This window comes from Dendrobates tinctorius, unplaced genomic scaffold (assembly GCF_039654945.1).
Source record: "Dendrobates tinctorius isolate UK_male_01 unplaced genomic scaffold, ASM3965494v1 ptg000065l, whole genome shotgun sequence".
NCBI classification, from domain to species: domain Eukaryota; kingdom Metazoa; phylum Chordata; class Amphibia; order Anura; family Dendrobatidae; genus Dendrobates; species Dendrobates tinctorius.
The window spans coordinates 34,361,200-34,505,378 of NW_027361733.1; the positions used below are offsets into that span (position 1 = coordinate 34,361,200).

The following is a 144,179-nucleotide window of genomic DNA, read 5'->3' on the forward strand; positions in this document are numbered from 1 at the left end:
ATTCTGAAGTGGCCTTCTATGAGCCCTGACCTAAATCCTATTGTGCATCTTTGAAAAGAGCTGAAACATGCCATCTGGAAAAGGCAACCTTCAAACACGACACAACTGGAGCAGTTTGCTCTTGAGGAGTGGGCCAAAATACCTGTCGAGAGGTGCGGAAGTCTCACTTACAGGAATAGTTTGATTGTAGTGACTGCCTCAAAAGGATGTGCAACAAAATATTAAGTTAAGGGCACCATCATTTCTGTCCTGGCTTATTTCATAAGTTTATTTTTTTTTTTTAAATTCTGTGGAAACATGGTTGAAAAGCAATGTCTGACTTTCATTTGTTAATTTTCATAGATTTTTTATTTATTATTACTTTTGTCAGATTTAAGTTATTTCTGTCACCTTTGTGGGTTTTTCTGTCAGGCGAGGGGTACCAACAATTTTGACCACGTGTGTATATGAAGAAATTAAGCATGGAATGAAGAACATCAGCATCTAAAAAGGAGAAAGTATTCACTTTAAAATGCACCTCCTCTCAAAACTGAACTCTTAGAAAGCAGCAGAACATTTAAAGACACTATATACAGAAATACATTTTAATGCAACATTACATTGACATATAACTAAAGTAGTTACAAACATATGGCTGCTTTCTTCCCAAAACAGCGCTAGGTGTGTAAACAGGTTGTGCGTGGTATTGCTGAGCTCCAATACCAGAAACAGACCTTGGACATGTGTTATGCTGCTATTGAAAAAAAAAAGCAGCCAACTGTACCCAGAGAACTTCACTGGCTTGTAAGGTACAAGAAAAAAAAAAAAAAAATTATCTCTAGATGGTATAAAAGCCCAGCTGATCTACACAGGATACATCCTTTGGTTTCCATTCTATGTTGGAGATGTGAGAATTCGGATGGTACCATGTTACATATTTTGTGGGAATGTTCCGTAATCCAACAACTTTGGAAGAAAGTCAGGTATTTAAACAAATCTCGAGGAAGACATACCTAATATTCCTCTCATTGGACTTTTTTCCATAATTCCAGGCTCCTATAAACACATGAAACAAGGAATCCTGAAGCACTGTCTGGCTGCTACTCACGCCAGTATTCTGAGACAATGGCCATCTAAGATAGTCCCATCTATCCTAAATTGGGCATCAGAAATGGACTCCATATACAGAATGGAGAGCTTCTCAACACATAATAAATATAATTCTGATGGTTTCTTTTGAACCTAGCAGAGTAGGGTTATATTTAGGGTATCTGACGATTTCTCAGCGATTTTATTGAACTGAATATATTTTTATTTTAGTATTTTGGAGTTTTCTTTCCCGCACTCGTCCTTCTATTCCTGCTCTTTCTCCTCTCTCTTTCTCTATACGTTCTTCTTTCTCACTGAAATATTATAAACATTAAAGAAAGTTTGTATTTCTGAGATATACTTCTGTACAATATTGTGTTAATGTAAGAGATCCTTTTGGTCTCTAAGCATGTGGAAAGTTAATTATTGCATGTTTCTTTCTTTCTGTATCATGACCATTTGTTATTAATAAAAAAAAAAGTTTCTGCAAAAAGAAGCCAAGCTTTTCTATTCCTATGCAACCCCTTTAAACTTGTAATTATAAAATAAAAAATCCAAAATTATATTTCTTATCTGTAGATGGCTATTAGAGTGGAGCGAAACGGGTCGGTCATATTCAAAAGTCGCCGACTTTCGCTGAAGTCGGGTTTCGTGAAACGAAACCCGACCATAGCGTGAGGTCGGCCACGAGGTCGGCGACCAGAGCACCAAAGTCGCGTTTCAAAAGATGCTTCCAGCACCCTTTTTCAGCCAATGATGGAGGATGCACACTGTGGGAATCGCGATGACATAGGCATCGGTCACCACCATCTTTGAGAAGGGCATGCAAGTGATTGGCTGGCTTTGTGTGGTGTCACAGGGGCTATAAAAGGGCGGGAACGCCGACCTCCATCTTACTTATGCCGATCTTAGCATAGGGAGAGCTGCTGCTGCTGCTGCTGCTGATTCTGTAGGGAGAGCGTTAGGCAGGGAAGAAGAACCAAAAAATTGCTTCTGCTGTTAGCGATTTCCACTTACAACACAACACTTTGTGTGCAGTGACAGGGGAAGCTCTATTTTTGTGCATCAGCTCTGTTGGTTATTAGGCTGCCTTATAAGGCTCCCTGATAGCTGCATTGCTGTTTGCACACTGCTGTGCAAACTGCTTTTTAAAAGCAAAAATACTTTTCATCCTCTTTTCTGCAGTTACCAAGGGTTCATTTTTCCACCCTTTTGTGTGTGCACTGTGCAGCAGTCCTGCTTATTAGGCTGCCTGCGTCCATATTTAGCTGAGAGCATCATTGTCAGCATCCTCAAATCTCTAGAGAGATCCAAAATCTCACCAATCCTATAGACACCCTCCACCTTGTCATACACCATCCAATTTCAGCCTGTTACATTGAGGTGTAATCTCTTCTGGGCCTGAGACAATAGTTCTGCGTCCTCAAATCTATAGTGAGATTCAAATTCTCACCAATCCTATAGACACCATCCACCTTGTCATTCACCATCCAATTTCAGCCTGTTACATTGAGGTGCAATCTCTACTGGGCCTGAGACAATACTTCAGCGTCCTCAAATCAATAGTGAGATTCAAATTCTCACCAATCCTATAGACACCCTACACCTTGTCAAACACCATACAATTTCAGCCTGTTACATTGAAGTGTAATCTCTACTGGGCCAGAGACCATAGTTCAGCATCCTCAAATCTCTAGTGAGATTCAAATTCTCACTAATAGTAGATACACCTTCTACCTTGTTTTACAGTACCATATAGCTGGTGGTATTTTGGGTACATTTTCACAAAAACGAGCAAGTATGGTGGAAGACGCCATGGAAGTGGGTGGGGGTTGCCAGCTGGTTCCGATGGTGGTGGTGTTGCAACTGTTGGTAGTGGCAAAAGCACAATAGCACCTAAGCCAGGAGGTGTTGAGCCTGCGTCATCGTCTGGCTCAAGAAGGCCTCGAAGGCTCTCTTTTCTGGGAGTAGGTAAACCACTTTTAAAGCTGGAGCTTCAGGAACAAGTTTTGGCTTACATTGCTGACACAGCCTCCAGCTCTCTCGCCTCCTCTTCAGAAGTTTCAAAAAATAAAAGCACTGAGTCGTCATTGGAGGCTCCTCGTCAGGAACAACACCTTTCCTTGTGTCCTTCACCTCTACCAAAAGTAAAGGATAAAAAACAATAAAAAACAAATAAAAAACAAATCTGAACTGAGAAAAGTAAGTTAATGTGTATGCACAATGTAAGTGCATATTAACACATGACCATTAACCAGAGAAAACAAAAAGCAAAAAACACAAATATAACTAAAAAGTAAAAAATATACTGCAAATAATGCATAAAGGTAATGATAATAATAAGGGTATTTAGTAAACATAGTTTTGATCAAAATAATGTACAAGCCATCCCGCCACGTCACGGCAACCCTTGTGGGACAGTCCCTACTCTAGTATTTAAAACCTTTTCACTTGCCAAGTGGCGTGAATGTGAATAAGGGTCGAGCGACTGAACCACTAGTAACAGCTTAGGCCAGACTGGATGGCTTTCCCAGCTCAGAAAGAGGGCGGTCACACCCATATATGCACTGAATGCACAATGAAATGAATAAAAAACAAATCTGAACTGAGAAAAGTAAGTTAATGTGTATGCACAATGTAAGTGCATATTAACACATGACCATTAACCAGAGAAAACAAAAAGCAAAAAACACAAATATAACTAAAAAGTAAAAAATATACTGCAAATAATGCATAAAGGTAATGATAATAATAAGGGTATTTAGTAAACATAGTTTTGATCAAAATAATGTACAAGCCATCCCGCCACGTCAGTGCATATATGGGTGTGACCGCCCTCTTTCTGAGCTGGGAAAGCCATCCAGTCTGGCCTAAGCTGTTACTAGTGGTTCAGTCGCTTGACCCTTATTCACATTCACTCCACTTGGCAAGTGAAAAGGTTTTAAATACTAGAGTAGGGACTGTCCCACAAGGGTTGCCGTGACGTGGCGGGATGGCTTGTACATTATTTTGATCAAAACTATGTTTACTAAATACCCTTATTATTATCATTACCTTTATGCATTATTTGCAGTATATTTTTTACTTTTTAGTTATATTTGTGTTTTTTGCTTTTTGTTTTCTCTGGTTAATGGTCATGTGTTAATATGCACTTACATTGTGCATACACATTAACTTACTTTTCTCAGTTCAGATTTGTTTTTTATTCATTTCATTGTGCATTCAGTGCATATATGGGTGTGACCGCCCTCTTTCTGAGCTGGGAAAGCCATCCAGTCTGGCCGAAGCTGTTACTAGTGGTTCAGTCGCTCGACCCTTATTCACATTCACGCCACTTGGCAAGTGAAAAGGTTTTAAATACTAGAGTAGGGACTGTCCCACAAGGGTTGCCGTGACGTGGCGGGATGGCTTGTACATTATTTTGATCAAAACTATGTTTACTAAATACCCTTATTATTATCATTACCTTTATGCATTATTTGCAGTATATTTTTTACTTTTTAGTTATATTTGTGTTTTTTGCTTTTTGTTTTCTCTGGTTAATGGTCATGTGTTAATATGCACTTACATTGTGCATACACATTAACTTACTTTTCTCAGTTCAGATTTGTTTTTTATTCATTTCATTGTGCATTCAGTGCATATATGGGTGTGACCGCCCTCTTTCTGAGCTGGGAAAGCCATCCAGTCTGGCCTAAGCTGTTACTAGTGGTTCAGTCGCTCGACCCCTATTCACATTCACGCCACTTGGCAAGTGAAAAGGTTTTAAATACTAGAGTAGGGACTGTCCCACAAGGGTTGCCGTGACGTGGCGGGATGGCTTGTACATTATTTTGATCAAAACTATGTTTACTAAATACCCTTATTATTATCATTACCTTTATGCATTATTTGCAGTATATTTTTTACTTTTTAGTTATATTTGTGTTTTTTGCTTTTTGTTTTCTCTGGTTAATGGTCATGTGTTAATATGCACTTACATTGTGCATACACATTAACTTACTTTTCTCAGTTCAGATTTGTTTTTTATTCATTTCATTGTGCATTCAGTGCATATATGGGTGTGACCGCCCTCTTTCTGAGCTGGGAAAGCCATCCAGTCTGGCCGAAGCTGTTACTAGTGGTTCAGTCGCTCGACCCTTATTCACATTCACGCCACTTGGCAAGTGAAAAGGTTTTAAATACTAGAGTAGGGACTGTCCCACAAGGGTTGCCGTGACGTGGCGGGATGGCTTGTACATTATTTTGATCAAAACTATGTTTACTAAATACCCTTATTATTATCATTACCTTTATGCATTATTTGCAGTATATTTTTTACTTTTTAGTTATATTTGTGTTTTTTGCTTTTTGTTTTCTCTGGTTAATGGTCATGTGTTAATATGCACTTACATTGTGCATACACATTAACTTACTTTTCTCAGTTCAGATTTGTTTTTTATTCATTTCATTGTGCATTCAGTGCATATATGGGTGTGACCGCCCTCTTTCTGAGCTGGGAAAGCCATCCAGTCTGGCCTAAGCTGTTACTAGTGGTTCAGTCGCTCGACCCTTATTCACATTCACGCCACTTGGCAAGTGAAAAGGTTTTAAATACTAGAGTAGGGACTGTCCCACAAGGGTTGCCGTGACGTGGCGGGATGGCTTGTACATTATTTTGATCAAAACTATGTTTACTAAATACCCTTATTATTATCATTACCTTTATGCATTATTTGCAGTATATTTTTTACTTTTTAGTTATATTTGTGTTTTTTGCTTTTTGTTTTCTCTGGTTAATGGTCATGTGTTAATATGCACTTACATTGTGCATACACATTAACTTACTTTTCTCAGTTCAGATTTGTTTTTTATTCATTTCATTGTGCATTCAGTGCATATATGGGTGTGACCGCCCTCTTTCTGAGCTGGGAAAGCCATCCAGTCTGGCCTAAGCTGTTACTAGTGGTTCAGTCGCTCGACCCTTATTCACATTCACGCCACTTGGCAAGTGAAAAGGTTTTAAATACTAGAGTAGGGACTGTCCCACAAGGGTTGCCGTGACGTGGCGGGATGGCTTGTACATTATTTTGATCAAAACTATGTTTACTAAATACCCTTATTATTATCATTACCTTTATGCATTATTTGCAGTATATTTTTTACTTTTTAGTTATATTTGTGTTTTTTGCTTTTTGTTTTCAAAAGTAAAGGATGTGGCAGGCCACACTACCGATTACTCCATGGAGCTCTTTTCACATACCATGTCTGGGTTAGCAAGTCAAATCGTGAATTCCCCAGTCCAAGATGAATCTGACATGGAGTGCACTGATGCACAGCCACTGCTAGATTTTTCTGCTGGTACATTCACTCAGAGCACTACATTATCCTCGCAGTGTACTGAGGCAAAATCAGACCTTGATGAAACTCAGGTGCCCTTTCCCGCATACTATACCACCTTACACGGTGACACAGAGGAAGGTGCACATGAAATTGAAGAGGAGGTGATGGATGACCCAGTTGTTGACCCAGATTGGCATCCATTGGGGGAAGAGGGTGCCGCTGCCAATAGCTCAGAAGAGGAGGAGGAGGATCCGCAGCAGGCAACAACATCGCAACAGCTGTTATCTGGCAGGACCATAGCAGTCCAAAAACGTGTTACAAAAACCAAAAGAGTTGCAGGACAGCTTGGCCAGACGGTCCAATTAACACAGCGTGCAAGGTCTCAAAATGTCTTCTATAGTAGAAAGAGTGCAGTGTGGCACTTTTTTGAACAAATTCTAATGATCAGGCAAAAGTTATCTGTAAGAAGTGCGCAAAGACCTTTAGCCGAGGGAAAAATCTGAGAAATTTGAATATCAGTTGCATGCTTAGACATTTAACCACCATGCATTTGCAAGCGTGGACGGACTACCAAACCTCACGTACCACATGTGCACCTGCTCCGAATGAAGGTAGTCAGCAACGCTACATCGCTTCCCCCACTGAAGGCCCACCAGTTAGCACACCACCAGCAGCAAATGTTGAGGTGTCGTCGCAAGGGCAAAGCAGTCATGGAATCACAATGTTATTGCTACGAAAGACTGAATCTAGGTCATCAGCAACACCACCAACACCATCACCATCACCAACCCTCTCTCAGTCCGCCTTGTCCACCGCTAGTTCCACCATATGCAGCTCTCAAGTCCAGCTCACCCTACCAGAGACTCTGAGTAGGACAAGAAAGTACTCATCCTCTCATCCGCGTACACTGGCTTTGAATGCTCACATTGCCAAACTAATCTCGTTAGAGATGATGCCCTACCGGTTGTTTGAAAGCAAAGCTTTCCGCGAGCTCATGGCCTACGCAGTACCACGCTATGACCTACCCAGTCGGCACTTCTTTTCGTGAAAAGCCACCCCAGCCCACCACAAGCATGTGAAAGACCGCATTGTCCATGCACTCAAGCAATCAGTGAGTGGAAAGGTGCACCTCACAACAGATGCATGGTCCAGTAGGCATGGCCAGGGCCGTTACGTGTCCATCACTGCGCACTGGGTTAATATGGTGGATGCAGGGTACACAGGGGACAGCGGCGGTGGGATGTGCTGCCTAGCCCACGGTATAGGAAACAGTTGGCTGTAGGCGTTCGACCCTCCTCCTCCTCCAGAAGCGAAGGCTCGTCCACAGAGAGCAGTCGTCGAGCACTCCATCCGCAGCTACCAGTGTTGCACACGAGGTGTCCCACTATCGAACAGCTAGTGGTAAGCGTCAGCAGGCTGTGTTGAAGATGATGTGTTTGGGAGACAACAGACTCACCGCGGAGGTACTGGCCGACTACTTGCAGCTAGAGTTGAGCGAAACGGGTCGAAAAAATTCAAAAGTTGCCGACTTTCGCCAAAGTCGGGTTTCATGAAGCGAAAACCGACCTCAGCGTGAGGTCGGCCACGAGGTCGGCGACTTTAGCGCCAAAGTCGCGTTTCAAAACATGCTTCAGCGCCCTATTTCAGCCAATGAGGAAGAACGGACACTGTGGGCAATGTGATGACATAGGCAGCGTTCCCCACCATCTTTGAGAAGGGCATGCAAGTGATTAGCTTGCTTTGGGGGGCGTCACAGGGGGTATAAAAGGGCGTGCACGCCGACCGCCATCTTACTTCTGCTGATCTCAGTATAGGGAGAGATGCTGCTGCTGCAGATTCTGTAGGGAGAGCGCTAGGCAGGGAAGAAGAAAAAAAATCAGCTGCTGCTGCTAGCAATTTTGCCTGTACAACACACCAATCACTGCAGTGCAAGGGGAGGCTATATTTTGGTGGATCAGCTCTGTTGGTTGTTAGGCTGCCTTATAAGGCTACCTGATAGCTGCATTGCTGGTTTCACACTGCTTTGCAAACTGCTTTTTTAAAAGCAATCCTTTTTTTTTGTCCTGGTGAGATACTGAGCGTGCATTTTTTCACACCGTACAGCGGTGTACGCTGCTCTCTCAGTACCGTGTAACGGCTGTTATCACAGCCACAGTGAAGCTAAGGGTGTGACTCTGTAAGGATAAGTCGAGGAGTTGTCCCATTCTTACAGACCTCCACCTTATAGTTTTGTCTGCTTTTCAAATAGTCTAGTCTATTTGCTGTTTGATTACATTCAAAACTATAGAGAGACAACGTGTCAGTCCGTATACTAAAAAAACACAGAGCTTGACAATTTAACATACACCGGACAGCGGTGTACGTGCACGCTGCTCTCTCAGTACCGTGTAATGGCTGTTATCATGGCCACAGTGAAGCTAAGGGTGTGACTCTGTAAGGATAAGTCGAGGAGTTGTTCCGTTCTTACAGACCTCCACCTTATAGTTTTGTCTGTTTTTCAAACAGTCTAGTCTATTTGCTGTTTGATTACATTCAAAACTATAGAGAGACAGCGTGTGTCAGTCCGTATACTAAAAAAACACGGAGCTTAACAATTTAACATACACCGGACAGCGGTGTACGTGCACGCTGCTCTCTCAGTACCGTGTAACGGCTGTTATCACGGCCACAGTGAAGCTAAGGGTGTGACTCTGTAAGGATAAGTCGAGGAGTTGTTCCGTTCTTACAGACCTACACTCTAGGGAGATTCCAATCCTGCCCTGTCCTATATAACATTTTTCAAACCTGCCAATTCATCCTGTCATACAGCGGTGTGATATACACTGGGCCTGACACAATACATCAGTGTCCAGAAGTGTGTAAGGACATTCCATTTCTCCCGTCCTATATAACATTTTTCACACCTGCCAAATTCACCCTGTCATACAGCGGTGTGATATACACTGGGCCTGACACAATACATCGGTGTCCAGAAGTGTGTAAGGACAATCCATTTCTGCCGTCCAATGTCATATTTTTCACACCAGCCTAATTCAGTCTGTCATACAGCAGTGTGATATACATTGAGCCTGACACAATACATCAGTGTCCAGAAGTGTGTAAGGACATTCCATTTCTCCCGTCATATATCACATTTTACACACCAGCCAAATTCAGCCTGTCATACAGCGGTGTGATATACACTGGCCTGACACAATACATCAGTGTCCAGAAGTGTGTAAGGACAATCCATTTCTGCCGTCCTATGTCACATTTTTCACACCAGCCAAATTCAGCCTGTCATACAGCGGTGTGATATACACTGGCCTGACACAATACATCAGTGTCCAGAAGTGTGTAAGGACAATCCATTTCTGCCGTCCTGTCACATTTTTCACACCAGACAAATTCAGCCTTTCATACAGCGGTGTGATATACTTTGGGCCTCACACAATACATCAGTGTCCAGAAGTGTGTAAGGACAATCCATTTCTGCCGTTCTATGTCACATTTTTCACACCAGCCAAATTCAGTCTGTCATACAGCGGTGTGATATACATTGGGCCTCACACAATACATCAGTGTCCAGAAGTGTGTAAGGACATTCCATTTCTCCCATCATATATCACATTTTACACACCAGCCAAATTCAGCCTGTCATACAGCGGTGTGATATACACTGGCCTGACACAATACATCAGTGTCCAGAAGTGTGTAAGGACATTCCATTTCTCCCGTCATATATCACATTTTACACACCAGCCAAATTCAGCCTGTCATACAGCGGTGTGATATACACTGGCCTGACACAATACATCAGTGTCCAGAAGTGGTAGGAGAATTAAATTCTCCCCTGTCCTATATACACCTTGTACCTTGTTTTACAGTTCCATATCGTTGGTGGAATTGTGGGTACATTTTTCAAAAAAATGAGGAAGTGTGGTGTAAGAGGCCGTGTTAGTGGGCGGGGGTTGCCAGCTGTTAATGATGGTGTTGGAGTTGGATCTGCTGGTAGTGGCAAAAGCAAACTAACACCTAATGCAGGAGGTGTTAAGCCTGCGTCATCGTCTGGCTCCACAAGGTCTCGAAGGCTCCCTTTTCTGGGAGTAGGTAAACCGCTTTTAAAGCCGGAGCTTCAGGAACAAGTTTTGGCTTACATTGCTGACTCGGCCTCCAGCTCTATCGCCTCCTCTTCTGAACTTGTAAAAAATAAAAGCACTGAGTCGTCTTTGGAGGCTCATGGTCATGAACCACACCTTTCTTTGTGTCCTTCACCCCAACCAAAATTGAAAGATGCGGCAGGCCACACAACAGATTACTCCATGGAGCTGTTTTCACATACCATGCCTGGGTTATCAAATAGAATCATAGAATCATAGAATCGTAGAGTTGGAAGGGACCTCCTGGGCGATCTGGTCCAACCCCCTGCTCAAAGCAGGATTCGCTAAATCATCCCAGTCAGATGTCTGTCCAGCCTCTGTTTGAAGACTTCCATTGAAGGAGAACTCACCACTTCTCGTGGCAGCCTGTTCCACTCATTGATCACTCTAACTGTCAAAAAGTTTTTTCTAATATCTAATCTGTGTCTCCTTCCATTCAGTTTCATCCCATTGCTTCTAGTCTTTCCTTGCGCAAATGAGAATAAAGATGATCCTTCTACAATGTGACAGCCCTTTAGATATTTGTAGACAGCTATTAAGTCTCCACTCAGTCTTCTCTTTTGCAAACTAAACATTCCCAAATCCTGCAACCTTTCCTCATAAGACAGGGTTTGCAGACCGGTCACCATTCTGGTCGCTCTTTTCTGAACTTGCTCCAGTTTGTTGATGTCTTTTTTAAAATGTGGTGCCCAAAACTGGACACAATATTCCAGATGAGGTCTGACCAAAGAGTAGAGGGCAATAATGACTTCACGTGATCTAGACTGTATGCTTCTGTTAATACATCCTAGAATTGCATTTGCCTTTTTTGCTGCTGCATCACACTGTTGACTCATATTCAGTCTGTGATCTATTAGTATACCCAAGTCTTTTTCACATGTGCTGTTGCTTAGCCCTATTCCTCCCATTCTGTATATGCTTTTTTCATTTTTATTGCCCAGATGTAGTACTTTGCATTTTTCCCTGTTAAAAACCATTCTGTTAGTTGCTGCCCACTGCTCCAGTTTATTTATATCTTTTTGAATCCTCTCTCTCTCTTCTCTAGTATTAGCTATCCCTCCTAGCTTTGTGTCATCGGCAAATTTAATCAGTTTACTCTCAATTCCTTCATCTAAATCGTTGATAAAGATATTGAACAATACAGGGCCCAGGACAGAGCCCTGTGGTACCCCACTTGAGACATTCTTCCAACTGGATGTGCAGCCATTTAAAGGATTTATGTCACCATAGCAATCATGGTAATATAGGAAGTAAATGAATAACATAAAAATTGTAAATGCCCTCACAGAGACTGAGGCTTGCTACTGCCAGCCCATTTAAAAATTTCACCCACAGATCATGTTTCCACATTTTTCCCTGCAGAAGCTGATAACAAATTTCACCCACAGAGCATGTTTTAACATTTCCCCACAGCTTCAAACTTTCACCTCTAGTAGCATACAATCAGCCTCTGACATAATGCTGGTAGTATGATCTTGGATCGTGCTGGCTTTCTTCCGTCAGGCTTGCTACCAGCAGTCCAGTTAAAGATTTCACCCACAAAGCATGGGGTAGAGTACCCCTACAGAATCAGCTTACAAATTTTACCCACAGAGCCAAACTACCATAGCATTTAGTAGAGCAGCCACAGATAAAAAAAAAAAACTTGTAGTTTGATTCTGGATAACCCCCCCCCAAAAAAAATAATAATAATAATAATTCTGTCCAAATATTGCATAGCGCAGGATAAATGCGTGCTAAGCCTTACTGCAATCTTTTGGAGGCAGAATGAACAAATCCACAGCAGGTGAAGAATTGGTTTGATTTATTTTTTACACCCTTCCTCGTGCAGTATTAGTGATTAGGCAACTTTATTCTTTGGGTCTTTGCGATTACAGCAATAACAGATTTATATCCTTTTTTGTGTTTAGCTTCTGTCACACACTAAAAGACGCTTTCTTTTTTTGCAAGAAGACGTTTTTGCTTCGCCATATTTTGAGAGCTATAATTTTTCCATATTTCGTCCCACAGAGTCATGTGAGGGCTTGTTTTTTGCGGGACGAGCTGACGTTTTTATAGGTGCCATTTTCAGGCACATGAAATTAGAAAAAATGAACAATATAAACTAAAAAAATAACAAAACATAAGTTTGTCTATTATTGGCTGCCACCCTGCTGTTGGGCCGCCACATACCTCTCCAGCATCACTCCATGTTAGTGCACAGCTGCCATCAACCGCCTATGTGATGCCAGCAGGTCCTGTAAGGTAGGGATTTCTGTTGAGGGAATGGTAAAAGTTAAACAGGCTAATTCTGTTGCAACATATAACTAACTAAAGTTACATGTTTGTTGTTTAAGGGTCCTGTTACACTAAACGGGCAGACTCACCAGCGATCAGGACCAGCGAGGACGCGGGTAACTAAGTGACACGCGCGCTTAGTTACCCACTGTTTACCATGGATACCAGGTTCCAGCTGATCGTTGGTCTCCCGCTGTCACACGCAGTGATCAAAAAATGGCCCAGGTCATTCCTGCACGATCAGTGATACCCGGCGGGGGGGGCGGTCGCTGATGCGTGCCACACCCAGCGAGATCGCTGTTGCGTCACAAAATCAGTGACGCATCAGCGATATCGCTAGCGATCTCACTTAGTGTGAAGTACCCCTAACACTTACGGTTATGGGGCGCCTCTCTTTCCTCTGATGAGGAGCTGACAACCCACCCGGATCCTGTGGGTTGATCCTGTGAAATGGTGAATTACCCAGGCCAAGATGAATCTGACATGGAGTGCACTGATGCACAGCCACTGATAGATGATTCTGCTGGTACATTCACCCAGAGCACGACATTGTCCTCGCAGTGTACAGAGCCAGATTCTGACCCTGATGAAACTCAGGTGCCCCTTCCCGCATACTATACCACCGTACACGGTGACACAGAGGAAGGTGCACATGACATTGAAGAGGAGGTGATGGATGACCCAGTTGTTGACCCAGATTGGCATCCATTGGGGGAAGAGGGTGCCGCTGCCAATAGCTTCGAAGAGGAGGAGGAGCATCCGCAGTAGGTATCGACATCGCAACAGCTGTTATCTGGCAGGCACGGAGCAGTCCAAAAACGGGTTACAAAAATCCAAAAAGTTGCTGGACTGCTTTGCCAGACGGTCAAAATAGCATAGTGTGCAAGGACGCAAAATGTCTTCCATAGTAGGAAGAGTGCAGCGTGGCACTTTTTTGAATAAAATCCTAATGATCAGGCCAAAGCTATCTGTAAGAAGTGCGCAAAGACCTTTAGCCGAGGGAAAAATCTGAAAAATTTGAATACCAGTTGCATGCTTAGACATTTAACCACCATGCACTTGCAAGCGTGGACGGAACACCAAACCTCAAGTACCACATGTGCAAAAGTTCCCAAAGAAGGTAGTCAGCAATGATACATTGTTTCCCCCACTGTAAGGTGTCGTTGCAAGGCCAAAGCTGTCAGGGAATCACAATGTTATATCAACGAAAGACTGAATCTAGGCCATCAGGAAGAACACCAACTCCATCACAATCATCAACCCTCTCTCAGTCCGCCCTGTCCACCGCTAGTTCCACCATAGGCATCTCTCAAGTTCAGCTCACCCTGCCAGAGACTATGAGTAGGACAAGAAAGTACTCATCCTCTCATCTGCGTACACTGGGTTTGAACGCCCACATTGCCAAACTAATCTCGTTAGAGATGATGCCCTATCGGTTGGTGAAAAGCGCAGCTTTCCTCGAACTCATGGCCTATGCAGTACCATGCTATGAACTACCCAGTCGCCACTTCTTTTCTCGCAAAGCCATCCCAGCCCTCCACCTTCATGTGAAGGACCGCATTGTCCATGCACTCAAGCAATCAGTGAGTGGAAAGGTGCACCTCACAACTGATGCATGGTCCAGTAGGCATGGCCAGGGACATTACGTGTCCATCACTGCGCACTGGGTTAATGTGGTGGATGCAGGGTCCACAGGGGACAGCGGTGGTGGGACTGTGCTGCCTAGCCCACGGTATAGGAAACAGTTGGCTGTAGGCGTTCGACCCTCCTCCTCCTACTCCTCTAGAAGCGAAAGCTCGTCCCCAGAGCCCAGTCGCAGCAGCACTCCATCCGCAGCTGCCAGTGTTGCACATGAGGTGTCCCCCTATCAATCAGATAGAGGAAAGCGTCAGCAGGCTGTTTTGAAGATGATGTGTTTGGGCGACAGACACACCGCGGAGGTACTGGCCGACTACTTTCAGCAACAAACTGAGTCATGGCTGGGCAGTTTACATCTTGAGGCAGGCAAGGTAGTCAGCGATAACGAAAACTCAGACACATACCTTGCTTGGCTCACACCTTGAACCTGGTGGTGCAGTGCTTCCTCAATAATTATCCAGAGTTAACAGGCCTTCTCCAGAAGGTTCGAAAACTGTGCTCGCACATCCGCCGGTCGCCCGTACACTCCAGTCGTATGCAGAAGCTGCAGCGATTGCTACACCTTCCCAAGCACCGGCTAATTATCAACGTTGCAACAAGGTGGAACTCCACCCTGCACATGGTTGAGCAGCTGTGCGAACAGAGGCAGGCCGTAATGCATTTGTGGGAGGATACCCGGACAGGCACTTTGAGGGCAGACATGGAGTTGACAGGTGTGCAGTGGACAAAGCTGAAAGACCTCTGTAAAGTCCTTCAGTGTTTTGAGGAATGCACATGGCTGGTAAGCGCAGACGACGCCATCATAAGCATGAGCATCACACTTATGCGTCTGCTCATGCAAACTTTGACGCACATTAAGGAGCAGGCGTCTGCAGCCGAGGTTGACGAAGAGGAAGAGGAGGAGGAAATCCTTGATGACAGTCAGCCATTGTCTGCTACGGGACCTCTCCTGGGCTTAGGTGGAGGAAGAAGTGGAAGAGGAGGAGGAGGGTGATGATGGGGATGATTATTTAGGGGAGGAGGATGCTTCTTGTGTGTCCAGAGAAAATGTTGGCGTGGCAAGATCTGGTACAGGGTTTGTGCGTGACTGGAGGGATGTGGATTTGCCAGAAAGTGCTTCTCCACCAAGCAGTCGCACTGCATCATTGACACCGGGAACATTGGCCCACATGTCAGATTATGCCTTGCAGATCCTAAAAAGGGACCCCCGCATTGCCAAAATGATGAACGATGACGACTACTGGTTGGCCAGCATCCTGGATCCACGCTATAAAGGCAAATTCCAAAACATCATGCCACAGGAGAACCTTGACCTAATATTGGCTAACAAACAAGCTACTCTGGTAAACCGGTTGGTTGAGGCATTCCCAGCACACAGCAGCGGTGATGGTTCTCACACGAGCCGTAGGGGCCAGGGGCAGCTTGGAAGAGGTGTTCGTGGTGCACACATCAGAAGTGGCGTTGGAGACAGGGGTTTCATGACCATGTTGTGGACTGATTTTTCAAGTCCCGCTCACACGACTGGTAATACTGCATCGATGGAAAGTGACAGGAGACAGCACTTGTCAACTATGGTTACAAACTACTTTTCCTCCCATGTCGATGTTCTCCCTCACAGGTCATTCCCCGTTGACTATTGGGCCGCTAAACTGGACACCTGGCCTGAATTGGCACAATATGCGCTACAGGAGCTCGCTTGCCCAGCTGCAAGTGTGCTATCGGAAAGAGTCTTCAGTGCTGCTGGATCAATCCTGACAGAAAAAAGGACCCGTCTGTCGACCCAAAATGTGGATGATCTAACCTTCATTAAAATGAACCATGCATGGGTTTCCAAGGATTTTGTATCACCTTCCCCTGATGACACATAGGTTGACAGAAAAATGGCTTGCTTTCGTCCTCCTCTTCCTGGGACTTGAACAATTTCGCCTTTTGCATCAGCTGAATATCCAACATCAACATATGCCACTTTCTAAAACTCCCTAAATGTGCTGCCTCCCCCCCATGGCCGGGGTCACCACCTAGCGCACGAAACCGTGCGAGTGCCGTTGCCCTGGACAGGTGGGTAGGCCGACTCTTGGGCGCGGGCACTGGCACAGGGTCCCTCATAGTGCAATCAAGTGTCTCTGATGGTGGTGGTGCATACCCGCAGTCAGACACACCGCCGTACTATGAGGGGCCCAGTGCCAGTACCGACGCCCACGAGTGGGCCCCCCTTGCTTGGGCAGGGCCCCAGCGTTTGCAATCTTTACCTCTCCCTGCTCCTCCGCTGTGTAGTCTGGGCCGTCAAATCCATACTGGGCCTGACACCGTCTGAGCCTGCCTCCTGATCTATAGACATATATTTTGAATGTGTACACTATGCTATCCATACATGTTATCTGGTGAAACGGTACCCTTTCTCACCTTTGTGCAATCACGTGTAATCCATACTGGGCCTGACACCATCTGAGCCTGCCTCCTTATCTATAGACATATATTTTGAATGTGTACACTATGCTATCCAAACATGTTATCCGGTGATACGGTACCCTTTCTCACCTTTGTGCAATCACGTGTAATCCATACTGGGCCTGACACCGTCTGAGCCTGCCTCCTGATCTATAGACATATATTTTGAATGTGTACACTATGCTATCCATACATGTTATCCGGTGATACGGTACCCTTTCTCACCTTTGTGCAATAACGTGTAATCCATACTGGGCCTGAGAACGGCTGGTGAGCTGTTAAGCAAGCTACAGCACCTGTGGTTTGCACACGTAAGTTTTTCATTTTTTCAGGAATGACGGTTAGGCCTAATTCCGGAACTGCGGTTGACCTGCACTTACTGGGAAATCATCGTTTGCTGGTAATAATTGTAATCCCCGATCCCCATCACTAACAGTGTTCAGCGGGTTATCTGCACCTATAAGCGACAAACGCTGGCCCTTTCAGTGTAGCGCACATGCAGCCACGGACATGTAAGGGCATGACACACCAGTTATTGGCCAATCTCACGTGCCAGAGCCTCGCGTGTCCCTCTAGTAAGCCGGAGTCGGACCGTGGGGCATGACGGAGTCTCGTTCGTTAACGGAATTAAGCTTGCAATGTGTGCATTTTTTTTGTTGCTGGATGGTTGAGGTTGCCCGTGTTGAGTCAAATTACGCCGCAGGCTCCACTCCTGGTGGTGCCCTTCTGGACATTCCTTTAAGGTTCAGCTTTGCAACCATACTGCCCATGTAAAACAAACACTTTGCCTTCATGAACGCTGTTTGGAGGGTCGTGACTCATGGGAATAACGCCGCCCAATCAGTTAACCTGCTAGAGAGATCCTTCGTTGCTCCCAAGCATGACATCACACTCCCTAGGAGGAAGGTAATGCCACTGTGGAGACCGTACTCCTGGGGGCGACACAAGTGCACTGATGCCCAGCCACTGCTCGATGAATCTGCTGGTACATTGACCCAGACCACTACATTCCCCTCGCACTCTACACGGCCTAAATCTGACCCTGATGAAACTCAGGTTAGAATTCCTATATACTGTTCCATCTTACACGGAAAGAGGAAAGCTGCAGATGAAAGTGCAGGTTCGGCCCACCCGCCGTCAGACACACCACCGTACTATCAGGGGCCCTGTGCCAGTGCCGTCGCCAACGAGTGGGCCCCCCTGCTTGCTCAGGATCACAGCACTTGCAAGGTTGAAATACTGTGCAGTGAGATGGAAGATGGGGACGACGAGGAGTCCAGACTAGTACAGGGATTCCCTAGCGAGGAGACTTATTTCATTGTTTTCAATGTTGGGACAGCAATTTTTGGGGAGCACTATACTCTGGAGAATGATAGATGGGGCCCACCATACACTGGAACATTCCAAAGGTGGACATCAGACACTGGAGCAGCATTTACAGGGCCCATTATACACTAGAGCATTAGAAATGGGGCCCATTATGTATGGAGCATTATTTGGGCCCATAAGACAGTGGAGCTTCATCCATGGGGACCAACATATACTGTAGCATTATGTGGAGCTCATCATATACTGTTTCAAACATTATATGGGAGCAATGATTCTGTATGGAGAAATAGATGGGCCTCGTCATGAGATGTAAAAAGTGAAGTATTTTTCTTTGTAGTATACCACTATTTCTCTGCCGTATCGGAGCAGCATGAGTTGTGGTATGTGTTAAAGGGGCGCTCTTTCGCCCAGGGCACATGAAAACCTGGAGCCAGCCCTACCCCCCACAATTTTAGCCAAATAACCCCCATTTTTCAGTGCGTAACTAGTATTATGAAGTAAATAAAGGGTGACAAGCTTCAGTAATATGAATTTATGCTTTTGGCATTCAAATGGGCACTGTAAGTGTGTTTCCTGTCCTCCTCTCACTGCCGACTTTTCTTCCCCATTGACTTACATTGGGTTTCGTGTTTCAGTCGGACCCCCGACTTTTCCCTATAGTTGGCCGATTTCGTTCAACACAAACATTTGAGACACCTCACAAGGAAGGAGGTTGATCAACTACAGAAGTAGCAGCAAATAAAATCTTTTTGTATAAATATTTATAACAGAACATTAAATGATTTTCCTCCCAGGGTTACAATAATTATAATGAAATCTTTGTTGTTTTCTTCCGATGACGATTTCCTTGTAGACTAATTATTAAGATAACCTGTGATCTTGCTCTGCTGGTTCTCAACAATTAGAAATCACATTTTACCCATTCTCCAACTTCACTGGTAAATTAGGTGGAAGTATGGAGCGGTTGAACAAATTCTCTCTGTTGGAGGCATTAATGGTGCGTATAAACAAATTACCCCTCAGGGTATCACAATGCTTCTATTTACTGAATTTAGGAGAGGAGGAAAGATGAAGAGTGGTGACATAGCAGTTCACAATCTTACATTAATAACTCTTGTTAGCAGCATGAGGTGCACAAACTTTTAACTTAAAAGTGCAGACAAGTTATGGAAAGTTTTTACACATAACATAACTTAAATTCCTCAGAATCAAAGTTCTTTCAAGTTATAATCCTGTACATAAGGGCAGCATTATAGAAGTTACATTGTTGTACATTTGATGCATTATAACGATTATATTCTTGCACATTGGGGAAACAGTATTATAGTAGTTAAATTCTTGTACATAGGGCAGTATTATAGTAGTTACAGTTAGGTCCATATATATTTGGACAGAGACAACATTTTTCTAATTTTGGTTCTAGACATTACCACAATGAATTTAAACAAAACAATTCAGATGCAGTTGAAGTTCAGACTTTCAGCTTTCATTTGAGGGTATCTACATTAAAACTGAATGAAGGGTTTAGGAGTTTCAGCTCCTTAACATGTGCCACCCTGTTTTTAAAGGGACAAAAAATAATTGGACAATTCACTCCAAGGCTATTTCATGGACAGGTGTGGGCAATCCCTTCGTTATGTCATTCTCAATTAAGCAGATAAAAGGCCTGTAGTTGATTTGACGTGTGGTGCTTGCATTTGGAAGGTTTTGCTGTGAAGGAAACATGCGGTCAAAGGAGCTCTCCATGCAGGTGAAACAAGCCATCCTTAAGCAGCAAAAACAGAAAAAACCCATCCGAGAAATTGCTACAACATTAGGAGTGGCAAAATCTATAATTTGGTACATCCTGAGAATGAAAGAAAGCACTGGTGAACTCATCAATGCAAAAAGACCTGAGCGCCCATGGAAGACAACAGTGGTGGATGATCGCAGAATAGTCTCCATGGTGAAGAGAAACCCCTTCACAACAGCCAACCAAGTGAACAACACTCTCCAGGAGGTAGGCGTATCAATATCCAAATCTACCATAAAGAGAAGACTGCATGAAAGTAAATACAGGGGGTTCACTGCACGGTGCAAGCCACTCATAAGCATCAAGAATAAAAAGGCTAGACTGGACTTTGCTAAAAAACATCTAAAAAAGCCAGCACAGTTCTGGAAGAACATTCTTTGGACAGATGAAACCAAGATCAACCTCTACCAGAATTATGGAAAGAAAAAAGTATGGCGAAGGCGTGGTACAGCTCATGATCCAAAGCATACCACATCATCTGTAAAACATGGCGGTGGCAGTATGATGGCTTGGGCATGCATGGCTGTCGGTGGCACTGGGTCACTAGTGTTTATTGATGATGTGACACAGGACAGAAGCAGCCGAATGAATTCTGAGTTATTCAGAGCCATACTGTGTGCTCAGATCCAGCCAAATGCAGCCAAACTGATTGTTCGTCGTTTCATACTACAGATGGACGATGACCCAAAACATAAAGCCAAAGCAACCCAGGAGATTATTAAAACAAAGAAGTGGAATATTCATGAATGGTCAAGTCAGTCACCTGATTTCAACCCAATTGAGCATGCATTTCACTTGTTAAATACTAAACTTCAGACAGAAAGGCCCACAAACAGCAACTGAAAACCACCGCAGTGAAGGCCTGGCAGAGCATCAAAAAGGAGGAAGCACAGCGTCTGGTGATGTCCATGAGTTCAAGACTTCAGGCAGTCATTGCCAACAAAGGGTTTTCAACCAAGTACTAGAAATGAACATTTTATTTACAATTATTTAATTTGTCCAATTTCTTTTGGTCCCTTTAAAAACAGGGTGGCACATGTTAAGGAGATGAAACTCCTAAACCCTTTATTCAATTTTAATGTGGATACCCTCAAATGAAAGCTGAAAGTCTGAACTTCAACTGCATCTGAATTGTTTTGTTTAAAATTCATTGTGGTAATGTCTAGAACCAAAATTAGAAAAATGTTTCTGTCCAAATATATATGGACCTAACTGTATATTCTTGTTCATAGGAGCAGTATTATAGCAGTTATATTCTTGTTCAGAGAGGGCAGTATTATAGTAGTTATATTCTTGTACATAGGAGCAGTAATATAGTAGTTATATTCATGTACATAGAGGCAGTATTATAGTTGTTATATTCTTGTACATAGTGGCAGTATTATAGTTGTTATATTCTTGTACATAGAGGCAGTATTATAGTAGTTATATTCTTGTACTTTGGAGCAGTATTACAGTAGTTATGTTCTTGTACATGGGGACAGTATTATAGCATGACAAAAAGACTGACTGGCACTTCCAAACTAATGTGAACAGGTGCAAACTAGGAGCAGCTACCTCCATATACAATAAACAAAAAAAGTTTCACTGTAGCTCTAAAGCATGTTAATATGAAATATATGAAATATATGAACTATGAACAGCAATACTGCTTCTTGATATTCTGGTATATTGGGGTCCAGTATTATAGTAGTTTTTGTACATATTGTACATAAGGGCAGTGTTATAGTGGTTAGATTCTTGTACATAGGGGCAGTATTATAGTAGTTATATTCTTTTACATAGGAGCAGTATTATAGCAGTTATATTCTTGTACAGAGGGGCAGTATTATAGAAGTAATATTCTTGTACAAAGGCAGTATTATAGAAGTAATATTCTTGTACAAAGGCAGTATTATAGTAGTTATAGTCTTGTACATAGTGGGCAGTATTATAGTAGTTATATTCTTGTACATAGGCAGTATTATAGTACCATATTTTTTGGACCATAAGACGCACCCCAAATTTTGGGGTGGAAAATAGCAGAATTTTTTTTTTTATAAGATGGGGGTCAGTCTTATTGTCTGAATTTAAGGTATCTTACCTGAGGGCCAGCGGTGGTAGAGTGGGGTTACAGGAGACATGGTCCCTTCCTCAGGAAGCTAGTGCCAGTAGAAGTGGGGGCAATGCTGCAATCCCTGGGTGTGATGCTGCGGGTCTGGTGCAGAGCATGGAGCAGGGTCCCTTCCTCAGGATGCCGGCGACAGAAATGTGGCGACGCCGCGGACCAGTTTCCACGGCCAAGGCGAGCAGAGCAGAGTGCATCACCGGTTTCTCGGCGGTTATCCTCCTGAGGCCGCGCGTGCACATATTGAGATCTCAGTGGCCCTTGTCGTCAGGAAAATGGCCGTCGAGATCTCAATCTGCGCATGTGCGGCCTCTAGCGGCCATTTTCCTGAAGCTGAGGTCCGCCGAGATCTCAATTTGTGCACGCAGGGAAACCAACGATGCACTCCACACCGCCAACACTGAGCCTCAGCATCGCCACACCTCTCCCGCCGCCTGTTCCACTGCTACACTACTGCCGCAACCCCCCGGTAAGTCTGTGTTCGGACAATAAGACGCACTCCCCATTTTCCTCCCAATTTATGGGGGGAAAAAGTACGTCTTATAGTCCGAAAAATACGGTAGTTATATTTTGTGCATATGAGGCAGTATTATAGTAGTTATATTCTTGTACATAGGCAGTATAATAGTAATTATATTATTGTGCATAGGGGCAGTATTATAGCAATTATATTCTTGTACATAGGAGCAGTATTATAGTAGTTATTTTCTTGAACATAGGGGCAGTATTATAGTAATTATATTCTTGTACATAGGCAGTATAATAGTAATTATATTATTGTGCATAGGGGCAGTATTATAGCAAATATATTCTTGTACATAGGAGCAGTATTATAGTAGTTATTTTCTTGTACATAGGGGCAATTTTTATTGTATAAAACCAACGAATACAATTAAAATAAACAGAATTCTTCCTTAATACAAAACATAAATTCTCATGAATGCATCAGACAATAATTATATAACTAAATTAATACATTAGGAATAAAGGTAACTTAGAGTTCACTCCTGTGGAAGGAAGAATATGAAATAAACACTTTTAGTAACACGATCATGTTATTATCCCACGGACACATTCCTCCATAGTTTCCCGTTACTCTGACTTTTCTTTATCTCTAACGCTCTTATCCATCTGAGCTTGGACAGTATCTTTGTGGCTGCGGTGATGGGATGGAAGGGCTCGCTGTGGAGGGACACTCGGGTTCTCATGTGCCAGTGGTAATACTTAATGGTGGTAATGATCAGGTACATTGTCCCCCTGTCGATGTTACCGTCAGTGGACGGGACACCATAGATAATGTCATGGTAATTCAGGGACAGCAGTCTGGGGATTTTCAGCTTGGTCGATACTTCCGTCCATATTTCCCTACCACGCCAGCAATCACAAATAAAATGCTCCATGGTTTCCTCCTGCTGACAACCAAGGGGACAGTTCCGATCTGAAACACTTAAATATTTTAAGTTCCCACTCACATAGAGCTTCCCATGTAGCGACAGCCAAGCAATGTCAAAAAACTTTGCTGGAAGTCGCCTCCCGTTGAGGAATCGGAGACTGTCCTGAAGAGTCCTGGTGGCACAATCTCTTAGGGCCAGTGGAGACTAAAAGAAAGTCCTACATATATGAGCACACAGATCTTTCCTCGTATTACTCTCAATGTAGGACTTCTTCAGTCCCCACTTCCTGACACACTTCAGACCATATTCCAGATACTGGGGAAGGTGGTCATCTGTCCATCTCCTCCTCTTGAGACTACCGCCTCGCACCCAAGATTCCGCAAAAGGCAATATCCAATACCTGATACTATTCGCCCACAGGGAGCTACTGTTTGAATCCATGCTCCCAAAATTTACTTTCAGAAACAAGGAGTCAAAGAAAACCCTTGGATTTAACATATCCAGCCCGCCCTCACTCCGCTGTAGGTACGTTATTCTCTCCCCGAGAAGGATTCTGGCAAAGGAAAAACGACAGAGACATACAAGAAGACGGGGACCAGGTAAGTCTTCAACATAGCAACCCTTTCTCTGTAAGTCAGCCTCCAGTTCTTCCATCGCTTAACCTTTGCATTTCCGGTCTCCAATTTTTCCTCCCAATTTAGGCTGGCATTATCTTCCCTCCCAAATTTAACCCCTAAGATCTTAATATGGGTGGAGGCCTTAACAAACTGCGGCAGATCAAAGTCTGGGTCAGATTGCAATGTCCACAGAGCTTGACTCTTCTCAAGGTTGACCAGAGACCCGGAGGCCTCTGAGTAACTTCTGATGACCGCAGACAACATCTGCACCTCATGAGGATTAGATATCACCAGCGTCACATCATCCGCGTAGGCAACCACCTTCAGAGGCAAGCAGTGGGGGACCGGCACCCCCAAAAAGTTACACTCCTACAGTGACCTCAAAAACGGATCTATGGCAAAAACATACAGGAGTGGACTCAGCGGGCAGCCCTGTCTCACCCCCGCCTCAACTCCAAAAGTGCCACCCTGCCAACCATTAATCAGAGGAAAGCTCACCACCTCTCTGTACAAAGTCTTCAGCCAATCAACAAATTGTCCTGGAATACCGTACTTTGACAAAGAAGCCCATAGATAATCATGATCAACTCTGTCAAAGGCTTTAGCCTGGTCCAGACTGACAACATATCTCCCACACCGCAGAGCTTTACATCTCTCAAACATCTCCCGTATCGAGATGACCGCTCCAGAGATGTTCCGCCCTTTTACCGTGCCAAACTGAGAGCCTACCAACAGTGCCGAGGACAAACAGACTAACCTAGAAAACAGGATCTTTGCCAGAATCTTCCTGTCAACATTCAAGAGGGCAATTGGCCTCCAGTTCTTGATGTCGCTCGGCTCCTTACCTTTAGACAGCAGAATTAATGAGGACACTTTCATGGATGGAGGCATCAGGTGATTTTGTAGACAATTTTTGTAAACATCCACAAGAATTGGAGCCAGGAGGTCTCTGAATTTCTTATAAAATTCTGCTGTTATACCATCCGGACCTGGTGCCTTCTTCAGATGTAACTTATCAATGGCCTTCTTAACCTCCTCCACCGTTCTGCTGTCAAAGGAGAAAAGTCCAGATCATTAGTATCAGGCGTTGGAGTTGCCTCCAAGAATTGAGTCATTTTATGTTTATCCAAAGCCTTCCTCTGAAACAAGTCAGTATAATAAGATTTCACAACCCCCAGGATACCCTCCCGAGTTTCCTGCAATACACCCTGGGAATCAATGAGACCTGTGACCAATTTATTGGCCACCCGCTCCTGGCAATTCTCAAAGGGATCAGGTGCCCCTAAGACCCCATAATCCCGTTCAAGAACCAAGGAGGTATACCTGCTGTACTGATACTGCTGTCACGCTCACCTCCTCCCCGGCGCCTGGCACGCTCACCTCCCCGGCTCTGGTCCGCTCTGCAGCATCTGCGGCCACTGTCCCGACCGCCGCTGTCTCTGCTACCTCTGCCCGGGTCTCTCCATCCTCCGATGCCGAGGCTCCACCGCTTGCGGCACCTTCGGTCCCCGCCGCCTCCCGTGCCTCCACGCCATCTGGGCCTCTTCGGCGCGTCCACTCCTCTCGCTCCGCCCCTTCTGCTGGCACCTGTCAATCATCCTTCCTGCGGCCGGCTCCTGCTCCTTCACACAGGCGTACTGCTATATACGCCCCCTAGACCTGGCGTCCTATCTCCTGGTCCCATGGTTCAGCTGCACTCTGACCCGGAAGTTCTCTAGCATGTCCTATATCAGGCAGTCTCACCCTATGCTCACTGCCTGACTATCATTTGTGGTATCGGGTCCATGCGCTCCTGTGTTCCTCTTCGTTCCTGCGCTGTCTACCTCTCCGTGGCTTCCGCTGTTCTTCCTGTTTGTGACTTTCCTGTGTTCCCTCCTAGATCCAGTCCGTTCCTGTTTCCATCCTCCTGCTCCTGTGTCTTGTCCTGTACCGGTTCCTGCCTCCCGCCATTGCCAGTCTCGTCTGCTGTCCACCACCATTCCTGCAGTCTCAGCAGCCATCCCTGTGGCCGTCGTCATCTCTCATCTGGTCGCCTGTATTTCCCTGCCTGCTTACTTACCTGGCTGTTCCCAGGTATCAGCTTCCGCGGCGATAGTCTCCCTTGGGTCTGCCCCTAACGCTCCCTGTATAGGGGGTGGTCCACCTGGTTCAGCTCGCCCGAGGGAGGTTGGTCGTCGCGGTCCTGAGGGTTCACTCCGGAGGTCCCCAATCTCACAACTGCCTTATCGCAGATTTCAGCCGGTCGATCTTCTCTTTGTTACCCCCGCCCTCAGAATAGAGTGACTCCAATTCTTTGCGCAGCCTTAGGTACTGGCTATACTTACTCCTTCCTTTCTTAACTGACAGTCTCTTCAAGAGGTATCTGATATCATCCTTGACGTCCTCCCACCAGTCGGCCATGTTGTCATAGAAGTCCACTCTCTGTAGATGACCCTGCAAAAGGGAGTGGACACAACTCTGGACAGAGACATCATGGAGGAGGCTAGAATTGAGTCTCCATAACCCCTTACCAACATCAGCTCGCTTAGTGGCCCCCAGGCAGAAATATAGGGCAAGATGGTCTGAGTATGGGATGACTCTCTCACTCATGGCACCAATGACTGCCATGAGACTTACAAAATCCAGATCTATTCTATTGCCTCTATTGGAGCAGGAATAGGTTAATTTTGGCTTTCGACCTCCCCGTTTAAAGACGTCACCTAATCCGGCCTGAAGGACTATGTTATTCAAGATCCTACCATCCCTCGTCACGGTTCTACCTGAGGAGCTGTCACCTGATGTCAGTATGGCATTAAAGTCCCCCGCCATTATCACTGGAAGAGAGGTGAACAGATAAGGCTTGACATCATTAAATAACTGTATCCCGTCAGTCACCGTCTGTGACCCATAGATGTTAATAAGCCGGAGTCGCCTTCCACAGACAGTGACTTCCAGGACCAGACACCTTCCAATAACCACCTCCGTCATCCTATGTACTGTCACTTCCCTTGTGTTAAAAAGAATGGCGACCCCGGCGTATGGCTCCACAGCCAGTGACCAAAAGGAGGGACCAGACCGCCATTCCCTCTCAGCCTTCCTCATGAGCCCCTGAATCGTCAGCCACGTCTCCTGCAGAAAAATGACATCTGCTTCCAGGTATCGGAGATGGTCATACACAGCGTGCGTCGTCCTCCTCACCTTAATGCTGTTCACATTACTGGATGTTATTTTTAATGAGAAATCCGCCATCACAATACCACAACAGAGGAGCAGAGATGCAAAAGCCGCCATCATAAGTCTGGATCACAGATGTTCTGACTACCACCGGTCTCCATGTCAGACTGTATCTCAGTGGCAGCAGGTACGGGCTTCCGTTTTGTAGGGGGATGGTCCGCTACGTCCCTGTCATACTCAGTTTCTATTCTTTTTATCTCTTCCTCCAAGTCCCCATCAGACTCAGACAAAACATCAAACTTATTGGACACGACCATCACACCTGCCGAACTCTGGACTTTTTTCCTGCCACCCTGGCTAGTGACATACTCCTCCTCAGGTTTACGGGAGGCCTTGTCCTTTTTTTTCCTTTTTACCTGATTACAGCCACTTTCTTCAGCTAGAGATGGTGATATTGAACTGGTGGCTACATGTGGCTGCTGGACCTGAGGGATGACCTCCATGCTCCCCTCTGTACCCTCTGTGCAAAGCTGCTCTGATGTTACCTGAGCGGACCCTTGGTGGACCTCTGATCTGGTCAGTACTGTCCCTGACATTAAAGCCTCCTCCTCCTGAGCCTCTGTCCCTGTCACTAACTCCTCATCAGGAAGGCATTGCATATATTGTGCCAGGCATCTGGACAGTCCCTGTGAGGGTGGCTGATCTCCCCACAGAGGTTGCACTTGATGTTCTGGCAATCTGCCGCTAAGTGGCCGACTTCCCCGCACAGGCTGCACTTTACCACGGTACAGGTGTTTGCCAGATGACCCATTTTACCACACTTAAAACACTTTCGTGGCTGCCCAGGATAGAAGCAAACCTCCATATAAAGAATGAGTTGGGTAAGTGAGCCGTGATATTGTTGTGCTGGCGCAGTTTCACCAGCACCTTCCATCCACTGGTCCATATACCGTCCTCATCCCTGTTTTTGGTGAGGTCGGAGACAAGGTCACAATGCCTCCGGAGCCACACCACAATGTCCTGCAGGGGAACAGCCTCATTCCAAAAGATTATATTAACCGTGGCGGTATCTGGCTTAGATATTGGAATGAAGCTGAACTTATTCCAGCCATCAGCATCCCTGAATTTGGGGAAATTGGCCCAGAATCTGTCCAGATCAGACATGAGCTTAAAACTGATGTCATAGCCCTGTCTGTCTGGCAGATTGATGACCACCAAGATATTAACCGGTGCAAACCCCATCTGGCGGCACAGGAGCTCCCTGACCACCAGCCTCCTGTCCGGCAGGTCCTCCTTGGCACCTCTGTGTCTGAACCGCACCACATTCCTCCTTTTGAAAGCCTGCCTGGTGTAATTGGCGCCGGAGGTAAAGGACGGAGCGCCGCGGCTCCAAACACTACTGGGAGGGACCTGTGGGGCCACACTGGGCTGACTGACAGGGCGAGGGTCTGCAGCGGAGGGGCCTGTTGCACCTTGTGTGCTGGAAACCAAAGGGGGGAAATCACAGACATTTTGCACATTATTATCATCATCATCATCAATCTCAATAGCGTCATCAGGATGCGCAATGTCCACCACAGACTCTGTACCCCCTTCAGCCCACAACCCCACATGAACAGTATCCATATCCCCAGAATTAGTGCTCTCCCGGACACCAACAGTAGATGTAGTCTCATGTTAACTGTCTTGCTGTTGTGCTGGGTATGCTGGGACTTGTGGTACCGCTGGGATCTGAGCCTCTTGCTCCTGCTTGGGGTCTGCCGCAGGTAGTTGCGGCTGCTGGTGCAGTGTCTGACCCTCCTTGAAACAGAAGCTAGCGGGCTGCAGTACCGGCCGTACCTGCTGCCGGGTCCCACCTGGGAAAATGTCTGTGCAGGACCCAGCAGAGTCCTGCGTGTAGGACCTAAACCGCTCCTGGTTCCTATATGTCTCTGCCAGGGGCCCCATCTTTGCCAGCACACAGTCCATGTCCCGCACCACAGTCGCCAGCTCTACCCCCAGTGCATTCAGTCTCTGGTCATATGCAGAGTGATCCCCAGGATTTGTAGCCTTCACCTTGTAAATGCAGTCAATTTCTATTTGCAGAAGATTCCTCTGCTGCTGCAACTCACCAAACCTTTTGACCAGTCCTGGTATCTCATCTGCCAGCTGTAGCTCCGGGGCACGCGGCAGCTCCTTCTGGGGTCTTGCTTTAGGGGGTGACACCTTGTTTTTTAATGTCGCTGGTTTTGTGGCTCCAGCCTCCGAAACACTTTTACCGCTGCCACCAGCCTGCAATCTCGTGCGTCCCGAGCTCGCCATGCTGGTCACCATATGTCTCAGCTGAAGGTTCTCCTGGAGTGTTTGCTTCTCCTGAGATGTCCGTCTCTGTCTGCCTGGAGTGAGCTGCACACCTGAGGCTGGTAATGGACACTGCCTCACCTTCTGTGCAGCCACCTGCCCTGCAGCACTCAGGTTCTCAGCAGAAGATGCCTTCTGGGATTTCCTTCCAGGCTCTAGACACTGTTTGCCTTGACTGGCCGACTGTTTAACTGCAACATCCTTGCAAACAAACAAAGCTTACTCTTGTTTCTTTCCTGTGCTGAACTTCAACACATGATCTTTCTCCATGCTGCTGGGACTTCCATTCTGAGGTTTATTTTCCCCAGAGGCAACTCTGGGAATTCCATCCACATGAGAAGGTTGGGAGTTTCCTCCCAGTGTAGGCCTGGAAGCCAGGGCCTTGCTTGGGGAGTTTCCTCGCCCAGGGTGGCCCCTCCCTGGGCTTGCTCCAGACATGAGGAGAACCACAGACACACAACCTCACGGCTAGGAAGCAGTATTATAGTAGTTATATTCTTGTACATAGGAGAAGTATTATAGTAGTTATTTTCTTGAACATAGGGGCAGTATTATAGTAATTATATTCTTGTACATAGGCAGTATAATAGTAATTATATTATTGTGCATAGGGGCAGTATTATAGCAATTATATTCTTGTAAATAGGAGCAGTATTCTAGTAGTTATTTTCTTGTACATAGGGGCAGTATTATAGTAGTTATTTTTTTATACATAGGGTCAGTATTATGGTAGTTTTATTCTTGTACATGGAAGCTATAATATAGTAGTTATATTCTTGTACATAAGGGCAGTATTATAGTAGTTATATTCTTGTACAGAGGCATTTTTATAGTAGTTATATTCTTGTACATGGGGCAGTATTATAGTAGTTATATTCTTATACATAGGGGCAGTATTATAGTAGTTACATTATTGTACACAGGGGCCAATATTGTAGTAGTTATATTCCTGTACATAGGGGGCAGTATTACAGTAGCTATATTCTTGTACATAGGGTCAGTAATATAGTAGTTATATATTTGTACATGGGCAGTATTATAGTTGTTATATTATTGTCCATAGAAGCAGTATTATAGTAGTCATACACTTGTTCATAGAGGGAGTATTATAGTAGCTATATTCTTTTACATGGAAGCAGTAGTATAGCAGTTATATTCTTGTACATAGGGCAATAGTTCTATTCTTCTACACAGAGGCTGTAGTATTTTCATGTAAAAAGTAAACAATTATATTTTAGTACATAATGACCGTATTATAGCAGTTACAGTGACATGTAAAAGTTTGGGTATCGCTGTTCAAAATGACTGCTATTGTTGCAGGGGTAGCATTTATGTACATTTAATCGAAGTATATTTATCAAAGTACCTGGCAGTTATACCATGGCAGTTAGACAGGGCAGGAGACAGGTAAGGCTAGTTTCACACTAGCGTTTTTGAGCGCAGCGACGGCCTGCGCACGGCCGCCGCTAAGCCCCGCCCCCCTGCCGCGCCTCCGCCGGTAGCTCTGCCTACCTGCGCATTACGCTGCATGCGCCCTGCGTCCCCTATCTTTATCACTGGGGGCGCAGGCCGTGCGCAGTATGCGTTTGGCGGCGCATGCGTCCTTCTGACGGTGCGCCGACCTGCACCAAACGCAACCTGCTGCAGTTTGGTTGCGCCGGCGCACCGTCAAAAAGGCGCATGCGCCGCCAAACGCATACTGCGCACGGCCTGCGCCCCCAGTGATAAAGTTAGGGGACGCAGGGCGCATGCAGCGGCATGCGCCGGTAGGCGGAGCTACCGGCGGAGGCGTGGTAGGGGGCGGGGCTTAGCGGCGGCCGTGCGCAGGCCGTCGCTGCGCTCAAAAACGCTAGTGTGAAACTAGCCTAAGACAATTAAAGAAAACTATTCCCAGTACATTTGGATCACAACAAATATTTACCATATGCATTTGTATAATTTATATCCTGGCTGCTGCATTCAACCAACACAAGAGATGCTCTCACAAATCACTTAACCATCTGCTTACTCTATCTATCCTCCTTCTCCTAATTGTAGGAGATATCTCTCCCAACTCCGGCCCCCCATGTTATAGTCAAACCCCTCAAATCTCATTAATATTCCCAGCTTTCTGTCTCTTTTAATTGTGCACTTTGGAATTCTCGCTCAGTGTGTAATAAACTCTCTTTCATCCATGACTTCTTCCTTTCTGATTCTCTTAACCTTCTGGCTCTTACTGAAACCTGGATCCAGCAGTCAGACACCACCGCTGCTGCTCTCTCATATTGTGAAATACACTTCTGTCATACCCCGAGATCGGGCAACAGAGCAGGTAGAGGCGTTGGTCTGCTCCTATCACCCAAATGTACCTTTCAGGTTATCCCTCAAGTACTCTCACTTATCTTCCCTTCTTTGAGGTCCATGCTGTCAGACTGTGCATCCCCTTCTTCATGCGAGTGGCAGTGGTGTATCGTCCTCAGGGCCCCTCCCATCAGTTCCTGGATCACTTGGCCTCCTGGCTCCCACATTTTCTCTCCTGTGACATCCCCACCCTCATAATGGGTTATTTCAACATCCCCATTGATTTTCCCCTCTCCCCATCTGCAACTCACCTTTTATCTCTAAACTCCTTTTTCGGCCTTTCGCAGCTTACTACCTCTCCTATGCATGAAGACGGAAACTCCCTCGATTAGGTCTTTTCCCAGCTTTGCTCAGTGGATGATTTCACAAACTCCCCTCTCCCGCTCTCTTACCACAACCTTCTTTCATTCTCTATCAACAACTGCCATCCCGCTTAGGTCACCCCCACTTTCCACACTTATAGAAATATACAGGCCATTAACACCCAGAAACTTATGAAGAACTTGTAGTCATCATTGGCTCCTATCTCCTCCCGCTCATGTCCTGATTCTGCACTGAAGCATTACAATGAAACACTGCAAAGTGCCCTGAATGAAACTGCACCTCCGATACATAGAACAACTCGGCACAGATGGCGACAACCCTGGCACACGCTGCAGACACGTTTCCTACAGCATTGCTACAGGAGCACCGAACATCTGTGGAGAAAATCCAATCTACCCAAAGATTTCATCCATTACAAATTTATGCTTAAGACATGCAACACTGCCCTTCACCTCTCCAAATAAACCTATTTCAACATGCTCATCACCTTACCAATAACCGTAAACGTCTCTTTGACACTTTTCCTTCCCTACTCAACCCAAGAGTGCAGGCTCCAACCACGGATCTCCGCGCAGGTCCGCCACTCACCCAACTAAAATATTCAACCTCTCTTCCGGTATCTTTCCCTCCTCATTTAAGCATGCCATCATACATCCATTGCTTTAAAAACCATCCCTCGACCAAAACTGTGCCGCTAACTATAGACCTGTCTCTAATCTTCCCTTCATCTCTAAACTCCTGGAACGCCTAGTCCACTCCCATCTAATCCACTATCTCTCAGATAACTCTCTTCTCGACCCTCTACAATCCGGTTTCTGCTCTCTTCACTGTACTGAAACTGCTCTCACTAAAGTCTCTATCTACTAACAGCTAAATCTAATGGTCACTACTCCATGCTAATTCTCTTGGATCTCTCTGCAGCATTCGACACTGTGGCTCATCAGCTCCTCCTCACTATGCTCCACTCCATCGGCTTCAAGGACACCGTTCTCTCTTGGTTCTCCTCCTATCTCTCTGACTGCTCCTTTGCTGGCTCCTCCTCCTCTCATCTTCCCCTTACTGTTGGGGTTCCTCAAGGATCAGTCCTAGGCCCCCTCATCTTCTCTTTGTATACTGCCCCTATTGGACAAACAATCAATGGATTTGGTTTCCAGTACCATCTCTATGCTGATGACAACCAATTATACACTTCTTCTCCTGATTTCACACTTGTCTTTTTTAGAAAACACCAATGATTGTCTTACCGCTATCTCTAACATCATGTCTTCTCTCTGAAACTGAACCTGTCAAAAACTGAACTCCTTGTGTTTCCTCCCTCTACTAACCTACCTATGCCTGACATTGCCATTTCTGTGTCTGTTTTCCCCTCCTTTTTATGCCCTGTCTTTTTTATCAACTATTTTACCTGTTTTTTAATCCTTACACTGTGTTCCAAATTATTATGCAAATTGGATTTAAGTGTCCTAAAGATGTAATTTTTTGTTTTTCAAATAAACTCATAGATGGTATTGTGTATCAGGGCTCTTTGGATCACTGAAATCAATCTCAAATGCCTGTGATAATTAGTTTACAAGATGAGCTCAATTAAAGGAAAACTACTTAAGAATGATGTTCCACATTATTAGCAGGGCACAGGTTTCAAGGAATTTAGGAAATAAAAAGGATCTCTCTGCTGCTGAAAAGCATCAAATAGTGCAATGCTTTGGTCAAGAGATGAAAACATTAGATATTTCCCAAAAACTTAAACGTGATCATCGTACTGTTAAGAGATTTGTGGCTGATTCTGAGCACAGACATGTTGTGCTGATAAAGGCAGAATGAGGAAGGTTTCTGCCAGGCAAGTACATCAGATTAAGAGAGTGGCTGCTAAAAAGCCATTACAAACCAGCAAACAGATACTTAAAGCTGCTGGTGCCTCTGGAGTCCCTCGAGCCTCAAGGTGTAGGATCCTTCAAAGGCTTGCTGTGGTGCATAAATCTACTATTCGGCCACCCCTAAACACTGTTCACAAGCAGAAATGGTTACAATGGGCCCAGACATACATAAAGACTAATTTTCAAACAGTCTTGTTTACTAATGAGTGTCGAGCAACCCTGGATGGTCCAAATGGGTGGAGTAGTGGATGGTTGGTGGATGGCCACTATGTCCCAACAAGGCTGCGACGTCAGCAAGGAGGTGGGGGAGTCATGTTTTGGGACGGAATCATGGGGAAACAGCTGGTAGAGCCCTTTAAGGTTCCTGAAGGTGTAAAAATGACCTCTTCAAAGTATATAGAGTTTCTGACTGACAGCTGTCTTCCATGGTATAAAAAGCAGAAACATGCCTTCAGGAACAAAATCATCTTCATGCATGACAATGCACCATCTCATGCTGTAAAGAATACCTTTGAGTCATTGACTGCTATGGGCAAAAAAGGAGATAAACTCATGGTGTAGCCACCATCTTACCCTGACCTCAACCCTATGGAGAACCTATGGAGTATCATCAAGCAAAAGATCTATGATGGTGGGAGGCAGTTCACATCAAGACAGCAGCTCTGGGAGGCTATTCTGACTTCATGCAAAGAAATACAAGCAGAAACTCTCCAAAAACTCACAATTTTAATGGATGCAAGAATTGTGAAGGTGATATCAAAGAAGGGTTCCTATGTTAACATGTAACTTGGCCTGTTAGGAATGTTTTGAAGTTAAATAGCTTTTTTGTTCAGTGAATGTGACCTCCTAATGCTGCAAATTCCACAAATGAGCATTTTCAGTTCTTTAAAACATATCAAATGTTTAGAAATTCTAATGTGCCTAATAATTTGGAACAGTGAAATTTGAGTTTTTATTCATTTTGGAGATTATACTGTTATTATTGGGAGGTTTCTTCAATAAAATTTGATGTATACTCTAACCGGTGATGACCTTTATTAGACTGACTGTCATTTGTACTGACTATTTAGGAAAATCAGAGAAAAATATCATTTGCTTAATAATTTGGAACACAGTGTATATTGAATAAAAATTATTGTGATTTTATCATTGTGAGTTGAAATCACTTCCTATCTAACGACAACAAACCATATTAGATTATGTTGATTTTTTTTTAGGTACTAACCATGCAAAGTGCCCAAACTTTTGCAACAACCCATTTTCTTTTTTGTAATTGTTAAATGTGTCTTCTTTAACTTTAGGCCTTTTAGAGATCATTTCATCTTCAACTTGCTTAACTGTTCCCAATAACAGTAATTTTAATCAAGGGTGCCCAAACTTCTACATGCCACTGTATATTATATATGGTGGCAGTAATATAGTAGTTATATTCTTGTACATAGTACGTTACATTGTCGTACATTCATGACAGTATTACAGCAGTATATTTGTGCAGTATATTCCTCATCAGCACAGCATATTCTTGCACATTGGTAGAGGTTACAGAAGTTGTGGTGTTGCTGTGACGTTAGAAAGCTTGATGACTGTTGATCATGAACTAACTACACATTTTAGACAGTTAGCTGGATACCATTGTGGGAACTGGCTGCAGAACTCATTGGCATTTCTCAACTCATTTCAGGTGAAGGCGTTTTTTACTATCTTTTCGAGAAAAGGCTACAAAGGAATTAGTCGTCTTGGAGATGGTTGCAAGGAGATAGCACATTTTCTTCCCAGCAATCATTATTATAGAAGCTGACAGACGCTGCACTCTTCTCAGTATCACTGCGTTATGTGCTGAGTGCACAATGTTGTGCGGCATAATGCCTTTCCATTTGCGCCTTCAGTGACCTCATTAGACTGGTCACAAAAACTGTGAGACTCAGAAACCCCATCTCAGCAGACAGTGTAACACAAACTTAGATACATCAGTCAACAGACAAGACTAGACACGATAGATTTAGATACACAAGTGGAGGAGGGGGGAAACATTTAAAAGGATGAGATACGCTGGCTTACCACATAGTATCACATATAATGGGTTGCGATACATAACTCAGCAGATAGCGTCAGATATGATTGGCTTGGATACATTAGATCAGCAAACTGTACTATATATGAGTGGCTTAGTTACATCAGCTCTGGAAACAATATCATAAATGAGGCTTAGATACAGCAGCACAAACAATAGTAATACACATGATAGACTTCACTGTACTAGCTCAACATTACAACATCACTCACAGTAGGCTTCGATACATTAGCTTAAAGGTATATGATATATGGCTTCATCTCTATCCACGGTACCCGGCGTGTGCTCCCGAACCCATTCCCATACCTCTGCGGGGCACTTGGCAAGAAATTGTTCTATAAGGAACGCCTGTATAACATCTTCCACAGTAAAGCAGTAAAGATGTTTTCTGCTTCCAGCCGTCTCGGACATGCCTGGGACATTTTATGTGCATACATCCTAAACGATCCCCCTGTGGTGCATGGGAGATCTTGGAACTTGGTCCTATATTAGTCTGGGGTGATAGCATGGTAATCCAGGATAATCTGCCTTACATTGTTATAATCCCAATTCCGCTGTGCGTCAATGGTTCGGTAAGCCTCTGCCATGCTACCATTCAGGAGTCCCACTAACAAACACATCCAGCCAGAGTGGGGCACCTCCATCACAGCACACTGCTGCTCAAAGTCCTTGAAGAACCGCTCCACATCTCTGGAAGCCTCATAAAATGGCTTAAACTCTGTCCGGGTGATCCATACAGGTTCCTGGATCGTTGGGGTCACACTCCACATTGTGTTACTCCCTCTTTCAAGCTCCATTGCTTCTTGTCTCCGCTGTGCCTGGCAGGCAGCCTCCTCCTTGTATTCCTGAGAGACGCCTCCTGGGCCCAGAACCGCCATCTCTTCTTCGTACCACACCAACCACTGGCTTTTTTGGATGGGGATCCCTGTCTTCAGTGCTCATCCTTCAGACATCTGGGAGGAGTTGGCCGGGCTAGCACCCCCTGTAGGTCAATTAAGGCTTCTTTAGTCAGTCCCTGGTAGTTCAGACCCAGGTCTCTGGCTCTCCCCTGTAATCTGGATACAGTCCAATTTTTATACTCACTCTGTGGGTTGTTCTCCATTGCGTTGCACTCTGTTGGTCCCACTGCTGCTACCAGTTGCCACGGGGTCCTTCTCCGGTATCCCACAATCAACAGAGCGAGGGAAGTGTGAACAATCCCAAGACCTTTATTAAAGGCAAAATTAGAAGGTCCATAAACAATCCACCACACTGAGGATACAATAGTCAAGAACACATATGCAGTTCAGTAACAGGATAAAATGTCCAGGGAGATGAGAGTCCAAAAATCCAGCCGCCAGAGGATAAAAGTCCATACGCTTCCCCTTCTCTCTCACGTGCTGTGTTCACACGATGCTCTCTCCACAGGAACTGACTTCCCCCCTCCTGTCCTTTCCAGCCCCCTCCCTATGTCCAGGAGTAGTCAGACACTACAGGGGGTCATCAAGAGAAATAGATACAGTCAGGCTGCAGACATACAAGGCAACAAGAAAAACACTATGAAAATCAGTGAAATAGAAATATACACAAAATGATATCCACATCGCATATCACACCATTACAAAGATCTTATCTGCATTTACTGTATACTGTAAAATTATTATAATTACAGTCATAAGAATCTGTAGAAGTTTCTTCAGCTTCAAAAAAATGATGGCCACATTAACATTTCTTGATGGACAGGGCAAAACAGTGCCTAATTTTTATGAACTGTCCTACAATTTCTGGACGGTTGGCAACCCCGAACGAAATTCATGTGACCACAGGTATGCAATATATATACTCCTGGCCACAATCCGACTAGACTGTTTCAGGCCTCTTTCTATACACTAGCATTGAGCGAGTTTGCGCACGTCTAGTTGGAATGTGGTAGGCGTATACGTGCAGTCACATGACCGCCCGCACCAGAGAATCCTCAGTGCAATGTAAGGATAGCGTGACTGCAGACTTGTTGTTTAAGACTAGACAGACTCTTTCAGGATCAGACGATTGTTCATTTATTTTGCACTTTTTTTTTCCTGTTTCATTCTTGCCAGAGCCATTACTTGATTTCCTGGCCACTTGTTTTTGTAGGACGAGTTGTGGTTTTGAACGACACCATTAATTTTACTATGAATTCCAGATTGGGTGAAAAGACTACATGAAATGCATTTCCATTTGTTTATGGGTTTTGTTTTTCCAACATTGAAACATTTCTGAATTTCATTAAAACAATGTAGTTTGTTTTGCCATTTTTGAGACCTGTGATTATTTTTATTAATTAAGCTGTTCAGTGACTGTAGTTTTAGTGTGTTGAGATGTAGAAATGAAGTGCAGAGTCCAAAAAATGATAATTCTGGAGTTTTTTTTTTTACTTTTTCATTTCGACACGCAACTTAAAGAATAACTATTTTTATATTATATTAGTATATGGGCTTGAGAAAAATTAAGGGGAGGTGGTTAAACTTTTACATTTTTTTTCTTACTTTTTTATATCAGCTCTGCAAATAGTATCACATGTTATAGGCTTAGATATGGCAGTTCACAGCACTGCGTTGCTCATGGCTACGTGTGGAAATATCGTCTGTGGTGGGCTCAGAATATGTTAGGTGTATAATATATTATCAGTGCAGTCTTTTCCTTTCATGCCCGTCCGCTGTAATGTGGAAATTTCTGCCTGCAATGCCACAATAAACCTCCCTCCATCTCAGTGCATTCATCATTTCTTAGGGGTCATCTAGAAGTTTATTATCCACCTTCCCACCCAAGGTCGCTGTTTGGTTTAGGCATAAACAAGGTTGATGTAATCACCAATCCAGTGGCGGCCTGGGGCTGATACTGTTTCCTAAGCCTACTCTGGGGGGGGACATGGGGAGTGTGATATAAAGGCAGCTCCGAGCTTGTCTTCCAGCTACTACCATCAGTGTCTCACTGTAGCAAGAGCACAGGACTCTCTGCACCGCTCAGTAATGTGTACAGTGTGCAACAGCTTAGCGCTGCCCCCAGGACAAGAACAAGGAGGAGGCGGGTACTGCAGACTCATTCTTACTCCATTCAAGTCTCACTGTATCAACCTCTTGTGACTAGTGATGAACGAACACGCTCGGGTGCTAACCGAGTGACTTCGGCGTGCTTGAAAAATTTGTTCGAATTCCCGTGCCTGCATGTCTCATGTGTCATGTTTGACAGCCAAAACCCATGCATGGATTGTCTGTTTGTCAGGCAATCCCTGCATGCGTTTCAGCTGTCGGACAGACGTGAGACATGCAGGCGTGGTGACTCAAACATATTTTTCGAGCACGCAAAAGTCACTCGGTTAGCACCCGAGCGTGCTCGGATAACATCTTATCCGAGCACGTTTGCTCTTCATCACATCATTTGTGATCCTGCAGACATAAGTAATGATAGAGCAGAGCCGTCACATTGATAAACTTATATACACAAGGCCGGATCAAGGACAGTGGATATACCATGGCACTCTATAGGGGTATTCTTAAGTTTGACAGTTATTCCCTATCTACGGGATAGTGGATAACATTCTGATCTCTGGGGTTTTAATCATAGGGTCCATGGAGGAGGGTTATTGCTATGGGGATATTTTACAGTGGATGGCCTAGGCCCCATAGGTCATATAGTCATGATTGGAAGAGTTTGGTGAGGAAGAACATGACTGGCTGCACTAACCACATCCAACAACACTTTTGTGAACAACGAGAACAGAGATTGTGATCCAGGTCCTGTAGAGATTGTGATCCAGGTCCTGTTGTCCGACCTCAACATCTGACTTCACTAATTATTATTTTTTTTACTACAAACAGCTCCAAAATCTTGTACAAAGCTTTGTCCCAGAAGATTGTAAATGGTTATAGCTGCAAAAGAGGGGTCGAACTCCATACTAAAGCCTATGGATATAGACTGGGGTGTGTTAATGGCTCCTGTATCTGTAATGTGTGGGTGTCCCAATAGTTTTGTCCATATAGGGAGCTCATATCACTACCATATAATGTACCATACAGCGTCAAAGAGCCAGAGTTATGCTTTGCCCATGAAATAATGCTGTGTAGTTACCATATTGGAGGCGAATATTGCATGTTTCTGCTCCAGGTCTGGCCAGTGACCATAACTCATGATGAGACAGTAGTCCAGCACTGCCACTGCATGGCATGCCTATGTAATGAGAAACCTGTTAATCACCTGGAGCAGAGCTAGAAGAAGCCAGATGGGCACAGTGCCGGACTAGTTTCATCTCCAGCCTTGGCCCTCAGGTGAATCTTTAACGTATATCTTCTCTGAGATGCTGTGCATGATTGTAGCCAGGCTCTGATTCATGCCCTTGGTTTGGCCTAGAATCAAGTGACAGGTTCCCTTTAAATTCTAAACTGAAATTACAACAGGGATGAAATATTAAAAGGGTAAGATCACCATCTAGTGGACAAATGGGAAAATAAGTTTATAGTAGTAGAAATACACATTTAGGATTTTTCTCAACTGCAATCTGAACCATCCAGGTATACAATAGAACATTTTTCTGGAGAAGAAAAAGTGAGCACTGCCTTGAGTCCTGTGTCATACCAACATTATCCTGAGACTATTCATGTCGGTGGGCTTTTCATCCATGGAGGGGGCTCACTCATAATTTTGTCTAAAAACATGGCCATGAATGAAGAATGGGATCTAAATATCCTCCATGAGCAACTTATCCAAACCATCCAGGAGCAATTTGTTGATGAGCAATACTTTTTCCAGCATGATGGAGACTACAGTATGTCACAAGGAAAAAGTCATAACTAAGTGGCTCGATGAACAAAACATTGAAATTTTGGGTCACAGTCCTCACTTCCTATGGATGTATGACTTGCACACAGGAGGAGATAGTGAAGGGGCCAATGATTGGCTGCAAGGATATGGTACAGCCAGTGCCAATAATGGTGGAACATTGCCGGAGGTGAATATAGGTGTTATTATTGATATTTTTCAACAATTTTGGTTCTCAAATCCTCAGACAGTTGTCTTCTCCTCTTCCTCTTCTCCATGTTTGGTGTGGCACACAGACACACAATGCAAGATTGAGTCAACGTCTCCCCTTTTTATCTGGTTTCAGGTGTGATTTTCATATTGCCCACACCTGCTACTTGCCACAAGTTACTTTGAACGAGCATCACATGCTTGAAACAAAGTGGTTTGCCCACAGTTTTGGAAAGGTGCAAACAGTTTTGTTGGGACCATTTTTGATGTTTTGTGAGAAACTAGATGTGGGCCAGATCGTATCGGGAGGGCAGTGTGTGTGGGGTGCGTGTCCCGCCACTGCCTTCCCACCCACCTCTGTGCAGTCACAGCCGGAAGGAAAGATGGTGGTTTGCGGCCTGTGCTGGAGATGCGGTGCAGCGCCACCAGAGGGCGCCCGCAACCCCTTCTCCAGCACAGGCCGCAAGCCGCGGTCTTTCCTGCTGGCTATGACTGCACGGAGGTGGGTGGACAGGCAGCGGCGGGATCCAGCGTGTGTAGTCAGGAGGCGGCATGTCCTAGCGGGAGTCCAGCGGCGGATCCTGGCGGCAATCTGGCGGCGGGTCATGGAGGGGGTCCGGCGGCAGCAGCGGGAGATCCGCCGTGGGTGTCCCAGCGGTGTCCCATTGGTGGTACTGCGGAAGGGCCTGGTACCACCAGCGGGTGTAATATTGGAATACCCATCACTTGGGTATTCCAATATGGCGGTCGGCGTACTTCCGGTGCGGCGTGGTGGATTGTGAGATTCAAGGACGTCCGGACGGAAGTGGATGACGGACAATTTTAGGTAAGTATATAATACATTTGCCTTTTTTCCTCAGTTTTTTTTTATCTTGTTCCAATAGAAACAAAGGGAATAAACATGTGCATAACACAACGTGTGTAATTGCTTTAATTGTCTGTGAGAAATACTTTCTAGAACAATTTCAAGGGTGTTAACACTTTTGGCCATGATTGTATGAATTGTGACAGAGTCACTGGTGATGCATATGAGGGGAGATATGTGTCACAAAGATTGCTAGTTTTCGTGATGCGAACCCAGACATTTCTCTTCAGCATGTTATGTGCTGAGGGGTTAATCCACCATGACAGGGTTGGGTTTTTTTGTGAGTGGCTGTAAGAGATAGGTGGGATGGCCACTCACCCTATCTCCTCCCCAAAGGTGTGGTTGGTGAAGCTAAATATCCAGCTACTGAGTTTTTTTCTCTGTGTGTTTGGATACAGGAAAGTCTCTAGTCGGTAGCTCTAGAAACAGCTGAAGTTTACTTGATTCTGAGCGGGTAGGCACTGTGTTTTAAGTTATCTTTTGTTTTGCCATTATGCAAGTAAGGCAATGTTTATTTTATTCAATACTGCAATGGTTTTTACTGTGTTTATTAAACCAAAAGAAGATTAACTCAAGAAGCGTTCCTGTGTCTACCTCTGAGAGCAGCTGAGTAAGACAACTTATCAAAGTTGGTGGAGAATGCGGGCAACGTTCCAGGACCACGTGTAGCTGCTACAGAGAATGTTATATCTTCTGGGTAAAGGCTGCCATCCAGCGAGATTTGTCCAGTGCCATAGAGGACATAATCAAACACCTGGTACATAAGCAGCAGAAGCAGCGACGAATACAGCAGATACAACAGCAAGAGCAGTGTCAAAAGTTGCAGCTTCTGGCAAGGGTCATCCAGGGCAGGTCGACCACCCCACCCCAAAGTCCAACTCATGACTCCCACATTTGGAAGGCAGTAAGACATGCCATGCAGAAGATGACCCCCGGGGATGATATGGAGGCTTTTCTCACAGTTTTCTAGAGGGTGGCTGATCGGGAGAAACTTCCGCCAGAGCAGTGGATGGAGATGTTGGCACCATATTTGATGGGTGAACCCAAAAAAGCACATTATGACTTAGCAGTACAGAATGACAAGGAATAAAGAACTGAAAGTCTTGGCATGCCTGGGAGTAACTATGTCGATTAGAGCCCAATGAGTCCACCACTTGGCGTATGCGTGTATGCCTATCAAAAATGATGTTGAGAAGGCTGAAATTTTAAATTCCTATTTTGCATCTGTGTTCTCTAAGAAAGCAATTGTAACATCTATTGATCTTCACGATGCCGTTGAAGGAATAAAAGAATCAAAACTATCTATAAACAGAGGGAGCACTAATATAAATGCATTTAAATCTCCTTGTCCAGATGACTTACATCCTAGGGTACTGAAAGAATTAGCAGAGGAAATTTCAGAACCACTAGCCAGAATCTGTGAAAAATCCTGGAAAGCAAGAGAAGTCCCAGAAGATTGGAGATGGGCAAATGTTGTCCCTATCTTCAAAAACAGAAAGAAGACAGAGCCAGGAAATTACAGGCTAGTGAGCCTTACTTCTATACCAGGAAAGATATTTGAACAAATTATTAAACAGCATGTTTGTAAGTACTTGGATAAGAATAAAGTAATTAACTTGAGCCAGCATGGGTTTGTAACAATCAAGTCATGCCAGACTAATCTAATTTCTTCTCTGAAGGAATCACTGACTGGGTGTATTCGAGAAATGTGGTAGATATAAAATATCTTGACTTCAGCAAATCATTTGATAAAGTGTCTCATACTATTCTTATTGAAAAAATGACCAAGTATGGAATTGACAAAGCTACAGCTAGGTGGATTCATAACTGGCTCAGTGATCGTACTGAAAGAGTGGTAATAAATAGTTGCACATCCAATTGGAAGAGTCTTTCAAATGGGGTAAAACAAGGCTCTGTCGCTCTGTCCTGGCCCCAGTGTTGCTCAACATGTTTATAAATGATCTAGATAAGGGAACTATAGGTAAACTGATCACATTTGCAGAGGAGAGAAAGGATTGAAAAAGATATTGTAGTTAAACCTCCACCAGGGGGAGCCAGTGAGGGAGGAGAGGTTACACACTAAGAATAGCAACACTGAGCAATAGCACAGGTGTGACAGGTAACGAGAGAGAATGGTCAGATGAACCGAGTCAGAAACTAGCAGGAGCAGACGTACCAGAAGGAGCAGCAATACACGTAGTCAAAATACCAAGTCGAGGGTCAGAAAGCCAAAACATGAGCACGGGGTCCAAAAACGTGAGGCGAAATACGTGGTCGGGGTACCAGCCAAGAAGTCAAATGCCAGAGAGGGAGCGTAGCAGCAGAGACGAATACCAAGAGACGGGGTCAGAGATCAGTCCGGGTCATACACGTGGATACTAGTCAAAGGCAGGAGGATCACCAAGGTACAAGGGTCAGAGGCTCTAAACTGGAAGCTTGAGCTATCACTAACACTGGTCAGCAGGCTGTGAGACTGAAATAGCCCAGCTAGCTCCAGAATGAGGCTGAGATTAACCCCCGCATGACCAGTCCAGAGTGAAGACAGCAGAAAATAAACTCCGGACTGGACCATGACAGATATAAACTGGAGCAGTGACTGGAGTCAGGAGCAACAGGGGTCAGGAGCGACAGGAGTCCGGAGTCAGGAGCGACTGGAGTCAGGAGTGACCGGAGTCAGGAGCGACTGGAGACAGGAGTGACCAGACGGGGCCAGAGTACTGTACGGAAGGCACACGATAATCAGGCGCCTCCATGAGGGAGGAGCCGCCTGATGTACCCTGTGCTGGAGCTTGATTGGCAAGTGCTCTACAGGGAAGGTGCAGAAGGGGTTAAGAGAGGGGAAGAGCGAGCGCCCGTGGCCTAAGGCGCATGCCCGGGACAAGAGCAGAGGAAGAGGAGGAAGCCCTGTGCAGAGCTGCAGGACGGAAGACCGGGGGTGCCGTGCGCTGGCTGAAGCGGTGAGCCGGGGGGGGGAGACCCAGGGAGCAGGAGCAGGCAGAGCGGGACCCGGCAAGACAGGTGACGCCGGCCCCGACCTGAGAGGCGGCGCCGGCGTGACACTAATAGATCATAAACTAAACATGAGTCAACAGTGTGATGCAGCAGCAAAGAAGGCAAATACATTTCTGGGATGTATTAACAGAAGCATACAGTCTAAATCACGTGAAGTCATTATCCCCCTCTACTCCTCTTTGGTCAGACCTTATCTGGAATACTGTGTCCAGTTTTGGGCACCACATTTTAAAAAAGACATCAACAGACTGGAGAGAGTTCATAGAAGAGCAACCAGAATGGTGACCGGTCTGCAAGCCATGTCCAATGAGGACCGATTACAGGATTTGGGAATGTTTAGCTTGCAAAAAAATAAGACTGAGAGGAGACTTAACAGCTGTCTACAAATATCACAAGGGCTGTCACATTGTAGAAGGATCATTTTTATTCTCATTTGCAAAAGGAAAGACTAGAAGCAATGGGATGAAACTGAATGGGAGGAGACACAGATTAGATATTAGAAAAAAACATTTTGACAGTGAGGGTGATCAATGAGTGGAACAGGCTGCCAGTAGTGATTCCTCCTTCAGTGGAAATCTACAAACAGAGGCTGGACAAGGCTGGCAGTAGTGATTCCTCCTTCAATGGAAATCTACAAACAGAGGCTGGACAGACATCTGTCTGGGATGATTTAGTGAATCCTGCTTTGAGCATGGGGTTGGACCAGATGACCCAGGAGGTCCCTTCCAACTCTACCATTCTATGATTCAGAAGGATCTAGATAAGCTTGAACAATGGGCAAAGACTAATAGAATGGTATTTAACAGGGAGAAATGCAAGATTCTACATCTGGGCTAAAAAACGAAAATTGCATCTACAGAATGGAAGGAATAGAACTAACCAACATCACATGTGAAAAAGACTAGGGTATATTAATAGATCACAAATCAAAAAACTGACCGTCACATCCAAACATGAATTAAGTGTGAACAGGTGCCTACTTAGAGTCGCCAACTCATATACAATCAAACAAACAAGGCATCACTCTGCAGCGCTATGGTATGCAAACATGAAACATGAAAATTGAATTGCATTACTGCACTAGAAATATGAAAATTTGAGAATGCTTAGCGTATAAATTGGCCAATTCATATGTATCTGGTAGCCAATCCTCTCTTAGACGGTCTGCAACTCTATGGGAACCTAATGTGAATTCTCTCCTAGACTAAAGTCTAATATCTTTCTGGAGTGGTAGTGATTCTGCTGTAATTAAAAATGCCTGAGGCTAAGGGGCAGAGTGCTCATTCAGAAGGCCAGTGCATATAAATCAAAAAATTGAACGTCACATCCAAACATGAATTAGGTGTGAACAGGTGCCTACCCAGAGTCGCCAACTCATATACAATCAAACAAGCAAGGCATCACTCTGCAGCGCTATAGCATGCAAACATGAAAATTGAATTGCATTACTGCACTAGAAATATGAAAAATTGAGAATGCTTAGCGCATAAATTGGCCATAAATTGCTGTTCACAGAATGCTGTATCCAAGCATATTAATGTCCACAAATTGAGAAAATAGATATCCGGCACCGTTGTGTGGAAAAATACCCTGGATGTCTGCACATATATTTTTCACATTAATAAAAAAACACCTTAATCCCACTTGGAAAGGGTGCTCAATCCCATGTTGAAAAAACAGAACATTTCATTGTGAAGAGAAAGAAAAAATAGGATGGCACTCACCGTTCATGTGAATCAAATCACTTTATTTCACATACACAAGGCATCGGCATAGGCACGGGAGCAATGTGCTGGAAGACGGACAACAGCCGTTTCGCGCTCAATACGCTTCAACAGGGCTTGTAGCGGTAACGTCCTCTTCTTTGCTTCCCGTCGCGGCTGCGGCGCAGGTGTACTTTACCTGCCCTGTTAAGGTCAGAGTAAAGTACTGCAGTGTGCAGGCCCCAGACCTCTCTGACCTGGTCCGGCATCTGCGCACTGTAGTACTCTGCTCTGCCCTCAAGACTGGAGCCACAATGGGAAGCAAAGAAGAGGACGTCACCTTTAGAAGATGGGAGGCGCCGGACCGTGACACCCATCGGACAAAACCGGACCTGGACCCATCCTGGGTGAGTATAATATAACTCGTTTTTCTTATCATTCAGGTTACATCTGGGGCTTATCTATAGCATTACAGAATGCTGTAAATAAGCCCCTAATGGTGGTGCCGGCAGCTGATAGTCGAAAAATAGGGTGACAGATTCCCTTTAAGCCATAATCATCAACATAAACAGAAATAAACACTTGAAATAGATCACTCTGTTAGTAATGACTATATATTTATTTTTTATTTATTTCACTCATTTATATAGCGCCATTAATTCCTCAGCGCTTTATATGTGAGTTTCAATTTTCGTATTGAAGAACTGAAATCAATTACCTTTTTGATATTCTAATTTTGTGAGAAGCACATGTATATACAGCATGGATTAATCATTTATGGTAATATAATTGAGATCATTTGATAGCTCAGAAATCAGTATGTGCCTTCACTTGTAGTGAGTAATATGTGTGGAAGTGTGGTTAAGCCTACTGGTTTACTACTATTTTACATGCTTTTAATTCTTTTGGTGGTTAGATTACCAATAAAAATGTGATGCTTGGTTTATAAATATGATTATTTTGTAGTTTTCTATATAATTTTTTATCATAGATACATTTCAACTGTGAGAGACTGAATCTTAAAAAAAACAAAAAAAAAATAGAAAATCATATTGCATGATTTTTACATAATTAATTGGCATTTTTTGTATGAAATAAGTATTTAACACAATAGAAAAACATAGCTTAATATTTGGTACAGAAACCTTTGCTTGCAATTAAAGAGGTCAGACGTTTCCTGTAGCTCTTGACCAAGTTTTAACACGCTGCAGCAGGGATTTTGGCCCACTCCTTCATACAGATCTTCTCCACATCGCTCAGGATTCGTGGGGAACATTGAGTTTCATCTCCCTTCAAAAATGTTCTATTGGGTTCAGGTCTGGAGACTGACTTGGCCACTGCAGGACTTTGAAATGCTTCTTAAGGAGCCACTCTTTATTTGCCCTGGCTGTGTTTCTGGTCAAGGTCATGCTGGAAGACCCAGCCAGGACCCATCTTCAGTGCTCTTACTGAGGGACGGAGGTTGTTGGCCAAAATCTCGTGATACATAACCCCATCCTTCATTCAATACGGTGCAGATGTTCAGTCTCCTTTGAAGAAAAGCAACCCCAAAGTATGATGTTTCCCCCATCATGCTTCATGGTTGAGATGGTGCTCTTGGGATTGTACTCATCCTTCTTCTACCTCCAAACATAGCGAGTGGAGTTGATACCAGAAAGTTCTATGCACACAATCTCTCCAGCATCCTGCTCCTGCGCAGGCATACTTCTCTATCCTGTTCATGAGCAGAGCAAAGTGCTGCAGTGTGCAGGTACTAGGAAAGGTCAAAGAGCCCCGGCGTATGTGCACTGCAGTACTTTATTATGCCCTAGTCAGGGCAGAGAAGTACGCCTGTACAGGAAAGCGATGACGGAGAGACTGTGGATGATGTAGGTACGCATTATCCACACAAAGCAAGTAAGATGGCATCAAAAGAAGAAGGGAGGCGTCGGACCAAGACCAGCAACACCCCTCTGTTGGGACCGCCCTGCAGGTGAGTATAGTAGAAGATATTTTTCTTGTCTTGCAGGCTGGGGGCATATATGTAGCATTATAGTATGCTGTATAAATGGCCTGAAAGGTGGTAGTCTTATCTGATATCGGTAAAAAAAACTGCTAAGAAGAATGAACATACAGTGGTTTACAAAAGTATTCACCCCTTTGGCATTTTCGTGTTTTGCTACTTCACAACCTGGAATTTCAGTTTTGTTTAGCGTTTGCATCAGTTCCTGTAAAGAACATGCCGACAACTGTGACATTTGGTTTTCTTCTTATTGTGAATCAAACAACAAATAGTACAAAATAACTGAAAATTCCACTGTGCATAACTATTCACCCCGTATAAAGTTAGTACTTTGTAGGGCCTCTTTTTGTGGCAATTGCAGCTGCAAATCGCTTTGGATACGTTTCTATGAGCTTTCCACATCTTGCCACTTGGATTTTTGCCCATTCGTCAAGGCAAAACTTCTCCAGCTCCTTCAAATTAGATGGTTTCCTCTGGTGAACAGCAATCTTCAAGTCTGACCCCAGATTCTCCATTGGATTAAGGTCTGGGATTTAAATAGGCCACTGCAAAACATTTACACATTTCATCTTAAACCACTCGAGTGTTGCTTTATCAGTATGCTTTGGGTCATTGTCTTGTTGGAAGCTCCCAGTCTCAAATCATTGACAGAATGAAACCGGTTTTGCTCAAGAATATCCCTGTATTTCATACCATCCATCTTCCCCTCGACCCGGACCATTTTCCTTGTCCCTGCTGCCAAAAAACATTCCCACAGCAGGATGCTTCCACCACCACAGTAACATAGTTAGCAAGGCTAAAAAAAGACATTTGTCCATCCAGTTTAGTCTATATTCCGTCAGAATAAATCCCCAGATCTACGTCTTTCTAAAGAATCTAATAACTGTGAGATACAATATTGTTACGCTCCAGGAAGACATCCAGGCCTCTCTTGAACCCCTCAACTGAGTTCGCCATCACCACCTCCTCAGGCAGGGAATTCCAGATTCTCACAGCCCTAACAGTAAAGAATTCTCTTCTATGTTGGTGGAAAGACTTTCTCTCCTCCAGACGCAGAGAATGCCCCCATGTGACTGTCACCTTCCTTAGTATAAACAGGTCCTCGGAGAGATATTTGTATTGTCCCCTTATATACTTATACATGGTTATTAGATCGCCATGTTTCACTGTGGGAATAGTGTTCTTAGGGTGATGACTGAGCTATGTTGGTTAGGTGTCAATCATAGCATTTACATTGGTGCCCAAAAAGTTAAATTTTGGTCTCATTTGACCACAGCATCTTCCTCCATATGATTGGGGAGTCACCCACATGTCTTTTTGCAGACTCAAAACAAGTCTTACATTTTTGTTTAAGTAAAGGCTTTTTTTCTGCCCATTCTACTATAAAGGCCACATCTATATAGTGTACGGCCTATCGTTGTCCTATAGACAGATACTCCAGTCTTTGGTCTCTGTGCTGCCTCTCTGATTAATGCCCTCCTTACCTGGGCTGAGCGTTTTGGTCGGTGGCCCTCTCTTGGCAGGTTTGTTGTGGTACCATGTTCTTTCCATTTGATGACAGTGGATTGATGGTGGGATTGGGATATTTTCTTTTTTTATTAGCCTACCCTGACTGGTACTTCTCAACAACTTTGTCCCTGACTTGTTTGGAGATCTCCTTGGTCTTTGCGATGTTTGGTTAGTGATGCCTCTTGCTTAATGGTGTTGAAACCTCTGTGGCTTTTCAGAAAAGGTGTGTACACTGACAGACCATGTGACACTTAGGTTGTACACAAGTGGACGTCATTTCACTAAGCATGTGACTTATGAAGGTAATTTGCTTGCACCAGAAATTTTTAGGGGCTTCATAGCAAAAGGGGTGAATACATTTGCACATGCCAATTTTTAGTTATTTGATCCCATTTTTTTTTTTTTATTTCTGCCTAATATTTTTCTCACTTCACTTCAACAACTTAGACAATTTAGTGCTGATGAATGACACAGAAATCAGATTACAAAAATATTTAAATACAGGCTGTAATGGAGAAAAATAGGTAAAAAGACAAAAGGGCTAATACTTGCACAAGCTACTCTATAAAATGCAATGTCAAAACCACTTGCTGTTCAAATGTCCCCGTCTTTTTGAGTATCTTTTAACCTCTTCAGGCTTCAAAACCCATGAAGTGGTTAAAAGAAGTGATCCGCCCATTCTGCAAGTGACTTCCTATTGTGTTCAGAATGTAAAACAAAAAAGAAAAAAAATCACACCAGCGGTGAAACCACAGTAAAAATAAAACACAACAGAGAAGAAAACAAAGATGCTTCAGGGAAAACATCAGAATTTTCCTAAAGGGTTTTCCTCCGGGAAAAACTTGGCGGGCACGCTGACATCTAAAAGACGTCAAGTGCTTAAAAGGGGTGGTCAACTACTTGGGCAAACCCCTTCTGAATTCCTACGCTTGCGCTCAGTAAAATAACAACACTTATATCCACTTCTGGTGCTATTCCAGCGGTGCCTGCACTGGCTTCCCAGAGGTCACATGACATTGTTATGTTACACGATCCCTGCAGCAAATCAGTGGCTTCACTCGCCTCTCCAATTACATAAATGACATCCAGAGAGGTATTGAGAAAATGGAAAACGGTCTTAGGAGCGCAGGAAAGAGACTCAGACAAGAGATGGGTTTAAACCACAACGCGTTTCGACGGAGGATCCGTCTTCATCAGGTGGAAGTTTCCACCTGATGAAGACGGATCCTCCGTTGAAACGCGTTGTGGTTTAAACCATCTCTTGTCTGAGTCTCTTTCCTGCGCTCCTAAGACTGTTTTCCATTTTCTCATTGCTCCTATCCTCCATTGGAGTTTTTCGGCTGGAGCTGCAGTGGAGACCTGACATCCTTGTCTGCCCCTGGGTTGCTTCCTAAGCGCTCCTTTATGACCGCTTATCACTGACTCTTATCCAGAGAGGTATGGTTTTTGAGTGCAATTCTTCCAGGAAAGCCACTTCTGGCCAGTCTTCGAACAGTAGGTGATTTAGCAGGGTCACTGTCACAATGGTTCCTGACAGTTCTGAGCAGATGGCACTGCTGGACATTGAAGGGAAGTAAACATACTGTGTGTCTCATCTGCTGCACTAAATTTTCTGCGTCGATAGTCCTCAACATTGCCCATTTTTTGGTGTCCTCAATGCTGAGAAATACAGGCAGATTCTTATCCATAATGTGATACCATTAGGACTCCAAATTTATTCTGCAGCAGGAAAAAGATCAGACAGCCAATATCATGAAGAACCATCTTCAGGTTAAAAAAGAACAAGGAGTCCTGGAAGTGATGATATGGCCCCACAGAGTCCTGATCTCAACAGCATCGAGTCTATGTGGGTTTAAATGAAGAGACAGAAGAATTTGTATAAAACATCCTACCTGCAGAGTTCCTTCAAAAACAGTACAAGTGTACCTAGGAGAATTGATGCCGTTTTGAAGACAATCACACCAAATTTTGATTTGACTTAGATTTCTCTTTGTTTCATTCACTTAACATTTTGTTAATTGATGACAATATACTATTAATGCCTCTATTTTTGAAAGCATTCTAACTTTGCTGCATTTTTTTACATTTACAAAAAAAATTGTCTAACTTTTGCACAGTAATGTATAGTAGACTGGCTATACGGTCATCTTGTGGATACTTTTTATATTACCTTTATGCACAAGGTAGCTACATCATTTAGCTTTATTCATCAAATGAACAATCAGCAAGTACTTTATAGTCTCTGGGTATTTACCTGACCAATCTCCTGTATCATTTGGCGTTATCTCCTTTGAGAATAAAGCCTCTTATTGCCATCCCTTTCAAATTACCGTATAATTTACTTTTATGTAACTGTCTCCTAGTAAAAATATACTTTTTTGCTGATTTACATTTGGGTATATTGGTCTTTTGTTTTTTTCTTTGCTGATGCCACCAGGGAGGAACCATGGTGTGACGCTAGTCATTACTCATGGATAAGCTGTGAGGCTGGGTAGTCAAGTCTGAGGTCAAAAGCCAGGAGAGTACTCATAGACAGAGGGGTGGGACAAAAGAGTAGTTAGGAAACAGTCCAAGGTCAGAATTCCAAGAAGGTTGCGGATTATGACAAAGGGGCTAGGCAAACGGATGGTCAAGACAAATCCAAGGTCGAGTAGCAAAGAGCATATTTCAGTATATTTATGTAGCAGTTGGGGCAGTTTTTCGAACACAGATCACCAATTTCCCTGCATAGGCTTAGAGTAACACAATATACCTGGCAAGGAGCATAGAGCAAGCACACAGCTCATGAGCAAAGCTACAATTGGCAGCAATTATCAGCAGAGACTTGGTTAAATAGCCAGGTAATTACTCTGGACAAGAGACACATGAATGAAGCCTCGGCACAACCTGATCCTGTTTGTACGGCTAAACAGTCATTCCACACACTGACAGCTCAGCATGCCCCAGCATCCGATTGGACAGCTGAGCTGTCTATCACCAAACTGACAGCTCAGCATGCCCTATTCCTAGATTGGATGGCAGAACTGTCATTCACTGCGTCCTGACACTCTGATAGGAGGAACATGAAGAACATACCAATGATACAAGATGACTACATCAAAGATTTGGGATAAGAAAGGCCCATACTTTTAATTAAAAAACCTTTTAGACAGAAACACAAACACATTTATACAAAAAATACAGAAAGAGAAACACAGAGTCTGTGTAATGGCAGAAACAGCACAGCAAATTCAAGTCATACACCATTACTGATGTGGCATCAATATATTGTGAAGTGTTGTACACACTGTATGTATCACAGATTTCTCATGAGGTCTCACAGATATATACTATCTAGTAAATATCCGCCATTTAACACTTTTTAAGTCAGATAATCTGTTTTGGTTCATTTTGTATTTCGGTATATTTCTGTAGCAGTTTTTCTAACACAGATCTCCAATTTCCCTGCATAGGTTTAGAGTAACACAATATAATTTTTCCTACGTGAAGTCACCACTAGAGGGAGCTTATGCACACTGTTTTGCTATTCAGTTCAATGCATACACTGTATACTGTATGCACCACTAGTGAAAACTGCAGGAATCATTTCTCTCTTCATCTACACAAAGGATTTGGAGCACAGAGTCATAAAATGGAGCTTCCCACTGCTATAAAGATATAATAGAAATTAACCAGCAAAGAATATTAGAGATAATTAGATATTGTATTTTATTATATTTTACTCTTAGGTAGGCACACCATTCTAATAAGCCCCCAGTGTATTAATCCCAGGGATGGTTTATGACATATCCTAGTGGTGCCTTAAAGAAGCACTCCATCAAAGTTTTTATCCTCTTAATATATTGCAATCATCATATTATATCACACTGTACAATTGCTCATTTTGCCTTTCTGCTCAATAATATTTTCTTTTCTCTGCTCTATGCAAAAACAGGAAGTATCTTTTCCCTTCAGAAATCATTCTCATCTTCAACTCCTGACCCAGCTGCTCCCTCCCCCCCCCACCATTGACTTTTGCAGTTACTCATGAGTCATACAGTGAAAATTGACTTCCTGTTTCTACATAGAGCTTATAAGGATTCTGCTAGTCCATTTTTAATCACAAGATGAAGAGAAGAAAAGCGATTAGCTGGGTAGAAAGGCAAAATGAGCAATTGTAAGTGCACAGTGCTATACAATATGACGACTGCAATATATTAAGAGGATAAAAACATTGATGGGAGGAGTGCTTCTTTATATATACTGCTCAAAAAATAAAGGGAACACTGGGCACTCTTACTGAGCAGACACATGGATGATGTTAGTGACCTTCCTATCATTTCTACCTGTTGTTTATTCCATTTGCACAATAGTAGGAGAAACTCAATCACAATCAGTGTTAATTTAACAGAAGTGTGACTGACTTGGAGTTACATTTTATTGTTAAAGTGTTCCCTTTATTTTTCTGAGCAGTATATATGAAACATACCTAAACAATCACAGTACTACAAAGGATTTCCTTGGTCCTGTTGCCGACTCCACTGCTACATGTCAATTTGTAAACATAGGAAATATACAGTATACTAATCTTCTGCTATTTTATTATAACCCTTTGGCATATGAGAACCATCATATATACATATAGTAAACTTAATTGATATAAAACTTCACAAAATGATAAATAAATGAGAAAATCAAAAAGTAAAAAAAAAGTGACTTACCATTCATCACCAAACTGCACATTATATAAATAACATCTACACTATTTATCGTACATTTGGGTAATGCCAGGGGTTCATCGACAATATAATAAGCCAGCTCATCTCTGTACTGTGGATGTACATATGGATATAATGTATGCAAAATGCCGAATCACATTGCAAATACTTTATATTACTCTTGTAGTGACTCCAACTACTGTACTCCAGAGCTGCACTCACTAGTCTGCTGGTGCAGTCACTGTGTACATACATTACTTATCCTGTAATGATCCTGAGTTACATCCTGTATTATATTCCAGAGCTGCACTCACTATTCTGCTGGTGCAATCACTGTGTACATACATTACATTACTTATCCTGAGTTACATCCTGTATTATTCTCCAGAGCTGCACTCACTATTCTGCTGGTGGAGTCACTGTGTACATACATTACTTATCCTGTACTGATCCTGAGTTACATCCTGTATTATATTCCAGAGCTGCACTCACTATTCTGCTGGTGCAGTCACTGTGTACATACATTACATTACTTATCCTGTACTGATCCTGAGTTACATCCTGTATTATATTCCAGAGCTGCACTCACTATTCTGCTGGTGGAGTCACTGTGTACTTACATTACATTACTGATCCTGTACTGATCCTGAGTTAACATCCTGTATTATATTCCAGAGCTGCACTCACTATTCTGCTGGTGGAGTCACTGTGTACGTACATATACTTACTTTCCATAGTCTTTACAGATTCTTAATTACAGTCTGTATTACACTCTAAAGCTGCAAAAACTATTCTAGTGTTGGGGATTACTATTTTCAATGCAAAATTCTGTAATGTATATAGTGTCAATTGTAACTAAGAATCTGTAAAGTATATGGCAAGTAATGTAATATATGTACACAGTGACCCTTTCAGCAGAATAGTGAGTGCAGCTCTGGGGTATGATACAGGATGTAACTCAGGATCAGTACAGGATAAATAATGTAATGTATGTACACAGTGACTCCACCAGCAGAATAGTGAGTGCAGCTCTGGAGTATAATACAGGTTGCAACTCAGGAGCAGTACAGCATAAGTAATGTAATGTATGTACACAGTGACTGCACCAGCAGATAGTGAGTGCAGCTCTGCAGTATAATACAGGATGTAACTCGGGATCAGTACAGGATAAGTAATGTAATATATGTACACAGTGACTGCACCAGCAGAATAGTGAGTGCAGCTCTGGAGTATAATACAGGATGTAACTAAGGATCAGTATTGGATCAGTAATGTAATGTATGTACACAGTGACAGCACCAGCAGAATAGTGAGTGCAGCTCTGGAGTATAATACAGGATATAACTCGGGATCAGTACAGGATAAGTAATGTATGTACACAGTGACCCCAGCAGCAGAATAGTGAGTGCAGCTCTGGAGTATAATACAGGATGCAACTCAGGATCAGTACAGGATAAGTAATGTAATGTATGTAACTCAGGATCAGTATAATACAAGTAAGGCAAAACTGATTTATTTTTTGCACATTAATTCCAGATGTACACATGAATATACTAAAACATGCTTTAAGCTTATAAAGGTAAGCCAGCAGCAATAACCACTATACATATAGAAACATTATATATATATATATATATATATATATATATATATATGTTATGCATACATATATACATACACACTTGTCAACATTGAAATTGTAGCAGCAAGAATGGAACAGACATGGTAATGATATGGAAATAATGTGGAAATAGAAACATTTTCAAACATTTTATTCAGTATGGAGTATGAGCGCCATGTGCAGTTTGGTTAACATATGTCCTTCTGTCAATAACACTCCCTCTGCTCCAAGAGATCAGCACTTCCCCTTTCAGCAACTACGCTCATCCACAGCTTTTGGTCCTGCTATATTTCCTTGGCCCCAGCCGTAATAAAATTTCAGAGATTTTATGGTATTTGTAGATGTCAGAAGTATATTCTAAAATGACAGACAGTACCACTGGCTCCATGATGGATCCATTCTGCACTGCAAATGCTCTTAGACATACCAAGTCTAAGATGTCAGTGTCCACACAATCCATCAGAAGGAATTTGCATTACATTGGGCTACAAGCCATATATCCAGCTAAAGATGACCATTGACCTTGCTCACTGCGCTCAAAGGCTATCATGGTGCAAAGCAAGATGGCAATGGAGCATGGAATGGAGACCTTATCCTCTTCAGCGATGGGTCTAGCAAAGATATCTAGAGACTGGTGTGGAGACCATGTGGAGAACGTCAAGAAGAGGTCTTCACGAGGGAACTTCATGCCAGTTCTACCCCAGAGATTATGGTGACGTGTGGCATAATGTACAGCTCTCTGACCCCTCAACTCTTCATTCCAGATACTCCAACAGCTCCATGTACATTGATTTGGTCATAGAACCAATGGTACGGCAATTTCTCCAAGGTATCCTAGGAGCCATTTTCAACATAACACCAGGCCGCATGTTGCTGTTGCTCCTGTGAGAAGCCTGTGTCCTAAATGTGCTACCATGGCCTGCAGCGTCTCCGGACTTGTGTCCCATAGAGAAAATCTGGGACGTCAATGGTCACAAAATGCAAAGAGAGCTGCCAGCAGCGGTTCTTGATGATTTGCCCAAGTGCATTCAGCATGGCAGAACATTCCTCAGACAAACATTAATAACCTCATTGATAGCAGACAAGGCTGTAAGCACAGGATTTCTGCACAAGTATGGTGCTCATACTTAATACTAGAAGTGGAGATGTTTTGAAAATTGTGTTTCCATTTTAAATCATTTGCATATCATTAACATTTCTATCTATCCTGTGATTTCCATGACTTTTCCTTTTTTGTGTTACCATTTGACTGTTGAGGAGTGCATATATACAGTACTGTGCAAGACTCTTAATCAGGTGTGGAAAAAATGCTGCAGGGTAAGAATGATTTAAAAAAATAGAAGTGTTAAAAAGATATTTTTATCAATTAACAAAATGTAACAACTTCTGTGGATGTCGCCTATACAAATCTTTCTGTTTCCTCATGTAATCCCAGACTGGATGATGTGAGATCAGGGCTCTGTGGGGCCGTATCAGTGCTCCTTGTCCTTAATGACATTGACTGTGTGATTGTTGTTGCCCTGCTGCAGAATAAGGGTATGTGCACACAATGTCCTTTTCAGGCGGATTCCACCAGAAAAAGCGCCGCTAAAAGTGAATATAGTGCACAGCAATGTAAAAAATGACATTGCTGTGAACATGTCCAGTCTTTAGTTACTTCTTTTAAGAGCTTCAGAGTTTGGAAAAGTGGTGTAGGGCTCATGCTTTCAGGTCACTAGAGTTCACACGGGATCTGGATTCTTGTGTCAAACAAGGTAAAGTTTATTGTGTTTCTCTGCACTCCAAATGAAAATGCTTTCTCCAGCAACAGAAAATAAAACAGAAAAGCTTTTCGTCAGCCGAAAACATATAATAAACCAAACAGTTCTTTTGTCAGGGTAGGCACAGGACATTAACACAATTGTACTCACACCACAGCACGGGGCATTGATTGTCAAAGGCAAAGTCTGTAAATCAACACTGGCTTCTCTCCAGATTCACTACTACAGAGAAGGCTTCACCTTCCATACAGTTCACATTTGCTGGTCCTTCACCAGCTCCAACACACAGACTGCTCAGCTTCCCTAGCTGAATGACTAAACTGAACATATGGCCTGTTATTAGTCATAGCTAGCCAGGTTCCCATAATCCAACCTGTAGTGCTAGGTTTGAATTCTTTCCTACAGAAATTAAAAGTAGTAATATGTCCATCCCTAGTTATATTTGAGGCTATATAAAAAAAAAAAATATGCCAGCAGTGGAGCACCACAAAGTTGACAGTAAAGACACCATCCAAACCGCTTAAGAAAAAAGACTGCTGAGTTTTGCCTAAAGTCGCTTTGCCTAGAAAAATCTTGGCAGGATTTGAAGCCAATCAAAGGGACTTTGCTGATGTAGTAAAACTACCTTGTGTCTTGTTGCTGTGTTCTGCGTTGCCATAGTATATTAATTGTTCCAATTAAAGAAGAACATGGAGTCCTGGAAGTAATACGGCCCCACAGAGCCCTGATTTCAATATCTTCCAGTCTATCTGACATTACATGAAGAGACAGAAGGATTTGCACAAGCGACATCCACAGAAGATCTGCGGTTAGTTCTCCAAGATGTTTGGAATAACTTCCCTGTCAAGTTCCTTAAACTGTGTGCAAGTGTAGCTAAAGGATTTTTTTTAAGGAAAAGGGCGGTCACACCAAATATTTATGCGATTTTGATTTCTCTTTTTTCATTCACTTTGCACTCGTTAATGTATAAAAATAAACTACTAACACCTAATTTAAAGCATTTTCACTTTTCAGCACATTTTCTACACCTGCTTAAAACACAGTGCTGAATATGTATAACTTTATTTTTACCATATATATAGAATATTAAATATTCTGAAAATATGGGGAATATAAAATTCTGCATAGATACATTTTGTTGCTTTATACATAGTAATGAAGATAAAACAGATCCCAGATACCGCCTTGTGCTTGTGGATGCATAGATCTCTGTGCTTCTGACTGGCTCTCTCGCAGTCTACAATTATGATCTACGGTATTTTAAAATTGGTTCAAATATTGCATTTATAAACTTAAATAAAGAGAAATGTCACTAAATGATTATACTGTTCCAAAAATCTGATTAATGTGACAGTAAGGGACAAAGAAAAGCCTGGTTTGTGTATATCCAAGCCTTCAGGCCATTTCAATACAGTGTCAGCACTGCCTTAAAGGGAAAGTGTCATTAGAAAAGGATAATTTAATTAATTATATTGTGTATTATTTATGATGTATTTTTATCTTTTTTTTCAGTCTTCCATATTTTTTTAATTGCAATCAGAACTCTTGCAATTTTTCAGTTTTGCCACTTGTCTTTATACTAGACTGTTTAGAACTGATGACTTTTCAGCAGTCTCATTATCATCACAGACAGGAGTAAAATGAAAGATAACACCATTATATACAGCTGATAACATAGGATCTATCATTCTGCAGTTCTTCTGCTCCCCCTCTCTTCTTGATAACCATTTGCCCTGACGAGAACACGCTCATTAAATGCTTCAATACAATTCAGGGCAGTCTGAGTCAGACTATTGCTGCTAATAGTCATGTGCCAAATATGCATTAGAAATATAATACTAGGTCTAGCAGCCAGTGTGAAAACCAAACGATTCTTTTATCTTTTTAATAGATAATGATTTGAAAGTCATCAGTTTTATATAAGAAAAGACATTTCTCAAGATAAATTCCCTTAAAAAAGGTAAAGACCTAAGAAATCAAAGACACTGACTTACGACAGAACAGGCTAAAAACTGTAGTGTAGTTATAATAGGCAAATTCTCAGACATGCCTTACCATGGCACCAGTCTAGCACTGAGTTCAACAGTTGTCAGCAGGGAAGGGAACAGGCAGGTTGTCGGCACCTGGGCCATAGTATTCTTCATCTCAGACTGCTCTATTAATCAGATTTTTTATTAAAAAAAAATACATTTAGGAGGGAAAGTTTATATTTTTAGTTATCTGGCCTGAACTAGATTATTGAAGGTTTGCACATAAATTTGAACAAACCAATCAATTTCAACCACAGCAGACCCCCCCACTGAACAGGTGGTCCATTGATTTGAATGGATTCTGTGTGATGCTGGGTAAGGCCACATTCACACGTTCAGTATTTTAGCTCAGTATCTGTAAGCCAAAACCAGGAGTGGGTGATAAATCCAGAAGCGGTGACGGGTTTCTATTATACTTTTCCTCCGACTGTTCCTCTCATGGTTTTGGCTTACAAATACTGATGAGAAATACTGACTGTGTGAACATGGCCTAAGTTGTTGATTTCCGAACACCCCGGAAGAGTGGCCCTATGTGATCAGACAGCATAGTGATGTCAAAGGAGCTTAGTAAATATCACAGGTACAACCCAGGGCCAGATTTACTGCAGGAGCCTGCCCCCATCCCAGCTTGGCACCAAGTTCAATTAAAGAACCCAATCTTGGCATGTATAACATGTCGGGAAAAGGGTGGCACACCAAGAAATTCTCCTAAGGAATAAACCTAAGGCTGTGTGCACACATAGATTTTTGCCCTGCGGATTTTTACAAATCCGCAGGTAATATCTCAGGTCAAAAGACCTGCAGTTTACCTGCGGATTAGCCTGCGGTTTCACACCTCTACAATGGAGAAGGTGTAAAACCGCTGCGGATTCCGCACAAAGAATTGACATGCTGCGGATCTGAACCCGCAGCAAATCCGCACGGAAAAATCTGCAGCATGTGCACAGCGTTTTTCAGTTTACCATTGAAAACAATGGTACTGTACAATGCACCTAAATCTGCTGCGGAGCCGCAGAGCCTGAAACGCTGCAGATCCGCAGCAGAATCCACAACGTGTGCACATGGCCTTAGGGGTGTACGAGACCAACCACATACTGTAGTTCCACCACTGAAAGATAATCTGCAGCCAATGAATTCTAGCAGATATGCTATAACAATTTACTAAAAGGGTTTTCAGTATTTATCCAAAGCTCTACCGTTCTACAGTAAAAAATGTCTTCCTAATAAAATTTGTATTTCAATTGCTCACCTTGGTCAATATCTCTGCTTGTTGCCAGTGAATGAGAAAAGTCTTGTTTACACCCGTAAACTGTAAACCGGTACAGACCTAATACATCTCAGAGTTGGAGGTCTGTTACAACTTTTTTTTCTTTCTATTTTTACTTTATTCAATATTATATTATACTATATGTGCAGGGAATCGTTTTCCTATCTGGATAACTGATATAAATGTCCACTAGGGGGCGAAACCTGCATAGGGATTCATACATTCACATGGGAACTGTATAACTCTGTGGGTAGTGAGCTCCCTCTAGTGGCACCTGCAGGTACAGTTTATCAGCAGGATGTCAACTTTTGCTTGCTTTAATGAATTGAACAGCATTCAAGAAAAGACCACGGAAATGGATGTTCTGAAGCACAAAGTAAACTAGAGAATTGCAAAAAATTTCGGATCACACAAAATGGGAAAAAAATAAATAATTATAAGCCACATTTTATAAATTATGATCTCAATTAGATGTAATAAAATCCTAGCATAAATTAGGTTTTTAGTGCTTGTCCACATATTATTACAATGACTGTGTTCTAAGTGCTCAGACAAAGAAACAGGAGAGTGCGGATCTGTATCTGCATAAAACACGTACTGTCATGTGTCCTGTGATGTCATCGCAGTGCTCGGAGTAGCCCTTTCATGCGGTCGGTAGTAAAACGTCACCTGTGACAGCAGTCTTGATGACTGGAGGAATGCCATGTGATGCATGAAGGCAGTGGAGGGATTTAAAAATAGGGGGACTCAGGAAGGATTGCCTGATGGGGGCACCAACGTTTCTCCTGGAGAGTCCGTCGCTGAATGCCCATTGGCTGCCTTGTCCACACTACTTGCTGGGGAAATTGGGGGAGGTTTATAAAGTAATAGGGCGAGAAGGAAGAACGCCAACCCTATTAACTGGAAAAGAGAGAGATGAGTGTTATTCTTGTAATGTTTGAAGCTCAAAAATATATTAGGGAATTGCTCAAGCAGCAATTACCCATCATCATGTATTTACTGAAATCGCTCCGCTTACCCGCAATTTCCCTGCAGGTCTGCCATCAGATTAAATACACTTTTAGGACATCTTGTAGCCTAAATCACGTAAGCAGAGTAAAGGCTGCCATTAAAGGGAATCTGTCAGCAGGTTTTTGCTATATAATCTGAGGCCGGCATGAGGTCGAGGTTAAAATACTGAACTCAACAATGTGTCATATGTCAGGCTGTGTGCTGTTGTTTACTTAGACTGAAGGGTTAATCACCTTGTGATTAACATTGCTGTGAGTAGCTTGCCCCTTGAGCCCTGGTCTGACTCCGCCCTCTTCTATGATAGATGGCTCACTATCTATAGAGAAAGCCTGGTGTAGGCGGGGTTAGGTTTCTTAGCTCTGCTGCATTGCTAAATCTAAAAACTCTGATTGTGAGAGAACAGCTGCACCCAGTAAACTAAGTGATACATCGTTGGATTCAGGGTCTCTTTGCCTACATCATGCTGTTCTCAGATGAGGTAGCAAAAACCTCCTGACAGACTCCCTTTAAGTGCAGCCTGTAGTCTGTTGATGCATTTGCAGCTAAGCTCAATTGGAAGTTCTTCAAAGGCTTGCAGAAATTACATCGCCCCCCGGAGCTAAGTGAATAGTGCTATTAGGTCAGGTAAATGGCATTCTCCATGGAAACATTCTGGGACACCTTTTCTTAGAACCTGGGATTGTGCTTTTCCTGTTATTCCTCCTGGAAAGTTCTGGATAAATTGACTGTGGGTATTTGCACAGCACTGATTAGATAGGCTAAGGGCGCAGTCAGATGGCCATATAAATCGGGGAGATGGGAACGCAGTGCATGTCCTGGCTGGCGGCTCTCCCTACCTAGGTGTGACGGCTTCATGTATTTCTATGCAGCTGTCACTCAGGTCGGGAGAGATGCCGGCCTGGCCATGCACTGCGTTCCCATCTCGTTCCTATTTATACGACCGCCTGGCTACGCCGTTAGACTGTGTAGTATCAAATGTAAAAACTATTTAGCCAGACATTTCCAGGAGGAATCACATATATTTACATATACCACATATGCTTTAGAATTGTTATTTTATAGTAAGCACAAAAATATACAAAGAGTGACACGTCAAGAGAGCAGACAAGACGTTACATAACTCTAAAATATGTTTCAGGCCAGGGTGTCACGACTTTTGTGATGGCTTGCAATGGGATCACTAATGAGAAGAATGCAGTTTTAAATCTATACGTAAGGAGCTGACATAAACTGCGCTCACCTTGTAAACGAGACCCGCTATGAGCATATAGCTGCTCATGGCTGAATTTTGGTACATGTAGCACGACCCTCGCTCTCCACTTTGGTTTTGCCAGAGCAGGCATGAAATGTCAATCATGGAGCCAAAGGCGATGGGTCCAGGAATTCCACCTGGGGAAGAAACAGAAGGTGGAACTCAAGTAATGATCCTAATCTGAGCAAGACACATAAAAACAAAACGGAATAATACGAGTGATGAAAATCTTGTATGTATGGCAAAATGGTACCAATGAAAAGTACAGATTGCCCTGCCAAAATAATGCCCACAAACAGCTCCATATGTGTTAAGCACTGTCAAGAAATTACAAAGTTATAAACTATTGTACAAACGTTTTAGGAAGGTGTGGAAAAAATGCAGCACAGTCAGAAGACTTTCAATATAGAAGTGGTAATAGATTATTTTTCTCAATTAACAAAATGCAAAGTAAAAACAAAAAAGAAATCTTAAACAAATTAGTATTTGGTGTCACCACTCATTACCTTCAAAACACATTAAACCATCAATTCTTCTAGGTACACTTGATCAGTTTATGAAGTAAAAGAGGATGTCGCAAACATCTTGGAGAACTAACCGCAGATGCTCACTTGTGCAACACAACAGACAGACTGGATGATGTGACATCAGGGTTCTCTGGCTTAATTTCATCACTTCCAGGAGTCATTGTTTTTCTTTCATGTCTCAGGTCATACACTATGGCAAGACTGAGCACGACAACAATACACAAGGTAGTTATACAGCATCAGCAAGGTCTCTCTAAAGCAAGTAGACTGTGATTTCAAGATGTGCAGTTCAAGATCTTTTGAGAAGAACTAATAAATGGAGGACTGCAAAAATACAGACAAATACTTATCCATTATACAATACCATTAGGGTAGGGAAGCGTCTGATTGACTTCAAATTTATTCTGCAGAAGGACAGTGACTCCAAACGTACAGCCAATGTCTTTAAGAACAATCCTCATCATAAAGACGAACAAGAAGTCCTGGAAGTGATGAGCGCTGATTTCATCATCATCCAGTCTGTCTGGGATTACATGAAGAGACGGAAGGATTTGCACAAGCGACATCCACAGATCTGCGGTTAGTTCTCCAAGATGTTTAGAACAACCTCCTGCTGAGTGCCTTCAAAATCTGTGTACAAGTACAAGTGTACCGAGAAGAACTGATGCTGTTTAGAAGGCAAAGTGCAGTCAGACGAAATATTGATGAGATTTAGATTTCTTATTTGTTCATTCACTTTGCATTTTGTTTATTGATAAAAATAAATTATTAACACTTCTATTTTTTAAAGCATTCTTACTTTTCAGCATTTTTTCCATTTCTGCCTAAGAAATTTTGCACAGTCCTGTGATCTCGGTATACAGAACGACATATCAAGTTTTTAAGAAGTTTTTATATTTGTAAAAATATTAAAACAAAAAACTAAGGCGCCGATTCATCAGTTTGCAAGAAATCTGGAGTAAAACTGGTTTAAAGATTTCAAAATTTTTACACAACGCATATCTGTTTAAAAGCTCTGCAAGTTTTGACGTTTTTCCGGTGGCTCCGACAACTTTTTGGAGCTTAGTAGGAAAGCCATAGCCAAGTGTGGGTAACAAATTCTTCATAATTTACACATCAAAACAGGCAGAAATTAAAGCAGAAATGTGACCCAGTCACTGATTGTAGTACTTTTCTTAATGAGTTTGGCGCATCTTCCTCAAGCGCACTCTTCATTTTGTACGGCGAGTCAGTAAATCTTGCCCTTTACTAGTTCAGCTGAAGATGGAAATGGAGTATTAAAGTCACAGCTGATTACTTCGGAGAAAGCACTTTGCTCTGAGTACAAGGCCGAGCAGATAAAAATCTGAGGCCGAGCAGATAGCAAATGCTGAGTTTATCAGTAGGGTTATTGAGTCCATTAGTGTAAGTGCTTCTTGTTATTCCATACCTAATGTCCGCACTAATATCCACTGGATCCCAAGTGCAAAGGAGCGCTGACTGTCGGAAACACACCTAGAACACAAAAGAATCATGGGAAAATACGCAGTTAACAAGTCACATGTCATGGATCAATAGGGATGGTATATGTGAGATGTAACTTAAAGGCAACCTGCCACTTTCAATAAATATGTATTTTTTTACCTGGCCTAAATGCTGCTGTCCTCCTGAATCCGGCAATTTTTTTCCTTTTGTTCCTGCGCTTCTCTAACCCTGAGAAATGGCCATCTCTTCCCTCCATGGAGATATAGTATGTTTAGACCTCCTAAAGGGTTCTCTCTGGGGGTCTATTTAAGGACATCGCCCACTTGGCTAAAAGAAAGACTCAATTTATATACAGGGAAGAGAGGGCCGTATCCCAGGAATGGAAAGGTGCAAGAATGAAACAAAAAAAAGCTGGATGCAGGAGAACAGTGGGATTTACATATTTATGGCAAGTGACAGTTCCCCTTTAAAGGGACTTTCCACCTTTATCTCACCCCATAATAAAGAGATGGGCCATTTTCTATAATACTTTACATATAATTTCCTCACCATTTTCAATATCCCTGTTTGCCATTACTGAATTAGTAACATTCTAGTTTTGCTAATAAAAAAATAGATCTCCATTGTCACCATTGTATCCGGATTAATTAGCAGCACAAATCTCTCTCCTGCTGTGATATTTTGCTACAATGTATCAGTGCAGGTGCAATGGAGGATTGTCTTCCCTGAAGCCAAGTGCCCGTCATGTGGGAGGGAGACTTAATTTTTACATTTAAAAAATCCCTATTACTATAGAAATTTGGGCTCAATATTAAAAAATAAGATATTTTCATATTCAGCTTTTCATGACAGCATATCAGGCAACCAATGAGACCAAGTGCTGGCAGCAGTGGTGACATATCAGATGTCTACCATGATCACTAGTCTCTCATTATATCCAGCACGTCTACAATCACTGGGGGCAGCACAAGATGGACAGTGGAGGAGCTGTGCTTTGAAAATGCAAATATCGCTTTAAAGGAGTATTCTCATCTTAAAGGTCCTATCCCAATATGTAGTAGGTGTAATAATAGTAATATTAGCAAATATCTGCAAATAGAAATGTAGTATAGTTCTTCTGATTCACAATGTCGCTATCCCCATGTACAGGGCATTGTAGTAGCTTAGGTATCCATGGTTATGACCACTCATATAGTGAATTAGTTAGTTACTTAGTGGTCGTAACCAAGGATATCTAAGCTACTGCAGTGCCTTGCACATGAGGTAAGCGACATAGCTTATCAGAAGAACTATACTCCATTTCTAATTTGAGGTATTTGCTAATATTATTACTATTATGCATACTACAAATTGGGATAGGATCTTGGAGATAGGGATACCCCTTTAAATGCAGCAATTAAGTTGAGAGACCAACTCTGGCCTGACGGAGCGCTCCCAATGATCGGAGAATTAGTGATATGATGGCTAAGTCAGAACATATCCAGCAATTACAGGGCAAGTCATCACTAATTGCACATATTCCCATTAGTGTTTCCAATATACACTCTATGGAGAAAAGTGCTGGTTCACCTCCATGTTACACATGCAGGAACTATTCTGACTAATCTATATCCATAAGCATTAAAGAAGCCTCCCACGGACTTGTTTCCCCTGAATCTGTGTATATGTGCATGTAGTATATCCCCCTACAGCCGCCTTCTCCGGTATCCAGCGCCATCCTGCTCCTTTTCAGACTGACGTCACCATCTGCAGATTCTCCGTATCACTCTATTCTTTATGTGTGACCTAGAAGTGACTTTTACCATGTATGACTATGAAGCGTCAGAACAAGGTTCCTGCACACAGCTTTTGTACTGATGGTAGAAGGGTTGTCCACTACTTGGTAATGCTGTAGTCTGCGGTGTAAAATATGAAACACCTTACACTCACTTCCAGCACTAGCGCCGGGTGTCTCTACACTCACGCGCCATCGTTATACCATGTGAGCACTGCAGCCAGTCACTGGACGCTGATGAGCTGCTTCGTTCCCTCTTCCATTAGACATCCGATTTTAACTCAAGGGTAGTATGAGTAAAGCAGCTCATCAACGACGCGTATTATTAGGTCATGTGAGCGCAACAGCCAATGTTTCGCGAGCGTTGGGAGGATCAGTGCCGGTGGCGCAGCCCCGATGTGGGAGGGGAATATAAGGTTATTTTACATGGGGGACTCCAGAATTTTTCAAGGGGGCTGTCCAAGTGATGAGCAAAAGATAGAGGTTTGGACTCTGCAGTTATGGAGTCAGCAGAGCGAAGGTGACTTTTAAGTGCTCTACTCCTCAGCACTCGGTGACCCCGCTCTGTAACTTTAAGAGGTCTCTACTTCATTGCGGAGTTGCTTTTCCATAATATCAGTGACAGGTGATGGTAGCTTATTTAGGGAGGAAGAAATGTCATGAACTGACTTATTACACCGGTGACATCCTATTACAGGACCTCGCTGAAATCGGTGAGCCCTTTAGAATGAGCCATTCTGTCCCATGTTAGTAAAGTCTGACAGCGAGGGGCCGCATGTTACACACTGGGGGGCAATGGAACTGACCGAAACAAATGTACTAAGTTGCGTGTCCAATACTTTTCTCAATATAATGTATCAGCCTTAGTTATTGGACCGGTAATTTCTAAACACAAGTTCATACAATCTGTCATTCTTCCCCCCATTCATGCAATTTCCGCTTGAACCTCTGCCACCACTTATCCTATAGGGACCATAATATCAGATGAGCCAATATTCAGCCATGCCAACAGTGAGGCTACGCCAATACACACCAGACACGGCTAGATGGATGGTGAGGATACCTTAGTGTTGCAGTCAGTGCAGGAATACTGCAGAGGAATGTAAACAATATGACAGTGAATGTGAACACTAAAAGCAGAGACATCTTCTGGCAGGAAGACGAACATTTCCCCGACACGGCCTGTGCATCCGCCATGGAGATGTTTGATGCAATGCAGCTACAGTTTTGGTAAACCTGGAACAAAAAAGACAAGGCAACCCTAAATTATATACTTAGTGCTAAAAATATATATTGCATATTTTATAAAAGACAGCTGCACCAATGATGCCCCTGCAAGGAGTTATCAGAGCGCCTAATATTGGAGGTCAATCCTCAGGATAGGTCATCAATATCAGATCGGTGGGGGTCTCATACCGAACACCCCTACCGGAACCGCTAAACTTGTAATGGGTGTATACATGTTAGTCCTTCTAACGTAAAAACACCATAGGTCACACTGTGATACATTTATAAACTGAATGCTAAAAAATAAATTGATGGCACAAGGATTGTATAACAAAATATTACAATTGTATTCACAATGAAAGCATATTACATAAAAACATCCTAGTGTGTAAATAATGCCTCAAAAAACTAGAGCTCGCATGCAGCTGGAATGAACAAAACACTACATTATTTAAAATAAATGCTCAATGGTACATGTGATAGCCATACTATACTCATGTTAGACCAATAGGACAACCATTACCTAAGATCCATAATAATATTTGTGCCACAATAGCATCAACTTATAACTAGCAACAGTGCCCGGATCAAAGGGTAATTGTAATGGAATTACCTACTGTACTATAAATCATGAACTATCAAAATGCCACTAAAGGTGCATGGAGAATGAGTGTAGCAGCCGCTGTTAAGTGCTGCAGATCATCTCTACCACTTCTTTATTGTGATCTATGGCAATCCCATAGACAGAGTACAGCACCAGTCTATCTACCTTAGTCCCATACACATTAAATGGAATGACAGTGCACGTGTGACCCAGATTTGGGGCCCCCGAAATCACAGTTATCACCTATCATGTGGATATAGAAAAATACATTTCATTGTCCAGTTTAACCTTGACCACGTCCTCATGTCCCCCAGATCCCTACCACTGATTTGGATGAGCAACTCCCCACATACCTTTTTACCATTGTCGAGCTCCATGTATGTTCCTGAGCACCCCGCATAGCAGGCAGAGTAGTACATGATTCCATCCGCTCCACACACAGGACTGTAATGTTCCTGCGCACAGCCGCAGTCGGCATTACAGGTGGCAGACAGGTTCAGGCTGTTTAACCAGAGGACACTGCACAGAAAGAGCAAAGGGGATCAGGTTCTAGCTCTCCAATCCAACAGATATAGAGCTGCAGTATCATACTCCTGTACGAAAAACACGTCACCTTACATAACAGGGCAGATTTAACATTCAGGAATCTGGAAAAGCTTGGTGGTAATCAATGACATGGCTATAGGACCTGAAGAGGTTGACTAATCTGCCAAATTGAAGGACAAAAGTGATGTTTGGGGGCCAATTACCAATTATTTTTAAGGGTCTCAAGAACTTCACGCCAATGTGGGTGTTTTAAAGGGTTAACCCCATCCTAATAAATAATAATCTTTATTTTTTATATAGCGCTAACATATTCCGCAGCGCTTTACAGTTTGCACACATTTTCATCACTGTCCCCGATGGGGCTCACAATCTAAATTCCCTATCAGTATGTCTTTGGAGTGTGGGAGGAAGCCGGAGTGCCCGGAGGAAACCCACACAAACACGGGGAGAACATACAAACTCCTTGCAGATGTTGTCCTTGGTGGGATTCAAACCCAGGACCCCAGCGCTGCAAGGCTGCAGCGCTAACCACTGAACCACCGTGCTGCCCAACCACCGTGCTGCTAACCACTGAACCACCGTGCTGCCCAATAAATATGTAAGGTTGAATTGCGCTTGTAAATGGAAGCAATTTTGCAATTCACTGCACGTTAAAATTTTCGGCCATTTTTGAGATATTACAAATTTTCTTTTTTAGTTTACAGCTCATTGCCTTGGAAACCAACCACCACTGCTAGACAGTGGAACACGCGCAGTGATTACAAGCTCTTTTCTTCTGACCTTGTCAGCACTGATTGGAATCTGGACATGCTGTTACCTCTTAATTCTGGCTAGCGGCAGAGCAGCGCGTACAAACTAAACAGCAGCGGTGTACACAAAGAAAAAAAAGAAAATGTAACATCTCAAGAATGGCTGCACATTCTAGTACGCAATAAATTGCAAAAGTGCTTGTTTTTGCAAGCACTATCCAACAATATCCATCAATGAAGATGGGAATAACCACTTTAATGGAAGACGTCACCCTGCTTTCCATAGAAACAGATAAGTAATAGCCGAAAAGAGCACATTAGTTTATTGATCGGACACTGCAACTTAAGGGACCTGGATTTACAGACAGTTTGGGGGGTTTAGCAAACAGGACAATTGGCCGGGGTCCCCCATTTCTGTGGACTGGACCCTGGAGAGCAGTAAGAGTGGAGAATGTAACCCTTCACTCCCTGGGCCACTAAGGACTTGACTTTTAACCCATTCACTGACCTGGATTACCATGGAGTTTGTTATAAATTTTTACATACTGTAGACTTTATTATTTAATACTGTAGCAGTATTATTTGGACACTGGTAGTTTTATTTGTGCATCGATTGGCAGCACACTAGTGATGTGACTTGAAGCTCAAGTACCCCAATACAAAAGCTCCAACGGAAACCCCAATTATTGTAGGTCTTTAATTGTAATGGTCTTTTCATATGGGCCAAAGAAATCTTTTGGGCACTGATGTGATAACCCCTGCACCGATAGTTATGCTCCTGCAGCACATATATTGTTGTGTGACTTGGGCACTATATGGTTTTGTTATCGAGATACTATATGGAGGTATTATGGAATTGTGTGATGGTATAATTTAGCAGTATTATGTGAGCACTGTATGACATTATTTGGATAAAAAGTTCATATTTATCATTTCTATAATATCGCTTCTACCTAGATTATATAAAATCCATACCTGTCAGCGTAGGGTTCAGTCACTCCGGCCATAGGCATGTTGGGGCAGCTGATTAGGAATATGAAAATTGACATCAGACTTAGGACAGCGCATAAGACACAGAATCGGATTACTCCTGAGCAATGAAGTTTCAGTTTATTGACTATAAACCCCCCAAGGAAGGTTCCTCCACCCCCGGCAGGGACCACCAGATACCCTGTGCAAACGAGAAGGACAAGGAACACAATTATGACCAGGAATCTTACAAATGTACATATTAAACTGTCATTTTTATAGCACCAACATATACTCTAGTGATGTACAAATAGTGCCTTGACCCCAGGAGCTCACAATCTTACTTCTAATCATGCACACATCTCTATGCATGCATGGAGACAATATTTAATGCGGACATTCGTGCAGACGTTGTCCAAATAATCTGGAGTTGCTGATGATCTGGACGTGGATGTACAGTAACACTGAGCTGCACCAAATAAAGAGTCGATTGTCCTTCCATGGAGTCGCTCACAGGGTTAGGATGCTCGGTCTGGTAAAATAAGTGAATCTCTAACATCAAGACCTTTTTAATGTACAAAATTCTGTGCTAATTTTAAAATATTTCTGCCACTATGAGGAGCTCAGGAGCTTCCAGGAGACGCAGTTAATATGGAGTTCAAAGGATACATTTTTATGAAGGAAGCTACAAAGCTCCCCCTAGTGGAGGCTGTGGGCAGCAAGAATTGTACATTTCAGTTTTATGTCTATGCAAGGAATTTGGAGCTCTGTATCAAAAAATATATTTAATATACAGGTGTGTGAATACATTAAGGCATTTGGCATCCATTCTGGCATTGTCGGTGCTATTACATCAGACTACAAAGATGGACGACATTTGAAAGTAGGTCAAAAAGAGCCTGAAGTTTCGTATTTTGGACAAAGTTTGCCTAACTGAAGTCAATGGCTACATTGCGACTATATCTACATTGTGTTTGAACGAGGCACAGAATCTGGCCTTGGATGGTTTTGCGTCTTTAATTGGACTGATATTAGCTAAAGAAACTCTGTACCTAGATCAGTTTTTCCGCTTTAAGTAACCTCCTTAGTAATATTTCCGGCCGCAGGTTGGTTTCCCCCAGCTGAATCTATTTTGTGGTTTCAGCTCTCAGTATCTGACGACTCCTCTTTAGAAGAAATAACTGAGCACAATGACCATTTATGACCTCTAATTCTTTCTCCATCCCGGGAATTCATGTTAATACACCGAATATAAGACGAGGGTCCGACTTACCAAAAAACGTAGCAGCTTCAGACGCGCTCAAACTAAACTGGGACTCTAGAAACTTTGGCCCAAATGTTGACACTCCTGTGATGAGAGTCGCTTCTGTCGCCCCCGCTAAGCACAGGAAAATAAATGTAGGGTTTCTGAGAAGCATCAATACGGACCTATGGGGTAAAATAGGAGTCCACATGAGAGGATACAGATCCGTATGTATCCCCCACACAGTAAGCGGTGTTATTATCTAGATGATGGATCAATCACATGCCCCAGGACTCTATGTTAAAAAACAGCTTCAAAGGACAGTAGCCAGACCTGTTTAGCTCAATGCCCACCGTACCCAACATAATCTATTTAAAGGGGTGTCCCCCATCCAATCAACAGTATATACCTTACAAAATGTTCCCAGAAATTATTAATTCATATAGCAATATTTAGCAATTTCTAGCGCACCACTTGCTATCAGTGAATTCATACTTTCTCTTGTATGTCTGTTTTTTCTCTCCGAAGAAGAAAGAAAACAATGTCCCTAGTGTAACCTTTCCTGTAAGTCAATGTCTGATCCTTTATCCCCTGTCTGCCGAGGCCATTTTTAGTTTTTCTCACTCTTCTCCAAGAACTATAACTGTTCTATTTTTCCGTTAACAGACGTGAATGCCAGCTGTATAACACAGGCGGTTTCTGCCGTGTAAAGTGTGGGCTCAAATCCTACGCCTGCTCCACACATCGGGTTCTGAAATAGGACCTACTATTAGGTCCTACAGTATGTCGAGAAGGGGTTAGCAAGCCTTGCAACATGGCCAGGGATATTAGCCAAGCCAGAAAAGGTCAGACATCTGTTTGTAAGTTCTTGCCTCTCATCAGTGCAGAACAAGCATGCCTGCCTGACAATTTTAATAACTCTCATAGAAGCCCGAACAGAGAGGCGACGGCCACCTCTACATTTACAGCTGGCAAGAAGCAGCCCCATTCTAGAGACAGACGTGGATCCCAAAGATGGTGTCACCTATCGAATATATCAATCTTATAATTCTCTGTCTGAGGCTGAAGAACGCTCTGGTAACGAGCCAAACTCTTGGGTCAGTAATAGTGATGAGCGAACGTGTTATCCGAGCATGTTCGTGTGCTAACCGAGTGTCTTCGCCGTGCTCGAAAAATATGTTCAAGTCCCCGCAGTTTCATGTCTCGCGGCTGTTAGGCAGTGCCTGCATGTGTTGTGGCTGTCTAACAGCTGCAGGACATGCAGCTGCGGGCACTCGAACATATTTTTTGAGCACACTGAAGACACTCGGTTAGCACCCAAGCATTATCGAATAACACCTTATCTGAGCACGTTCACTCATCAATAGTCAGTAACACTCTCCTATCAGGGGTCCAATACAAGGATGCTAACCCAAGTGAGCGGCTCAGTATAGTAGCAGCATGTTCTAATGAGGTCAGGACCAGTTTTTGACCCCTAAAAGTAAACTCTAAGGGTGAGTGCACACGTTGCGGATTTGGCTGCGAATTTCTCCGCGCGGATTTTGCTGAATCTGCAGGTAAAATGACCTGCGTTTTACTTGTGGATTTTCTGCAGATTTTGTGCGCCTGAGTTTTTACACCTGCGGATTCCTATAATAGAAGAGGTGTAAAAACGCTGTGGAATCCGCACAAATTGAGGAAAATAAACCGCAGCAAATCTGCACGGAATATTCTGCAGCATGTGCACAGTGGTTTTGGTTTTCCATAGGTTTACATGGTACTGTACACCGCATGGAAAACTGCTGCGGATCCACAGCCAAATCAGCAACGTGTGCATATACTCTTAACATTTCCATTCACTGACAACAAGTGGAGATCTTGGCCATTGAGAGAAAGTATTATTTGTTAGACCCTTTTGTCGTGTAATGAATTTGGCTTACACCAGAAACCCTCCTGCACATTCAAAGTGCACCTAAATCTACTGGAGACTATTCCATCAAGGAACAGCTAGATAAGCAATTGTCTATCCATCGTAAAATGAAACTTGGAAGATGGCGTAAAAATCATGGAGCTGTATGAGGAATTATTTGCAGGACTAGGATTATTTAGCCAAATTTCTTACTTTGGCAAATCTTTAATAGTCTTCCCAAAATCAGGGTCCGGCTTACGACCCTCATCTTTCACCTGATGAGCCTCAGACACTCTCATGACCATGTAGCGTTGAGAACCTGAAAGAATACAATACAGTGAGATCAATGGCGCATAATGACATACACTGGTTTATGGCCACATACGTGACTCACGGAGGTCATCTGGTGTTAACAGCCGCTTTATATACGCTCTACTAGAGTAGGATGGGATCCTAGAGTAATGACTCTAGATCTACCACTCCCGAACAGTCACCAGGCAAAATGGCAGCTAGTCAGGGTCTGTGAACATCCCCTTTAAGAGGTTCAAAAGCAGGCATAAATATTTTATATACAGTAACTATGTATAGATGTATTACACTCACTTCCCGTAATCAGTCGTATGATCCCTAGATTTTATGTACCCAGGGAGGGGACGGAGAGATAAAGCCTGGTGAATCCACTGACTCAGACTGCTCCTATCTTATCTATGGCCGGTGATAAGTAACTGTACCTGGCAGCTGCTGTGGATATCCAAGTATAGGGAAAGAGATGAAGAACGCAGCTGCCCCAGCACCCAGAAAGCCGATCCACCAGGCCCCGATCCACAGAGGATTCTCCGGTGTCAGACCAGTGCTGTAATAAACAAATCGGTAGAGAAGAAATATATCAATGGGCTGGAGTAATGGAAATAGACATGTAAAAGTATAGCATCAACAAACTCTGTGGCGCAGTACAATAATGAATGAAAAAGGTCCTGCTTAGTGGAGATGGTTGGGGGACACCACAGCACCCATTCATAGAATATCAGCTACTGGAACATGTGCTACAAGGAGTGTAATGGTCAGGGGCGGCTTGTCCAAGGAAGGGTAATGCTACACCATAGAAAGACATTTCACCCAAATGTCATTTCCTACATCGTAATGCCCCTTCTGTCCAAGATCTTCACCCCTGTACACAAAATGAGCTCCTATAAATACATGGTGGAGGCAAGGATGGTCTGGAGAAACCTGATGGGCTGCAGAGCTCTGACTTAAACCCCATGAAGCACAATTTCTGAGCACCAATATGAAGCTAGACTTTCTCGCAAATGTTCCTCTGCCTGACACTCTGAAAGCTTCCCAAAAGATGGACCCTAACTCCATACTAACACACACAGGTTGGGAAGCTCATAACAGTTTAATGGCCGGGTGTCCACATACATTTAGTCATTTAAGGTTGGTAAAAGAAAATTAGGCCTCAATTGATCAAGACTCGCAATTTTGCAACCCAGTTTTGATCTGGGGGTGGAGTGGAGTTTAGTGCAAGGAACCTAATTCATTAAGAAGTTCACTCCTACTAATGACTTAGGCAGAGAGCTGTACACCTCATTTTGTGTCTAACCCCAAATCTTACTCCAGTCAGTGACTGGAGTCAGATTTATGGTGTAAAGAATGCAGCTGCTCGTCACTACGCCCCTTTACATAGCCAGTTTGACAGAACTGTGCAAAAATGTTGTGAAAATACTAAAAGTTGTAAACTTTTTGCGCAGCTTTGCGCAAACATTTTGCAACTTTTTGAAGCTTTTTAACTGGAGTAAAAGCTTTGATGAATATGCGCCAAAGTTCATTTTCTAAACTAGAAAAAATAACATTACAACCAGCTGCTTAATCTTGTGTAGCTTCCCTCAGGTATCAACAAAAACTAGGACGGCTGTGACCCACGGACACACGGACTCCACAAAACCTCTGAAGGTCTCCTGAGGAATCAGTCACACAGATCATTCCTGGTTGTTGTGTGGTGCGGTCTCCATGGATCTTACTTGTTTCCCAGCACAAGATGCTCAGTCAAAATTGAAATGTAGAGAATTTGGAGACACGTCGTCACCTTGATCTTTGTCATCTTCCTCCTACAAGTCCTGAACAGTTTTTGCATTGTGGCAGGTGCATTTTGGGCTGCTGGTGAATAAACACCTTGGATGAAGCTGTTGTTCTCTTTTTTTTATTGGCGCCATATGAATGACAGGGAGAACATTTCATAGGGTATCACCCTGTCTCTGCTGGCTGGTATTCCTCCAATTAGTAGATCCTGGTGCCGTATCATTTTCACGTAATTGACGCACACAACAAGCTGTCCATATGATATAAAAGAAAACGTAACTCATCAGATCAGGTCGCCTTCTTCCATTGCTCCATAGTCCAGTGCTGATGCTCGAGTGCCCATTGTAGGTCCTTTTGGCAGCGGAATGGGGGCAGTATGGGCACTGATCTTTATATCTACACAGCAAGTTGCCATGCTCTGTGTGATCTGACAACATCTTGTCATTAGTAGAACCTTCTTAGGAAATATAGTAGTTCTTCTGTAGTAGGATTGAGTTAATTGACCTAGCTGTCTCACCCACATGAATCAGTGAGTCTTGGCCGCCCATAACCCTGCTGCCTGGTTGTCCTTCCTTGGACCATTTTTGGTACTATTCCCTAAATATCAGGAACATCCCACAAGACCAGTCGCGTGGGAAACACTCTGACCCAGACACCTAGACATCACAGTTTGGCCCTTACGCTCAGATGCTTTTGTTGTCCCTTCTTTTGGCTCCTAACACAACTAAGAACTGAACGTTCACTTGCTGCCTTTTATATCCCACCTCAGACAGGCGTCATCTTCACCAGATAATCAGATGTACATTATGTCTGGTCGGTGCGAGTTCTTGCTCTTACATAAGACTTTATTCCCATGTAATTGTTAAGTCCCGAGATATTGAGTTACTTACGGACTTCTGAGTTCTGTGTAAATATTCAGGAAAAATCCTCCCAAGAGGTAACCCACCGCTGGTCCCACTACGGCTGCCGTGTAAAATATACCTAAACATGGAAGGGAAGTAACAGGATGGAATATGATGACAGTCAATACATGGTACAGTATTCACAATGCTAAAAAATACACAACATGGAGAAAAGTTATTGCACCCCATTCTAACTAGTGAACTTGGCCATTTTAAAGAAGCACCCTGCCATCAAAGTATTTTCCTTCTTAATATATTGCAGTCATCATATAATATAGCTCTGTGTACTTACTATTACTCATTTTGCCTTTCTACCAGCTAATTATTCTCTTTTCCTTTAGGTCTATGACATCACGTGATGAAAAACTGACTAGCTGAATCCTTCTAAGCAGAAGAAGAAGAAACAGGAGGTCAATTTTCTCTGCACAAGTCATGAGTCATTGCAAAAGTATCTGGAAGGGGAAGGAGGGAGAAGCTGGGTCAGGAGTTGAAGAGGGGATTTGTCCATGCAGAGACAAGAGACTGCCTTTTTCTACATAGAGCAAAGAAAAGAGAAGAATTAACTGGGAAAAAAGGCAAAATTAGCAATTGTAAGCACACAGTGCTAGATCATACGAAGACTGCAATATATTAAGAGGATAAAAACTTTGCTGGGAAGAGGGCTTCTTTATCTACACCTATAGATATCATTTGCTGAACTGACACATAGTAACAAACTATCAGGACAGGAGAGAGATTTGTGCTGCTGATGTTCTTAGCTTAGAGGATTGTCATGGCGCATTCACACAACGCATTGGTCTTGACAGCAATATGTCTTGGATATAGATCTGTCATCCTCAGCCTGATCACATGTCATAGGAATAACCACTATGAACATGTTCCAGCACTGGTTTTTACTACATCTTTCCACCTCTTGCTGTGTGTCACTTCTGGCAATGATGAGTCACATGTAAAGTTCTGCGGTTGAAAACCAGTTACCATACAAGGGCTCAAAGACGAGCAGAAACTTAAGCAACAAAGAGACTTTGTACATGATTACAATGGTTTTACATAATGTTTTATTCTTCACTCACATCCAGAGCTGCAAGCTGAATTCTGCTGGTTTCCTGTTATAAGAGAGCAGTGCATTAGAGGTGCTCCAGATGCCTGCTATGTGACTGCAGGGTGTACACAATATATAGTTTCTTTTCAACTTGCAAAATGATAAATGCAGCTTTAGATGTGAGTGGAGAAAGAGATGTGGCATAATAAACATCAAAAGTTATCACAAGTAAATGCAAAATAAGAGTGAATTTAAACCATTTTAAGGGAATCTGGCACCCGGTTTTTGCTATGTAATCTGAGAAGTGCAAGATATAGGGGCAGAGACCTGGATTCCAGTGATGCGTCACTTACTGGGCTGCATGCTGTCATATTGATGCAATCACTGTACCTCTGCTGCAGATCTTACAGCTCTAAATGATGAGCTCTGTATAACTCCCCTACCACTGATTGGCAACTTTCCTCCTATGCATAGTGTACATGGAAAGTGGTCAATCATTGGTGTGGGTAGGGTTATACAGTCCTGTAGTGATTATCTCCTGCTGATAAAAACACAATCCAGTAAGTGACACATGGCTGGAATCAGGGTTTTTGCCCCTATGTCATGCTGCTCTCAAATTAAATAGCAAAAACCTGCTGAGAGATTCCCTTTTACACCTTGAAATCTGAGACTTTTGTGGATCGGGGCCTCTCAAAAAAAAAAAAAAAAAATCACTTAAAAATGCTTGAAAGACTTTTCCTATTCATTTCCCATATATAATCACTTTGTTGTTCATCTGTTGAGCGTTTTGAAAGTTTTTTTGGCTTCAGGTTTTGAATCTGATGGAAAAAAAGAAAGTGCACAACACAGCTTTCCTTGGTACTGACCAATCAAAAGGCTGCAAATTGACACTTTATGAAAAAAAAGACTTCAAAAACTCTTCAAAATCACTCCAGGAAACAAAAAACTTCTTGAGAAACTAAAGAAAACCCTGTGTGTGCATATAGCCTAAATAGTAGATCATGGTAAATGCAGTTCCTGTGAGTTGTCTTTCTGTTGTGGTCACAGGAGCTGCGCTCGCACCATCACTTGTAGCTGCAAACTAAAAAAAAATCCAATAATTAAAAATCGATATACACCATACAGAAATTTAAAAATATGAAACCCATTTCAGAGCAACATCCTTAATCATTGCCCTTGGAGTGCACTTGTATTAAATAGCTGATATTTCAATCTTAGCTCCGATGTTGGTGATGCTGACAATAGTGACCACAGTGTCTCCGTCAGCTCATCAGTGCCAATGTAAGGGTAAGTTTCCACGGGCCGTGTTACATCCGGATTTGCTGCGGATTGAACCTTGCGTACAGCCGCAGCGTTTAATCCGCAGCATCCAGATGTTACAGCTTAGTGGAGGCGATTTTATGAAATCCCGGTTCCACTATGTGTCCTAATACGCAGGTGACACATCCACGAAACCGGACATGCGGCGCGTCTTTTTAGAACGCAGCATGTCTCAGTCACCGCAAGGTAAACAGCCTACTCTATGGATACGCTGCGGTGATACCGCATGTGTTCAATGAACACATCCGGAATCACCGCGCCTACAGGAGGGGGCGGGGCTTTGGGCGGAGCGTGTTTTCCGCTCCGATCAAAGCGCAGGCAATGCGCTTAGTGGAAACATACCCTTACAGGACTGTGGAGTGCTAATAGATAGCAGGTGGAGTGGTAATATTGGCCCTCACATCTGCCATGCAGAGAAAACCCACAATAAAAAAAATAATTCCTAAAAGAGATCAAAAAGTTAGAATACCCCAAAATAGTACCAAAAAAGCTACTAGTTGTCCCCCTGGAAAAAAATTTTTTTTAAATGTTATTTTTGCTGTGCAAAAAAAAAAATAAATAAATAAATAAAAAACATAAAATTATTCTTATTTGGTATAATAAAATAATGTTATCATGCAATTCATAATTATGCAAATTGTCTCTTCAGAGAGGAAGAGGACTAGAACTCTAGTGCCACCTATTGGAGGTAGCAATCCTAAAAGTCAATGTTGACCCTTTAACGAGCCTAGTTACATGACTTAGGATAAAAGCCAAGCCAGAATCTCCATTTGCAGACACTGTGTTTCGGGGTACTGCCCCTCATCAGTGCAAAGTGGGAGAAGGTCTGGTTTGGCTGTGAGAGAGGCGTCTGACCGATATCCAAGAAGTATCATTTCTCCTTGCGGAGAATAACATTCTAAGCATCAGGGCTGTGGAGTCGGTAAGCCAAACTTGCGACTCCGACTCCTCAATTTCCCTTACACCGACTCCGACTCCAACTCCGACTCCGACTCCGACTCCCACACATATTGCTTATATTTAAGTGAAAAATTTATTGTAGTACAATGTGAACCTCAGACATTTAATCATTTTTATGATCCAATAATCAAGATATTTAGATAGAACAGAATATATATTGGTGTACTACCCGGTTTTCATTCTTTTTGGTACAGATACGATATGGATAGACAGATATGGATAAATGGATAGAGCAGATTTCTAATCTGCTTTTGCTATTGAAAACATTATCTATGAGCTCAAAAACCTTTCAGGTGATGCAGTTTTTTAAAAAGATGATCAGCTTTTGCAGCTGAAAAACGTATCCTCAAAAAACACAGGAAAAACACTGTGTGTGAATGTAGCCTTAGATCAGGAATATAACAGCCATTTATAGGACATTTCATAACTTTCCCAAACTCCTATGAAAAAATATTCAGCACATCCTGCATTGAACTACTGTACCCAATTTATTATATATTTTAGGAGTCGGAGTCGGTCCATTTTATACCGACTCCAACTCCGACTCCACCAAAATGAGCACCGACTCCGACTCCGAGACTCCGACTCCACAGCCCTGCTAAGCATGTCGAGGTGAGGAGACTTAAAGCCGCAATGCTCCTCTGGGAAATATGCTAATTATGCAAATTGTCTCTTCAGAGAGGAAGAGGACTAGAACTCTAGTGACACCTATTGGAGGTAGCAATCCTAAAAGTCAATGTTGACCCTTTAACGAGCCTAGTTACATCGGTCAGACGCCTCTCTCACAGCCAAACCAGATCTTCTCCCACTTTGCACTGATGAGGGGCAGTACCCCGAAACACAGTGTCTGCAAATGGAGATTCTGGCTTGGCTTTTATCCTAAGTCATGTAACTAGGCTCGTTAAAGGGTCAACATTGACTTTTAGGATTGCTATCTCCAATAGGTGGCACTAGAGTTCTAGTCCTCTTCCTCTCTGAAGAGACAATTTGAATAATTAGCATATTTCCCAGAGGAGCATTGCGGCTTTAAGTCTCCTCACCTCGACATGCTTAGCATGTTATTCTCCGCAAGGAGAAATCATGCAATTCATATAACACTTTTTTTTTTTTTAAACCCTTCAAAAAATGATGCCACTAAAAAATACAACTCGTCCGACAGAAAAATAAAAACCACACAGTAACAGGTATGGCTTCAAGGACATAAAAAATTAAAAAGCTTCGGTTTTAAGATTATTAAGATTAGAGTTGGGAAAAAATGCTTGACCTACAAGTTCCAACCTAGGCTGACTTATTAAAGAAGCACGCCCATCAAAGTTTTTATCCTCTTAATATATTGCATTCATCATACTCTATAGCACTGAGTACTTACAATTGATCATTTTGCCTTTCTACCCTGCCAATTCTTCTCTATGTAGAAACAGGAAGTTACTTGTCCCTACAGAAATCATTTCGCTCTTCAACACTTGACCCAGCTACTCCACCCTGCCACTGATGTTTGCACTGACTTATGACTCACACAGGAAAAACTGACCTTCTGTTCCTACATAGAGCTTAGAGAGATTCAGCTAGTCAGTTGTTAATCAAATGACGTCATAAACATAATGGAAAACAAAAGAATTATCTAGGTAGAAAGGCAAAATGAGCAATTGTAAGTACATAGTGCTATATAATATGATCACTGCAATATATTAAGAGGATAAAATTTTAATGGGTGTGCTTCTTTAATAGGTTAAAAGGGTTGTCCACTAAGAGGACAACCCCTTCTTAAACTAAATGATAAGCACCGATAAAATAACGGAGCCTATACTCACCTCCCGTGCCAGCTCCATTCCAGCAGTGTTGGCACTCGTGGTCCTGGGGTCGTGATGCAGTGGAATGACATGTGATGCCCAATCAGTGCTGGTGTCACTTTCTCCGCCTTTGGACAAACTGAACATGAAGAGGAAGTCCGGGATGAGCTGCAGCCCTGTCTTTCTCTCCATGTTCAGTTCATACGAAGGTGGAGACAGTGATGTCAGTGCTGATTTGGCGCCAGCATCATGTGTCACAACACCACACGAGAGCCCTGGTGAAAGAGACTGCTAACACTGCGGGAACGGCGCTTGCACGGGAGTATAAGTTTTACTATTTTATTAGGGCCAAACATTTAGTTTAAGAAGGGGTTGTCCTAGCAGTGGACAACCTCTATAAAGAGTAATACATGCCCCTCTTTCTACACAGTCAGCCAACAGTCCCTTCTTTCCTTTTGCTGGTTGTACTCAAAAACTGCTCGAATCTCTCTACTAATCGATGTTTAGTGAGGGATCAAATTTCACCTGTCGCTTATTAAATCTATGGAAAGAGGGAGACAGACACAAAACAAACTGCTGAGGCTTCTAGTTACTTAGAGCTTGCTATGGGAAACTGCTAAATAATGCAAAATAATGGCCAGAAATACAGTAGTTATTCCTCAAATACACACGTCAGGTGATTCTGAATAGTTAAGAAAGGACAGTGATACGTTAAAGGCGTTGGTCAATGCGGACAACCATATAACAGCTGATCGGCGAGTGTGCAGGGCATCAGACTCCAGTCTGATAACAATGATCTATTCTACAAATTAGTACTGGAAAATCCCTTAAATACTCAATAACCAACTAATGTAGCCCCGATGCTGACTTCTTACTTTGCAGCCACTGCAGACTCTCCATTGCTGGTCCAGTCCATCACCATGAGCATGCAACCAATGCGTGTGCAGAAGTGCAACAATGTATGATCTCCATTTTGGAACTAGCTGGTCGCCAACCCCATAGACTTCAAAATACAGCACATATCAGCAGCACAAATCTCTTCCCTGTCCTGATAGGTGCTACAATGTATTATCGCAGGAGTCCAGACTAGACAAAAGGGTAGCCAACCATCAGGTGTGACAAATATAAGATCTGCCCAGGAATTCAGTCCCTGGATTTAAACAAGCAGAGATGTTAAAAAGATGTTAATAGCCTGATGTCGGTTCCCAGGCATCGCGCACTGCGCATGCCCGAGAACTCTTGTCACAGCGCAGGCGCCGGCATTCAAAACAGGAGGAGGCACCGACGTACAGGGGAATGATGATGGAGGGATGGTAGGCGGCTGATACAGGGGGACACACCATACCTATGGGACACATTACAGGTATGAGGAGCTATTTATAAAAGTTGATATTTCAGAGTTACTAGGGGTCAGAAAAAGAAGAGCCACCTTCACAGAATGCAGCCTTACTGCTGCTGAAGGTATCTCTTTAACTGAAAAACGCACTGGGGGGGGTGACAGATTCCCTTTAAGCTTCACCAACAGAAAATTGTGCATTGGCAGAAAGTGAAGTTTTACTTCCTCGGTTGGAAACATTCCTTTAAGTTGGCCTCAGGAGATGCAACCTAATCTCCTGTGTGAGGAGTGTACACAACCTGTCTATGGCTCATGGCACAGTACTGACATAGATAAAATTCCAAAAGGAACAGCGCTGTAGGCACCGATGGACAAACATCTGCATTGTATAGACATTACATGCTTCATACTCACCAATGTATACAGGGGAGTAGCTAGATTTCACATTCTCATCTAAGTAAGTGACCCCCAGCGTGTAAAGCGGTGTGGCACCAATCCCATGAAGAAACTGTCCCAACATGAAGACGTATCTGTAGTTGGACAGACTCGAGGCACTTTCTGAGACCTGGTAAGTGTGATTGGAGTAACATACCCCATTATCCTCTGCAAGGTTGACGACGTACACATTAGTAGTGAACTGTGGTAGTGCAAATACCAAAGAACCAATGCCCATAATTAATACTCCCCAGCCCAGCCACCGAGGTTTGTGACCGTTCCCCCCAAAGTAGCTGACAAATGTCAAACACAAGCAAGCTGCAATGTCATAGGAACTCGCAATCAGTCCAGTATGGTAGCTGTGCAAGTCGAACCTCCGTTCTATGGAGGTGATGACGGTATTGATGAAACCATTGACCACCATGCCTTGGAGAAAGGAGGCCGCGCACAGGAACACAAGGACTCCTTTGGATGTGTTAAACACCTGTAAAAAGGACGGTTTGAGGGCTCCCCAGCCGCACAGGTTTTCATTCTCTGAAGGGATAAACTTGATCTCGCAGGGGTCATCATCGTACAGCGCTTTCTTTGTGGAGGTCTCCTTGTATAGCGGGTCAATATAGGAGTCTGGGGCGGACTTTGACAGCAGGGCATCAACCTGGTCAGTGCTGTCGGGGGTGCCCAGGTCATAGTCACTGACAGATCGTGAAGCTTCGGAGAAGCAGAGCAGTTCTTGCTTGGAATGGAAGGAACTTTCTGGAGATAGATGTTGGGGCATTTCACAATGAAGCAGCTAGGGAAAGACTTCTACTTTCACCACAGGGAGAACCGTCTGTAAACTTCAGAGGAGATGAAAAGTGTCATCTGTAACAAAACAAATGACAGCAAATATTAGGATACCAGAAAAATATGCACTAGAAATGTCCGACCAAGACTCTGCCCCAGGTTACAGAGTTGAATTGGGATTACCAGCGCTTAACCGGATTGCCCAACAGATAAAGAGTATCTTTCCATGGGCTAAGATTGGTTAAAAAAAATGATGAAAGCAATATTCACCCTTATTGATCTCTTGCAGCTCTCATTCTGATGCTTTCTCCATCCCGCTTCTCTTTACTTCCTACTGCCCTCTAAACACTCCAGAAATGTCAGGAACTGCCTACTCAGCCAATCATTGGCCACATTGGTGACCTGATTCGGAATAACTTGGGGGTTGAGATAGAAACGGAAAAAAGAGACAAGCGGGACCTGGTAAGTATCAGAATGGGAGCAGTAATTTTTTTTGTGGAGTGAAATGGAGAAAAAAAAAACAAAAAACACAATTCTATCATTGTTGCTCAACTTTTGTTTTCACAATGTTCTCTGCAAAATAGACCTGGTAAATTTATATTCTGCATGACAGGTTGATTCAAGGGAAATCGCATTTTAATAATTGTTTAGTGCTTTAAAAAAAAATAATAAAAAAGCAAATTTTATTTTAAACTTTAGTTTGTTTTCTTTGGGATGAACTCTGTTTTTTATTAGTACCACTTTAAGGTACTTGCAACTTTTTGATCGATTTTTAATCCAGTTTTCAGGAGGCAAGAGGACCTAAAAAGGCAATTTTTTTTTATTTATTTACAGGGTTCTCTGAGTGGTGAAAAATATTAATTCGCTAGGTCTCACTTTTACGGATGTAATGATACAATGTTAATTTTTATAATTTTATTACAAATGTGTGTTTTGTTGGACCATTTGATTGCTCTTACAATACACTGCATTACTTCTATATAGCAGTGTATTCTCATTTTAGACATCTGTCTGTATTAGGGCTTGGCAGAGGTACAAAGAAAGGAGACACAGGGGTCTTCTTTATGAATCCAGCTTATATGACTCATTCACCTGATTGCATTGTGGGGTTGATGGAGTGATGGGTTGCTGTGCTGCATAACTTAAAGAGTTAAAATGCCACTCATGTAGCTAGCTCCAGTGGTGGCAATTGAGGCAGGGTGCCAGCTGTAAAAAACATGTGGCGGCTGTATAATACAGCTGGATTATACGATGTATACAACGGGCTCAGCTCCTGAGCTCATATAGTACAACAACACCTGACAACCAATCATTGAATATTGCTAATTGGTTATTATAAATGTCATATGGTTTTGCAAGTAAACCGCCAAAATCACATAACTACTAACAATAAAATAAAATTTAAAAAAGAAAATCACATAATCAATTTTTAGTGATCAATCTGAAAACAGCAATTGGCGATATCCAGAGTTTTCAGCCACACAACAGATAGGTCTCAGCCGCCCTCTACATGTTAGTGTTCCTTGATCACCCATGTAGAAGGGTAAAAAAATCTGCGTTCATAAGAATGTGCGTGCCCAATTATTAACCCATGAGTAAACAAACCATTCATTCACTGAGGAATCAGCCTAAGTGACGTCAGCAATAGTCACTGAGGCTGCGCAGACTCCCCCCGCCTGACCCGCGGTGAACTGACAGCGTGGGAAAATGTTCAGAAACTTTCCAACGCTAATCAGTTCATGTCCGGTCAGGCGGGGAGCTTTTCATTCATTCCCCCGTGGTTTACAACCGGGCTGGTCACATTATTACTGCTCCCGGTTGTAAACTATTTAACCCCTTGAGATGGATTGCAGCGTGGGACATGACTGTACGGCGGATAGGTATGGGATATTGTTGCTTTTTTATTTTGGATTTTTTACAAGAGATCGATGGCTTCGATTGGATTGGGAGTTAAATAAAGAAGGAAAAAATGTGTTTATTTCATTAAAAGTCTTATTTTCTTAATGTGTGTTTTAGGGCCTGCAGAACGCACCAAATAATATGAAAAGAGAGATGAGGTGCGTTCGCAGCCCGGGGTCTACTGTGCAGAGATGGAACCTGCTGCTGAGTAATGGTGGAACTAGATTGTGGGTAAATGCTTGTTCACACGTGGGTTAACTTCACCCAGTGTGAATAGAGGCGAACTCTGTTGCTCCACAGAGCCGCTGAAACAAACGCCGGAGCCTGTTGAACTCACAGAGCTCGGCGGAGTGAGCGCTAATTAGGGGTCACAGAGCCCTGTCCTAGAGACACCGGACTAGAGCTCCTCTAGACATCACCGCTCGGATGCGGTGCCAGAAAAAGGTAACAGTATATAAATCGCACCAAGTGCAAACAGTACCGCTTCGGCGGATGCCACTAACCACCCAGGACGGGGAGGAAAGCGCTAGAGGTGCGCATGGCGTCGCACGGCGGTCACAGCTACCTGGTACGGTACGACAGTGTCCGTAGCAGGGAGGCACAGTCAGACGCTAGTGTTTCAGAGTACTGGGAGCACGGTGGCGTGAGCATAGCCACCCATTGGCGCTGACTCTCACTCTGAAACCCTAACCAACATGCGTATCAAAGGGAGGGGAGTCTTAATGAGTCAGTCACCAGATACATGCATCCATCTTCATACACACAAATAAGCATAAGAGTCTATACTAGCGCATGGCCGAGCGGCCATGCGACTCTTTTATAGTGGCGTCCTTCCGGGACCTTCCCAGTGGTGGATCAATCCAAGCAGGAGCAGGACCTGCGCATGTGACCTCCGACCTCCAATGAGTGGTCGTCCCATGGGCATGCTCAGTACCCAACAGATAGGACTTAGTCCCAGAAGCGTCTACTTGCTGCTGACTCCGGCATGGAGTTATAGCAGAGCCAGAAGGAGCAACCAGACACCTAGCATCAGCCTGGGCAAGACGCCTGGAGCAATGACCCTGCTGAGCAGGAATCGCTGCAGAGGAATGGGAGACCGCAGAGAGCATGGATGGAGATTGCCCCTGTGCAGTGGGGAAAACTCGACGCCTAACAGTATGTGTGTGTTTTAACCCTTTCAGACTAGCGGATTAATAATGGATAGGTATGTTATTGACACCTCTACATTATTAACCACCTTTCAAAAGCAAGGTGACATTATCCACTTAATACCCTATATGCCACCTGTTACAGGGCAAAGGGAAGAGAGATGGTAAGTGCCAGAATTGGCGCATCTTACAGATGTACCTTTGGCTGGAGGCAGATTTTTTTTTAGCCAGGGAGTGTGGGGGGGGGGGGCAAAAAACAAATGGTCCCTCTCTAGGCTATTAATTTCTGCCCTCATTCACTGGCTTGCCCTCTCTGGCAGAGAAAATTACGCGGGGGCCCACGCAAGTTTTTTCCGTGAATTAATCCTTTAATTTAACACCTACAGCTCCAAAATTTTACACATATACAGTACTAACATTATTAGTGAGGGACATATATAAATCTAACGGATATGCAATGGTTTACTGTATGTAAACCATGTCTCACATCTTGTTGGTTCTGTAATGATTTTACAGAAGCCGACAATTGAATTATCGGGCTATTCTGCTATCTACCTCTGTATGAGATATAAATATATATAGATATGTGTGTGTGTCTCACTGACATATATATAGACTGTATATATGTTTTCACGAATATTTGAGGCCATGGATCCATTATATGTTCATTTTGCAAGCCGGCGAGAAAATCTCGCTGTACGGATACCATACAGATGTCACACGGATGCTTAGATGCGAAAAAAATCACATCCTCGCATAGCACAAGGATGACATACAGATCACTGTTCAGGGAACATTTCTGCGATTCTAGTCTGTGTAAAACGGACCGTATTTTTATACGTTGTGTGTGACTCCAGCGTACAAGGTAATGAAATATCTCATATAATTAATTTGTATTTCAATTTGTAGACTTATAATGCTATAAAAGCGACTTTAAGCCAGAATTCTACTGTAATTACCGTATTTTTCGATTATAAAATGCACTTGTTTTCCCCCAAATATCGTCTCTTGAGATCTCAATCTGCGAATGCACCGCCTCCCATGGCCATTTTCCTGAAGTACACTGCTGTGAAAACAGTGGAAAGTGTGGGGACTCTGCCGACATTTACTGAAATCCTGGGGCCTGCCACAGCCTCACACCCCAAAATATCCCCCCTCCCAGGCCTGGGGCTACAGCATCGCCCCACTCCTGCCACAGCCTCCAGCTTCCTGCAGCAGTGATCCTGCCTCCTGTGACCCCATTCTACCGTAGCTTTCTCCCCGTTATGCTACCGGTAAAATCGGATTATAAGACGCACCACTATTTTATTAAAACATTTTTTTTCCTATTTTCCTCCCCAAAATTTGGGGTGCGTCTTATAGTCCGCAAAATACAGTAATTAACTATTAAATATCTCAGAAACTAGAGCCAATCTGGCAAAACCAAAGTCATAGTCGGAATCAGCACCATAAACTTAATTAAAAAAAATGGTCAGACATCGTTGGCACCAAAATCACTGCATCAATGATCGATGTATCAGTTTTCATCGGCACGGGTAGACAGATCATTAAATAAGTGTCAATTAACTTATTTATAGCCATTCACCATTTTGCTAATGGAAATGGACTCATCCAGATAGGCTCCAAATGAGGTAGACTTGTTCTAGATCTTTGGGGGCAATTATCGTGTTGGAGATTAAATAATAATAATGTTTATTTTTATATAGCGCTAACATATTCCACAGCGCTTTACAGTTTGCACACATTATCATCACTGTCCCCGATGGGGCTCACAATCTAAATTCCCCAACAGTATGTCTTTGGAATGTGGGAGGAAACCGGAGTACCCGGAGGAAACCCACGCAAACATGGGGAGAACATACAAGTTCCTTGCAGATTTACTGACTTTAAAGACCCTTCAGACTGTAGATGTTCATGGTGTTGGTAATAGACCATCCACTGATTTTTATGCCCCAGCTATAGCATAGGGAGGTTGTAAGGAATTGTTTTACCAAATCTGATTTCAGTCCATTACTGCTATGACTAAACTAATGAAATTATATTGGGAAAGAGAACAAATCAGAGTTGAAAAGCGGGTTGTTCATTATTTTGTGACATATTTTGAGGCAAAGGGGAAAAAAATATTCAAATGCAGGATTTTGCCAACTTGCATCTTGGTCCTAGATCAGAACCTGTCAGTCCTTAGATTGCTCCATCTACATAGCGAACAATGGATCGAATAAGATTTACTTACTAAAGGATGTGTGAAACACGCCAGCCTGGGATATACATGTGCTTCTCACAAAATTAGAATATAATCAAAAAGTCCATTTATCTCAGTTGTTCAATACAAAAAGTGAAACTCATACTGTACATTAGAGAGAGTCATTACATACAGAGTGATCTATTTGAAGTGTTTATTTCTGTTAATGTTGATGAATATGGCTTACAGCCAATGAAAACCCAAAAGTCATTATCTCAATAAATTAGGATAATTAACAAAATACACCTGTAAGTGTTTAAAAAAGGTCCCTTAGTCTGTTTCAGTAGGCTCCACAATCATGGGAAGACTGCTGACTTGACAGATGTCCAGAAGGCAGTTATTGACACACACCACAAGGAGGGTAAGCAACAAAAGATCATTGCTAAAGAAGCTGGCTGTTCGGCTGTATCTAAGCATATTAATGGAAAGTTGAGTGGAAGGAAAAGTGTGGTAGAAAAAGGTGCACAAGCAACCGGGATAACAAGCAGCCTTCAAAGGATTGTTAAGAAAAGGCCATTCAAAAATTTGGGGGAGATTCACAAGGAGTGGACTACTGGAGGAGTCATTGCTTCAAGAGCCACCACACACAGACGTATCCAGGACATGGGCTACAAGTGTCGCATTCCTTATGTCAAGCCACTCATGATCAATAGAAACTGCCAGAAGCGTCTTACCTGGGCCAAGGAGAAAAAGAACTGGATTGTTGCTCAGTGGTCCAAGGTGATGCTTTCAGATGAAAGTAAATTTTGCATTTAATTTGGAAATCAAGGTCCCAGAGTCTGGAGGAAGAGTGGAGAGGCCACAATCCAAGCTGCTTGAGGTCTAATGTCAAGTTTCCACAATCAGTGATGGTTTGGGGAGCCATGTCATCTGGTGGTGTAGGTCCACTGTGTTTTATCAAGACCAAAGTCAGCGCAGCCATCTAGCAGGAAATTTTAGAGCACTTCATGCTTCCCTTTGCCGACAAGCTTTTGGAGATGGAAATGTAATTCTCCAGCAGGACTAGGCACCTGTCGACACTGCCAAAAGTACCAATACCTGGTTTACAAACAACAGTATCACTGTGCTTGATTGGCCAGCAAACTCGCCTGACCTTAAGCCCATAAAGAATCTATGGGGTATTTCTAAGAGGAAGATGAGAGACAACAGACCTAACAATGCAGACGAGCTGAAAGCTACTATCAAAGCAACCTGGGTTTCCATAACACCTCAGCAGTGCCACAGGCTGATCGCCTCCATGCCATGCCGTAATGATGCAGTAATTGATGCAAAAGGAGCCCTGACTAAGTGTCACGCTCAAGCCCTGACTGGTGGGCGTGAGCCAGGGGTTGTGGACCCACTGTACCATAAACCATACTATCCTTTAAGGGGAGTAACTAATGCAGCTAATTTGGTCTTCTCTGGAGCCTCTGATGGTGAGGTCAGGCTTGTGTGGCAGGTAGCTGCCAGGTGCCACTCCAGGGTGGTGTCAGGCTATGGCTGCTGATCCCACTGGGGAACAGAGCATTAGGACAGATGCGACTGACAGACAGGCAAGTGAGGACGGCTGGCACGGCTGATACTCTGACAGGCGGGCATTGCTGAGCACTGGCAGGCGGGCACGGCTTAGACACTGGCAGGTGGGAACTGATGAGACACAGGGACATGGGCAGGAAGGAGTGATGCAGGGTAGGTAGAGGCCTGTTCCCACAGGAGGTGCGGGTACGGGTGCTGACAGCAATGAGTGGAATATGAAGGGACAGGCTTGGACCTGTTTACACAGGAGGTGCAGGTACGGGTACTGAGAGGAAGGAGTGAATTATGAAGGAGCAGATTTGGACCTGTTCACACAGGAGAACCGCAAGGCTGCGGAGAGGAGCTGCCGATAGCAGCAAGATGTTCTGCAGCAGAAGAAGCAGAACCGGAGCACAAGCAGAGCCGCAAGAGTGCGGAGCACAGGCAGAGGCGCAAGAGAGTGCGGAGCACAGGCAGAGCTGCAGGAGTGCGGAGCACAGGCAGAGCCGCAGGAGTGCGGAGCACAGGCAGAGCCGCAGGAGTGCGGAGCACAGGCAGAACCGCAGGAGTGCGGAGCACAGGCAGGACCGCAGGAGTGCGGAGCACAGGCAGAGCTGTAAGGGTGCGGAGCACAGGCAGACAGAGAGGACACAAGTAAAGACACAGCAGGAAAAAGAGCCACAGACAAGACTGATAGACAGAGGTAGGACTGAGTTCAGGCAAGGTAACGGTACGAGACAAGGCACAGGACCAAAGACACAGGGACCAGGACACACTGCCTCCTGGTGGGCAGAGAGGACAGGTACGAGACAAGACAGGGAGAAAAAGCACAGGGACCAGGATATTCTGCCTCTTGGAGTGCGGAAAGACAGGTACAAAGCAAAGCTAAGAATCAAGCCTCCAGAGAAGGCGAAACACAGAACAGGACCTGGCAACTCAGTAGCAAGATACTAACTTAGTTAAGACAATGCATAGGCAGCTTCCACCGGGTGGAGCTGCCATAAATACTAGAGGCCTCTTGGTGATTGGCTGGGAGCACATTGGGCAGTTGCACACTGATTCCATAAGAACCAGTGAGTGTCGGCACCTCCCCCCTATGCACACAGCCAGGAAGCATACAGCGAGCAGGCAGGAAACAAGATGCACACAGCATGGACCCGGCAGCAGACAGAGGTCACAGCATGACCTGGGGCAGTGAGTAAGTTGGTGTGTAGGGAGGCCATGCAGTGATGTCGGCAGAGTTGTTGCACTCAAAACTTAATGTATTTACTGGACACACATTTCAGTAGAAATTAACAAAAAATGTCCTGAAAGAAAATCAATTATTGACACTTCACATCAGTTAAATATCAGCAACACGGATGTCAGTCCATCTGAGATAAAGAAGAGACTCATAAATAAAATAAATACTTTTATTTCAATATATTAAAAATGAAGATATGAGAATAAAAAAGCAATTGTCTCAACTAAGTAGGAAGACGCCACCAACACAATTAATCCTTATTGGTGGATACCAATATCCATAAATAACAATACCAGGCTAGTTGATAAAATGCGCAGAAATAACAAAGATTAAGTATATATTTCCAAAAACTCACTAACAGAAGGATATATATATGATAAAGTGCTCAGTACTATTAATATATTATTAATCTAATAATTATGACAGGGTAGAAAAGACCCTAATCCTAAATGGCTCTATCATACTGTATATACTTACAAGTAACAATAGCTACTTCAGTGTACACGAATATCTGTAAGTTATCCAAAAATACTAAACACAAAAAGCAATAATGTGGAGATAGCAAATTACTGTGTAGCCATGCCCTTATAGGAGTTCACAGAAAAAAATAGGTATAAGAAACTCTATTTTAAATCATAATTGTATAATAATACTGAAATAGGTCTGATTTAGCCCGGTGAAAAAAATGCCATATACCAACAGTGTGGAGGGATACAAGTGCAAAGACCGTCGATATATAGAAGGTTTGAAATATAAAGAGAACCTAGTATACCTTACAAAAGTTGTGGTGGCTTCCCCTCACCCCAACGCGCGTTTGCCGCTGGCTTCTTCCAGGGACGAACCTGCCGCACCTGGATGGGAGTGAGATCATCACCCTGCAGCGTAGGACTACAGGAAGAATAGTCCGACTCCTGCTGCCACCTCGCTAATTGTAAGTATGGTATATTCCGACTATAAGACACCCCCCCGTTTTGCCCCAAATTTTTTTGGGGAAAAATGTGCATCCTATAGTCCGAAAAATACGATAATCTTTGTTATTTCTGCGAATTTTAGGAACTAGCCTGATACTGCTATTTATGGATATTGGTATCCACCCTTAATGATTAATTATGTTGGTGGCGTCTTCCTACTTAGTTGAGACATCTTGCTTTTTTATTAGCATATGTTCATTTTTAATATATTGAAATAAAAGTAAGTATTTTATTTATGAATCTCTTCTTTATCTCAGATGGACTGACCTCCGTGTTGTTGATATATACATGTCAGTAGGCCAACATTTCGTTTTTTAAAATAACTTTTGAAGCTGGTGTTATAAAGTATTCTAATTTACTGAGATAATGACTTTTGGGTTTTCATTGGCTGTAAGCCATAATCATCAACATAAACAGAAATAAACACGTGAAATAGATCATTCTGTAATGACTCTATACAAAATACGAGTATCACTTTTTGTATTGAAGAACTGAAATAAGTTTACTTTTTGATGATATTCTAATTTGGGAGAAGAACCTTCGTAGAAAAAATCCTGCTCACCGCAGTAGAATCTAATGGCCGTGCACGGAAAGAAGTTCATGTTGGGAGCAAACGAGCAGTATCACAGAAGGAAAGGTATCCAGTAACAGATCCATCTGTGAAAAATTATTTAAAAACAAAAATCTTTAATATATAACATGGTTAAAATTATGGTATAAAACCATTAATTTAGAAAAAAGGCAAGCAACCAGGGAAACTCATGGCCTTACGCATTTCAAACCGACTGGTTCTTAAATATAGTTCAGCGTGTTCCCTTAATTTTAGTGACTTAACGCCACTGTTTCTATAGTGATGTCTCAAATGCTAGTGAGCAAATCAGTAGAAATAACTACTTTGAAAGCAGCTAGAAAGTGGTGATAACACACATAGCACAGGGCTGGGATCTAGTATATATAAAATGCTTCTACACTGGTATTTTTCTCATCTGTAAATAGAGTGGTCCCCCAGCAGACCCTTTTATGTTATGATTGAGTCACCGAAGGAGGAAAAAAACAAAAATACAAGCTAAGTCCAGAAAACCGGAGAGGTTGGTAGCTATCGGATTGCAGACCCCTGATCCTATCCACAACAACTAACAGTAGCCGTGGGGGGTTCCTACGATGCCCTAGACCCCTCGAACACAGCCGGAGAACTAAATAGGCCTAAAGAAAGAAAGGGGAAATCTAAACTGTCCCAGAGCAGACCCCAAAGCAATAGGCAGCCCCCAACATATAATGACGATGAAGCAAGATGAAAACACTAACACAGATAGAAAGATAGGTTGAGCAAACGATGGGGCCCAAGCTAACTAAAAAGGACAGGATACAAAAGCTGCTGTCTGCAATCCGTAAAAAACCCTACCAAAAAATGTCCCAACCGTCTGATAGGAAAAACAGGCCCTGAAGTCGCTAGGACTTCAAAAAGACTATATCAGCACTCAGGTAAATTCTGAAGACAGAGCAAAGAGACAAACTGATCAGAGACAAAAATGGAACTCAGCACATCCCCGACCGGGGATGGCTGAACTCCAAAAAACAAGGTAAACAAAACTAAACTAATAAGTTCAATAGCAGAGCAAAACTTATCTTTGGGAAGCAGGAATCAGACTGGTCTCCAAGAATCCAGCAGAGAAATCACCAGCGACTCAGAAGGGCGTCGGCTGCCTTATATCCAGTCAGAATTTCCTGTTACCCAGTCATCATCTACCAGATCAGGTGTTTGGTAATCAGCCTCACTACCTTCCTTCACCAGAAGAGGGAGTTCATCAGACATCGACGGTGAAGGGGAAAATGAACTCACAACACTTTTAGGTACAAGAATATTTATTTTTATCAAGCAGAGGCATCTTAAGCTTAGTGGTTACAGTCACTGTGAGGGGCACAATACACTTGGTGGTTTCTCGCACACCCTTGAAGAGATAACCATTGCAGGTATATACACAGTCCGCTCCTGGGGCCTAGATGAATGGGCACCAAACTACTAGTGCCAAACATTATACTTGCTGTCGGATGAGGGAAGGCTATCCCCTATCAATGCATATCCGCCTGAGAGTTGTTCTCGAGCTTGCACAAACCCCTTGAATGGTGCTAACCTAGCGCCTCTGGGTGTAAGTCACCACTGGGCCGCTACCTTTTTTCAGATTCTCTGCTGACCACTAGAACCTGTTGCATAAACACAAGAAACTAAAAAAGGTATTGTCAAGGTTAGTAGTTATCCCAGTCAGTTGTATATAAGATAACTCTGGGCTTGACAGCTGGGACCCTGACCAATCCTGAAAACCAGTGAACTTCAAAGTAAATAGAGTAAAAAAGCAGAATACTCAGGGGAGCATCGGGAATAAAACAAAAGCAAAAACTGCTCACTTTTGACCAGATTCTCTTCTATGCTTTGTAACTGCAGAACCACAAAACCAGAACAGTAATTCTCTATACATGACTTCATTGCTTTCGTCACTTGAACTACATTATGGTAACAGCACACAATTATTTGCTCCCTATTACAACAGTCTCTGTATCTCTTTATTAATGCAGTCCCGATGTGGGTCTCCAGTTGAGGGACTTGCTTCTCACTCAATTTACCGTCCTCACATTGTGCTCCTCTTCTATTTTCTGTTACTCTCTTTCTCTGCCTTTTTGTCAGCTCACAAGCATGCTTCTTAGTGGCCAACGAGGCTCAAAATATGACATTGTCTCACCTTTGAAAGTGAAAAAAAACACTCATTCTTTTCTGGACTACTGCAACTCTGTACTGATCAGTCTCCCTCTTACCAAACTTTCTTCTTTCCAATTCTTCCCGAATGCAGCAGCCAGCATCATCTGTCCAGATAGTACACTGATACCTCCACCCTGTGCCATTCATTGCTCTGGTTACCCATCCACTGTAGAGTACAATATAAACTTCTCTCTCTCACCCACAAAGCTCTCCTAGTTCTGCACCACACTACATCTACTCCCTCATCTCTGTCTACCCACGCTTTCCATTCTGCAACTGATCTAAAGACTAAAATCCTCCATAAGCCGAACCTCCCATTTCCATCTCCAAGACTTCTCTCATGCTATGCCAGTTTTCTGGAATGTACTACCTTGGATAATCCAATATCTAGCCCCAACATTTTTAAGTGTGCTTTATAAACATCTTTAGTGAATTGGTGTGATAGGCTTGTCTAATCTAACTCTTCACTGTTCCCCCTTTATAAATTTTCCTCAGAATCTGGTCCCTCTTGTCCACCTATCTACACATCATTCATGCACCCAACAGCACTTGGTAACTCTACTTAGACAGATACTGGCTGATGACCGGATCATGCAGATTATCTGAAAACCCTTACATATTATAATGGTGGCTGGACCATACATGAAAAGCACTTTTTACCTATTGTATCCCCCCATTTCCCTATATATTGTAAGCTTGCGAGCAGGGTCCTCTCTCCTTCTGTAACTGTTGAATTATGCATTATTCTGTAGAGTCTGATATTGTCTGTACATGTCGCTCTCAATTGTATAGTGCTGCGGACTATGTTGGTGCAATAGAAAAAATTATTATAATTATGATATGACACCAGAATCTACTACTTATATAGGCGTGTGCAATGTGAGAAACTCGCACAAGTCTCTCACATCAATACCCAGCAGCAGAGAAATACATGGAGCCGCACACTCTGGTCTGAGTGCCGGGTATTGATGCGCGAGTTTCTCGCATTGGACACGCAAGTGTGACCCCGGCCTAAAGGGGTTTTCCCAATTTCAAGATCCTATGCCAATATGTAGAAGGTGTAACAATAATAATATTAGCAAATACTTCCAATTAGAAATATACAGGGTGGGCCATTTATATGGTTAAACCTGGGTGGGCCATTGATATGGATACACCTACATAAAATGGGAATGGTTGGTGATATCAACTTCCAGTTTGTGGCACATTAGTATATGGGGGGGGAACTTTTCAAGATGGGTGGTGACCATGGCGGCCATTTTATAAATGACCCACCCAGGTGTATCCATATAATGGCCCACCCTGTAGTATAACTCTTCTGATTTGATATGTCACCCCATGTGCAGGGCATTGCAGTAACTTAAATGTCCATGATTACTTACGACCACTGATATAGTGACAGTTATTAGTGGTCGTAACCACGGATACCTAAGCTACTGCAATGGAGATGGAATCTGAGAAAGACGTGTGCACAAGGGGGCTTTTTGGGCACCAAGGTGCGACTGTTACCTTTGCTCTCTCTAAGGCCACACATCATTGCGTACCTTTAAGGCATAGTCTCATCATACGCCATTGCTGCTTATTATAGGAATGCCACTTCACGCCATTATCAGACCGATGAGGTTGGGGGTCTGCACCAACGTGTCGCATACAGAAATTCTATGAAAACCAACAAAAATGTCACAGCTGCAGCGACACCATAGGAAATCATTATCTCCAATGTTGCTGCGACCTGTGTCGCTGTATAGCCACGGTCTCAGATTTACGTTTTTTTTAATAACTTCATCAGATAATTATATCTTAGTGCAAAATTAGCAGCCTGTCAGATTTTGGTCAGATCATGGAAATGTCTGATGTCGACCACCAGTTTTGGTCCAGACAGACCACTTCCTCTCCAGCAAGCGCCGAAATACCGTACATACGAAGGAAGGCTGCTACTTGTGGTTCTGTTATGCGTCACTAACAGGAATAGCTAATGGAGGAAGGGAAAATGGTCACAGCGGTAATGACTAAACATCTCGGCCCGTCCAAACACTGTTCTGTTATTACATTATTAGTACATGGAGGTCACAGGGGACAAATTTGGTTTGCAAATATATGGTAAATGACTATAATAATACCGCTTTCATGAACACAGGCGGGTGCGAGCAGACTGTAAGGGCCCATTTACACTGTGCGGACTGGTAAACGAACACTTGATCGATTACATGAAGCCGATCGGTGGTCATTTAACTACCTGTTTAATGTTTATATGGTCAGACTGCATTTATATGAGCATAAAACAATCAATAATAGGGCTCGCTCACGTGAACGTATAACAGGCCCAAGTGCTATGCGATGTTTTATCGGATAAGCCTTGGAACAATTTTATTCTATGGGGCAGATCAGATCAGTATGCTGGAAGTCTCGTAATCACGCACACCCATAAAAGTCTATGGGTGCGTGTGAAACATCGAACTGCACTCGGAGATCAGTGCGATTACCGCTGACCCAGAGAATGGAAAAGATTACTTTCACTATCCCTGTGCTGCAATTCTCTAATTCGCTCATGCTAAAGAATCGGAGTACAGAGCACTAACACTCAGCTCAAACTCTGAAAGACTTTGATCCGAGAGTATTTGCATAATCGGCCCTGATTCTCTGGTATGAGAGAATTGACAGCCGTGTGACTCAAGCCTTACGATCATTCTGTGCACATAAAATATCAGTATTCTCGGCAGCACATGTCATAATCACATAGGATGATGTGCTACCGAAAACACTGATTTTTTTTTCCAGCAAGCTTTAAAATCATTGTGCTCAGCCAAAGAGTGTTTTGCTCACTCATTGGGTGATTGGCAGCCTGCTTGCATTGCACAGTTACAGGGAAAACAGCGTTTCTAGGAATTCTCATTCCCAATATGTGGCCAATGTAAATGTATACTATAGCCAGAGTAACACAAGCGTATGACATTGGATGCGATATGCTAATGACCCTTGGTTCCTGCTCTGCTGCGAGCATGGTCTTAGGGTCAGTACTCTGTGCTCTGATCCTCTCACATGAGAGAATCGCAGCACAGCTGAGGAGGAGAGGGAGAAATTCATTTTTCCATCTAATCCATTGCCGGCGTCCGGGGGAATTACTCAGGTGACATCCGAGTACAGTGCGATGTTCCACACGCACCCATAGACTTATATGAGTGCGTGTGATCCGATTTTCCGAATTGGAATGAGAAAATAATCGCAGATGTGCACTGTCCCATACTTTAAAGTCTTTGACAAAATTTATTATTCTGCTATTCCAACAGAATCCCTTGTTCTCCTGAAAAAAAATAAAAAAACAACAATATACATACCTCTCCGCCGTTCAGTCAGGTCCCCCGCTGCAATCCATCACAAGGGGTTAACTAGCTTACAACGTGGAAAGGTGCTAATGCTACCGGCCCCGCTGTAAACCACTGCAGAATGAATGAATTCATCTCCGCGCAGCCTCCCCGGTTGACCGGAGATGAACTATTAAGCGTGGGAAAGTTTCTGCACTTTTTCCCACGCTGTCAGTTCACCTCAGATTATAGTAAAAACTTGGCACTCAAAAAGGAAAAATTGGATTTTCAGTAGTGACTAATTTTTCATTGACACTTTGTTATAAATGTTGTTTCAAAAATTTTTTTTCACAGAATGGATTTGTCGGAAGTGTCCTGTTGTATGTATTTGGCTACAAAACTGAGAGATTTACTGATTGCAATATTTTGTCTTTCTTGTAACCTCATTTTAGTTAAATCAACTGTGAATTTCCTTTTCTGATGAAGGCTGATTGTATGACTGAAAACGTTCAAGAAGTTTTGGACTGGATGCTTTGTACAAAATAGGAACTGTTAAATCCAATTTTTCCTTTTTGAGTGCCAAGTTTTTACTATAATTTATAGTGGGTTGGATACCTTACATGTGCACCTCCCTCTCATTCATGAAATGCAGTGTTTTTTCTAATTTGCTAATTGTCAGTTCACCTCAGGTCAGCCGGGGACTCCGCGCAGCCTCAGTGATGTCAGTGGTAGTCAGTGAGGCTGGACGGAGTCCCTGCCTGACCTGAGGTGAACTCAGGAGCGTGGGAAAAAGTTCAGAAACTTTCCCACGCTTATTAGTTCATCTCCGGCCAGCCAGGGCATCTGCGCAGAGTTGAATTCATTCATTCTGCAGTGGTTTACAGCGGGGTCAGTAGATCATGATTAAGACCCACAGGTCAAAACGCGTTGAACATTAGTGGCAATAAGCCAGTGTGTGGATTGTGCTGGACATTATTTAAATGGAATTTCAAACATTGTTTGCATTAAAAGTTAAATTTTATCTTTTGACTATTTGCTGGACGTTATTCTTCATTACGGGATTCTGCTGTGGTTGCTTAACCCTTGTCCGTGAGGAGCACTATGAAGCAAGCTGGACATCTAGATGGACTAAAAGTGGAGAGCTGACTTCTCTTATTTTTTCATAGATTAACATTGGGATGAGTGCAATGCGATTTTTTTATCGCATAGCACTCATCCGTTTTTCTCGTTGGTGTGACTCCGGCCTTACTGCAGTGCTCCCTTCATCAAGAATGGAGCGCAAATGACACAGATAGAAAGATTGGACACCACGGTCTAACACATGATAGGCTTAGAGACAGCAGCTTAGCAGCACAGTATCACACAATAGGATTAGATACACAATTTAGTAGTACAGTATACACACAAGAAAGGATCAAGATACAGCACCTCAGCAGCACAGTATCACATGACAGGATCAGACAGTAGTTCAGCAGCACAGTATCATCATAGGATGAGATACACAGTAGTAACAATAGGTTTAGATATAGTATTAAAGCCTTAGATACAGCACAGGAGTATTACACATGATAGAGCAATTCAGCAGCATGTATCTCACATAACAGGCTTAGATACAGCAGCTCAGCCACCCAGTATCACACACTGTAGACTTAGATATTATATTAATAGTATATTGGGCTGAGATGCAGCAGATGAGTATCACACATGGTATGAATTGCTGTATCCAAACCTAAGCATGTATTACACATGACAGGCTTAGATACTGTGGATCAGCAATGCATTATCACACATTATGAGCTTAGATATAGTTCAGTAGCACGACATCACACATAAAGGGATAAGATACAGCAATTCAGCAGCGCAGTGACATCACATTATGCCTAACTACACAGCTCAGCACACAGTATCACACACATAGGCCGGGGTCACACTAGAGAGGAATACGGACGAGTGAGAGGCGTTAAAAGCACGCATTACACACGGACCAAAGATTCTCTATGGGTTTGCTCCCAACAGCCGTATATTTCTCGTCCGTATTCTACGGTCCGTGCCAATCGCAGCATGCTGCGATTGTCAGCGTACTACGCCCGTAGTATGCCAATGCAAGTCTATGGGTGCGCAAAAAATACGGATTACACAAGGACCACACGTGTGACTTGCGAGAAATACGCAGGTCTTTTGGCAGGTGACAGGAAATGGGCCAATCCATCATCAGGAAGCTTAGACATGCAAATCAGCTCAAAAAGCGCTCCAGACATCCAGGAAGTACGCCTCCACGGAGTACAGCAGCGTCATGGCGCCATATTTTCTCAATGTGGAGATGCTGATTGTCTTAGTGCAGGAGCGGCCAGAAATCTGGGACCAACGTGATGCCCATTATGCCAACCGGGCAAGAAAGGAGGCGTCATGGAGGCGCATAAGTCGCCAGATGTTCCATGATTTTGGTGATCGGCCACGTGAGGAGCAGCAGAAACTGAGTAAGTACAACCCAAAAACTGTTTAAAAATACCTCACATCAAAAGATGCATATATAATCAGCCCCCCCCCCCTTCCTGTGCTTGTACTTTTTTCCTCATGAGGCGGGTAGATTTTGATGTGACCCATGGTTTTACACTGCCATCATTTGGCACAGGCCACAAGCTCCTCATCCTCCTAGACAACCAAGTTATTAAGTGTAGTTACTTGATACATGAACTATTGTGACCCTGTGTATCTGGGCTGGATGGGCCAATTACATATGCCACTCTGGGTAGAAAGCACACCCCAGAAGGCCACATGCCTAGGCTACTGGTAGCAAATTAGACCTATCAAATATGTGAAATTGAGAATCTTTCCTGTCACATTGCAGTGGAAGATGTGATGAGACGGTGGCGCAGCATCCGCGACCAATACAGGCGGGAACGTCAGCAGCGGTCCAGGAGTGGGGATGCGGGCCACATAAAGAGGAAATACATATATTATGACCGCCTCTCCTTCCTCGCCCCTATTCTGGATCTGAGACGGTAAGTAGATACCTCACACCACCTTACACAGATACTTTACAGGGCCAAAAATATTGATTTATTTTTGGCTCTGTTCTATTTCATAACAGAACTCAGTCCAACCTTACGGAGAGAGGAACTGGCTCAGATACAGAGCCCATCATTGATCCTGTAGGGGATGAGGTGGCTGGCCCATCTTCTCCCCCTACAAGAAGCATGGGTGAAGAATCCTCTCAGGAAAACCCAGTGCCTGTGCCAGAAACCCCACCACCAGGACCACATCCACAACCAGGACCGTCTGCTGCTGCACCATCAGCCATACAGAAGGAGCCGGGCAACATGAGCAGCAGCCCAACTGCCCAGATTCGGGGCTCCCCACAGCCTGCTGAACCATCCCAGCGAGGAAGAAGAAGGCACCATATCCCTGCCCAAGATACCCGTACCAATGTGGACACAGGGGTCCTCAACTATCTGTCTAGAGTGAATACAGATGATGGCGAGGAGGCATACTCACGTAGCCTGGCCCTTTATCTTCGTGTCCTTTCCCGTGAGGTGAGGCTCCGTATTCGAGGATGTTTTCAGATCCTGCTTGATGCAAGCACACCCCCCAATACCCCATATGAGTTATTTGAATATCTGGAGAGGTGGCAGCTTTCACCCAGGAATCTAATGCGCCTTAGACCACCCACACACATGCTTGCTCAAGCAGGCTCTGAGGATCCTCAAATACGTGGGCCTACACCTCACCCCCTTCCTCCCTCTACCCAACCTTTCCAACAGCAGCCACATATGTCTGGCTCTAGCCAACCCCACCAATATGGCCACTTTTTCCCACCCAGTGTTGGAGGCTGGTCCCAACCTGGTTGGGGACGACATGGCTATATTGGTGGATATGAGACACGGGCCTACCCGACCCAACAAGATGCCCCTGTTCAGTATCACTCTGGCCAGTACCAAGCCCAATCCCAGGAGGCAGTACAATACCCACATCATGGGCAACAGTATGCCCCCCCACGGGGCAATGGGCAAGTTGGGCAAAGTAGCCAGCACCAAATACAGGCTGGTCTTACGCCTTCTCCTCCCCCAACATACCAAACTTTATAATCTTTCCATTTTGTTATTCCCTAATGTTATTTTTGCTATTTTCTATGTTTGAAAATTTTATTGTGACACAATGTTCACATCTGCAAAAAGGCCAAATTGGCCCATTGCCACATTTGTGATATGGCAAGAATATATTTTGCTTTAAAACAAAAAAAAAAGAAAAAAAAGGCAAAAGTAAACATTTGTCTACTACATTTTACGACTCTGTCTCAATTCAAAAAAACTGTGCCAGCATACTAACATACGCTTACCAATGCAATTCAACAGTCATAGAATGAGAAGGGGAAGAAATATATATATTTAGACACACATAAACCAAAATATTATAACATAGACACAGCATGCTCTTGCCAGGAAGTTTCCCCCTCAGGTGACATAAAGTAATTTGTGAAAATATCACGCACTTTGAGGCCAGAGAGCGGTCTACGTTGAGGGTTGCTAGGTGGTCTCACCCTACGCACATTGTCCGGCCTACGCACAACACCAGCAGAGGAGGAACAATCATGTATCCTGGTGAAGTTATGAAGAACCACACAGGCTTTAACTACTTCATTAACATTTTGTTCACTCAGCTGAATGGCAGACTGGAGTACCCGCCATTTTGCACAAAGAATGCCAAAGGAACACTCCACCAGTCGCCGAGCACGTGATAGGTGCAAGTTGAAAATTCTGCGCCGGTGGTCAAGGTTGCGCCGGGGATATGGCCTCATGACATTGCGCGTTAACTGAAACGCCTCATCTGCCACAAGGACATAAGGGACAGATTCTTGAGTGGAGTCTGGTAGCTGGCGTGGTGGTGGTAGATCCAACTGGTTGGTGCGTAGCCGCCGAGCCATAATGGAAGTATTAAAGACTCGAGAGTCTCCCGTCCTTCCATAGGCCCCAATGTCAACAATTATAAACTTGTATTGAGGGTCGGCCAGGGCCAACAATACAACAGAAAAGTATTGTTTATAATTGAAGAATTGGGAGCCAGAGTTCGGCGGCTTACGCACCCAGATATGTTTGCCATCAAGGGCCCCAATACAATTAGGAAACTGGCATTCCTCCTCAAAGTCCCTTGATATCCTCAACCAGTCTTCCATCCTGGGCTCGGGCATGATGAGTTGATGTAGTCTTGACCATATTTCACTATATGTCGACCTCACTATGCCAGAAATGGTACATCTTCCAATCGGAAACTCATGGTGGAGGGCGGCATAAGACAGGCCAGTGGACAGGAAGCTGAAGAACAACAGAAAAGGAACATTTTAGAATGCACAAATTACCCAAAAAACAGGTACATACATACCAAACTTGTTAGGATTTCAGATCTACTAACACACACATATTTGGTCGCACAATGACTAAGTGATATTCAGTACATATTACACATAACATTCTGGTCTGTAAGTTTCAACATATCTGGAATAAGGGCATTAATATTAGTCCATGAAGCAATATATACATACTTTGGGCAACACATCATGAACATAGAGAATGTGGTTGTGTAGTACATACCGTAATGTAAGTCGCTCCTCTGCAGATATAGATTTGCACATCCTTGTGTCCTGAAAGGTTATCCCAGGGCGCACTGTCTCCAAGAGTCGATCAAATGTTGCAAGGCTCATGAGGCAGTATTGGTAGAATTTTGCAGGATGCTCCCGCAGAGAAGAATAGAGGCGGTGAAAATGCCCTCTTGTGAGTCGTTGCCTCAAAAGTGGATGTACCCACATGCGTCTCCTCCTCCGCGGATCCACTATCCTGGGTATGGTTGACCAAAGCGGCGTGACAAAAGCCAGTTGAAGAGAACCTGCTCAGTTGTGTTGAAACTCAGACTGTCTGCCATGTTGCACATACAACACCAACACACCTAGTGAAGGCAAGGTCACAAATGGACAGAATGGAGGCAGCCACCTGTTCCTGAGGCAATAAATAGGGTGCAGGCTAATGATTTAAATAGTTTGCAGGCCTCAAAATCGTTAAATGTCCATTTTGCAAGCCTGTGAGAAAATCTTGCCATATGGATGCCATACGGATTATATACGGATTACATAGGGATGCTGACATGCGCAAAATACGCGACCACACCTTGCTTAGGCTAGTTTCACACTAGCGCTTTTGAGCGCAGCGACGGCCTGCGCACGGCCGCCGCTAAGCCCCACCCCCTGCCGAGCCTCCGCCGGTAGCTCCGCCTACCGGCGCATGACGCTGCATGCGTCCTGCGTCCCCTATCTTTATCACTGGGGGCGCAGGCCGTGCGCAGTATGCGTTTGGCGGCGCATGCGTCCTTTTGACGGTGCGCCGACCTGCGCCAAACGCAACCTGCTGCAGTTTGGTTGGAGCTACCGGCGGAGGCGCGGCAGGCGGCGGGGCTTAGCGGCGGCCGTGCGCAGGCCGTCGCTGCGCTCAAAACCGCTAGTGTGAAACTAGCCTTACGGATAACATACGGAGCACTATTTAGGAGTCATTCATCCGTATTACGCATGTAAACTACGGACCGTATTTTGCGTCGGTTATTGTGACCCCGGCCTCAGGCTTAGATAGACACACTTATCAGAACACTCATTGAAGATTCTGTAAATCAGTAACATGATGGGGGAAGTAGTTCTGTAATAGTCCTTGTGATACGCCTATATGTACAGCTGAGCAGTTAGTATCACACAGGCTTATATACGCATCCCGGCATCACACTGTCTGTAATAGTCATCTTCCGGGTAAAAATTCCATTTGTGAATAATAATCAGGTCTGCACCATATAACGCCAGCGATTGGCTCGTGGTTTTGCTTCACGCTTTTATTCTTTTATGACACATTTAACCTTTCACTAACAATCATCAGTAACAATCCACTTCCTACCAGATCGTGACAGTGGAGGGATCTCACAGCGGCAGGTGCCTGACCGGCAGTAACCCCCAGCCGTCAGACTTCCGGTGTAGGCGGGCGCTGTCTGGCATCATCATACGATGCTCAACTGTCAGGGAGCAGCTAATCAGCGAGCCCACCATCCCCTGGCACAGTCCATCAGACCAGAAGATGATATTAATGAGGACAACAGCAGAAAACGACAGTGCCAGCTCTGGGCAATGTAGTACGCGCCGACCCTCAGCAATGCCATACGGTGTGCATATGAGGGTCCGGCTGCCCTGCCGCACACCATGGAATAAATTTGTTCCATAGGGAATATAATGCAAAACACCAAGTAACATAATAATAGAATTTATAGCCCCTATATAAATAACTGTTGGAAGCCTCAGATCTGCTGTGCCGCCACATACTGCATAGTACAATCAGCACACACCCTGCTCTTATGACCTACATTAGACTCGTACACATAGATTGGTCAGGATAATCAATAACACAACACTATGTGCCTGGCTCCAAGTCCATAAAACCGATTTAGCCAGAAAGAAAGTGAGCAGCGACATGCACAAAAAAATGATGAGCAAGCTATTCCATAATTAATAGGAGAACTGTGCAAAAAAAAAAAAAATAACAACACTGGGCTATCAAGGGTTAACTAGTAATGTTTAAATTGACAGTACGAAATGTGCTTATTGCTGGAGAACAAAGGGAGGCTTTCCCTGCAGCTGGGACCTGTCCCTGAGGATGATGAGATTCCCTCGGCTTTCCCGACACTTAGCCTCAGCAGACGAGCGAGGTCGCTTCATAGGATGAGCACATCTCACACATCACCCCTCGCTCCGGATGGAGAATCCTACTCACGGAGCAGTAATTCCCTTAGGAGCGGCTGTCATTATCAGGATAGTCCCACAGGCAGCAGTCATGATGGGGGAAGATTCCTAATATACAGTCCAATTTCTACTCGGCTTCCTTTTACCCATCATGAGGCAGGATTTGGGGAATTGGGTGAAATGTGAGGTTTCTCTTTCAGGCAGAGGTATCGTATGATCGGGGACACCCATGTTATATACGTAGGCAGGCTTGGACTGGCCCACAGGACAACACGAGAATCCTCCGGTGGGCCCCCATATAGGAGTGGCCACCACCCTTTTATGTGCGCAGTACTCAGCACTATATACTTCAATCATTATGTACTTACAGAGGCAGCATCTTATTCATTAACAATTTATCCAGTTAATTGTTCTATAAATTTGTGATTGAGGATAATGTCACATTTGCATGGAGTTGAAAATAGGGCCCCTGGAGTTGGTTACTGGTGGACCCTTGGCATCCCAGTCCGACACTGTACGTAGGGGAGCAGCTCCTGAGCCAGATTACTTGCCAAATTCTGCAGCTGGACGAATGGGAGGTGCATGCTTGCTGCCATCAGAAATGTTACCCATACTAGTGCCCCTACTACAGACCATGCCCTTTCCAGTCCTTATTTCCTGCCATCTGAATGTGATTGAATGCCGGGACTCCAATGACTGAGCATTTACCCATCAAGCACAAAAAGTATTTGTCAGGGGGTTTCAGGAGGTTTTGGAAACACTTCTGTCAGAAGTTCCTTGAAAGTTCGAGGATCAGATCCTCCGGGAGGACGTTGTGACTGAGCGATCACTAGTGTGGCCATCCCCAGGTAGCAGGAAGGTGGGGTGCTGCCAACAACGATGACTTAATGTCTGGTGACATAGATGACCTGTGCCTCACGGCCTCCATCACCCACCCACCCTGATGGCCATGAAGTGGATCCTATCCAGACAAGTAGGGGTAGACGGGGGTCATGCATGCGTGTAGCTCCTGGGCTGTGAACTTACACAAGCTCGTCACCTATATCTGCCCGTGATACGGAGTCCAAAGGTAGGCTAAAGATCCTCGTTATCACAGAAAGGGTTTTCAGGAAAATAAGAAAATGACAGCCTTCTTTTTGAAGCAGTGCCACACCTGTCCATGGGTTGTGTCTGGCATTACAGCTAGGCTCCATTAGGCTGAGGCAACACAGCGATTATGGCTATGGCACAGATTGTGCAGCCAAAGATCGCTCTATGCAGGTTAGTACAACCACGACAAAAAGGTAAAAAAAAATCAACTAGTTTTGAATTTTTTTGCGACTTGCTTGTTGTGCTTTGAGAATCAAAATGTGATCCGAGTCACAATCCAGAGACCAAAATCATTGCGTAATCCCAGACTTAGGCCACATGCACACATTCAGTATTTGGTGAGTTTTTTACCACAGTAATTGTTAGCCAAAACCAGGAGTGAGTGAAAAATGCAGAAGTGATGAAGCGTTTCTATTATACTTTTCCTCTGATTGTTCCACTCCTGGTTTTGGCTTACAAATACGGAGGTAAAAACGCACCAAATACTGAATGTGTGCATGCGGCCTTAAGAGGGTTCTCCTGTGAAAACAAGTGATGACCTATCCACAGGTGATAACTTACTGGTCTGTTGGGGTTCTACTGCTGGGACTGGCACCGATCGGCAAAATGAGGAACTTATATCCCCGGTAACATGAGGCAGAGGTTTCCGACCGACGCTCCATTCATTACCTATGAGGTTGCTGGAAAAAGCCAGGCGAAGCTCTGAGCAGCCCCAGAGGGAGTGAATGGAGCAGAGCTCGAGCCTGTGCACTGACGCTCCATTCTAACAGGGTAATAAGTCTCCATTCTGCCAATCGGTGCATGTCCCAGAGGTGAAACCCCCACCGAACAATAAAGGTGCTTTCACACTGCGATTTGTCCTACGTTCGTTGTTCTTGTTGGGGCTTAAATCCGAACCCCCCCCAAAAAGGGAATCGGATGTAAGCACCGATGGGGCCATTTCAGGTGTATACGCCTATTGGAGGCGGAAACTCACACGAAGTCTACTACTTCTGTAAGCGTATACGCCTGAAAATGATGGAGGACAAAGCACCCGGTGACTCCGTCAGCACCATTATAGTCAACGGCTCCACTGGCGCATTACGCCCAAATCCCGTTTTACGGGGGGGGGGTTAGGATGTAAGCCCCTGACAGGACCGAAGACTGCAGTGTGAGAGGGCCCTAAGTTTCCACCATATTAAGGCTATGTGCCCACGTTGCGTTTTTGAAGCAGAATATTCCTGAGCGGAAACGCACACCCTCTTCCCGGGAAAACGCATGCTTTTTATCAAGCCCTTTTGTAAGCGTTTTTGACGCTTTTGATAAGCATTTTAGCATGCGTTTTCCTATGAGATTTTGCAATACAATTGTATGTATGCAGAAACGCACCCGTTTCCGCAAAATTAATGAACATGCTGCGATTTTTACCGCTAAGCGTTTCCGCAGCGGAAAAAAACGCACCATTAGCACAACATGTGCGGATTCCATTGTGAATACATTGGATGCTTTTCTTAAATGCATTGGATGCATTTCCGAGGCAAAAATGCGCGTCTAAAAGTGCCGCGGAAACGCTTAAAAAACGCAACGTGGGCACACAGCCTAAAGTGAATAGGGATGAGCTGCAGTACCACTCACATCCTGTGGACAGGTGTGCCACTGTGTTAAGAATAAATTAGCCATGTTTCCGTCATCCTGGATCACTCCTTTAATTTGGCCCTGGATCTTTCTATTGGGAGATCTGATCTGTCCTCATTATCATTGGGTATCCTGCATAGTGATCCCTGGAACAGAAGGTTATTGGGTGATTGACCCTGACGGACGATCCCCCCCAACAACTTCTGATTTTCCAGGGCAACTTAGTGATCTCAGAGATGGGGATAGATTGTACTAATATCCTGCCTCTGATTTTTTTTTTTTTGACAACTGAAAGAGAAACTTCCGCCGGTGTTACATACAGGCACATAGTCACATCACAAGGCATGAGTGACTGATTGGCTGAGTGCACCGTCACCTATAAAGGGGCCGGGACAAGACCATTATATGACATGATTTGCTGGTTTTAGTATCTAACTGTAATATGCTGGGTGTGTACGGATCTCATGGAGCAAAGATCTCTGCCGCTGTCAGTGAATGGGAACATAGAAGAGAAGGATCTGATACTTCCCATAGTGAAGGCAGTCCCATAATCCAGAACAATCCTCTGGAGGCTACTAGGCTCACAGAGCATTGTCTGCACCCAGGGCTGTGAGCTCACAGAGCATTGTCTGCACCCAGGGCTGTGAGCTCACAGAGCATTGTCTGCACCCAGGGCTGTGAGCTCACAGAGCATTGTCTGCACCCAGGGCTGTGAGCTCACAGAGCATTGTCTGCACCCAGGGCTGTGAGCTCACAGAGCATTGTCTGCACCCAGGGCTGTGAGCTCACAGAGCATTGCCTGCACCCAGGGCTGTGAGCTCACAGAGCATTGTCTGCACCCAGGGCTGTGAGCTCACAGAGCATTGTCTGCACCCAGGGCTGTGAGCTCACAGAGCATTGTCTGCACCCAGGGCTGTGAGCTCACAGAGCATTGTCTGCACCCAGGGCTGTGAGCTCACAGAGCATTGCCTGCACCCAGGGCTGTGAGCTCACAGAGCATTGTCTGCACCCAGGGCTGTGAGCTCACAGAGCATTGTCTGCACCCAGGGCTGTGAGCTCACAGAGCATTGTCTGCACCCAGGGCTGTGAGCTCACAGAGCATTGCCTGCACCCGGGGCTGTGCAATGTACTAGGGGAATAAAGGTTCTTCTTTCTCTCTCTCTGCAAGAACAGTTCTATTCTCTGACAGCAAGCAGAGACTCTGCAGATGGAAAGGCACTGATGCAGGGTATGGCACTTGTCATGGGGGGGCACAGGCTGTGAGTATAGGGGGTACAGTTGTAGTCATAGAGACAGACCATCTATAGGTATAAATCGGGCAGCAGACATGAGACACATGCTCCCAGTGTAGTGACATCATTGCTGCACACGGAAGCATACGCGATGCACACGGACAGGTACCTGTATCTGGCGATGGATGCTGGGGACGCCCCTGTAATGATGGATCCGCCTGGTCCACCCCGCTCACCTCTGCTTCTCCTCTGTCTCGCACTCCGTTCCCATTCACACACGGCCGCCCCTCCCTTCATCCCTGATCGACGTCTAATTCAGCCAATCAGCCACGCCGCATTGTCGGCACCTGCCATCTCGCAGCCAATGAGAATCTTGAAGAAGGCGAGCCCCTAACTGCTCAGTGACATTTGGCCAAGCGCCGACGTCGAATGCAGAGAGCGCTCTCAGCTAAACTGCGTGACGTCACCACGCCCCGCCTATCCGCTAGAAATAGACTGAGAAGAGCTGGGGCGGGGGCCAAGGTGCGTGCAGGTGTGAGCTAGAGCGCGACGTCACGTGTGCTAACACGTGTCCACTGACCAAGAGCGCGGAAGCGAGTTGACGAAATGGCGCGCAGGGTTTTCCTGAGGTAATTTGGCGACAACAACGCTGCTGATGAGAGAATTAGTTTCCCAATAGTTCAGTGATTAGATTATTCTTTTCATTTCATTAACAGCTCCCTCTTTTGCTTTTCCCTCTTTAAATTTTGAATGTATTTAGTACAATAAATATATATATATTGCTCAAAAAATAAAGGGTGTTTCCACGTCCATGAAAATTTGAGTTCTGAAAGTAAAATTATTCAACCCCTACCGTAAAAAAAATGGAAATGCTGTTTTTAGGTTTGCCTCACCTCTTTGCAAATAATGCAATAAAACTCCATCAAAATGGTGCATGGACCCCAAAATGGTGGCAATTAAAACTACAGCGTGCAACACAAAAAACAAGCCTTGCTGTTGCACGGCTCTGTCGACGGAGAAAAAAAGACTTTTTTACAAATTGCAGAAAAAAAAAGCTACACATGTTCGAATCGCCAAATTCATACAGGCCTGGAGCGTTTTTATGGTTCCAGGTTATTTTTACCACTCTACGCTGTGAAGCAAAAAACCCTGAAAAGATGGTGGTATTTTTTTTTACCATTTCAATTACATTTTAACATTTTTCAGTAAGTTATATAGTGTCATTCAAAACAGAAAACTCATCCGATTAAAAAAAGAAAACTGTGACATCAAAAAGTTATGACTTAGGCCACGTTCATACTTTCAGTATTTGGTGAGTTTTTTACCTCAGTATTTGTAAGCCAAAACTAGGAGTGGGTGATAAATACAGGAGTGGTGACGTGTTTCTATTATACTTTTCCTCTGATTGTTCCATTCCTGATTTTGCATTACAAATACTGAGGTAAAATACTGACAAAATGCTCAAGGTGTGAACGTGTCCTTCGATGAAAAAGCAAAAGGGTAAAAAGGTAAATGCCCTGTGTCTGCAAGGGTTAACAGCTAATGATATTTATTTACAACTAGAATTGGGAGTCGGTATATTTCTACTAAATTCGACTACTCAAAAGCAAGCTCCTGCCCTGACTCCACCGCTCAGTTCAGGGCCAGCGTCCGCACCCAAGCAAGTGCCGGGGCACTGAGCAGGTGGGGAGACCCATTGGCCTTCGGGAACACTGGTGCGCAGCGTCGGACTGGAACACCTTGGGCCCACCAGAGAAAATCATTCTTGGGGCCCACTATGTAGCTGCATAGAGTTAAATACCAGACCACCAATTATGCGGTAAAACACGCTAATATCCGGGTATAATATAAGGTTGTACATGTCTTAATTATGTAGCAGGAGTTGGGGTAGCCCCCTCATAGAATATAAAGCAGCCCCCTCACATAGTATAATGCAGCCATCTCATAGAATATAATGCAGCCATCTCATAGAATATAATACTGCCCCCCTCATAGGGTATAATGATAGGGTATAATGCACCCCTTCATAGGGTATAATGCACCCCCTCATAGGGTATAATACTGCCCCCCTCATAGGGTATAATGCACCCCCTCATAGGGTATAATGCACCCCCTCATAGGGTATAATGCACCCCCTCATAGGGTATAATACTGCCCCCCTCATAGGGTATAATACTGCCCCCCTCATAGGGTATAATGATAGGGTATAATGCACCCCCTCATAGGGTATAATGCACCCCGTCATAGGGTATAATACTGCCCCCCTCATAGGGAATAATGCACCCCCTCATAGGGTATAATGCACCCCCTCATAGGGTATAATGAACCCCCTCATAGGGTATAATACTGCCCCCCTCATAGGGTATAATACTGCCCCCCTCATAGGGAATAATGCACCCACTCATAGGGAATAATGCACCCCCTCATAGGGTATAATGCTGCCCCCTCATAGGATATAATACTGCCCCCCTCATAAGGTATAATACTGCCCCCCTCATAGGGAATAATGCACCCCGTCATAGGGAATAATGCTGCCCTCCTCATAGGGTATAATGCTGCCTCCTCATACGGTATAATGCTGCCTCCTCATAGGGTATAATGCTGCCCCCTCATAGGGTATAATACTGCCCCCCTCATAGGGAATAATGCACCCCCTCATAGGGTATAATGCTATATAGATATATAGAGTTAGATAGATATAGATAGAAAGATAGATGTAGAAATAGATAGATATAGAGATAGATAGTAGATAATGGATAGAAAGTAGATAATGGATAGATATAGATATAAAGATAGATAGAGATAGATAGAGATAGATAGAGATAGATAGAGATAGATAGAGATAGATAGAGATAGATAGAGATAGATAGAGATAGATATAAAGATAGATATAGAAAGAAATATAGATAGATATAGAGATAGATAGAAAATAGATAATGGATAGATAGATATAGAGATAGATAGAAAATAGATAATGGATAGATAGCTATAGATAGAAAGATATAGAGATATATAGATAGAGATAGATAATAGATAGAGATAGATAATAGACAGAGATATACAGATATAATAATAATAATAATAATAATTATAATAATAATAATATAGACATATATAGATAGATATAGAGATAAATATAGATAGATGGCCATAAATAAAAATAGATATAGAGATAAATAGATATAGAGATAATAGATATAGAGATAGATAGATAGATATAGAGACAGATAGATATAGAAAGATAGATATAGAGATATATATAGAGATAATAGCTAGATATAGAGATATGTATAGAGATAGATAGATATAGAGTTAGAAAGATAGATAGATATAGAGAGATATAGAGATAGATAGAGATAGCTAGATAGATGGATAGATAGATATAGATAATAGAGATAATAGATAGATATATAGATAGATATAGAGATAGATGGATAGATCAATAGATAGATAGATAAAGAGATAGAGATAGATAGATAATGAGATATAGAGATAGATATAGTGTTAGATAGAAATATAGATATAGAGATAGATAGATATGGATATAGAGATAGATATGGATATAGAGATAGATATGGATATAGAGATAACAGATAGATATAGATAGATAGATATAGAGATAGATATAGAGATAATATATAGATAGCTATAGAGAGAGAGATATAGAGATAGATATAGAGAGAAACAGATATAGAGATAGATAGGTAGATAGATATAGAGATAATAGATAGATATAGAGATAGATAGATATAGATATAAAGATAGATAGAGATAGAGAGAGCGGTAGATATAGAGAGAGATAGATATAGAGAGAGATAGATACATAGATCGATAAATAGATAGAGAGATAGATGTAGATAATAGATAGAGATAGATAAAGATAGATAATAAATATAGAGATAACAGATAGATATAGAGATAGGTAGATATAGATAATAGAGATAGCTAGATAGATAGACATAATAGATAGATATAGATATATAGATAGAAAGATAGATATAGAGATAGAGAGAGTGATAGATAGATAGAGATAGATATAGATAATAGATAGAGATAGATAGATAGAGAAAGATAGATATAGAGATAGAAAGATAGATAGATATACAGAGAGATAGATATAGAGATAGAGATAAATAGTTAGATATAGAGAGAGATATAGAGAGAAATAGATATAGATATAGAGATAATAGATATATATATATAGAGATAGATAGATATAGATATAGAGAGAGATAGATATAGAGATAAATAGATAGAGATAGATAGATATATAGATATAGAGATAGAAAGATAGATATAGAGATAGAGCGATAGATAGATATACAGAGAGATAGATATAGAGATAGATAGAGATATATAGATAGATAGCTATAGAGAGAGATATAGAGATAGATATAGAGATAGATATAGAGATAGATATAGAGATAGATATATAGATATAGATATAAAGATAGATATAGAGATAGATATAGAGATAGAGCGATAGATAGCGAGAGAAATAGATATAGAGATAGATAGATACAGAGAAAAGATATAGAGATAGATAACGGATAGATAAATAGATAGGTATAGAGATAGATAGATATTAGCTAGAGATATATATATAGATAAAGATAGATAGATATAGATGGTAGCTAGATAGATAATAAATATAGAGATAATAGATATAGAGATAGATAGAGATAGATAGATAGAGAGATAGATGTAGAGATAGAAAGATAGATATAAAGATAGAGCGATAGATAGAGATAGATATAGAAATAGATAGTTATAGATAATAGATAGAGATAGATATAGAGATAGATAGATATAGATAATAGATAGAGATAGAAAGATAGATAGATATAAGAGAGAGAGAGATATATAGAGATATAGAGATAGATAGATAGAGAGAGACAGATAGAGAGAGCGAGAGAGATATAAAAAACAAAACAAAACACAATACTCACCTCTCCTCCTCGCTCCCACGCTGATTCCGGCAGCCGGCTTCAGTGTCAGGAGCTGCCCCCTCTGCCAGACACACAGCGGGTGCGCGATGTAGTGACGTCATCGCGCACTGGCTGGGAGCCAGGAGCAGAGAGGACTGAGGGCGGCGCCGGCCCTGATTTACAGCTGTAGTCTGCAGAGCAGCTTACTGGGCTGGGGGCGGGGCCTCTGGGGGTGTGGAGTCCTGAAATGATATTCACTGCTTCGCAGTGAATATTCATTTCTCTTTAGCAGCGGGGACAGGGGCTCCTGCCTCCTGACACCCGCTGCTGCTCCGCTGGCAGGGGCCCCCATAGCAGCTGCATGGTGTGCGACACACCACTGGCTGGGGGCCCCTGGAGCAGCGGGGGCCCTAGGCAACTGCTGTCCCTGTATGCAAGCAGGTGCCAGGGTCCACCAGATGCCAGGGCCCACCGGAGAATCCACCGGTTCTCCGGTGGGCCAGTCCGACGCTGCTGGTGCGCTATGGGGGCCTGGTGCCAATGCCGACACCCGCAGGTGGTGCTTGCTTAGGGCCCTCGGCACTTGCAATACTTACCTCTTCCCGCTCCTCTGCTGCGGCGTCTTCTGACTGTGATGTTCAGGTCAGAGGGTGCAATGACGTCACGTCTGTGCGTCCTCTGCCTGAACAGTCAAAGGGCATAGAGCCAGAAGAAGGTGGCGCTGAGTAGTCTGGAGCAAAGCCCCAGCCAGCGACGAGTGGTGGGAATTTCATTTTTTTTTTCTTTTTATGTTTGGAGCATTATATATTGAGCATTATACGGTATATGGGGCCATTATACACTGGAGCATCATATATAGGGCCCATTATATATGGAGCCCATCATATGCTGGAGCATCATATATGGGGGGACATTATATACAAAGTATTATATGAGGCGCATCATATGGGGCCCATTATAGATGCAGCATCATATGGCGTCATATATGGAGCGCCAATGGGACCAATTATATATGGAGCATCATATGTGCCCGTTATATATGGAGAATCATGGGACCCATTAAATATCGAACCCATTATACAGTGGGGCAAAAAAGTATTTAGTCAGTCAGCAATAGTGCAAGTTCCACCACTTAAAAAGATGAGAGGCGTCTGTAATTGACATCATAGGTAGACCTCAACTATGGGAGACAAACTGAGAAAAAAAAATCCAGAAAATCACATTGTCTGTTTTTGTTTCATTTTATTTGCATATTATGGTGGAAAATAAGTATTTGGTCAGAAACAAAATTTCATCTCAATACTTTGTGATATATCCTTTGTTGGCAATGACAGAGGTCAAACGTTTTCTGTAAGTCTTCACAAGTTTGCCACACACTGTTGTTGGTATGTTGGCCCATTCCTCCATGCAGATCTCCTCTAGAGCAGTGATGTTTTTGGCTTTTCGCTTGGCAACACGGACTTTCAACTCCCTCCAAAGGTTTTCTATAGGGTTGAGATCTGGAGACTGGCTAGGCCACTCCAGGACCTTGAAATGCTTCTTACGAAGCCACTCCTTCGTTGCCCTGGCGGTGTGCTTTGGATCATTGTCATGTTGAAAGACCCAGCCACGTTTCATCTTCAATGCCCTTGCTGATGGAAGGAGGTTTGCACTCAAAATTTCACGATACATGGCCCCATTCATTCTTTCATGTACCCGGATCAGTTGTCCTGGCCCCTTTGCAGAGAAACAGCCCCAAAGCATGATGTTTCCACCACCATGCTTTACAGTAGGTATGGTGTTTGATGGATGCAACTCAGTATTCTTTTTCCTCCAAACACGACAAGTTGTGTTTCTACCAAACAGTTCCAGTTTGGTTTCATCAGACCATAGGACATTCTCCCAAAACTCCTCTGGATCATCCAAATGCTCTCTAGCAAACTTCAGACGGGCCCGGACATGTACAGGCTTAAGCAGTGGGACACGTCTGGCACTGTAGGATCTGAGTCCATGGTGGCGTAGTGTGTTACTTATGGTAGGCCTTGTTACATTGGTCCCAGCTCTCTGCAGTTCATTCACTAGGTCCCCCCGCGTGGTTCTGGGATTTTTGCTCACCGCTCTAGTGATCATTCTGACCCCACGGGGTGGGATTTTGGTGGAGCACCAGATCGAGGGAGATTATCAGTGGTCTTGTATGTCTTCCATTTTCTAATTATTGCTCCCACAGTTGATTTCTTCACTCCAAGCTGGTTGGCTATTGCAGATTCAGTCTTCCCAGCCTGGTGCAGGGCTACAATTTTGTTTCTGGTGTCCTTTGACAGCTCTTTGGTCTTCACCATAGTGGAGTTTGGAGTCAGACTGTTTGAGGGTGTGCACAGGTGTCTTTTTATACTGATAACAAGTTTAAACAGGTGCCATTACTACAGGTAATGAGTGGAGGAAAGAGGAGACTCTTAAAGAAGAAGTTACAGGTCTGTGAGAGCCAGAAATCTTGATTGCTTGTTTCTGACCAAATACTTATTTTCCACCATAATATGCAAATAAAATGAAACAAAAACAGACAATGTGATTTTCTGGATTTTTTTTTCTCAGTTTGTCTCCCATAGTTGAGGTCTACCTATGATGTAAATTACAGACGCCTCTCATCTTTTTAAGTGGTGGAACTTGCACTATTGCTGACTGACTAAATACTTTTTTGCCCCACTGTATATGGACCATTATATGGAGCATTATATGGTGCCCATTCTGTATGAAGCAATATATGGGGCCCTTCATAATCTGTATGGCGCATTATATTGGGGCTCATTGTACTGTATGGAGCAATATATGGGGCTCATCATACTCTATCTATGGGGCCCATCCTATACTGTAGGGAGCATTATATGGGGCCCATCTTCTAATATATAAAGCTCAAAGTGTGTATGTATGTATGTATGTATGTACTAGCTGAAGAGCCCGGCGCTGCCCGGGCATAGTAACTAACTGTGGTTAGTTATAGAAATTTATAATTATCCTCCATCCCATAGTCCCATGCCCATATACCCATCATACATATCCACGATCCCATAGGCCCGTGCCCATATACCCATCATACATATCCTCCATCCCATAGTCGAGTGCCCATATACCCATCACACATCCTCCATCCCATAGTCCTATGCCCATATACCCATCACACATCCTCCATCCCATAGCCCCATGCCCATATACCTATCATACATATTCTCCATCCCATAGTCCCATGCCCATATACCCATCATACATATTCTCCATCCCATAGTCCCATGCCCATATACCCATCATACATATTCTCGATCCCATAGTCCCATGCCCATATACCCATCACACATCCTTCATCTCATAGTCCCATGCCCATATACCCATCATACATATCCTCCATCCCATAGGCCTGTGCCCATATACCCATCATACATATCCGCCATCTCATAGTCCCATGCCCATATACCCATCATACATATCCTCCATCCTATAGTCCAGTGCCCATATACCCATCACACGTCCCGTGCCCATATACATATCCGCCATCCCATAGTCCCGTGCCCATATACCCGTCAAACATATCCTCCATCCCATAGTCCAGTGCCCATATACATATCCTCCATCCCATAGTCCCGTGCCCATATACCTGTCATGCATATCCTCCATCCCATAGTCCGGTGCCCATATACCCATCATACATATCCTCCATCCCATAGTCCCGTGCCCATATACATATCCTCCTTCCCATAGTCCCGTGCCCATATACCTGTCATACATATCCTCCATCCCATAGTCCCTTGCCCATATACCCATCATACATATCCTCCATCCCATAGTCCCGTGCCCATATACATATCCTCCATCCCATAGTCCCGTGCCCATATACCTGTCATACATATCCGCCATCCCATAGTCCGGTGCCCATATACTCATCACACATCCTCCATTCCATAGTCAACCATTATGACATCATAATGAGCGGCGGCAGGGCTTGCAACCTTTGATGACATCAGCGTCACCATGGCAACCATTGTGACATTATAATGAGGGGCGGGGCTTGATACGCACACACTGCTTCCCCAGTATGCAAATAGGGGCATTATGACATCATAATGAGGGGCGGGGCTTGACGCGCACACACTTTTTCCCCCAGTATGTAGATAGGGGCAAAATTGTTTGGTGAATTGGAAGGTGCGGGGTTAAAATTTCGCCTCACAACATAGCTTAGGACGCTCTCGGGGTCCAGACGTGTGACTGTGCCAAATTTTGTGGCTGTAGCTGCGACGGTGCGGATGCCTATCCCGGACATACAAACACACACACACACATACATACACACTTTGAGCTTTATATATTAGATGTATGTATGTGTGTGTGTGTGTCCGGGATAGGCATCCGCACCGTCGCAGCTACAGCCACAAAATTTGGCACAGTCACACGTCTGGACCCCGAGAGCGTCCTAGGCTATGTTGTGAGGCGAAATTTTAACCCCGCGTGTTCCAATTCACCGAACAATTTTGCCCCTACCTACATACTGGGGAAAAAGTGTGTGCGCGTCAAGCCCCACCCCTCATGATGTCATAATGCCCCTATTTGCATAATGGGGAAGCAGTGGGTGCGTATCAAGCCCCGCCACTCATTATGATGTCACAATGGTTGCCATGGCGACGCTGATGTCATCATAGGTTGCAAACCCCGCCGCCGCTCATTATGATGTCATAATGGTTGACTATGGGATGGAGGATGTGTGAAGGGTATATGGGCACTGGACTATGGGAAGGCGAATATGTATGATGGGTATATGGGCACGGGACTATGGGATGGAGGATATGTATGATGGGTATATGGGCATGGGACTATGAGATGAAGGATGTGTGATGGGTATATGGGCACTCGACTATGGGATGGCGAAAATGTATGACGGGTGTATGGGCACGGGACTATGGGATGGAGAATATGTATGATGGGTATATGGGCATGGGACTATGGGATGGAGAATATGTATGATAGGTATATGGGCATGGGACTATGGGATGGAGGATGTGTGATGGGTATATGGGACTATGGGATGGAGGATGTATGATGGGTATATGGGCACGGGACTATGGGATGGAGGATATGTTTGATGGGTATATGGGCATGGGCCTATGGGATGGGGGATGTGTGATGGGTATATGGGCACGGGACTATGGGATGGCGGATATGTATGATGGGTATATGGGCACGGGACTATGAGATGAAGGATGTGTGATGGGTATATGGGCACTCGACTATGGAATGGCGAGTATGTATGATGGGTATATGGGCACGGGACTATGGGATGGAGGATATGTTTGATGGGTATATGGGCACGGGACTATGGGATGGCGGATATGTATGATGGGTATATGAGCATGGGACTATGGGATGGAGGATATGTATGATGGGTATATGGGCATGAGACTATGATATGAAGGATGTGTGATGGGTATATGGGCACTCGACTATGGGATGGCGAAAATGTATGATGGGTATATGGGCATGGGACTATGGGATGGAGGATATGTATGATGGGTAAATGGGCATGAGACTATGGGATGGGGGATATGTATGATGGGTATATGGGCACGGTCCTATGGGATGGAGGATGTGTGATGGGTATATGGGCACGGGACTATGGGATGGCGGATATGTATATAGGCAGGGGACTATGGGATGGAGGATGTGTGATGGGTATATGGGCACTGGACTATGGGATGGAGGATATGTATGACGGGTATATGGGCACGGGACTATGGGATGGCAGATATGTATGATGGGTATATGGGCACGGGACTATGGGATGGAGGATATGTATGATGGGTATATGGGCATGGTTCTATGGGATGGAGGATATGTATGATGGGTATATGGGCACGGCCTATGGGATCGTGGATATGTATGATGGGTATGTGGGCACGGGACTATGGGATGGAGGATATGTATGATGGGTATATGGGCACGGGCCTATGGGATCGTGGATATGTATAATGGGTATGTGAGCACGGGACTATGGGATGGAGGATAATTATAATTTGCTATTACTAACCACAGTTAGTTACTATGCCCTGGCAGTGCCGGGCTCTTCAGCTAGTATACTATATGGAACATTATGTAGGACCCATTATGTATGGAGCAGTATATATGGGGCTCATTATTCTTTATGGCGCATAAATATTGTACAGTATGGAGCAATATATGGGGCCTATTATATACTGTATGGATCACTATATGGGGCCCATTATTCTGTATGGAGCATTATATTGTGCCCTTTATTCTGTATAGATCAATATATGTAACTCATTATACTGTATGGAAAATTATATGTAGCTCATTATATTGTACATGGCATTATCCTGTATGGAGCATTATACGTGGCATATTGAACTGTAGGGAGCATTATATGGGGTCCATTATTCTGTATGAAGCAATACATGGGGCTCTTTATTTTGTATGGAGTACTGTTTGGTGTCTATAATACCGTATGGAGCAATATATGGTGCTCATTTAACTTTGAGCACTATGTGGTGCCCATGATACTTTATGGAGAAATATATGGGGCTCATTATTTTGAATGTAGCACTATGTGGTGCCCATAATACTGTATGGAGGACTATACTGTCCGGTTTCTGAGCTATTGTAGAATTTATAACAGAACTAGCTGAAGAGCCCGGCGCTGCCGGGCATAGTAACTGTGGTTAGTTATAGCAAATTATAATTATCCTCCATCCCATAGTCCCGTGCCCACATACCCATCATACATATCCACGATCCCATAGACCCGTGCCCATATCCCATCATACATATTCGCCATCCCATAGTCCCATGCCCATATACCCATCATACATATTCGCCATCCCATAGTCCCATGCCCATATACCCATCACATATCCTTCATCTCATAGTCCCATGCCCTATACCCATCATACATATCCGCCATCTTATAGTCCCGTGCCCATATACATATCCGCCAACCCATAGTCCCGTGCCGATATACACATCATACATATCCTCCATCCCATAGTCCAGTGCTCATATACCCATCAAACATCCTCCATCCCATAGTCCTGTGCCCATATACATATCCGCCATCCCATAGTCCCGTGCCCATATACCCATCATACATATCTGCCATCCCATAGTCCCGTGCCCATATACCCATCATGCATATCCTCCATCCCATAGTCCCGTGCCCATATACCCATCATACATATTCGCCATCCCATAGTTGAGTGCCCATATACCCATCACACATCCTTCATCTCATAGTCCCATGCCCATATACCCATCATACATATCCTCCATCCCACAGTCCCATGCCCAAATACCCATCATACATATCCTCCATCCCATAGTCCCATGCCCATATACCCATCATACATATCCTCCATCCCATAGTCCCGTGCCCATATACCCATCATACATATTCGCCATCCCGTAGTCCAGTGCCCATATACCCTTCACACATCCTCCATCCCATAGTCAACCATTATGACATCATAATGAGCGGCGGCGGAGCTTGCAACCTATGATGACATCAGCGTCGCCATGGCAACCATTGTGACATCATAATGAGGTGCGGGGCTTGATACACACCCACTGCTTCCCCATTATGCAAATAGGGGCATTATGACATCATGAGGGGCGGGGCTTGACGCACACACTTTTTCCCCAGTATGTAGATAGGGGCAAAATTGTTTGGTGAATTGGAACGCGCGGGGTTAAAATATCACCTCACAACATAGCCTAGGACGCTCTCGGGGTCCAGACGTGTGACTGTGCCAATTTTTGTGGCTGTACCTGCGACGTTGCGGATGCCTATCCCGGACACACACACACACACACACACACACACACACACTTTGAGCTTATATAACTGTGGTTAGTTATAGCAAATTATAATTATCCTTCATCCCATAGTCCCGTGCCCATATACCCATCATACATATCCTCCATCCCATAGTCCCATGCCCATATACCCATCATACATATTCTCTATCACATAGTCCCATGCCCATATACCCCATATACCCGTCATACATATTCGCCATCCCATAGTCGAGTGCCCATATACCCATCACACATATCCTCCATCCCATAGTCCAGTGCCCATATACCCGTCATACATATCCTCCATCCGATAGTCCAGTGCCCATATACCCATCACACATCCTCCATCCCATAGTCCCGTGCCCATATACATATCCGCCATCCCATAGTCCCGTGCCCATATACCCATCACACATCCTCCATCCCATAGTCCAGTGCCCATATACCCATCACACATCCTCCATCCCATAGGCCCGTGCCCATATACCCATCATACATATCCTCCATCCCATAGTCCCATGCCCATATACCCATCATACATATCCTCCATCTCATAGTCCCGTGCCCATATACCCATCACACATCCTCCATCCCATAGTCAACCATTATGACATCATAATGAGCGGCGGCGGGGCTTGCAACCTATGATGACATCAGCGTCGCCATGGCAACCATTGTGACATAATGAGGGGCGGGGCTTGATATGCACACACTGCTTCCCCATTATCCAAATAGGGGTATTATAACATCATAATGAGGGGCAGGGCTTGACGCGCACACACTTTATCCCCAGTATGTAGATAGGGGCAAAATTGTTTTGTTAATTGGAATGCGCGGGGTTAAAATTTCACCTCACAACATAGCCTAGGACGCTCTCCGGGTCCAGACGTGTGACTGTGCCAAATTTTCTGGCTTTAGCTGCGACGGTGTGGGTGCCTATCCCGGACATACACACATACTTTGAGCTTATATATTAGATATCACTCATGTAATGTAAGAAGTTTTAGGCGTCAGATTCCTGCCTCTGCACAGGAGCAAGTTCGAGCCTTGCCTTCTGCGGTCTCCCATTCAGTCCCGGCCGCAGAGGAAGCTGCTCAGCAAAGACGTTGTTCCCGACGTCTTGTTCAGGACAGTACTGTCTGTTCAGTTGCTGCTGCCATCTCAGTGTCAGTGATGGCAGCCTGCACTGGTCAGCAGCAAGCAGCTCCTAAGACTAAGTCCTTCTTTCGGGCTACTGAGCATGCCTGTGGGACGACCTCTCATTGCAGGTCAGAGGTCACATACTCAGGTCCTCTAGCAGCTCGGATTGGACCATCAAGAAGGTCCCGGAAGGACGCTGCTATAAAAGGTTCGCATGGCCGCTCGACCATGCGCTAATATAGACTCTGATGGTTAGTTGTGTGTGTGTGATGACGGATGTATGAGACTGGTGACTGACTCATTGTGAAACCCCTACCCTCGGTTGTGTATGAGTTAGTGTTGTGAGTTCATTTTCCCCTTCACCATTGAGGTCTGATGAACTCCCTCTTCTGGTGAAGGAAGTTAGTGAGGCTGATTACCAAGCACCTGTGCAGGATGATGATGATTGGGTGACTGGAATTGCTGACAGGATATAAGGCAGCTGACGTCCTTCTGCCTTGCGGGTGATTTCTCTGAGGGATTCTAGGAGACCAGTCTGATTCCTGCTCCTCAAAAGCTAAGTTTTCTGCTCTGCTTTTTGCATTTGTGTTTTGGTTTTGTTTTGCCTTGTTTCTTGTTTTTCTGGATTTCTGCCATTCCCTGCTGGGGTGAGCTGAATTCCTTTTTGCTCTGTCTTCAGAAAATACCAGTGTACTGATATAGTCGTTTTGAAGCCTAGCGTCTTCAGGGCTTTTTTCCCTATCAGTCTGTTGGCTCTTGTTTTGATAGTTTTGGCGGATTGCTGACAGCAGCTTTTCTATCCTGTCCTATTTAGTTAGCTTGGGCCCCATCATTTGCTCAGCCTATCTTTATGTGTGAGTGCTTTTTCATCTTGCTTCACCGTCATTATATGTTGGGGGCTGCCTATTGCTTTGGGGTCTGCTCTGGGGCAGTTTAGATTTCCCTTTCTGTCTTTAGGCTATTTAGTTCTCCGGCTGTGATCGAGGGGTCTAGGGCACCGTAGGAACCCCCCACGGCTACTGCTAGTTGTTGTTGATAGGTTCAGGGGTCTGCAATCCGATAGCTGCCAACTTCTCTGGTTTTCTGGACTTAGCTAGTATTTCTGTGTTTGCCTCCTACGGTGACTCATTCATAACAGAATCACCCGCCATACCGCAGATCCTAGGGTACTCAATAGCAGGAAAGAATTGTAAAAAAAAAAAAGTGTGTATATTTTTTCCTCTATATCTCTGAGGCCGTAGGGGGAATTTTTTTTCTCTCAATGGAGATAAAGCAATTGTCTGATCGTGTGGAGCAGCTCGCTGCGGAAGTGCGGGGAATTTCCGCCTACCTTGCTCATTCACATGCTGCTGAACCAAAGATCCCTACTCCTGATGTGTTTTTTGGGGATTGGTCTAAATTTTTGAATTTCAAAAATAATTGTAAATTATTTTTTGCCTTGAAGCCTAACTCGTCAGGGAGCTCCGCGCAGCAGGTTAAAATTGTCATCTCTTTGTTGCGTGGCGATCCCCAGGATTGGGCGTTTTCTTTGAAACCAGATGATCCTATTCTGACTAATGTGAACGCATTTTTTCAAGCCTTGGGGTTGTTGTATGACGAACCTAATGCTATTGATCAGGCTGAAAAGACCCTGTTGGCATTGAGCCAGGGTCGAGATTCTGCAGAATTGTACTGTCAAAAATTCCGAAAGTGGGCGTTCCTTACTACCTGGAATGATAATGCCTTGGCAGCTCTCTTTCGGAAGGGTTTGTCAGAAGCCTTAAAAGATACTATGGTGGGATTTCCTGTTCCCTCTGGTCTTGACGATTCTATGTCATTAGCCATTCAGGTTGATCGGCGTTTAAGTGAACGCAGGACTGCACGAGAGGTGTTGCCACCTGTTGAACAAGTGTCTGAACCTATGCAATGTGATAGAGTTTTGTCCAGGGAGCAACGTCAGGAGTTCAGAAGGCGTAATAAGCTGTGTTTTTTTTGTGGAGATGCCTCACATATTATTTCTGTCTGTCCTAAACGAGAGAAACGTTTTGCACACACGTTTTCTGTGTGTGGTGTTCAACCTAAGTTTCTTCTGGCAATTACTCTGATCTGCTCCCTGTCCACATTTTCCACCAAGGCTTTTGTGGATTTGGAAGCAGCCCTGAACCTAATGGACTTGGATTTTGCTAAACGTTGTGGATTTCCGATGATGCCTCTGCGGACGCCTATCCCTTTGAGGGGGATTGATGCTACTCCTTTGGCGAAAAATAAGCCTCAGTTTTGGACCCAGGTGGTAATGCGGGTCGCCCCAGACCATCAAGAAAATTGCAGATTTTTGGTGTTGCATAATTTGCATGATACCATTGTTCTGGGGTTTCCCTGGTTGCAAATTCATAATCCAGTTTTGGATTGGAAATCTGTGTCTGTGGTGAGTTGGGGTTGTCGTTGTGCCCTTAGTGAGGCTCCGTTTTTTTCCACCTCTCCTCAGTCGCATGATGTTCCTGACTATTTGGCGGACTTTTATGATGTATTTAGTGAGAATGAGTCTGCGTCTTTGCCTCCTCATAGGAGTTATGACTGTGCAATTGAACTGAGCCCGGGGTGTAAATTTCCCAAGGGTCGGCTCTTCAATTTATCTGTACCCGAGCACGAGGCTATACGATCCTATATTAACCCCTTCCTGACATCCGACGTACTATCCCGTCCACGGTACCCGGGCCCGTATGACCGTGGACGGGATAGTACGTCGGGCCCTTTAATGCGGTACCGCGACTAAAGTCGCGGTGATCGCATTAAAATTCCGGCGCCATCTCACCTTACAAAAGATGGCGTCGGCATCCCGGGCTACGATCCCGCCCCCCCGGCATCCAGAGCGCTGTGATTGGCTGTTCAATTCTGAACAGCCAATCGCAGCGTTTCTCATTGTTTCAGCCAATCAGCTTGGCTAAAACAATGATGTCCTAGACTGGGATCGAGTACCGATGTACTCGATCCTAGAGCCGGTGCCTGGCAACACCAGGCACCGGCAAAAAGCACTCGGATTGGCGCGATCGCCGATCTGATCGATCGCGCCAATCGCAGTGCACAGCGGCGCTATATTTTGCCGCTGTGCCCTGCCAGTACCGGCCAGGATCGGTGCTATATTAGCACCGATCGTGCTGGAGCCTGATGCAGGCCCAGCAGGGCCTGCAGGAGTTGGCTGGCGCAATCGATTAGATCGGCGATCGCGCCAACCACAGGGCACAGCTGCGGTCACCATGTGACCGCTCTGTGCCCTGCTGGTGACCTGGGCATGACCTGCCTAGTAATCGGAGCTGTGAGCTCCGATTCTAGGCAGTTGCCATGGTCACCAGGCAGATCAGGGATTGGTGGGATCGATGTAATCATTCAATCCCACCAATGACCGGTCACAGCAGCGATGTGACCGCTCTGTGACCTGCCCCCGGACCTGCCTCTGACCTGTCTGACCTGTCTGCAGGGGTCCTCACTCTAGCTGAGGATTCCTGCAGAGAGGTCGGACGCAGCAAGAGCTCCTGTGCTGGGTATTGTGGTGCCACAGCTTGTAGCATCACAATCCCTGCAGAAGAAAGAAGAAGAAGAAAGAAAGAAAACTACAATTGTAAGTGTTAATTGATCCCTGATCCCCTGCCCAATCTATCTTCACCCCCCCAATCTATCTTCATCCCCCCACCCCACTTTTGCGCCACCTCCGTGCGCAGCCGGCAAGCGTTGATCGGTGACGCAGTTCACCGATCAACACTCGAGCTCGCTTTTTTTTCCTTAGCCCCCTTTGCGCCACTTCCGTACACACATCCCGCAGCCGCAAAAGTTGGATAAGTGACACACGTCACTTATCCAAGCTTGTGCCTGCCGTTTTTCATTTTTTTCACCCCCCTTTGTGCCACCTAACTACAACCCTAACTGTTGATCCTTGCCCAATCTCTCTTCATCCACCCCAATCCCCCCATCCCCCTTCCCCCTATTTTTACCCCCCTCCACCCCACTTTTGCGCCACCTCCGTGCGCAGCTGCCGAGCGTTGATTGGTGACGCAGTTCACCGATCAACACTTGAGCTCGCTTTTTTTTTCCTTAGCCCCCTTTGCGCCACTTCCGTACACACATCCCACAGCCGCAAAAGTTGGATAAGTGACACACGTCACTTATCCAAGCTTGTGCCTGCCGTTTTTCATTTTTTTTCGCCCCCCTTTGTGCCACCTAACTACAACCCTAACTGTTGATCCCTGCCCAATCTCTCTTCATCCACCCCAATCCCCCCATCCCCCTTCCCCCTATTTTTACCCCCCCTCCACCCCACTTTTGCGCCACCTCCGTGCGCAGCCGGCGAGCGTTGATTGGTGATGCAGTTCACCGATCAACACTCGAGCTCCCTTTTTTTCCTTAGCCCCTCCGTACACACATCCCGCAGCTGCGAAACTTGGATAAGTGACACAGTTCACTAATCAGAGTTTGCCGTTTTCCTTTTTTTTTTTTTCCACCCCCCCCCCCCCCCTTGCGCCACCCGTGTGCACATCCAGCAGCCTAGTTTTGATAAGTGACACTTATCAGCTAGGGCCTGCTGTTTTAGACTTTTTTCCACAGGTTTTTCTTTACAGAAAGTTTACACCAATCACTCCCCCCCCCTCACGTACACATACAGTTTTCAATAAAGTGTACACCCAAGCACCATATTTACACAAAAATGTCATCAAATTCATCCCAACAGCGCTATACAATGGAGGAGGCATATGCTATACTTGCCTCCGACACTGATAGCGATTTGGATGGCGATCCGACTTTTCTTTATTTTTCGGATTCTTCATCCTCTTCTTCTTCCTCTTCCCCCTCCTCATCTTCCTCCTCAGGTCCTGCGGAACCGCCACGCAGACGCTCCAGGACAGAAGATGTGGCAGCGCCCACCATGCCCACAGCTGACCCAGTGCTCCCTGTATGGACCTCGCCCCCCGAAAATTACGAGCCACTGATTCCTGATTTTGTGGCAGAATCAGGAATCAAGTTTGACACCACCGGCCTCACAGAAATTGACTTTTTCAAAGTCTTTTTCTCTGAGGATTTTGTTAACCTCATGGTGGAGCAAACTAATTTGTACGCTCGTCAATTTTTGGAGCAAAACCCGCGTTCAACATTTTCAAACTGGTCTCCTGTAGACGCAGTTGAAATGACGCAGTTTTGGGGCCTGGTCCTCCATATGGGGATACTGAAGAAGCCGGAAATTCGGCAATATTGGAGTGTTGATATTTTATACAACACTCCAGTGTTCCGAATGGTCATGGCCCGGACGCGTTTTGAGGCCATCCACAAGTTTCTGCAGTATACTGATAATGCAGAGTGTCCCGCACAAGATGACCCCAACTTTGACCGTCTGTTCAAAGTTCGGCCGGTCATCGAACACTTCAACAAAAAGTTTGCTGAAGTGTACGTGCCCCAAAGGGACATCTGCGTGGATGAGTCCTTGGTTCACTTCAAGGGAACGCTGCGATTCCGTCAATACCTGCCCAGTAAGAGGGCCAGGTATGGAATCAAACTCTAAGTTGTGTGAGAGTACCTCAGGGTACACCCACAAGTTTAGAGTTTACGAAGGGAAGGACACCCGGATTGAACCCCCTGAGTGTCCTCCTTTCCTGGGAGTGAGTGGGAAAATTGTGTGGGATTTGGTGCACCCACTGCTGGATAAAGGTCATCACCTCTACACTGATAGCTTTTATACCAGCATCCCACTCTACAAATCCCTCTCTGAGCGACGTACCGCAGCCTGCGGTACTGTCCGCAAAAATCAGAGAGGCCTCCCGAAGACGCTACTTGGGCAGATGCTCCGAAAAGGTGAGAGCAGAGCCCAATGTAGCGACCACCTGCTGGTGGTCAAGTACAAGGACAAGAGAGATGTAGCAGTACCCTCTGCACTGTACGGGGTACCTCTACACAGGTCCTCAAACCGACATGTGTAGTGGGGTACAACAAAAAAATGGGGGGAGTTGATCTCTCCGATCAACTCCTCCAACCGTACAATGCATTGAGGAAGGCCAAGGTGTGGTACAAAAAGCTGGCCGTGCACATCGTCCAAATGGCAATGCTCAACGCATTCCTGCTGTCACAATGTGCATTCCCCAGCGATACGACGTACCTTCAGTTCCAGGAGGTAGTGGTTAAGGCCATGATGTTTGGCGCTCAGGAAGTAGCGGGCTCCAGTACTTCAGGAACTGAAGGTGCTCGTATTGTCCCAGGTCAGCATTTTCCGGGGGTGGTCCCGCCAACCCCAAGAAAAGGTAAGCCGCAAAAAAGGTGTCGAGTGTGTTACAAAAAAGGAATACGCAGGGACACCACTTATCAATGCGACACCTGCCCCAAAAAACCTGGCCTGTGCATGAAGGATTGCTTCAAATTGTACCACACCTCCGTGCACTACTAATTTACATTAGATTAGTTGGGGGCACATCTAGATTTGTTCTTTGGGGGTCTAGTATCCAAAATGATGTCATATGTGGGTTTTTTTCCTGTTTAGGCACATCAGGGACTCTGCAAATGGAACATGACGCCAGCAGACCATCAAAGTCTGCATTCCAAAACAACACTACTTCCCTTTCGAGCCCCAACGTGTGCCTAAACAGTTTTTTCCCACATGTGGGGTACCAGAGTACCCAGGACAAATTGGACAATGACTTTTGGGGTCCAATTTCTCCTGTTACTCTTGGGAAAATTAAAAATTGGGCACTAAATGATCATTTATGTGGGAACAAAACAGGATTTTATATTTTCACGCCTGGGCATTATAATCTTTAGTGAAACACTTGGGGGTTCAAAGTGGTCACCACACATCTAGATAAGTTCCTTAGGGGGTCTAGTTTCCAAAATGGGGTCACTTATGGGGGGTTTCTACTGTTTAGGAACATCAAGGGCTCTGCAAATGGAACATGACGCCCGCAGACCATTCCATCAAAGTCTGCTTTCCAAAACGTCATTACTTCCCTTTTGAGCCCTGACGTGTGCCCAAACAGTAGTTTTCTCCCACATGTGGGGTATCAGGGGACTCAGGACAAATTGGACAACAACTTTTGGGGTCCAATTTCTCCTGTTACTCTTGGGAAAATTAAAAATTGGGGACTAAATGATCATTTATGTGGGAACAAAACAGGATTTTATATTTTCACGCCTGGGCATTATAATCTTTAGTGAAACACTTGGGGGTTCAAAGTGCTCACCACACATCTAGATAATTTCCTTAGGGGGTCTAGTTTCCAAAATGGGGTCACTTGTGAGGGGTTTCCACTGTTTAGGCACATCAGACGCTCGTCAAACGTGACATGGCGTCCGATCTCAATTCCAGCCAATTTTAGGTTGAAAAAGTCAAACGGGGCTCCTTCCCTTCTGAGCCCTGCCATGTGCCTAAACAGTGGTTCCCCCCCCCCCCACATATTGGGTATCAGCGTCCTCAGGACAAATTTGACAACAACCTTTGGAGTCCAATTTCTCCTGTTACCCTTGGGAAAACAAAATATTGGGGACTAAATGATCATGTTTGTGGAAAAAATATGATTTTTTATTTTCACGCCCGGGTGTTATAAACTTCTGTGAAGCCCTTGGGGGTTCAAAGTGGTCACCACACCTCTAGATAAGTTCCTTAGGGGGTCTAGTTTCCAAAATGGGGTCACTTGTGGGGGGTTTCCACTGTTTAGGCACATCAGACGCTCGTCAAACGCGACATGGCGTCCGATCTCAATTCCAGCCAATTTTAGGTTGAAAAAGTCAAACGGGGCTCCTTCCCTTCTGAGCCCTGCCATGTGCCCAAACAGTGGTTCCCCCCCACATATTGGGTATCAGCGTACTCAGGACAAATTTGACAACAACTTTTGGGGTCCAATTTCTCCTGTTACCCTTGGGAAAATAAAAAAATTGTTGCTAAAATATTATTTTTGTGACTAAAAAGTTAAATGTTCATTTTTTCCTTCCACGTTGCTTCTGCTCCTGTGAAGCACCTGAAGGGTTAATAATCTTCTTGAATGTAGTTTTGAGTAGCTTCAGGGGTGCAGTTTTTAGAATGGTGTCACTTTTGGGTATTTTCTGCCATATAGACCCCTCAAAGTGACTTCAAATGTGAGGTGGTCCCTAAAAAAAAATGGTTTTGTAAGTTTTGTTGTAAAAATTAGAAATCGCTTGTCAAATTTTAACCCTTATAACTTCCTAACAAAAAAAAATGTTGTTTCCCAAATTGTGCTGATGTAAAGTAGACATGTGGGAAATGTTATTTAGTAACTATTTTGTGTCACATATTTCTCTGTTTTAAGGGCATACAAATTCAAAGTTTGAAAATTGCAAAATTTTCAAAATTTGCCATATTTCTGTTTTTTTCATAAATAAACGCAAGTTATAGCGAAAAATTTTTACCTCTAAAGTGAAGTACAATATGTCACGAGAAAACAGTCTCAGAATCGCCTAGATCCGTTGAAGCGTTCCAGAGTTATAACCTCATAAAGGGACAGTGGTCAGAATTGTAAAAATTGGCTCGGTCATGAACGTGCAAACCACCCTTGGGGGTGAAGGGGTTAAGGAGGCATTGGAGAAGGGTCATATTAGACCATCCTCTTCACCCTTAGGTGCCGTTTTTTTTTTCGTGGCCAAAAAGGATGGTTCATTAAGGCCTTGTATTGATTATCGTGCCCTCAACAAAATTACTATTAAATATCAGTATCCGTTACCCCTGATCTCGGATCTATTCTCCAGAGTTAAAGGTGCTTGCTGGTTTACCAAGCTTGACCTCAGGGGGGCGTATAATCTTATCCGCATTAAGCATGGGGATGAATGGAAGACGGCGTTTAATACTCCGGAGGGACATTTTGAGTACCTAGTGATGCCTTTTGGGCTCACTAATGCCCATTCTGTCTTCCAGTGCTTCATGAACGACATTTTCCGAGACTTTGTGGATAAATTTTTGATTATCTATCTGGATGATATTTTGATCTTCTCCAAGGATTGGGATTCTCATGTGGAACATGTTCTGACTGTGTTCCGGATCTTGAGGGAGAATTCCCTGTATGTCAAAGGATCGAAATGCCTTTTTGGGGTACAGAGGATTTCATTTTTGGGATTTATTTTGTCTCCGTCAACTATTGAAATGGACCTGGCCAAGGTACAGGCCATTTATGATCGGGTTCAGCCCACTTCTTTGAAGGTCCTCCAGAAGTTTTTGGGTTTTGCTAATTTTTATCGGAAATTTATAGCAAAATTTTCTAGTATTGCCAAGCCATTGACTGATCTGACTAAGAATGGTGCTGATGTGTTGAATTGGTCTCCGGAGGCTGTTTCTTCCTTTCAGGAGCTGAAGCGAAGATTCACTTCTGCCCCGGTTTTGCGGCAACCTGATGTCTCACTCCCGTTCCAGGTAGAGGTGGACGCTTCTGAGATTGGTGCAGGAGCTGTTTTGACCCAAAAGGATCCTGTAACATCTAAAATGAATCCCTGTGCTTTCTTTTCCCGAAAGTTCTCTCCATCTGAACGTAACTATGATGTGGGGAATCGGGAACTGTTAGCCATGAAATGGGCATTTGAGGAGTGGAGACATTGGTTGGAGGGAGCTAAACATCATGTCGTGGTCCTCACTGACCACAAGAATTTGATTTATCTGGAGTCGGCCAAACGCTTGACCCTAGACAGGCTAGGTGGGCCTTGTTTTTTACACGTTTTGATTTTGTGGTCTCTTTTCTTCCTGGCACTAAGAATGTCAAGGCTGACGCTCTCTCTAGGAGCTTCTTTGCTGATTCTCCTGTGGTGACCAAGCCTGCTACCATCTTAGGCGAAGGGGTAGTTCTTTCTGCCATCTCGCCCGATTTGAGACGTGCTCTGGAAGAGTTCCAGGAGGACAAACCTGAGCGTTGTCCCAATGGAAAGTTGTATGTTCCTGACCAGTGGAAGAAGAGAGTGATGTCTGAAGTTCATTGCTCTGCATTGGCTGGTCATCCAGGTATTTTTGGTACTAGAGATCTGGTGAGTCGGTCTTTTTGGTGGCCCGCCTTGTCTCGTGATGTCAGGAATTTTGTGCAGTCCTGTGGGACTTGCTCCCGGTCTAAACCTTGTTCTCGCTCTAGTGGGTTGTTGATGCCTTTGCCGGTCCCCAGGAGGCCATGGACCCATATTTCAATGGATTTCATCTCTGATATACCTGTCTCTCAGAGAATGACTGTTATTTGGGTGATTTGTGATAGGTTCTCTAAGATGGTTCATCTTGTACCACTCCCTAAGTTGCCATCTTCCTCTGAGTTGGTGACCCTGTTTTTGCAACAGGTGGTTCGCTTGCACGGGATTCCTGAGAACATTGTATCTGACAGAGGAGTTCAGTTTGTGTCTAGATTTTGGAGGACTTTCTGTTCCAAGCTCGGAATTCAGTTGTCCTTCTGCTCTGCTTTTCACCCTTAGACCAATGGGCAGACGGAGAGAACAAACCAGACCTTGGAGTCGTATTTGAGATGTTTTATTTCCGCTGATCAGGATGATTGGGTTTCATTTTTGCCCTTGGCCGAATTTGCTTTAAATAATAGAGCTAGTTCTGCCACTTTGATGTCACCTTTTTTTTGTAACTTTGGGTTTCATCCTCGATTTTCTTCAAGGCAGGTGGAGCCCTCTGCCTGCCCAGGTGTTGACACTGTGGTGGAGAGAATGCACCAGATCTGGGACCAAGTGGTGGATAAGTTATCTCTCTCCCAGGAAAAGGCCCAGCGGTTTTCCAACTGACATAGGACCATTGGTCCCCAGTTTAAGGTTGGTTTGGTTATCATCAAAAAATATCGCTATGAAGGTGGCTTCTCCTAAGTTTAAGCCTAGATTTATTGGACCTTACAAAAGTTTGGAGATTATTAATCCGGTCTCTTTTCGTTTGCCTCTTCCTGTCACATTTAAAATCCATAATGTGTTTAATAAGTCCTTGTTGAAGAGGTTTGTTGAACCAGTTGTTCCTGGGGTGGCACCTCCGGACCCTGTATTGGTTGAAGGTAACATGGAATATGAGGTAGAGAAGATTCTGGACTCCCATCTGGCTAGACGGAGACTCCAGTATTTGGTTAAGTGGAAGGGTTATGGTCAGGAGGATAATTCCTGGGTCTCTGCCTCTGATATTCATACCAAAAGATTGGTGCGTGCCTTTCATCGGGCTCACCCTGATCGCCCTGGTGGCGTGGATGAGGGTTCGGTGACCCCTCCTCAAGGGGGAGGTACTGTTGTGAGTTAATTTTCCCCTTCACCATTGAGGTCTGATGAACTCCCTCTTCTGGTGAAGGAAGTTAGTGAGGCTGATTACCAAGCACTTGTGCAGGATGATGATGACTGGGTGACTGGAATTGCTGACTGGATATAAGGCAGCCGATGCCCTTCTGCCTTGCGGGTGATTTCTCTGAGGGATTCTAGGAGACCAGTCTGATTCCTGCTCCTCAAAAGCTAAGTTTTCTGCTCTGCTTTTTGCATTTGTTTTGGTTTTGTTTTGCCTTGTTTTTCTGGATTTCTGCCATTCCCTGCTGGGGTGAGCTGAATTCCTTTTTGCTCTGTCTTCAGAAAATACCTGTGTACTGATATAGTCTTTTTGAAGCCTAGCATCTTCAGGACTTTTTTCCCTATCAGTCTGTTGGCTCTTGTTTTGATAGGGTTTTGGCGGATTGCTGACAGCAGCTTTTCTATCCTGTCCTATTTAGTTAGCTTTGGCCCCATCATTTCCTCAGCCTATCTTTCTATCTGTGTGAGTGTTTTTTCATCTTGCTTCACCGTCATTATATGTTGGGGGCTGCCTATTGCTTTGGGGTCTGCTCTGGGGCAGTTTAGATTTCCCTTTCTGTCTTTAGGCTATTTAGTTCTCCGGCTGTGATCGAGGGGTCTAGGGCACCGTAGGAACCCCCCCACGGCTACTGCTAGTTGTTGTTGATAGGTTCAGGGGTCTGCAATCCGATAGCTGCCAACTTCTCTGGTTTTCTGGACTTAGCTAGTATTTCTGTTTTTGCCTCCTACGGTGACTCATTCATAACAGTTAGGGTTTAGAGAAATAGATTATGCCACTACTGGCGCTGACTATGTGCCACAGAGCATCCCTATCTCCACACGAGCGTTAGCACCAGATGGCGCCAGTCAGCACAAGGCACCACTGGACTGCATGTGTAGCAGCGTTCCTTGCAGTGGCGCCGTGCGCAAGTCAAGCGCTTATCTCCCTGCTCTGGGTGGTTAGTAGCATTCGCTGAAACGGTGCAGTGCGTACGTGGTGTGATTATATTATTTAGTTCAGGCATCGCAGTTGCGTTGTCGAACGCTAGAGGGACTCTAACCCTGTGTCCTTGGGGCAGAGTCCTGTCTCTTAACTAGTGTTCACCTTGCCAAGCCCTGTGAGGTTAACAGGCTCCGGCACATACAATGGAGACACTTACATACGTAGACCTATTCAAGTTCATGGGTCTGTGCACATGTCTGTGTGTTTCCATGGACTGTGTATACACAGCACATGTGCACACGGATGACATCCGTTTGTCATCAGTTTGTCACATACCGGCGCCTAAGAAGCAGCGGTTCAGGTGCTGAAGACAGCTCTCATCATTCCCTCTTACTCGCGTTGTGATCAGTGCGAGCAGTGGAGAATGTTGAGTTATATTCAACTGATAACAGTGAGACCAGGCAGCAACTGATGGAAGTATTCATCAGCTGCCGCCTGCGCTATAAATTAAAAAAATGTGGGCTCTCCTGTATTTTTGATAACTAGCCAGGCAAAACTTACAGCTGCAGCCACCAGCTCTCAGCTTCAGCAAGGATTGTTATCTAGAATAGAGGGGTCCCCATGCAGTATTTTTAATTAATTAAATAATGGAAAAAAAAAATGGCAGGGGGTATCCCCCATTTTTGACAACCAGTATTGCTAAAGTAGATGGCTCGGGGCTTGTATTCTCAGGCTGGTAATGGGTCATGGATATTGATCCTCCTAGCCTAAAAATCACAGCCTGCAGCCACCCAGAAAAGGCACATATATTTGATGCGCCAGTTCTGGCACTTTGCCAGGCTCTTCCCACTGTTATTAGTGGCAGCAGGATGCGAGTGGTCTTCAGACCCGGTGCCGAGGAACAGGGCTAACAGTACCACCGAGGGCTGTGGGGGGACCGTCATACCTTATTGAAGCTATGGATCATCTTCATATAGTATGGGTGAGCTATCATACTGTGTATGATAGCTGTGTGAGACCATCTTACTGTGCAGGATGGTTGTGGTGGACATCATATTGTGTGGGGTGGCTGTGGTGGACATTATTCTGTCTGGAGGTCTATGTAGTACATTATACTATGTTGGGGGGCTGTTGTGACCATCATACTGTATGGGATCGTTATGGGGGACATCATACTGTATGGGACTGTGGGGTCCTCAAACTATACGCAGCGCTTTGGTGGACATCACACTTTATTTAGGGGCCTGTGGTAGACATCATACTGTGTGGGGGTCTGTAGTGCCTCTCAGACTGTATATTGTGGGCTGTGGTGGATACCATACTGTATTGGATGTTGTGGTGAAATCTTACTGTGTTAGGTGCTGTGGGACATTATAGGTCCTGTGGGACATCATACTTTGTGTAAGGTTTGTAAGGGCAATCATTCTGTGTGGGGTTATCTTACTTTGTGTGGCCATGATACTCTACAGGGGTCATGAAAGGGGAATCATAGTGAGTGAGATCATGTAAGGGCTTTAGTAGGGACAAAATAACTGTCTATGAGCTGCAATACATTTCTTTCTCCATTTCTTAAAATGTTGGGAGATGTGCCCTTATTTGACTGTGACGTGATATAACTTTTTCAATGGGGCGCCTGTTATTGCATTGTATGCCCCTGGTTAGGAGCATTATTACAATAAAGAGGCACTGAGGGTCATTATTATAAGGGGGGATTGTTATTTTAGGGGAAACAAGGAGTAAATATTATTAATATAAGAAAGCATAAGATATTTTTATTAAAAGGAGGTACAAGGTAATTTAAAAGTTTACAGGTTAGTATTATTAAAGGAGGCACAGGAGAATTATTATAAGAGAGCACAAGTTGTGGTATCATAGAATCATACCTCCCAACTGTCCCGGATCTAGCGGGACAGTCCCGATTTTGACCCTCCCACCCGCTGTCCCAATTGGGAGTCTATTATTCCCACGAGCGCTGCACTGAGAAGCCGCACGCCCCCCATGCACCCCATCCTCGCCCTCCCAGAGAGACCCACCGCAGCACCTCACAGCAATGACGTCGCTAGGCTGTTCTCTTGCACAAGATGGGAGGGGAAGAGTCAGGGGTCACATGATCAGGGGCCTCTGTGTATGCAGGACTCTGCTGTGCTGGTTTTCATTGTGCTGGATGGGGGAAGCTTGTGTGGGGTCAGGAGGGGTTTACAGGGTGGATGTAGCAGAGCTGTGTGAGTACGTGGCGTACGGAGCGGAGCCACGTGTGAACGTGGCGTGCGGAGCCACGTGTGTACGTGGCGTATGGAGCGGAGCCACGTATGTACGTGGCGTACGGAGCAGAGCCACGTGTGTACGTGGCATACAGACATGTCTACAGAAGGGAACCGTTTGTGTGTACGGAGTAGAACCACTTGTGTACGGAGCGGAGTCGCGTGTGTATGAGGTGAGCGGAGCCGCGTGTGTACGGGGCGTACGAAACGGAGCCCTGTGTGTACTGAGCTGTGTGTGTATGGAGCAGAACCGCGTGTGTACAAAGTTAATGGAGTGGAGCCATGTGTGTTTACAAGGTGTACAGAGCAGAGCCGCATGCGTACGAGGTTTAAGGAGTGGAGCCGTGTGTGTGAGGTGTGCGGAGCCGTGTGTACGAGGCATACAAAATGGAACCGTGTGTATGAGCTATGTGTATACAAGGTGTATGGTGGGGAGCATTTATACCTCCCAACCGTTTTGAGTCTGCCCTGCTGTCCCAGCCGGGAGCTTACTTTTCCCACAGACATGAGTACACGGTGGAGCCCCGAGGAGCACTTTAAAATTCTCATGTGACGTTCCACCGGAAGTGACATGCTAGAAGCTGACAGGAAATGAGGTACGTTTGGGAGGAGATTGTGACGGAACCATGGAGGAACTTCAGGGAATGCTTCAGGTCCATCACCGTGTCCTCCTCCGACAGCGCGGACAGCGGGATCGTCTTGGACTCGGGGATGTCGGCCATGTGAGCGGATCATGATGTGTCCTGCATCGGGAGGCTTAGGTGGGCACTACAATGGGAGTCGGGGTGCTATAGTATCTTTATAGAATCATTCTTTCTCTCTCTGTTCTTTCTTTCTTTCTTTCTTTCTTCCAGACAGCGAATAAAGTGAACTGCACCAAAAACAGGAAAGGAAAGATACATTTGACACCACGGGTTTAAAGCAACTAAAAACCAAAACTTAGCTTTATCTGCTGCCAATGCTCCCAGCAGCAGAGTAAGGCACCCGATCAGCATCCAGCAGCATCACCACTGCTCCAGATAAGCTGAACCCCCTCTGCACCAGGTAGGTCCTGTCTTCACCAAGGTTGGTTACCAAATGACCAGTATTACCAACAGTGATCTGCAGCACCAGGTGGCCTTATAAAGGGAAGTGGGAGTAGTCACCACCTGCTGCCTAACTAAACATGTAACACCAACGGCCACTGGGGGCAAAAACTGACATTAACCCCCGATGGCCTGAAAGGGAAAAAGTTTATAAAAGAGAATCCAGAATGTGACAGATCCAGAAATGGATCGTGACACTCTCTCTGTTCTTTCTTTCATCTTTCTCTCTCCTTTCTTTCTTTCTTTCGCCTCTTTCTCTCTGTTCTTTCGTTCTATCTTTCTTTCTCTGTTCTTTCGTTCTGTCTTTCTTTCTCTCTCTGTTATTTCTTTATTTTCTTTCTCTGTTCTTTCCCTCTCTGTTCTTTCTTTCTTATTTTCTGTTTCTCTCTCTCTCTCTCTCTCGTTCTTTATGATCTTTCTTTATTTCCCATCTTTCTTTTTTCTATCTTTCTCTCAGTATCTATCTATCTATCTATCTATCTTCTTTCTTTGCCCTCTTTCTTTCTTTCTTTCTTTCTTTCTCTCCTTTATTTTTCTGTTTTCTTTTTTCGTGCTTTCTTTCTTTTCCTCAGTACCAATGAGTGTGCCCACAGGACCAGACACTGTGCCCTCAGTACCAATCAGTGTGATCAGCAGTGCTAAATGGGTGTGGTTGGGGCATGGACATGATTGTGGCTAGTTGTGAAATGGGTGTGGTCATGGACGTGGCCTAAAATTTGCCACCGCAACCTTTGTCCCTCTTTCCCTTCAAAAGTTGGGAGGTATGATAGAGTTGGAAGGGACCTCCTCGGTCATCTGGTTCAACCCCCTGCACAAAGCAGGATTCACTAAATCATCCCAGACAGATGGCAACCTGTTCAACTCATTGATCACCCTGTCAAAAAGTTTTTTCTAATATCTAATCTGTGTCTCCTCCCATTCAGTTTCATCCCATTGCTTCTAGTCTTTCCTTGTGCAAATGAGAATAAAGATGATCCTTCTACAATGTGACAGCCCTTCAGATATTTGTAGACAGCTATTAAGTCTCCTCTCAGTCTTTTTTGCAAGCTAAACATTTCCAACTCTTGTATCCATTCCTCTTGCTTTGCAGACTGGTCACCATTCTGGTCACTCTTCTCTGAACTTGCTCCAGTTTGTTGATGTGTTTTTTTAAAATGTGGTGCCCAAAACTGGACACAATATTCCAGATGAGGTCTGACCAAAGAGAAGTAGAGGGGGATAATGACTTCACGTGATTTTAGATTGTATGCTTCTGTTAATACATCCCAGAAATGTATTTGCCCTTTTTGATCTTGCATCACACTGTTGACTCATGTTCAGTCTGTGATCTATTAGTATACCTGTCACGCGGGGCTTAGGTCAACTAAGGCAGAAATACCCGGGGCCCCTGTGGTGTCCCTTTCACTAGGGGAAACCCTGTCTGACCCTCAACTCAGGGTTTTTGCTGATGGTGCAAATGCCTGAGCCTCCACCCTTTCCTTATCTCCTGCTCAGCCCTAAGCTTAACCCTCCACCCTCCACCCAGTGAGGAGACAAACCACCAAAGCCCCAAACAATAAAGACAGACAGGGAGAACTTAAAGTGCACCGCGCCGCATACACACAGGACTATACAGTAATGTGAACAGGGCACAACAAAACACAAATATGGGAAGGCGAGAAGGTAACAATGGATCATACGACACCAGATATGAATCTCTCTCTGTCTCCAACACCTCCACTCCAGACCGGAACCACTTGGTATGACACACAAGCTATAATCGGCGTCGCCCATAGGCCAGCACGACTATTTAAAGACCGTGGGCGTGACCAAACATCCAACCTGATCTCCAGCTAGATTAACCCCTGATAGCCTGAGAAACTCAAGCCGGCGCCACTGAGGCTATAGTGGACGGAGGTGGAACTACCTCTGCCTGCCGGACGCTGTGGTGTGAATAGCGTCCGACATGACAGTACCCCGTCTTCTACGAGGGACCCCAGGGCCCTCAAGACTCATAGGACCCGGCTTGTCCGGATGACGACTGTGAAAAGAACTGACCAGCCGATCTGCTTGTATGTCCGAGGCTGGTACCCAAGACCTCTCCTCCGGACCATACCCCCGCCAGTGTACCAAATACTGAAGAGTACGGCGCACTACTCGAGAGTCCACTACCTTGGAGACCTTAAACTCTAAATCGCCATCCATCATGACCGGAGGTGGCATCGGCGTCGTGTCCACAGAGCCTACCACCTTTTTCAATAAAGCCCTGTGAAACCCGTTGTGTATCTTGTATACTGCAGGAAGTTCCAACCGATAAGCAACTGGGTTAATGATGGCAGCAATCTTAAAAGGCCCAATAAACCTTGGACCCAATTTTAAAGATGGAATTTTGAGTTTTATATTTTTAGTCGCTAACCACACCCATTCACCCACACACAGGTCCGGACCTGGCACGCGTCTACTGTCAG

The 144,179-nt window shown here is 44.0% G+C and overlaps 1 protein-coding gene across 1 annotated transcript; it reads right to left on the reverse strand.

The window, feature by feature from the left end:
* Positions 1-53,410: 53,410 nt before the first annotated feature.
* Positions 53,411-112,609, reverse strand: SLCO4A1 (solute carrier organic anion transporter family member 4A1). The gene is made up of 12 exons (XM_073580934.1): positions 112,495-112,609; positions 84,777-85,658; positions 77,903-77,993; positions 75,668-75,789; positions 75,150-75,255; positions 73,079-73,233; positions 71,812-72,007; positions 69,895-70,060; positions 68,774-68,946; positions 65,902-65,966; positions 63,934-64,082; positions 53,411-62,582 (listed from the first exon to the last, which is right to left on the reverse strand). Exons 2-12 carry the CDS (start codon positions 85,570-85,572, stop codon positions 62,430-62,432), a joined length of 2,172 nt encoding a protein of 723 aa, XP_073437035.1. The 5' UTR covers positions 85,573-85,658; positions 112,495-112,609; the 3' UTR covers positions 53,411-62,429.
* Positions 112,610-144,179: the final 31,570 nt, after the last annotated feature.

Bases quoted from the DNA above. Each gene is read 5' to 3' on its own strand.
- SLCO4A1 (XM_073580934.1), bottom strand. From the start codon at position 85,572: ATGCCCCAACATCTATCTCCAGAAAGTTCCTTCCATTCCAAGCAAGAA. The intron at 65,967-68,773 runs GTATCCTCACCA...TTTGTGTTCTAG, and splicing joins GCACTGACTGCAACACTAAG to GTGTGTTTCCGACAGTCAGC. The intron at 64,083-65,901 runs GTATGGAATAAC...TTTCTTCCCCAG, and splicing joins GATATTAGTGCGGACATTAG to GTGGAATTCCTGGACCCATC.